Source organism: Anomalospiza imberbis, chromosome 1 (assembly GCF_031753505.1).
Source record: "Anomalospiza imberbis isolate Cuckoo-Finch-1a 21T00152 chromosome 1, ASM3175350v1, whole genome shotgun sequence".
NCBI lineage: Eukaryota > Metazoa > Chordata > Aves > Passeriformes > Viduidae > Anomalospiza > Anomalospiza imberbis.
Window position 1 is genome coordinate 118,349,150 of NC_089681.1, and position 144,179 is coordinate 118,493,328.

At 38.1% G+C, this 144,179-nt stretch overlaps 1 protein-coding gene and 1 long non-coding RNA gene across 3 annotated transcripts; one reads left to right on the forward strand and one right to left on the reverse strand.

The window, feature by feature from the left end:
- Positions 1 to 7,585: 7,585 nt before the first annotated feature.
- LOC137482865 (uncharacterized) lies at positions 7,586 to 8,348 on the reverse strand. Its single transcript, XR_011004257.1, has 2 exons — positions 8,263 to 8,348; positions 7,586 to 7,740 (listed from the first exon to the last, which is right to left on the reverse strand). It is a non-coding gene; the product is annotated as an uncharacterized lncRNA (long non-coding RNA).
- A 6,907-nt stretch (positions 8,349 to 15,255) lies between these two features.
- On the forward strand, positions 15,256 to 101,402 carry HIBADH (3-hydroxyisobutyrate dehydrogenase). 2 transcript variants are annotated; one of them, XR_011004837.1, is made up of 9 exons: positions 15,256 to 15,410; positions 23,227 to 23,387; positions 27,710 to 27,819; positions 30,238 to 30,359; positions 84,911 to 85,044; positions 85,595 to 85,671; positions 92,517 to 92,673; positions 93,458 to 93,635; positions 100,426 to 100,601. XR_011004837.1 is itself a non-coding variant. In XM_068208108.1 (8 exons), the coding sequence occupies exons 1-8, from the start codon at positions 15,347 to 15,349 to the stop codon at positions 100,582 to 100,584; spliced, it is 984 nt and encodes a 327-aa protein (XP_068064209.1). In that variant the 5' UTR covers positions 15,256 to 15,346; the 3' UTR covers positions 100,585 to 101,402. The 2 variants fall into 2 exon arrangements, 1 of the variants encoding a protein (XP_068064209.1); XM_068208108.1 differs by lacking the exon at positions 93,458 to 93,635 and having other exon boundaries at positions 100,426 to 101,402.
- Positions 101,403 to 144,179: the final 42,777 nt, after the last annotated feature.

Consider the following 144,179-nt stretch of genomic DNA (forward strand, 5'->3'; position numbering starts at 1 on the left):
AAACGCTTACACAGGCTTCTGCCTGGATACCTTGGCGGATCTTCATGCAGGGGCGTTACATCAAACACAACACCGACTCGGAGAACCAGGGAAGCACAGAATTCCAACCTCATTCTTTTAGGTTGGAAAAGACCTTTGAGCTCATTGCGCCCAACCTTTGACCAATTACCACTTTGTCAACTGGACCATGGCGCTGAAAGCTACGTCGTTTCTTGAACACCTCTAGGGGATGTGACTCCACCACCTTAATCACTTCAGTTGCCACAAGTTTATACATGATTAATACCTTTTACCACATCTGATAGTTTTAAAACAATCTGGATTTAAATGGTTTGGACGTTAAGGCTTTTCTGACTATGCTCGCAACTATTTCACAGGCTCCTCTCAATTTTCATCCAAAAGCAGCTCACAGAGCACTGACCAGAGTCACGGTGTTGACCAGTGCACCTAGTGTTGGTTGCCACTACAAACTGTCTTCAAGGTCATCTTAAATTCTTTGCTGCTACCATTTCTTATGTGTTTTTATGTATATTTTAAATAAACAGGTTATGTGGAGAGACATAGTGTTATTATAAATAATATGATTAATCATTAGAATTACTGAGTTAGGTTTCTGACTGGTTCACCTGTTTTTTCATGGTCAATCATAACAGAAATGAAACTAAGCTGGAGCATAGAAAGTGTCTTTAAGTAATTATGGTTATTCATTGTACTTGCATTTTTGTTTCTGAAAACAGTCTTGTGTCTTAAGGTGTGTCACAGATTACTAAATTATCTTTTGATTTGTAGCCACAATGAATAATCTCTTGTATCATGGACACAATGATATAAGCAATACATTTCCTGCATACTACTACCTGATCATTTTAGAAGACACAAGAAGTGTATGTAGTGCAATCTGCCCTGTAAGACCAGATGAACTTTTGTAATGGAAAATGAAACCAGTATCTTGTTCAGCAATAAATATTTGTAATGAGGTAGGAAGAGCTATTCCTTCTTATCTCAGCCCTCCATTTCTTCTCTCTGCTGCTCTTTGCTCTGTATGATGTGATAAAGGGCTGTCTAAGAGTCACAAGACACTGTTCTCATGTGGGCTGGAACTTAGGAAGAACTCGGGGTTTACAGTCACAAGCTGGGGAATATCAGCATTGGTGAGACGAAGTAGTTTTGCTTTCTTTTAAAGCCATTATAATGCAGATTTATGGGACTATGATGGGAAATTTGAAATAAAGTTTTTCTTTTGCAGCTAACAAAATTTTTACATGTGAATGCCTGGAAAAACAAACAAACAACCCACTTCTGCTCCCTAATTTTTAAAAAAATACTTCTCAGTTCTGAGTTTTTTAAGAAACTTGAGATATTTCCATGCTCACTTAATAAATGTTCATTCAGTCAATAAAGGCAGTTATGGTTTACTCATAATTCAGAATTCAGTTATTATTTCTATTGCTTACTGCATATGGAAGAGGTAAAAAAAAACTACTGAAATGCTGGCATTTACACGAACAGTGTAAATATAACAATAGGACAAATAAATCAAGAATTATCTTGTCTTTTCTTGTACTTTTCTCCACAATTTTCAGGAGAATGTATTTTTCAACTAATAAACTTGCTATCTTAACCACATAATGGTGGTTATATATATAATATAAAACTATTTCTGACTAAAATAAATGTGTGGTTTAATGTGTTCCCATGTATGCTTTTGCATGCTAGATTTAGATGCCAATCCTATCCTTGTAGAATTTGTACATATTTTAAGGAAAATGCTGCAGAGCCTTTTCTAATTTTTTATTACCATGTCAAGAAATTAAATACTTGACCAAAATGGACAAGTGGTGCACAGTGATCCCAGAATCAATAATAAATGTCCTTGTACAAAGATCTGAATCAAGAAAAATGTGACTGGAACCAGTGATGCTTGCACTTGGCTGAGAATTAATGATTGAGTGCCTTGATAAGTCTGATTTGCTGGACAGATACTATGTCATGAAATTCATCCATGCAATATAAATCTTTCAGGAAACTTGCTCTTGAGCGGAAAGAAAACAAGAAAAAAAAACCCAAACAAAACTAGAAAACCCTTCCAACACTACTTTTCTATCCTTGCTTGCATTATCTGCAAAATATTTAAAACCAAAAAAATGTTTGATATCAGCATTTCTAACAAAACCTTGCTCTTCTGAGATTCTCTTAACACTAACACACTAATTAGAAAAGCTTATTACAGGTATGGTGACAATAATCCCATCTCCTTCTGCCTTGATTTTCAGCTTTCCAACTCCTGATTTCAGTAACAGGAAACTGGTTTTGTTCAAGCCACAAATGGTTTGTTTACCACAAATGGTACAGTTTTCATGTGCACCAGGATGTACTTTAAACACATAATATCATTTTTTGGCCAGTATTTATGCATATTTAAAAGAAAAAGAAATTAGGAATGTCAAGTATTTTTTAATGATACTATATATATATATATATATATATATATTTATATTTGTAATCAAAACCATATTTGTTGGAAGGGATGTCCAGAGCAGCTCAAAGGAGCATGTTGCTCAGGGCCATGCCCAGTCACATTTCAAATATCTCCATGGATGGAGACATTCCACTGTCATCTAATGAACCTCTTTCAATGATTGAAAACACTAATTGTAAAAATGTTTCTTTGTATCAATTTCCCGTGTTCCAGTTTTGTCTCTTGTCTTGTTCTTTCACTGTGCACCTCTGAAGAGAATTCTGTTCCATCTTTTCTACACCCTCTGCTTAGCTGGTTGTAGATAGCAATAGGCCCTGAGGCCATCTCTTCTACAGGCTGAAAAAAATCCCTGCTCTCTCTCTTTTTGTATCTGTATGCACAATCTCCAAGGAATATATGTCAAATACATTTGGGATGCAAAAATTGCCCTGCTTTGTAATTATACTGAAACTTTACCAGGATGAGACTAGTCCCTCCTCAGGCATGAGCTGAATGAAGAATAAAAGCTGTAATAATGAGGAATAAAAACATGCAGTTAACCAGAATTGCCAAAGGAAACAGGGAGCAGTTACAGACTCCCAGGGAACAGAGTTTGGGGTGTTTGCAAAACATTGTTTTTATAACTACACTATCTTTTTCAACCTGTGAGCTCCAGTATTTTAGAGCCTTGAAATTAAAAATGGATCCCTGTCACATCTGTTTAACCTTGGATAGATGTGAACTTTTACTCAATCCAGAGCCTAACATTTTTTTCTTTCATATGTTTACTTTCTGTATTACTGTAGTCTGAACCAAACCCGCGATGAGTTTTTGAACCATCCCTGAATTCCTCCCCTCTGAGGCCCATCTTCGTTTTGCGTGAGTGACAGAAAATTATATATTTCTAGATTTTATTACCAGAGACAGGTACTTGATGTTATAGATATTCAGTCTATTGGCATGACATGATGATATTGATGAAGTGTGGTAAGGAAATGCTTCAGTTCTAATGATTTGATTTAATTTTGGTTTGACTCCTATTTCAACACTTCCAAGTTTTAAAAGTGTGGGCTATGTGAGATGTAAAATATATATACTGATGTCACTAATCGGAAGCTCTTTCTGGTCATGCTGTAAAGCACACTTAATCAACTTCTTTAAGATCATGTTACAGAAAGCTATTAACTATACTCTTAAAACAGTTAAATAGTTATAAATAATGTTTCATGTTATGCCTGACAACACTGAATTGTCCAGCATTTAAGGGAACATAATAACAGGGCATACAGTCTTGGCCTTCCAGTACGATGGTGTGGCTAAACTTTGGAACATATTAGAAATCCCATACTATTGCTAACATTTCCTATTAAGGAGAAAGTTTCTTTCTGTGTATTTTGGATTTCTTTTCCAACACTTAATTGCAGCTGATGAAGAAAAGCTATTCAAAAGCTGCCAGGATTTTTAAATCTGTAGAGTGAGATTGATGAAATTTGTGGTTTTTCCCAAAAGAGTATAGGTGAGAGCAGACATGTAAATTTTGTATGTGTGTGCATGTATGTGTGTGACAGAGGAGAGAGCAGGAGCTTACTTCTAAGGTGTGAGACTTGGCAGCACTGCTCTGTACAATGGGCACAAGAAACCGCACGTCTGTAAATGACTGCATTTGAATTGCTGTTACTTCACTGTTGGGTTACTTTATTGTTAAAGTGAAAAGGAATGTTTTTAATAAATGCAAATAATGAATTAAATGCTTGCACATACTGAGGCTTTACCCTCTGGTGTGTAATTAATATATGTGCACTGGAGACCCAGGTCTGGGGGAGTGTTTCATTTCTTATTTATGATGTTTGCAAGGGTTTTTTCCCTGCAGCATACTTCTTACTGGCATACACAGCACGGCATGTAAATGACCACTGAGTAGGTGTCACTGAAATCTTAGCAGATATGGAACAGGTAAATACCTTTGTTTGGTATGCTTTAGTCGATTTACTGTTTCTCTCAGCCTTTTATCTTTTTCTATCTGAAAGTAATAGGAAGCTCCCAAATGACCAACATTTTGTTTTCAGCAGCAAGAAAACTGCATGTGGCAGGAAACAAACAAGCAGTGAGATTTAAAAGTTCTTGTACCTCAGAGCACAGCACTTAAACTGAGGGACTGAAAGTAGAAAGGCACTTTCCACAGCAGTCTCCAGCATGCTTCTTATATCCCCTTCTGTGTTCCCCTCCAGCACTGGCTGCCACCACCGACAGAGCACAGAGTGACTCTATACTGTATCTGCATGAAGCTTGGCAGCTTTCCTATTTTCTCATAATGGTTTATGGTTTTCTGAAAGGATCTAAAGATGTCTGTGTCCTCACACTAACGCTGTCTCTACCTTCTCTAGCCTGGCCCAGGCAGTTGTGTCTCCACCATTATACTGGTTTTTCTTGCTCCTTGGTTCCCTGAGCAGCTGTGCTCGAACTGCGGGGCTTGGTGCAGCTTCACAGCTCCCTGTTGAGACTGGTACCACCTGAGTGATGCAGGAATTCTTTTTCAGCCTTGACTTGGCACTAAGGAAAAGGGCTATTGGGTCATGCACTGCACTTGCGAGAGGCTGAGCCTGGCCTGGGTCTCAACACAGAGATCGACTCATGCTGCTTTCCCCACAGCCCCTCATTTAGCTTGGAGATGGGTCTAAAGCTCTTGTGTAGCTATTTGTACAGAAAACTTCTCTATCAACAGATCCTGAGTCTCACCTGTTCCTACTGCTTGAGTTCTGAAACTCTTACAAATTCTTAAATTCTATGAAAAAAATAATGACCATACTGCTACATACATTACATACAAATCAATTTCTAAGAAACACAGTGCTAAAATGAAAATTTGTCTTTAATTCACCCCCCACAATGATTTATTATTCTATAGTGTTTATTAATATTGTACAGAGAAGAATATGTTGGATTTGCTATGCAAATTGACATACAGAAAATAACATCACCTTTCTGGTGTTATTTGATCAGCACCATTCAGAAATGCAAATATATTCTAATCACACAACTTTCATACCTTTTCTTATTTCACGAATAAATTTCCTTGTATAAGGAATATTTTTTAAAGTCATAAAACTATAGAGCTTACATTTCTAGAATTTTCTACAAAAAGAAACACTTTTATTCAATGGCTCTCCCTTTTTCTAATAAATATTTTACATTATATTGTAGCCAAGCTAGCATACTTTGTTGTCCAAAATGTGGTTGCATGTTGTTGTGCCTTGGAACTGGAAACTTTCAATCAAAATAAAATTTACATTATTAATATGGGTAACAATTCTTTTGAAACCACACTACGGTTACAGCCATGACATATGGCTTTAGTTCACTACATGGCAAAAGATCTGTTGGGCCTGTAATAAGTGTTTTGTACACAAACACCATGGTAAAAATCTGTTTTTACAGTGTTTATTTCCATTATCTTTGCTAGGATATGTCAGTGGGCAACATTTGGTCTACATATCTCCATATTTTGAATATACCATGTCTGTGCTGAAGGAGACTTTTTAATGCCTTATGAAGCTGACTGCTTAGATGCTACCACTGAGGCCTGACTGAACTTGTCAACAGTATCTGTTACTTATACAGCCTGGAAGTAATGCAGCTTTTCCATAAATTGGGTGACAGATGTATGAGTCTGAAAAACACTAAGTTATCTTTCCAGATTTGAGACCTTCACCCATCATAATCCACACATTGATATCTTTATTTTAGCATTCCCGGAATCCAGGCATTTTTCTGCCTGATAGAAGAGATGCCAAAAGCAAATTCATTCTGTAGTTCTCTCTCTCCTTCCCAGACCTTTGTTGACTTGTGTTCTCCATTCTGCTGCAATTAGTCAACTGCCAAGGGAGAATTCATTGAATATTCTTCCTAGTTGTTTTCTAAATTAAAAAACAGCTAATCTTAGTTTTTGTCACATTAATCACAGGTCTGCTGGGACCAAATCAACTCGTTTATCAGTGGGAGGTTGCACAGGCTTTCAAATGGGATGGATTTTCTCCCGCAAAAGAGAAAAAGAATCTTACAAACTGCACCCATTGCATGTCTAACATCACCCTGATTTTCCATTTACATATTGCTTTTTGGTCACTTCACACTCAGTATTTCACTTAGAAATCATTTATATCACAACTGTACTCAGCCTTCAGTATTATTAGGTAGCATGGAATATATTCAGTGATGGTATGAAAGTTATTTCCAATAGGGCTTATGAAGAACAGCTGAGCAACTACGACCTCCTGACCTCAAAGTGTTTGTTTACTGGGAACTATACTCCAGTTCTCTACATTTAATCTGTCTTGGACCAAGCTGACATTCCCCTACTAGATTTATTGTATCTCTAGAGACTATTACAAACACAACATTGTCACTGTTTATCTAACAGGATGATAATAAGATTATATTAGTCTAGTGATAATGGTACATTTATTTTCATTTTTTAATAGTAACAAATTGAAGTTTGATTTCATGTTTAGTGAAGTTAACATGTTACTAGGGGAAAAAACATTCAAAAAGTACTTTTCTTTCAAACAAATCAGTAATGGAAAATATTTATTATTCCATCTTATTTGTAAATCAAAGCTTTGGTTTGTGTACATGAGTAGGCAGGCTATGTCAATTTTACAGAAATTATAATAATGAGAAAATCTGACTAAGAAAACTGGGTTTCCTATATTAACAACTCTGGATTTTGGAAGATTGTTATTATGTTTTTTCTTGTGCATCTCTTCATAGAATTTATCACCTATCAAAAGGCAGGCACAACAGACCAAATTTGCATTTCAATTATACTTCATTATAATCAAGGTGAACAGAGTAAATTCATTTCTTATTAGTGCTGGTAGCTCTAAAGACAACAAAAATCACATTATTTTAAAAATTCAGTAGGGAAGTGCATTAATATATAACAGAAATGTAAACCAAAATTAATAATAAACAAACTGTTCCATATATATGCATTTTCTGTGGTGAAATTATTGGGCTAGACTTAAAACAAAGGTGTGATATGTATTTAAAAATCTTAAATGTTACATAGAGTGAATTGATTTTAAATTTTCAGTAGGGTTGAAGTGTAGAAAAAAAGCTGGGTTTTGGATGTTGATTTATGTTACTTTAGTAACAGTGTCACTTTATCAAAAGTTAATTAATTGGTCTCTTGATCTGCAGTGGGTTATGCTCTAGGTACAACTTCTAGCAAGCCAGTGGTGTGGAATGCACCTTGCTCCTTCAGGGACCTTATGTTGTTTCCTCTAAAATCAGGAACAAACTCTTAAGAATAGAGTTGATAGGAGCAGGATTACCTCCCACTGGCTGAAGTCAAGACTTTTCTCAGGAGCATGCCATATAAAGACAGTCTTTCTCAAGCAATGTGGTTTCCTAAACTTTGGTGTAGGAAAACCCAAGGACTTGAGTTAGTGCCAGGTTTCCTCTTTCTATATCATAAGGAGGCTAGTACAGGATTTCATCAGACTAATGTGAGGTTGATGCTTTTAACCTGTTTTATATGCATGTATCTTTTCTTGGAAAAAAATTACCTAATCCTTACTCAGACTCCTTAGGTTTGTGATCAATGTGCCATGTAGCTTTTCCATGTTGCTTTTCCCAGTTGCCCTACTGTGTTCACTTTCTTTTGCTACATCAGTACCCAATAACTGGAAGAGCATTGACTGTTTTCTGCAATTCTCACAAGGATCAGTATGTTCTATATTTAGTGCATTGCAGGTAGAATTAAAAATAAAATCACCATGACTGATACCAAATATTTATCATACGTAGCAATACTTCTTTTGGATTTTGTTTCCTTCTTCAGCTGCTTTTACAGAACCTGCTCATCTAAATCTGAACCAAAGTCATCATCTTCTTTGCATTTCGGTCATGTAAAATAAGCTTGTGAAAGAAGCTTGTAAAAGAAGGTATTTATTAAACACTGCTAGATTCTAAATTCATCAGAAATGCTAAACATATCTTTCAGTTGAAACACGAAATCAATCTGAAATTGCTATGGGATGCTCTACTGGTAACTTACACATTAATTTTTTGGTGTGAGTTCTCCAGTTCTTCTGTCAGTTTCTTGTGTCTATTCATGGTATGACATATATGCAGTCACCCACGTAAAACATCCTACTTATTTGTAAAAGACAGTAGTGGTTGAAATTGCTCATAATCAGAACTGCAACACATTCCATTTAGCAATATGTTTAGGAAGACTAGTTCTTTGAGTGAAATCTTTTCAGGGACTTTGGAAAATCCACACTATGTTTCATGAAATTCAGCTAGATAAAGTATCTCTATTACATCCTCCTTGTGTGAGAATTTGAACATGACAATTTAATTCTTCTAGGAAATAGATACTTGAATCTTTTCAGCCAGCTCTCCAGAAAATTCAGTCAGCACAGTCTAGCCTAAACATCCTAATGGGATTTATCAGAGCTAAAAAGAGGACAAAAACTCTTGTGCTTAATTGACCTTCATGTCAATTAGTGCAAATAAGTATCTATTGCTACCCTGTGGTAGCCTGCCCATTCTAACATCCATCTGATGTCCCAGTGAAATGCAGCTGCTTTCCAAACTACAGTACAAATGTTTCTGACCAAAACAGACAGTACATCTTCATATCAAAACAAAGTTTCTATGTTCCCCCAGGGCACTGCATTCCCACAGAAGCCTGGAATTTGTGTCCCCTTAGGTATACGCAACATTCCAAACTCCGCACATATTTAGCTCAAGGTTGATTACAAAAATGCATACTACTGCAGGGTATATATGATTCAGCAAGAAATAAAGTAGGTCCAGTTACACAAGAGCTTTTTTCCTGTAGGCAAAAATAACCACTTGCGTTGCTGCTTATGCATTCCAGTTCGTTATCTAGCAAAATGTGCACAGCTAAGAAATGAATGCTGCCCTGAGAATCTCAACACAAATATTTACAAATGTGAAGAATGTTATATTATGTTGGACCCAAGGTCCCTCTAGCCTAGTAGTCTGTCTCCAGAAATGACCAGTCAGAAAGGAAATACTTCGGGATATTTCTCCAGAATGCTTTCCCAGCTCCAACTATTTGCAGCTCAGGCCTTCCTGAGCAGCAACACTGTGCTTTGATTGCATTTTCAAATATTATAACAGCTCTCTGATGCAGACAAATAAATGCAATAAATACAAGATGAAAAGTTAGAAGGAGGAATGGAACACTGTAGGTTTGGCTACCAAGTCATTTTGATTCAAGTTTCAAATGTACTGTTGCATTCACTATAGTTTCTTTTGGCTATACTAAATAGTGTTAACACTGAATTTAAATATCACTCTGCAATGAGGGTCCCATTTTACAAGCATCCTATGATTGTAACTCTTGCTAAGTTCAGTGGAAATTTAGTTATCAGCCCAGAGTGCAAAACTTAATGACCTGAAAAGGATATCTCCCAAAAATAATGGAAAAAAAAAAAAAGCCAAACCAAACCAAACCCCCCAAAAGAACCCACGACAAAACAAAAACAAAACAAAACCAAAATCCAAACAAACAAAAAACCCCACCCCAAACCTCTGAGCAAGTGTGATTATTTCATGCCAATGAAGTTAAAGTCAGGGGCAGGCTCTAAAGTGAATCTAGATACCCTTTGCATATTTTGGCACAGTGTATATATTTCCCTTTGCTTTCAGTGGTTCCTTATTATTATACCTTATTATTAAGTGAAAAAAGAATCTTAAATGTAAGAAAATGAAAACTGACAAAGAATACTATAAATATTCTGTGTTCTTAGGGTTGTGGGTTTTTTAATTCTTTGTTTTGCCCTTTTATATTGAGACTTTAAAAGAAAAATAAGACGGCTTTATTTTCAACACTAAGAATGAAAGGAGTAGCCTTCTTTACATTTTTTCTGTTTGTTTACATGTTTGATTAAATTTCTTGACATGTCCTGTAACTTAGTGGGCACCATCTACCAACACTTAGAAAACTACCTACTTATTAATGTAGAATAGCAGCTGCTTTCTGTATTACAAATGCTCTGACATGTTTTAATATCCATGTTCCAATACCACAAATCATGATGTACACGTAAGGTATACACATAATTCCTACCAGGTAAGAAAATGAATCTCAGTCACTTAAACACAAAGATCTAAATTTACTATGTCACAAAGCATTTTTTGGGTACTATGTAAGTAAATATACACATTTTTGATGGTCTAAAACTGGGAACTTCATTAGCCTTCCCATGAGTAATAATTTGGTTTTACATTACCAACATCCAGTAGTTTAGGAGCTGATTTAAGCCTGGCCCATTCAGTCCATCCAGAGTGAGGACTGAGTGTGGCACTGCAAGCATTTGTTGAGCAGACAGTAAAACACATGACTGAAAGGCTGTAGGTTAACAACACTTCTATCTGCATGCCTGAGAGGGCCATAAACTGTAATGCAAGGGTAGGAATAAACAGTGAGGGTTTTTTTTTAAATCCTTCTCATTTCACAGGTCCAGTATAGGAAGCTGTCAAAAGCCTGACCTGACTGGATTGAGTGGGACGATCTCCAGGTATACCTACATTTGAGTAGCAAGAATGACTTATAGGGGTTTGGCAGCTAAAAAATCAGTTCTTAATATCTATACTGTTTTTCTAAAGCACCATAAAATCTGCCAATGAAAATAGACATATACCAGTTACACATTTACTATTTGTCTTTGTCATATACAATTTTTGTCCTGTTCTTTTTTATGTGTTGCACAAACCAAACTCTACCTGTGCTAAAGCAACAAGTAGGCTAGGAAGTTTTCCTTCAGAAAATAGTTCCAACCATAATCAGTATGATATTTTGAGATCCCATTTCATGCCTCAGCCATAAGGTTGGCATTACTGCTTTTAAGATACAATACACCACTGACAAAACAAAACTTTAAAGCCAATTAAACATTGCCAATCTCTCTACCACTGGCAAAGCCACACTTGTTCAGAGTTCGTCTTCGTGGCATGTTTGCAGTGTAATCACTGATTTCTGGAAACTTTTCTGGCAGTTAAAAATATCCAGTGAATTAATTTTTGTAGGCAATTTTATACTTGACTCATGTTACTTGAAAACATTTTAGTTTGAAAAGTAGAAGTTGTATGCACTCAAATGAGGTATTTATCTCCATTTTTAACACAAGGGAAAAATAACAATATGTAGAACCAAGCTATACAAATAACAGCATTTTAACTCATTAATTTCAGAAGTCATCACATACAAATTTTTATGAAACCCACTACTAGGTATGAGTTAGGAGACCATGCTGTTTTGTTTGAAAAATAACCAGTATTTATGTCCTGGGTTTTAATGTAAGTAAAACTTTCATGGTTATTTGCTTAAACCAATTAAGTTTTTAAGTTAACAAAGCTTTTTTTCTTCATTTTGTGTGGGAAAAATGTAATTAGGTAGGCAAAGAAATAAACACAAAACCCAAAATTAACTAGCAAGACTTAGTGAGGTAAACTTCTACATAGGCAAAGTTACTTTTAACAGAAGGAATTTACTGTACTATACGCCTACTAAAAGTTCAAGCACCTCCAGAGGGCATTTTGGAGAAAATAAAACCCACTAAAACTCTTTTTAATTTTCTCCCTACTGAAAATGCTCTGCAGTATGGTAGCCCTGCACCATCTAGTCCTGCAAGTGCTTCCTTCTCATTCTGGCTACCTTAGTGGTACTGAACTACTAATATCAGTTCTATCAGCGTTCATAATGTAAGCAGAGATTCCATTTAATCTAATCACAAGGAATTTTATCTGTCTGCAAAGGTAAATTCCATACAAAAGCAATGTAAAAGCTATAGTATTATAGTGGTCGTGTCTGTAACAAGGCTTTATACACAAGTGTGTTGGCAAAGTAATACAAGGCTAAGTCTACTACATTTTTATGAATAGGACTATCCTTTTTCCACTTTCTCCTACTATTTTTTGGGAGTAATTATAGTGTATTTTTATTATCTTGGCACTAAGTTTATTCTCCTCATTTACCTTTGAAACAAAGAATGCATTATTTATAGCTACATGAACAAAACCATCTTAGACATGAGAAAGGTAGAGAAAGATGCAACTACAGGGGTAAAGCTGCATCTTGTAATGAGAGTAAAAAATCAGAATTCATGGACCACAATGGGTACAGCATTAGACTCTTTGCACATTCCTCTACATTTAACTCCTCTCCCTCCCACCCCCTCCCCCAAAAAAACCCCAAAACTGAAATTAATTTTCTAACTCAGTTCAGACTTGATAGGAGTCTAGACCAAATTGGTAAAGGGGCAGTAACTCTGAAAATGTAAGGTGGTGAAGAAGCAGGCTGGAATGCAAAAAACCCCCATGTTTTCTAAGTACTGTGTGATTACATGTAAAAATCAGGTTTCGAAGACTTCCAAAGACCTTATTTGGACCATACCTCAGCACAAGTTTCTGCCAGCATAGTTGATCAATGAGGAGTCACACCTCTTCTCATCACAAAAAAAAAAAAAAATCGAGTACAAGATGATAGTTAACCTCTTCCCCACTGAGGAGTAGGGCAGTTCAGTAGCTTTATTCACTTGGCAGCCTTCAAATGGCCCAGTGAAAGAGATGAGTGAGCTTACAAAAATATTGGTGTAATTGAGTCTGTGGAGCTTCCAATGTTTTGCAAAGTGTTGTCAAGTGGAAGAGTTTTTGTGTTTGTGTCTCTTTCCATTGCTTTAAGACAGAGATTTTTCTTTTTTTCTCACATCATATTCTGTCTCAGTGTTCAGCTGAGAGGCAATGAGAGAAAGAAGCAACTGGGTGAAGGTATGAGATCAGTCTGCTGAGTGGTAGCACTCTCACATGTCACAGTAAAGCTACTATATGACCACAGCCACCTTCACTGCCCACAGAATTCCTCTATGTTGAGCTAGGTTGATTTAACTATAGTTAACTGTATTGCTTTTTACAGGTAAATATAAATATATATATATATGTGTATATTAGGATAGCAGAGCTGAGCTCTCCTAATATTTAGCCTATTCTTTCTGTGCTAATGTATAATTGAGTGAAGACATGCTGTGGTGAGACCCGAGATCTGTGCCTCATGACTACACTCCCAGAAGTCTGTAAATGATTCTACATAACAGCTACAAACAAAGCTCTGACCTAACAAGAGTGACCTAATGACTGACAGAGTACCCAGCATCCTGACACAAGCAAGGCAAGTTTTTCTGGTAGGAAAAGTAACAATTTTGTTCCAAAGAGATGAACGTGGCAGTTGCAGGGCTGGAGCTGAAGCTTTGCTCTGAGAAGGCAGCACTCGCCTGCCTCCAGCCTGCCCTCCCTCAGAGCGTGTTGTGCTTTCTCACACGCCCGCCTGAAGCTCTCCCAGAGTGGCCAGCGGGGTCTCCAGATGCTGGGCTGCGAGTGAGCAGCCCAGCTCTTGCAAACTTTATTGATGTTGATAGACTCGCTGTTAGGCCTTTGGGAGGTGCGCTCTGGGCACAATTGTACTTGGGTTTGCGTGCCACAATTTTGGTAGTGGGTGGGCACTACAGGGCTGGCTTCTGTGAATAGATGCCCCTACAGCCCATGGTGACCCTGGTGGGACAAGCTGTCCCCCTGCAGCCCATGGTGGTCCACAGTGGATCAGAGATCCACCTGCAGCTCATGGAGAACCCCACGCTGGAGCGAGAGGATGTGCCCAGAGAAGTCTGTGACCCCATGGAAATCTGTGCTGGAGTGGGTTTGCTGTCAGGATCTGTGACCCCACAGGGAGACCCACACCGGAACAGTCTGTTCCAGAGGGACTGCACCTCAAGGATGGGATCCTACACCGGAGCACTTTGTGAAGATCTGCAGCCCAGGAGAAGGACTCGTACTGGAGATGACCGGGGAGGAATGTCTTCCATGGGAGGAACCCCACGCTGTAGCAAGGGAAGAATGCGAGTTCTCCCCTGGAGGAGGCAGAAGCGGCAGAGACAACGTGGGTTGAAGTGATTGAACACTCTTACCCAAACCACTGTGTCGCTGAGGGAGGAGGAGGTAGAAAAATTGGAAGTGAAGTTGGGCCCAGGAATAAGGAAGGGGTGGGGACGAAGTGTTTTAAGACTTAGTTTTTATTTCTCATTATCCTACTTTATTGTCATTGATAACAAATTAAGTTCCCAAGTTGAGCCTGTTTTGCCCAAGACAGTAACTGGTGAGTGCACCCTCCTCATCCTTATCTCGACCCAGGAGCCTCTCGTTGTATTTTCTCCCCACTGTCCAGCTGAGGAGGGGCAGGGATTGAGCGGCTTTGGGGGGCGCTTGGCGCCCAGCCGGGTAAAGCCCACACAACGACGAAGTCATAGAATCACAGAATGGTTGGGTTGGAAGGGGACCTTGAAGATCATCTAATTCCAACCTTCAATAAGCGCCAACTCTTATTTGCCACCTGACTCGACAAAACAGTGCAAGGCGGCTTTTCCCGTCGCCCCGAGGTTGCCGTCTCGCAACACAAGCTGCCTCCGCCAAAACGCCGGCGCTCCGTCCCTCTCTCGCTTCAGCCAAGCCTCCTCCCCCGGCAGCAAAGCAGGAAGACGAAGCGGCAGCGGGCAGGCACAGGCAAGAAGAGCTGGAAAGGAGCGCCTTCCCGGGAGCCGCGGGCAGCGGGATACAATGTCCCACCGCCCCAATGAGGTGCTCCAGCGCCGGCCCGGCCCCCGCCCCGCCCCGCGCTCCGGCCCCATCCGTCACGGGGCGGTGGGCGGGGCCAGCCGCCCGCAGGGCGGACGCTGCGCACTCCCATTGGCTGTGCCCGGCCGAGCGCCGTCCGTGGTTGGCTGCGGCGGCTGCCGCTCGCGGCGCGCGGGCGGTGGCGGCGGGCGGCGGCGGGCCGGAGGTCACTCGGCACGGGGGCGCAGCATGGCCGCAGCGGTGGTGCGCAGGGGACCTGCGGGCTGGTGGCGCTGGCACCGGCGGGTGATGGGTAAGGACCTACCCCTTCCCTCGGCTCCAGTGGCCCCGCTCTGCCGGCCGGGCGGGGAAAGGCCGGGCCTCTCCCGGGGCGCGCAGCTGCCGCGCTGCCCTTGGCGGCCGCGGGCCCTCCGAGCCCGGTGCAGCTCCGGAGCCGCCTCCCTGTGCGGCATCTCCAGTGGCGGACCCCCCGGGCGGTCACGGCTGGCGCGGCGCGCCACCGCTACCGCTGCCGCCTTATTCGGGGCTCCACCGGAGCTTGAGAGCGGCTTGCCTTAATAAATGTTTTCACTCATTTGCTTAAAATAGCGTGCCTGGAAATCATCAGAGCCCACAAAAGCCTCCCGTGGCAGCAGTGACATGTCTGCGGTACCTGTTACCTAGGTTTCGGCTGTTCAGGTCTCTCGGTCACCGCATCCGATTATTTTCTTTAAACCAAAGGTAGATCCAGCAGCACTTCCTCCAGTGTCGGCTCTGCAAGCACTGGTGCTCACCTGTGGTTGGTTCATGGGCAGTGGAAGGAGCGAGCACTGCAGATGTCCTGTTGGTACAAGCAAAGGAAGAATGTATTTGTAGAACTGGACCTAGACATTTTCCCTTTCCAGAGTCCTGAGAAATCACACAGCTGTTCCTAAGTAATTTAATTGCTGAAGTAAATTATTAAAAATAAACCTTCAGTAGTCTTTTCAGTGTCGTTTTGATTGCAATCTGTTTGTCACATATGTCACTCTGTGGTTAGGCTCCCAACACATAGGTGAAGGTTTTTATCTAGCAAAGTAGAAGAAATAGATTCTTTTAAATGGTATATGGTTCTAAAATCTTGACACTTAAGGAAGTGTTTCGGGAATTACTAAGTTACTTTTAAGTAGGTAACTTTAAAAACTTTATAACCCCCCCCCCCGTCAAACCACGCTTAAACAAAAAATGTTTGACAATTTTGACGTTATCTTGCAGTGCTGTTTTTGCTCCACTGTCTCTTTTCCACTAATGTTTTTTTTTTTTTTTTTGTAGTTGTGCTTTTGATGTTGTGATAAGTAACAGCTCAGGTGCAGCAGGCATGTTGGTCTCATGCTAGTAAAGTTAAATACAGGGGACCTCTTTATGTGTTTAGTACCTTTTGTGATACCACAATTGAAAGCAATAGCTTTCAAGGATTTTTGAACTTTCTGTGCATGGTAACTGTCAGGTATTTCTGTCAGCTTTGAAATCCACTGTCATGGTCAATTTCCAAATGACCATGTTTGATCTAGGGCAGATGGTGGGGATCTTGTTTCTTGGTGGTGAGCATAGGTATGAAAAGCAAACCAACACTGGTCCTTAAAGTTGAAAAATATAGTTAGCCTTTATCTGAAGATTTAAGCAAGAAACTCTAACTAAGCCTAAGGAGAAATTGTGACTCTCCCAAGAAACTTCCATGGAAGAGAATTTCACCCACAGCATTTAAGCTCTGGCTTAGTCAGTAGTGACTGTGCTGAAAGTATTCTTGACTGAGAAATGTTTATGGGATGAAGGTCTAAGCATTAAGCCTTCTTAACTGCTAAGCTCTATTGCTTAGTTATATCTCGCGACTTCCCCATCTCTAATGCACCTACTAAGTTTGCCATTCTTTTCTTTAGTCAGACAGTTGGATTTTGAGTACTGATTTCATCATCTGTCCTGAGTGAAATGCCATCCTGGTGAAGGAATTCTGCCAGCTCTGAGAGCTGTCCAACACCACAGCTTGGTTAGCAAGCTGGCTGTCTTCCTTCTCTTACTGAATGCTCCTTGGTTACTCAGTCAGTTGCTCTTTGCAGCTGGTGCAGATCATGATGGTGTGTTTTTTCTGTATGTTTATACTAGAGATTGTTAAATTGTCTAGGAGAAAAATAAAGAGCAGAGGGCAGATTTTGGAGGAGCATTTTGGATGTGTGTGTTTATGTATTAGTCAGCTGGACAGAGACTAGGTAGTCTTGTGTTCTGCAGCTGGCAGGCACTGACAAAGGTGCTTCATAGAGAGGGTTTATATGATCTTACTTAAAAATATATTTTTGATGGATATGGAGAAAACCCTCCTGGGGACTGCTGGGGGGAGTGAAGAGGAGGTTAATGAATTATGGTGGCTGAGAAAAGAAGATTTTCTAGTGAATGGAGATTCATCAGCTGAGGGAGCTGTCCATCAAAGAAGCCAATACCATGCTAGAGAACAAAAATGTCCTTACAAGTAGTTTTGTTGGAGTTTAAGGGACCCATTCACTTAATAGTTAAATAGTACTTTTCCTGGCTTAACAGTACTTTTGCTGATGCAGCAGCTCTGCTTGAATTGTTGAATGACTCTATGCTCTGGTGCAGAGATTAAGCAAGGATTATGACAGAAGACCTGCTGCTCAGAAGTCCAGCACATTACTTAGTTAAGGGATCAAGTGTACACTTGATATTCTTTTTAGATGAAAAGTACTTATTATATGGTTTTCTCTGTAATGTATTAGCAAACATTTAATGAGGTATAGATACAGATAAGAAAAATTATGTATAAGAAGACTTGGAGTGTTACAAGATAGCCTCTCTGGGTTTGATCAGTAGACCATACAGAGGCAAGAAAAAGCAAGTGAGATGTTTTCAATGTAAAGCAGGCCAAATTTTAAGTATTGTAATCTTCTTAAATTATTTTGGCAGAGTGCACTTCTCCAAATCATTGCATAACCTTTAAAAGTCAGTGACCATGTAGCAATTTAAATTCCACTGGCAAAACTTCTAGGAACAGAAGGATTCTACCTATGTACAGTTGGCCTCTCTAACTTCTATATTTCTTCATCTGGTTCCCTCCCAGGATCTAGTTTCAATAGGGGTTTAATAAATTGCATACAGAAGTCCACAAAACATAGAAGCTCATGCTGATCCTTTCTTTCAAAGTAGGAAGGAGAAAAGAGATGATGTCTTCTGTTGTGCTTGTACCAGAACTTCAGATGCTAAATCAGTAGGAAAATCTTTCATTTAGTGGCTCATATTGAATTGTCATCGTGTTTCCTTCTCTTTGTCAAGTGACTTCATGTGTATTTTCTCATAAAGCCCCAAGCAAAACTAGCAACTTCAGTAGCTGAGCTTACTCTGAGCATCTTCCCATGATCCTGTTAAATCTCACATATTGGAAAAGAGGATCCAGAGAGATCAAGATCATTAATATTCACTGATCCAGAGAGATCAAGATACTAATATGAACTGCAACCATTCTGATTAGGAAGCTCTTACAGGATGGGGCTGTGTGGACTCTCAGCCTTGTGCCATTTGGTGAATATGGTTCAAAATAAATTTTATAAAGCCAATAATTAAGCAGTACAGTGGAAATTGTATTTTGGGAGTTACTTGTTTCTCAGTCCTGTTCTTGGCCAGTTAGACTCAAAGTACAAGCACATTGGATTTTTTCCAGGTCTGCTGTCTGTGGTTCTACCCAGCTATTAGTCCCTTTTTGTTTGATTACAAAGAGATGTCCTCAGTTCTGCATATTATAGTGTTTGTGCAGTCAAGTATATGCAGTGAAATCAGGGCAGCACTGGAGCTGGAATTCAGTATAGCTGGAGCTGGTTTTGCTCACAATTAGCTTGATATACAGATTAATCTGTATTGCTGGTTTTGTTCACAGGGAAGGAGAATTAGTTGCACATGGTATCAGTGATTATTTTAAAAGTAGATTCTCTTGCTCCTCTTCTGATGTTCTGCCCTCTCTTAGAAGTTAAGTATGGACTAGGCATTTTTCCAGCTATGTGATTGCAGCAGGTTACTGTTGATTTTATGGCCAAAGTAAAATGGGTTCAATACCACAGGGACAGTTTCAGCAAATGCTTATACAATTGATGGGATTAGTTAGCATACGTGATGTGGGTTTGCAGAATATCAGTCCTTAGATGTTTGAATTACACAGTTATTTCAAAACTGAGTTTGTGCTACATATCAGATGCTAAAAAGTGCCAACATATGCAAGCTGGACATCACATTCTGTGAAATCACCTGTGGAGGTTCATCTAATGGGAAAACATGAATGTTCTTGTCTTTTAAAACATCCTTTTTTTGGCAAATCCCCACTGTCTTAAGTAATCATTTAAAACATGCCATGCATCTAAATATAGTTGGTTCAAATTTAATGTGAAATCATCTCTATTAGATCTGGGAACTAATTTAATAAGTCTTCTAAACCAGTTTTCCTCTGTTTGAGTACTTGGAGATCTGAAGGTTTTTCAAAACTGTTAATCAAATTATTTAATTTTGAAGCATCTTATATAATACTTGACTGTGAAAAGTTAAACCAAAATGAAAGTCACAAACTGACTCAGGATTTGAACTACTTCTCTAACAGTCCCAATTCCCATTGATTTGAATATGTTTTAGCACATAACAGAAAGTGGTCTCTGATTCATGGACTGAGACCAAAAAAGTCAACAGGGACAGACAAGAGGAGAAATAATAGAATACAATGGCACAAAGAATAGAAATAATAGAATACAATGGCACAAAACAAGTCAGCAACTTGACAGCTTGACTTAAGTTGGTCAGCAAGTTGTCTTGTATCACAGCCTAACTTTTGCCATGCCTTTTTGGGGATACTGAAAAATGACAATTTTTAAGGAAGGCCTTATAGTAGAAGAATCTGTTCATTTCATGGATATTTACATTGTGAAGAGCTGCCTTAGAGGCACAATGTAAGTGCATGTTGGCAAGAGGCACATCACTGCAGTCTAATTACCAGCTGAAGTGTTAATATTAAGAAGTGGTGACAGTCATGAGAAGTCAACAGAGCAAAGCAGTCTTATGTAACATTGTAGAGAAAAAGCAGGCAGGTTGCAGAGAAGGAGTGAAAGTAGCACGGGCAAAATGTCCTTCTCAATTCCCAGCTTGAAGATCAAGGTAAAATTATGTCTGTTGAGGCAGGTGACCAGGCTCTGAAGCAGCTGAGATCTCAGATGTGATGGATGAATCAGTGAGATTTAAGCAGATCATGGATGGGTTTTTTAGGCCTGTCATGTGAGTGACAGGCATCACTGCTGATGTCAGCACTGATAGCAGAAAAAGGTATCAAGAAAGTTTTCTGAAGATGTTCAGTTTGAGGTGATAGTTAGATGTCCATGAGATAGTGTGAGAAAAGATCAGGATGAAAGTGAGGAGTCTACAAGAATAAGCCTAGGTATGGCAGTCAGAATTATTCTTCTGATTGAGGTTGCTTGGAATTCACAGAAACAAAGAAAACGGAGGTTTGGGAGCAAGGCTTGCAAAAGCCTTAAATCTTTAAAGATAGCTTAGGTTGCTCATGGTGTTCTAAGGTTGCTAGAAGGATGGAGGTTCCACAGCTTCTCTGCATTGTCTGTTACAGTGCAGAACCTTTTTTCCACATCAGAGATGCTTTTCTTATTTCCAGCCAGAATTTTCCTTCCTGCACCTTTTGGCCATTGCCCCATATCCCATTGGAGTGCCCAACTGTGAAGTTCAGCTTCATTTGCTCTGTAACTCTTCTTTCCTCCCACTCCATAGGTAGTAGAAGACCACAACCTTTGCTTATCCCAAGCTCAGTAAAGACAGTTCTCTTAGCCTCTGCTCATAGGCCATGTTCTGCTTCTTGGTCATATTTACTACTTGATGTTTGCTGGGCTGTCTGCAGTTTGATCACCTCTCTTGTGTATTTTCTGTATAGAAGAATGACTGGGTTTTTTGACCTCCTGCATCTACTCTTGCTGATGCAGTGCAGAATGTCATTAACCTTTTGCTGCAAGGATGCACTACTGACTCATGCTCAACTTCCAGTTGATGGGAATCCACAGGTTCTGTAGAGCTGCCAGCTGTCTAGCCAGTCAGCAGCCTGTAATGACATCCCCTGCCCCAAGTACAGGACATAAATTTGTCTTTGTTGAACTGCTTGAGGCCTATTTCTCCAGTCCTTTTGAATAGTAGCCTTGCCTTGCCATTTTTCAGACAGTCCCCCCAGTTTGATGTCACACATGATGTTTCTGAGGGTGCTTATCTTTAATCATCAGTCTTTGGTGAAACTTTTAAACAGCTTCAGTATTCACCTGTGAGGAACATCATGTGTAACTAGACTGTTGCTAGTCTTTGAACTAGTGATCACTGTTATTTGAGCCCAACACTCCAGACAGTATTTCTTCCTTCAGGCAGTTTTGCAGTTCCATCCAGTCCATACTTTCCTCATTTGGCTACTGGGATATGAGAGGAGGCTGTTCTGAAAGCTTTACTGAAGTCAAGGTAAATAAGATCTACTGGTATTAAGGGCTAGAGAAAGAAAGATGCTTAAAACCAGGGCTTGAAGCTCCTCAGGAAGTGGAAAGCTTTGGGCTAACTAAAGGAGCAATTTTAGATTAGTGCAAATGAGGGACTGGGGAAGACTGACTCATAGAAACAATGAGAAGACTTTAAGATGATCGTTATGGCTGATGAGGCTGGTTTAGGGTCCTTGTTCATTTGTTCCCTGGTTTTAACATGTAGCACTTCTTAAAAAAACAATGGGCTCTTTTCCTGACTTATCTCAGTTTTCACTAAGCATTTTCCCAGCACAGATTTATTTTAAATTGTGCTGCTTCTCTAGCTATGTAATTGCTGCAGGCATCTGTGGAAACAGTCTCAGACCAAAATTCTCTCAACAAACCTGATTTATTAAACGTGGCACTTCCAAAACAGTGCTGCAGATGAAAGAGCATGACCACTGCTGGCTAAGAAGGAGCTTAAAGTCAGAAAGACTTTAAAATGATTAATCAAGTGTTATTGGCCTAGAGAGGATTCTTTGCTAAGCATTGAGACCTCTTAGAGTCTCGATCCAGCTTAGGCACATTTTCTGTATGTGCACTTTAGAGCTACAGTATTTCTGTAGTTAGTTAGCTTTGTTTCTGTCTGCTCAGTTGACACATACTTTAGTGTTTATTCTGCATAACTTTTTCCTTTGTCATAAAGGAGAAAGTATTTTATGTAATTGGCAAAGAAATCTAGTCACTGTCAAATTGTGTTGCCTTTGGATTTGGAGTGTTTAGAGTGATGAGATAGTGACTGCAGTAGATGAATGCCTGCAATGCTTCTCCTATCCAGAATTTGATGTTCACTAACTTCTGGGAAAAGGTAACTGACTGGAACTGTAGTGTTTTCCACAGATTGTAGGTTAGGCTTTATAGTTCTGTCTTGGTAGTATGGTAAATAGAATACAGAAGTTATTCCTGTAAAGACTTCATCTTTTTTTAATACTATGTTTCATTCTAATTTTCAGTATTTAAATTGTGGTTGCATGGCTTAAAGGATTTGTCATGATTTACTATGGAGATTTTCACCTTTAGGTTAGTGGCTTCTATCTGATTGCAGGATCAGAAGAATCTGTAAAGAGCTGCATGAAGTAAAGTGGCAGCCTCTGTCTGTTTCTAGAGAACACTTGCTTCATCCCATGGCTGCAAACAAAGTTGCAAATAAAGAGTCTGTAAAAGATATATAAAATTGGACTTTGCGTGTCCAATTTGTAATTTAGACACATAATAAAACATAGACAATCCTGCATATTTTAAGTCTGCATTTGAGCTCTTCTCGGATCTTAGCTTTAAGTACTGTATTTTTTTTTAAACACCCACATTTTCCTAATTACAATAATTTTCTTTGATATGTAAAAAAAATCATTGTGGGATGGTATTTGTGGCTCAATGTGTGCTATAATTTAAAGTTTAAATTATGTAAAATAGGATTCACATTTGCACTGTTTTTAAGAATAAAGCTGTTAAAATAATTGAAAACAGATTACATGGTAGCTTTTAATATGTCATTGTACATTAGTCTAGTCTAAAATACAAATATATTGATGTTTATTGTTTTGGAATCAGTGTGTTCTAGGACTATGGCTTCCAAAACCCCAGTTGGATTCATTGGGCTGGGTAACATGGGAAATCCAATGGCAAAAAACCTGGTAAAACATGGATATCCAGTTATTGTGTATGATGTCTTCCCAGAAGCTTGCAAAGAATTTCAAGACTTGAGTGCTCAGGTATAGTAACAAACATCCTTATTTCAGCAATAATTGTGTGTGTTGAATGGTTCCTGAATGCAATGCAACTCAATAATCTGGGTTTTTTTCTTGGTTAAGATCACAATCAGAACTAAAACAGCACAATGAATACAATCTGAATCTGTGAGATTTCAGTTAGAGAAAATGTATGATTCTATGCCAGGTTATTTTCCTGCTGTTAGCCAGAATTGCTATGCTGTCAGACTTCTCTAGCTGTCTTTTTTCCCCCCACTTTTTATGAGAGTAGGTTGATGGCCTGTTCTATCACCTCCTGCTTTCTCCTGCTTCCTTCTCCCCCAGGTCTAGATAGCCAGTGGGCTGCTTTTCATCTGGTTCCTGCTTTGACCTTTTCAGGTTAAATGACCCTAGTTAAAAATTCCTGCTGGCATAGCTGTAAGGGTTATAGGGACATATGAGCTTTCCTGCTGCTTCAAGGTGTAGTCCTCAGGGGCAGGGGAAAAACCTAATTATTTAAGTGCTTATTCTCTGTGAGGTGAGGAAGGATATGCTGAGAGAAGAGGAAGGAATGAAAAGGAAAAAGGATGGAAGGAAATTGATTATATTAGGGAGCTTTACCTTCCTGCAATATACCCTGCAAAATCTTGGCCCTCTTCCAGCCAGTCCTATTACTTTTCTTAATCTCTTAATACCCTCAGAACCCATTCTCTCAGGTGGTTGTGTCATTTCTATGTGTCTGTAACACATTGGAATGGTTTTGACATACTTCAAAGCTGTTACAATTTAGACAGTTGTGGGCAGATGGATACCTGCTTAAAACACAGAAAAAAGGAGTGCAGTGCAAAAATAAACCTGTCATGTGACAACACAGAGGATAGAAGGGAATTTTGCAGCAGTGGCAAGGAAATTGTAGGTAGGTCTAGATAGTGAAACTGTGTGCCTTGAAAGTCTTAATTGTTGAAGCTAATTGCAGCTGTTTTAAATAATGAGACATCCAGATTCCTGAAAGATAAAATGATACCACACATCTGTTAGTAATTAATTGCAGCCCCCCTTGAATAATTACAGAATCTTGGCCTTAGGTGGGAAAGTAAGCTTTTCACCTCTTTTCCTAGCTTCTGTTCCTATTTTGTTAAAGCAGCCAAGACCCCAAGGCATGAACCAAACCTGTCTTGAGTAAGACTGGGCAAATGGAAGAGGCTGTTTTGAACTGTTGGTTCTATTTTTAATTCGTGTTCTGCAGTGGGATCTCTTTCCTGTGGCTGCCCATACTGATAGCTTTTTGCCTTTGTAATAGAATCCTTGGCATTCACTGCAAGACCTAACATGTGATAATAAAGGTGAACTGTAATGCCTTTAAAAATAAAGTCCAAGGAATGTTTTAAGATCATAAATCACTGAGAGAATACATGGGTAGGCTTAAATACAAATAAAACACACTTAAAGAAAATATGTGAACATAACTTTCTCTTCTTGATCTATAGGTGTAAATCCTACTCCAGTACTTTTTTCAGGAGTTGAAAACTTGTGGGTCCATGGGGCCTTGTAGAAACTGCTGTAGAAGGAACATTGGGCTCTAAGGGCTGCTTTCTCTTTGGTCTAGCTGTAAGGGTAAAACCATCAGGAGTGTTACAGGGGTGAAATGACCCCAAGAGACGGTAAACCTAGTCAAATGTCCATTGTTTAAGGCCAGTGCTGCTACCAAGGTGTATGGCAGATGTGGGATGCTTGACCATAAGTCTGCACAATCTGCAACTCCACTTTCTTTAGCCACTGAAGTAAACAACTGGGACATGGTAGATGTTAGAAAGTGGCCACCCTCCTGCTAAAGGTGAATAGTAAGAGGAAAACTGGCTGAGCACGAGCATATGAAACTGCTTGAGGTGAAATATGGAGAAAGTAGGAAGGCTCACACAGTGGAGTAACTGTGTGTCATACTTCAGTTTACAGGTCTTTGTTTCGAAATTGTATCACAGATTTAGAACATTGAGAATGTTACTGGAGTTGCCTGATGCATAAAGCATCATAAAAATAGAGCTTTCTTTAGTGTACAGTAAGAATGGCATTTCAGGCAAACAATAATTAATTGACCTTCTGTAAATATAAGTAAAACAAAATTAGGAAGCAATTTGGAACAAATACAAGCAGATGCACATATTGAAGGGCAGTACCAACAACTAGCAGTGAGCAGAAAAGTCTCTCCTATCCAGCTGCATACTGCAAAAGTTTGCTTGAACCAAACAAGTATCAGAACATGTACAGGCCTTGGTGGGCTGCTACTCTGAGCTAGAATAGTCTATGTTGTTAATAAACAATTAGTATTTGGTCTGTTTTTTGAAGTTATGCACATATTCCTAATGATTTCAAATGCTTAATGTTTTATAGAAGCTTCCAAATCATTCAGCTTTGTTTCTGAGACAGAAAGTCCCAAATAAAATAAAGGTTTTATATGCTGCTTATTGAACCAGGGAGGTAGATTTTTTCAGGCAGTATTATTCATATTTGTTAACAGTACCAAAAGGCCAAGAGTGTCTATTCTCAATTTTAATTCCCACTTTGTTTTGCTACTTACTTCAAGGTAGCAGGAGGTTTTTCCTTTGTATGGTTGTAGAAGTACTGTCCCAGTCTGTGTACATTTTTCATCTAATTTTCTTCATGTAAAAGCCATCTTAGTATTTTGAAATACATGGAAGGAATAAATTAATTTCTGTTTAGATAACTGCTGTATTATGTCTTCTTTGTACTTGTTTTGCTTAAGAATTTTTTAAAATTGTAACCAAAACTCAGCTATCTTCTACCTATGTAGCCAAGTAGAAAATTGAGGCTGATGTTGTATTTCAGTTGTGTGCCCAATATAGTATGTTTTTCAGCTTCTGGTTGAAAGATGAGAATGGGCCACTGAGTCTTCAGCTGATACCCTCCAAACATCTAAGAATACTGGAGATCATAGTTTCAAATAAGATATACATAGATTCAGGTTCCAATTTCACACTTCCTCTCTCCATCTCTAATAATATACATTGAGACTGAACCAAACCAGAGATACTCAGAACTAAAGACAAAGGTGCCATACTTCTTTTTAAAGAGATAGGTTCTCTTGTCTCCAGGGAGGCAAGTCATAAAACCAGCTAATCAGATATAGAAGGTTTGCTGTTTATAATTGCCTCGTTTATTCCTGCTAACCTTTGTTCTTTAAACTAGAGCATGTTTCCTTTTGTAACTGTGTGGTATGCCAGATGTTTTTTGTGGTATTAACTTTTTCTTTCAAAACAAAATCTGCATGTTTCTCAGTCCCATCCATGCCATTTTTTCATGTTTTTTCCCCAAGAGCCTTGTTCAGTGACTATATACAGTCTTCCCTTGTTTTGTTCAGAAGTCAAATAAAAATCAAGAAGTTTCTTGTGCTGTATCCCAGAAGTCCTTCAAGGTTAAGTTCCTTCAGCATTAATTACAAATGAATGAAATTAGATTTGATTCTTGTGGGCTAAAGATAGAAGAATAAGCTGTATGTTTGTTGCTATTTTCCCTGGGCTATGAATGTGCTAACAATGCAATTTTAAAGAAATTAATTAATTCAGACCAGTACTAGACAGAAATCTTACTGGTAAATGCCTTCCAAGTGAAACTCACAACAAAGCTGTCAATATTTCATTTGTTGTGTATGTATCTTAAATACTATACTGCCTGCCTCTGAAAGTGACTTCAGAACGGTAATATACCTTTCAAGTTAGGTGTGATTATTTAACAACTAATACCTAATAATATATTTTGAAAATTGTTCAAATCTTTTTCATGAAGGATGCTTGAGCTGATAATTTCCCATTTTAAAAATGCCAATTGTAATATTTTGAGAAACATCAGTTAGTTTGTCTGATTTCTTTTAAGGTGAGGCTCAGAGGTGAATCGAGTAATTTTTTTCCTTTTTCCTCAGTCTTCATCTCTTTTAATGCCGTATATAAGACAAGGAAAAAAGTGAGATATTTGTAATCCTTTCATATTGTCCCTCCTTAGAAACATTGTAGAGCAATATTTTCTATAGATGCAGGATTTGTAGTAAATTGAAGATTTATGAATGGGTTGATGGGATGAAAACATATTCCCTTTAGCAGATGTTGTGGAGGAACTTCCAAGATAGGAGATCCTTTTCATTTTTAAAATTTTTCTGTTACTGGATCCAAAAAACCGATATTTTCATCAGGAGAGCAGTTTTTCTTGTGTTTTAATTTTTTACCTAGCTCAGTTGTGACCAGTGAATACTAAAACCAAACTCATCAAATATGTCTGACATCTCTTTTTCAGGAAGTGTGTAAGCTTATATTGTTTGGGTTTTTCTTCTTTAAAAGGTAACAGAATCCCCAGCAGATGTAGCAGAAAGAGCAGACAGAATTATTACCATGCTGCCTTCTAGTCCCCATGCAAAAGAAGTTTACACAGGAGCAAATGGAATTCTAAAGTAAGACTTTTTTGTAGTTTGGAGAATTTCCACTCATACTCAAGGTTTGTCTGATGATTGCTGTTGTTGTAACTCTTCCTGTGCCTTCAGGGAACTTAATTCAATGTTCTCTGTTCTGTCACTATTGATATTTCTAATTATATGAGTTCTCTCATACAGTGCTGCTTTTGAATGGCTTTTGGCTAAGGTCTTTATTTTATTTTCAGTAGAATAATAATTTTTGTGCATTTCAGGCAACTTAACTATTATCTGCCTTTTCAGTTGCATGGTTCTTTTGCCACAATGTAATGTACTACACTCAAGTACAACTAGACTATTAGCTGGCAATAATTATTTGCTAAATTACTATTTTCTTTAACTTGAAATCCTATAAATAAAGTGTTCTGAAGAGACACCATTGTGTCTTATGTTGTTAAAGTGTATTAACATAGAATAGCTGACAAGACTTCCTTGATTTCTACTCTTATTATCAGTTCATTGCAAAAAAAAAAAAAACCTTAAAATTCTGTTTAAGGTGAAACAGTGTTTTTTAACTTTTGTGGAGGGATATCCACTGAGCCTTAAATCCATAGTCTGCAGAATTCTAATGCTCAGAGTTTTTGAACTTGGCAAATCAAAAAATAAATATAATTTAAAAGTCTGTTCTGGCTACCTGTGCACTGCTTCTGGCTGGCTTAGGCTACTGGATACCTCTGAGGATCATGTAGGTCCTTACAGCTATCCAGGTTAATAAGGTAAAGGAAAAAAACATACAGAAGACAAAAGTATAGTAGATTATTAAAAAATGATGATGTCTTTTTAGGTATTAATTTTACAATATTAAGATGCAGTGATAAGGAAATGGAAGTAGAAGAGAGGGATTTCTGTTGTTCTTACTATATAAGAATAATAGTTGATTCTTTCCCTTATTGTCTGTAGTTTAATTCCTCATAAGGTAGGAGTGAGGCGATCTAAGATCTGTAGCTTAGACTCTTCAGGGAAGATGGGTAAGTGGATCAGCCCCACAAAGCTCAGGAAATAGCTGTGGGAGAACCGTACCCATGATGGCAGTGGTTTGAAGAACGATTGGCAGTACATACTCATACAGTACAGCCAGTTAATCTCTTGAATACATAGATATGGAAAATCCAGCAGGAAACAGAGGATGTGAAAAGCAGTCCTATGCTCCTGCAGTTTCTCAGCCTTTGTCTTAAGAGAAGAAAGTGTAATTCGACAGTAGTGAGTAATTGTGGCTCTGAGTGACCTGGTTTGATTTTCATAATTTTCTGAAGCTTTTAAAGCTTTACAGAAGAAAACATCAATAACGTGAAGTGTTTAAAGGTTGAGTTAGTCATCCCCCTGTCTTACCAAGGAGCCTGTGCCACTGTGACTTCTTCTGAACATAAGGGGAGATGATGTAGTACCTTATTTGCTGCACTGGTTTTTGTTTGCATGTGTTCAAACTAACTACAGCAGCACAAGGGATGAGTTTTGTGTATGTGGCACTGTTTGAGTCTGGAGTTCCAGTAGGGTAACAATGTATGTATACACTGAGAGACTATTTCCAGCAATCTGGGTAATTCAATTAAGTGAAATCCACGTTACTGCCAACAGCATGCAAGGTGCAGTGGATCTCTTTATCTGTCATAAGTAGATTTAAATGGGACACGTTTTTATGACTGAAAAATTCTGGTGTTCAATTTCATGGTGATTGCTGGTCGGCTGGACTTGAAATCATGGTGCAGTTCAATGGAAAGAGGGATAAAAATCAACTTTTTTGTTGTGGAGAGCATTTAAAAAGTTCAAATTTTTTAAATTTCAAAAATTTTATCATCTTTTTTAATCAAATAATGAGCTTTCTGTGATCTACAGTTTGAAATACAGATCTGCCTAAATGTACTGGCTATCAGTGGGAAAACATTTTTCTCCATGCTTCACTTCAAATCTTCAGTGGGCTTTTGTGGTTTTACTTATGATCTTTCTGTAGAACAAATTGTACAATGATTAAAAGAATGCAATCAGACCATTCTAATAAGAATTTAAGATACTGCATATATAAAAAGAACATTTTATGATTATATATTAAACTTTAGGCTGTATCAACAGTAGCTTAGAATGCATCTTAGGTGATCTGTATATTATATACTGCTCAACTTGTGTAATGGAAGATTTTCCTAGTGCAACCTTTTTGATTAATTTTTTTAATAGTGTTTAAAAAGAACATCCTTTTTTGTGTTCAGCTTTTATTGGGCTTTGAGTGGTTCAAAACTGCAGTATAAATACTGAGCAGATCTTGCTCAAGAAGGTTTAAAACTCCATGTTTACTATTGTACCAAAAAATGTCTGCACATTTGTCATGCTGATGGAAGCCTGCAAATACCTTCTGAAAATAATGATGATGATGATGATGATAATAATAATAATAAATCTTTATTTTAGGAAAGTGAAGAAAGGCTCATTGCTAATAGATTCCAGCACTATAGATCCAACAGTTTCAAAAGAATTAGCCAAAGCTGCTGAAAAAACAGGAGCGGTTTTCATGGACGCCCCAGTTTCTGGAGGTAAGTCTTCATTAGCAGTTTACCTCATACTGGACAAGTTGTCTCTTTGTTTGCAGTTTCAGTCATCAATTTGTACCCTTGTTGCTCTAAGTTGCTTTTGTCTGCTATATGTACAGTATTCTGTTTTGTTGTTGTTTAATTGCATTACAGATATGTATAACAAAACTATTTTTAGGATTTAAGAGTATGCTTTTGTGCTACACTTGGAGAAATAGTTTTCTTGGGATGTGATACAGTGGTCCTTTTATTTTAACTTCTTTCATAAAGTTGCATTTTTATGCAGTAATTCACATTTCTTTACCCTCCATCTGTTTCTTCCTGTTCGGGAAAACTGGTTGTCATTAAGCATTTCTGTTGCTTTTTTATTAATTAAAAAGAAGATAATGATGTGAGGAATGTAAGATGTCTTTATCAAAAGAAAACAGATTTGTCTGGTTTTATAACAACTGAAGAATATGGGTGATAATTGTTTATTCTTAAATGTTGCTAACTATTGATCTCTGAGTATTTAGTCTCTTGTAAGAAATAATATAGAACAGGGAAGACTTCTCAATTTGTGGACAGAGGAAAGCAGAAACATAAAATTAATTTTTTGAAAACAAAACCATAACTGGTCCTTTCTATTGTTGAATTCTTCTCCTAAACACCTGGAATTAGAAGGTGAGGAAACCTCATTTTATGTGGAAAAATCTTAAGGTTTTTACATTCCAGTCTAAAAACTAATGTAGCTGGAATTTTGAGAATTCTTTATTTTTCTGATGAATGTCAGTGATGAGCAAAAACTAACAATCTGTTTAATTTTCAACTGGGAACTAAGGCAGGATTTGACTACATACTAGAAGCCAAAATTTTCATCCAAATTCTATTGGCAAGTAGGCAGATGCAGGTAGGTGATATTGAAGAATATAAAGGAGAAGACGATTCTTGCTTCCCAGTCAAAATGTTAGTTCTGTTTTATAAAGCTAGATAGCTAATCAGCCTCGGAAGAAAAACCACAGAAAAATTTTATTGTGGGCAGACTATGTATCTCTCTGAGCCTTCTTATTAAAGACAGCATGGCTTTCTGCTTATCATTTGGGCAATTCTGACCTACTTCTATGTTGTTTTCTTCCAATCCCTTTCTGCCAAGTATGTTGTTTTCCCAAAGGAATTATTTACCTTTTAGAAATATCTGTAATTTATTTTTATCTGTAAGTTTTTGGTGTAAGGCTGACTATAACTACCAAGAAGAAAAGGAAAAGTTTGATTCTGAAAGAACTTTAGCTGTTTAGGGGGTTTTGTTCCTTGAGAAAATGGTAAGGGCAAGACAGAGTTAATATGATAACATACAGTTGACTAGTATGAATACAGATGGCTTTTTTGGTGTTAGTGGCTTATCTGAATGGTGACTAGTGTCAGTTACAGATTGAGGGATATCCTGTATAAGGGGGAAAGAATAGACTTAACTTTCTAGTCCTTAATATATTTGTGAAGCCCTAGGAGTGCTCTGTACAAATTATATTTAAAATGGGCTCTTGCTAGAAATGTGGAGAAGGCTGTTGGAAAAAAACCTTTAATGTATGCTTTGTTATTTCCATCTTTCAGTACCTAACACATCAAGTCTTTGGGGTATTTTTATATGTCTTGACTGCATTGTTGGCCTTCAGACAAAACACTAAATGGAGAAGCATGCTCGGCTCTCTAGAAATTGGCAGGCACTATGCTGTTGCTGTGCAATGCAATAGAGTTGGCAGGAGTTTCAAGGAGAGTGTTTTTGGGACATAGGGAGGAGGAAGAGAAAGCAGCATGCCTGACCTAACCTCTTTAGAGCTGTCTGTTTACTAGCTGTTATTGGCAGACAGCTCCACTTGTGTTTTTAGGTATTTGGGTGTTGCCTGATGTTAACATTCATCTGCACTGTGAACAAATTCACAAATTCAAATAATATTTTGAAAACTGATTAGTCTGTAAGCCCTAGGGAGAGAGAGCAGTGATTTTAATCCTGTTCTGACATTGCAAATGAAGAATCTTTGGGCATAGCATTAGGGCCAGATTTTAGTGGCTTATTTGCAGTCTTGCCCCCAAAAGACTCTTTCTCTTGGTCTTTTTCAGATGGACCGGCATGCCAGCTTAGTGCTGTCTTCTTCATATGATTGGCCTACAGCATTTATTTGCAGCTTACAGTCAGGACCCATTAAGTAGAAGTTGATGAACCAAGTCACTAGAGTATTATTTTGTATTAAGTGACTTCAGAAAATACTTCTCATCCCCATAGCTGCATGCAGATTAGGCTGCTAATGCTGTCTAGAGATAGCAATCGCTTTAGCCTGGGATTAGGATCTCTTGCAGGTCCACATGAGAAAGTTGTGTCATGGTTCCCAGTGCTGCCCTGGTTTGTGATCTCTTTGGGAGCATGGGACAAATGGGGAAACATCTTCAAAATCCATGTTTGTTTGTTTTAATCCAGACAGGAATATTATCTCTTTGCAAAGATTGGGTTCTTCATCTTTGTATGTATAAAAGTATTTTAAAGCACACATTATCACAGAAACATATTTAAAATTGACGTCTGTTGGCACAAGATTCTACTGGCTAAGTACAGGATCTAAATTTAGCCTTTAAGAATTGTGTCAAATTTGTCCTCCCACTGATTTCAGTAGAAGTATGATACAGATTCTCACCTCATAATCCAGAGATAACTTCACTGATTCTGCTGTAATAATTCTCTCTCTTTAACTCAGTATACAAGATATTCATTTCCTAAAGTACATTGGCTGATTTTTTAAATATTATTTCTAATGTAATTCTTTATATGTTATAACCATTGTTAGTGTTGAGATACAACCTTTTCAACTTCTTTCCCCTTCCACTGAATATTGAAATTATATCTGCTCTGTATCTGCTCAAAAGACGTTGTAGTGCATTCTACTGGAACTTCACAAAAAGATGTGACAACTTGATTTGTTTTCTGGTTTTGGAGGTATGAAAAAAAGTTTTCAACTCTTTTTTATGTCTAGTTCTTTAAACTCTGATAATGAAACTTTAGATCTTCCTCCCCACTGTATCCTTTAGACAAGAGAGTAGTCAGTTAAAAAGTGAGACTGCTAATTGTTAATTACAGCTGTCATATAGAGAACTGTAGTCATGCTAAAATGGTAATAAAGAGTAGAATAAAAGATTTTTTTTTTTTAGAAACTGTGCGTTGGAGGTGGCTAGAAGAGGTTGTATTTTCTATTCCAGCTGTCATTTCGAACTGTTTCATCTTACAGTACTGCTTCCATAAACTTCAGCTAATCATAAAGTGATGGAAACAGTAGTAGTAGTAACACTGACAAGTTAAGACTTCAGGTCACTGATAACATAAAGTATAACCTGAGTCCTTGAAGGGTGCATTGCAGACTTATTCCCTGCATGGCCATCTCTCTACTTAATATGGAGCAAAGGAAAAAAAAATATTAGAAACACTCGAAGACATTCTGCAGATATTTTATTTTATTTATTTTATTTCAAAGAGCGATAGATTTCAGGATACCAGCTTTTTTTTTTTTTTTTTTTTTCTTAGAAAGGGCACTTTCCTAAAATAGGAGAAGGGAGTTATGTGTTTCTTTTACTTGAACATTGAAGGCACTCAGTGCTGTGCCTTTTCCAAGCAGAGGAGTTAAAACTTTATGCACACCAATATTTGCAAAGATTATTTGAAAGACTCTTTCAGACTAGACTAAATAATAGGAAACAGGAATGAGTAGTTCAAACATTGCATCTCTTAGCTTGTAAATTCTGTTGTAATAAAGATGCATAATCAATATCTTTGCCAGAATTAAACTGATTTAATAGACCTGTCTTTGTTGGAGAGCCTTTGTAGAGCTGCTTGAATTGGCTTCATTAAGTTGTGTCTGCTTTGTTTCTTTAGCTTTGTCTACTTTTTGAGAAGTGCAATCTTATGAGGAAGAGTTGGGTTAATTCAATGACTCTAATTTGAGACATCATGTATTTTTTTTAATAAACACAAAGAATAAAATAAGAAATGTCCTGAATTCAGTGGTATAGAGGTTTGGTGTGATTTTGGCTTTCTGGTCTGGTAATGCAGTGATTGGATCTGTTAGGATCCTTGAAACACTATAAAGGTAGAGCAGGTACATGAATTTAGAACTAGTGTTTCTACCTATCCCCCTCGATAGCAGGTGTTCTTCTTGGCAACGAAAAACATCTGAAGGCATAGTAATATTTGCTCCATTATCATTTCTGGATTTATGTTTTTTATGCTTTATCTTTAAAGCCTAAATGTGGGTGCTCAGAATGGCCACAGTGTTCTCTGTGTTCCTGGTACTGAGCATAACACTTTTACCTCACTTGCTTTGCCCTTCCTCAGTCATTATATGCCTTGTGTAATTTTTTTCTTTCCTGACATCTTAATTTCTCTGTTTACATCTTTTGCTGAATGCATTTGATCATATTAATTTTTTGCAAAGTCTGTGACTTAGGGATGGTAGTAGAAATTAAAATGTGCAACTTTAGTACTAAAGGTAGTCTGAAAATATTACTGAGTTATTCTGAAATTTAGATGAGAAAAAAGAAAGTAACTGATGACAAAAAAGGGAAGAATTGGCTGAACTGATTTAAGGAAGCTGAAATGAGGATGAAGAAGTATTTTGAAATCTGAGATGCTTAAAAAGCTTCTGATTTCTAATAACTAATGGTTTAAGTTGTATAACAATCCTTTTCTGTCAAAATAAAGCTAGTTTAATATATTTCTTTTGTTGTAGAGAAGAAAGAACTGAAGATCTTGAAGATCTTACACATTGGTAAAATGTATATTTTGACACTGGGAGGGGAGGAAGTATAAACCTTGTGCAAATATCACTGTGTTGGCAGCAGCTCCTGGTGCACAAGATTTAGGTAGTATATTTACTTCTGTGCTGACTTTGCGAGGCTGTTTTTCTTCTGTAAGTCTGTTATGCCTTTTGCATTCTCTATAAAATAAAATAAAAGGAAACAGAAGGTAAGGAGAAATAAACAGATATGTTGAGAGTCTCATCTAAAAACATTCACTGGGGCGGAGACAACTATCCTACAATGACTAAAAGGGTGGAATAAATTATATTATTAAAGCATATTGTATATTTTGGCAATAAAATTGTGTGTAGTCTGGCCAAATAGTGACCAATGTGCAGACAAACATATCTGTCTCCATTTATTCGAAGGTGTAAAGATGAGTTATTCAAGCTGGCTCAATGGGACATAACCAGGAATAATAGGCTGGAAATCATTAAGGAAAGAAAAATGCATGCCGTGTCTACCAGAAAAAATGTCCTAATGACATTCTTCATACACTGTGGAATAATTTCCAAAGGAGATGGTTGAAGCCAAATATCTCAACATGCTTTAAACTGTACTGGGCAAAGTCCTAGGAATTATTCTGTAGGGAAAAATCTACGACTGGCAGGAGGATGGCTACATGATCTAATCGGTCTTTTCCATTTCTAATGTCTACAATCCTGTTGTGTTCTCACACATAGTGTTCAAAAACAGTTAAAGGAAAACTGTCCAGATGGAAGTTAGAAATCCCTGTGGCACTCTTTGAAAAAGAGTAAGGGATAACTGCAGAGTCAGAGCCAACATTCCTTCGCTCAGTAAAAATGGTTCTAATATTCACGGCTGCATGTGAGCTGTTACCACATTCCTAATAACTGCTCTGTTTGTTTGTGGTTATTTAATGCTAGTATCTGCCTCTTCCTGTCAAATGTTCTGAGATACCCAGAGTAAGAAAGATCTATAAATGCCAGTCTGACATGAGTCCTAGGGAATAAAAGTTAATTTAATATAATTTTTTAATTTTTGATTGCTTCTCCTAGGGAATGTTTAAAGTTAAGGGGTTGCAGGTGGTGTTTGGGAATGTTTCTGGAATGAAGTGTTGACTTTGAAGCTTTATACAAAGTTTGTTTTGGTTTTAAACATTCATGGGCTTCTTTTTCTCTCTTTTTACTCTTTCAATGGAGTGCCTTGTTCAAATTGTGTATTTTTCACGTAGTCAAAAAAACTAGTGTGATTCCTTTGCTTTTGGGACAGTGGGGATGATGTGCACCAGACCTTAATAATCCCCTGAATCCATATGAGTCCCGATTCTGCTCTGTGCTAAATGTGGATGGTGCACATGCCAGTAGTGAGCCCAGCCCCAGGCTCACCAGAGCAGGAAGTCCGAACTGGAAGGCACTGCACAGAGTGGACCCGGAGTGCCCTGTGCCTGCACAGTGCCCATCACCATGGGGACAGCCCCACCAGCTACAAGCATTGGAGGTGCCACTGGAGAAAATGCAGTTTTCTCTGAATCTTAATAAAGAGCAGTGGTACTTGTAATTCAGTGTTGCCTTAAACAGATTTTTTTCAGTTTGTGTGTGGAATTCTTGGTTTTTGAAAAAAAAAAAATAAAAGTCTGCAGAAACCTGACTAAGTGGTTTCAAGTGGGATAGAGTTAATTTTGTTCCTAGTAGCTGGTGCAGTGCCAGATTTTTTTGTTTTAGAATGAGAATAGACTTGATAGCACATTGATGTTTAGTTGTTGCTAAGTAGTGCTTACTTCAAGTCAAGGACTTTCAGTTTGCCATGCTCTGTCAATAAGGAGGTGCACACCAAGCCAGGAAGGAGCATTGCCAGGACAGCTGACCTGAACTGGCTAGAGGATATATTCCATTGCATAGAACATCATGCTCAGTATATAAACTGGGGGAATTGCCTGGGAGGGGCTGATTGCTGCTCAGGAATGGGCTCAACATTAGTCAGTGGAGCAACTGTATTGTGCATCACTTGTTCTTGGGTTTTATTTCACTCTTTTTGTTGCCTCTCTTTCCATCACCATTTAAAAAAATATTATTGATATTATTATTTATATTATTGTTATAATTATTATATTTTATTTAATTTATTAAACTATTCTTATGTCAATGCATGGATTTTACCTTTTTTTATGTTTCACCTCTCCATCCCACTGGGAAAGGGTGAGGGTGAATGAACGAGTGGTTGCATGGTAATTCTTTGCCAGCTGGGGTAAATCACAACACTTATTTAAATGGACTGGGCCACTGAAGACGTGGCACAACATAGAATTACATGGTTTTTTTGTCTCTGATTCATCAAGGGAGATCTGCAGATCTTACACTAGACATGTGGAAAGAAACATTAACATCCTAAGTGTCTGAACCGTAGGACACGTCTTAGGTCTTAGGACACATTTGTGCAAACTTCTCTGTGTTGAAGAACACTCCTTTGAAGGCCCTTTAAACACTTAAGCTAAAGGAGCAAAAAAGAAAAGAAACAAACCCAACATGGACTAAATTTTGCAGGCAGGGACAGCTAACCTTGTCTTGCAGTGCAGGCCTTTGAAAGTAAATCACTTGTTGATCCCCATAATAGCTGAATTCAAGATGAGTAGGAATGAAAGCTGGTATTCTATTGACCCCCATCTGGATGATGCTTATATTCTGGGTTCTTTGTGTTTCATTTTTAAAGTCATAATGATGAGTTGGCCAAGTCTTGGGTTTATTCATGACAATATTATCCTGTTATCTGGAGCCATTCTAAGTCACTGGATCATTGCAGAATGTTGCCTTGTAGTGGAGGACATTTTTATGTTTTGAAAAGAGTATTAAGTTGTGTGAATAAAAAGGGGGAGAATGTTCTAGCAGAAGAAATCCCTCTGCACTTCAAACAAATACCTGAAAATTATTCCATAGCGTTTGGTGTAGTACTGCCCATTATGAGACAATTCAGTAGCTTCAGCTTTTGTCCTTAGCTGAACAGCTTCTCCTTAATCCACAGGGAGCACATAGAAACACCAAGATTCCTAATTCTTCTTCCTTCAACAACATTTTTAAAAACCATGATTTGTATCATGAAATAAAACAGGGAAAGAGTATTGCCTTTTACCATTAATAAGCATTTAGATCCAGCTGTCAGCATATGAACTATTCAGATGTCCACCTTTTGGTTTGTCCAACAGTATTTAGTCCTGTTGGCTCACCACTTCAGTCTACTGAAAAGTGGAGGACAGAGGAGAGTCTTGCAGTTCCAGAGCCGAAGAAACAGTTTTTAACTACAGTTCTCTTCATGCCCAGCACAACATAGGACCTGAAGTGGGAAAAAAATATTTACTGCACTTTATTTTTAACCCTTAAAATTTGGTTCTTATTTTATTTTCTGGGAAAAAATCCCATTATGTGGGATTTCCTAAACTTTATACAGCTTTAACTGGTATCTCTTTGTAAGAGAAAATTAAGAGACGGCTTGTTGTGGAAGAATGTTAAATTTTTTGTGGTAAAATGGGGGTTACAATGTGAAACAACGTGGAAGACTTTAAACTCTTTACATATTTTAAATCCACGTAATTTGATAGTTTCCTGCTGTGTTGTTTGTCCACTGGTGAACTAAAAGGGTTAGGGTTTTTTTTTTTTTAATGTGAAACTTAGCAAGTTGACAGGAATACTAATCTGACATGTAATTATTATCCATTTGCTTTATTTAATGAGTTGCTGCAAACTGTGTAAGATCCTAGTTACTCAGTAACCATATAGTTTAACCATACACAGTCAGAAATGTGCATTTTGGCTGTCATTCTGTTTTCAATCTGTGCTTCCATTGCTTTCTGGGAATGTATGGTGGGAATGTGTGGGTTGTGGCTCTTACTGTGTTTGCCACAGGGAGTAGAGGGACAGTCACATGGACTTTTAGCTTTGGCTGAGGAGCATACTACTTGTGTTTCATTTGTGTTAGATTTCTTGGGTTTGCTTAAAATTGTGGATTTCATTATGAAACTAACATGGAGGTAATCTATACACAGTTAATTGTTCCAACCTGGTTGATTTCTGAGGTCCAACATTTTTCTGATCAAACTACTTCCAGAATTGCTACAATTGCTAGTCATCTGAAAGCAGTATTTGGTAGCAGCTAGATGCTTTTTGTCTTGAATAAGGCATTTTATGTCACATCTGCAGGAAGAACAGCAATTTCCTTCCTCTTTTAAAAGCTGAAGGACCGCTGGAGAAAGGAACCTTCAGTAGGTTATCAGCATGTGAAACGCTGTTGTGGTAGAGCCCTATATAGTTAGAGTAAACTAGGAGTGTGTCTGACTTTCCTCTTTCTGCAGATGCTCATCTTAGGATTTATATTAGTGGGGAGTTAGGGGTGAGGCTGGGGCAGTGGTAGGGTTGTGTAGCGGAAGCACTAAATGAGAAACTGATGTGAATTTGGCAAGCAGGGAAGTTCCTGAGGTAGATCATCCTCTTAACGGTCTCAGCCTGAATCTTGGTTGCCTCAGAGGGCTCCCACCCTGTCCAAGATGGAAGTTCCTGCAGAGAGCCCGAATAGCACCCCTCCCTGCCTCAACAAATCGTGTTAAGGCATGGGACTTAACTGCTGTGAAACAATGCAAAAAATTCCTCCCAGGACCAAAATGAACATACTTGATCACCTAAATGCATCATTCCAGTTGCAGAGCAAGCTGGACTACAGGAAAGCATTTGTTAGTAGTGTGACAACTGGCACAGCTATTAAAGAAGAAGGTTACTGTTAATCTGTTACTGTTTGGTCACTGGCACTTTTTTCCCACTGTATTAACATGCTTAGCAATTCTTAACACTAAATGTGACCATGTGCACTTATTTAGTATGTTGTTTTCTTTAGTAGACAATTACACCAATCTTGAATGGAGCATTTTTTTGGTTACTGGGGTAAAGGAATCTTAGGAGATTGAAACAGTAGGCAGCAAAGCTTGTTAAGGAGGTTTTTATTTTACAAGCCCTCAAGAATTCAGAATATGGCTTGCTTACTACTTTTAAAAGTCCAAATGTCCTTATAGACTTCATTTGAGAGCCAGCATCAAATCTATGCTATACTTGTCTAAAAATCCAAACATGCACTCTTGGCTGTTACTGTTTACTGAATCAGAACCCTACTGTTTCTACTTGCACTGTATCTAATTTATCGTAAGTGACCGCAAAAACTAGAATTATTTATATCTTGGCACCTAACAGCTCCACTATAGTTAAGGGTCTGTTGGCATTTCCATTATAAACCTTCCTTTGAGAGGTTTATAACTTGGCGGTTTTACTTTTGCTTCAGGCTCAAATGTGCCATTTTCATCCAAGCACAAATTCTTCTACAGAATTTCATTTAAATCAGTTTGGCCATTATTTATTTTAGAGTGTGTATGTTGGGGAGTGGAAGGGAACACACTATTTAATTTTGGTTTCAGAAGCTTTTTGGTCAGACTATATAATGAAAGAAAAAGGGTGTTTTTTATTTTAATTTGTAGGGACTTAAACCTTCCTTGGATGTGCTGGAGTTACTAAGCCCATGTTTTTTCAGGTTTCTGCCAGTGCTCACATGCAACGCATCCACTCCCACTCGTCCACCCACCCATCTCGCCTGCCCCTGCCCAATGACATGCTTTGAGGAAGCATCCCCAGGCTTCTGGCAGAGAAAGCTTTTTTGGGGAAGTGGATGAAGTAACATACAATGGGTGTCCTGTTGAGAGGCCTTAGGCCAACCAGTCCAACCGAGGAAGCAGATGGAGCTTAATTGGAAAAAGATGGACTGAGTGCAGTTGTCAGTCAAATGTAACCCTATGTGGTTAAGAGTGGCATTTCCTATGGCTCTGCCATTTCTTGTGGGATCTGTGTAAATTACTACTTGGGTGCAGTAATTCTCAGAGTCTAAAAGTGGTGTAAGTTCCTGTTTTCCCTTGCTCCTGAATGCTGAACCACAGAGGATTTCAACACTTTTTTTTAGACAGAAATTCTTGCCATAGTACTCTATTATTATGCTAATTAAATTCTTGCCACACGAATAATAGGTATCTATAATGTTTCACTACTGATCATAGTAATGAAGTACCACTGTTCTTTTGCACAGTGACTTAAGAGTACAAAGAAGGGAAATGGTGTACAGAGAGGTAGAAGCTTTTATTAGACCAAATAATACAGCTGAAAATAGAAAACAAGTTTCTGAGTCAGTTCTTTCACCACATTACACAAGAAGCAGTAAAGTACAATAGTGTTTGTTGGGTTTTTTTTTCCTTTGCTATTGAATTACAAGAAAAAGCTAGTCAATGGAAAACAAAGTAGGGAGAGAATATGTGGTTTGGCAGCTTCTTCTCTGCTTATACTTTTGGGATCTTTTTATTCCAGGTAATTCATGTAGATTACTGATTGGACAAACAAGTAATGACAATTCACTTTGTTGTATTTTGTCTTCTGTTTTATTAGCAAAAGGTAAAATTGAAGCATGAGTATAATTATGGCAGCAGATACAAATAGCTTTTTGCACCATAAAATATTAGATCCCACTGAAGTATTTGAAAGTCTTCTTCATCTTGCTTTCCTCTGTCTAATTCTAGAGGTTAATGAATTCATAGGTCAGGCATTCCAAATCTTAAATATTTTAGGGACAACTAATTTTAAATTTTATTGGGTTTTTTTAGTTTGTTGGTATTAACATTTAAAAGCACGTAAGACTTAAAGTTTAGTATTTATTAAAACACGCAATTTTCAGCTTTGGAACCTGGAAACAGAAGCTTAAATAAACAGCAAATGTCACAAGGCATGTGATTAGTTGATCACTATCAAAACATATTTTAATTACATTTTCTCTGGCATCCCTTTATTGCTAAGGATCAAGAACTATAAGCTATATATGCAGTCAAGGCAAAGAAAATCATTAGAAATACCTTAATAGAACACATCTATAAAGCTCCAATTCAGCACATAACACTTAGACATCTGCTTAAGTCTGTCCAATTGAATGGGAATTTAGTGCAAGTTGAAGAGGTGTGTCCTTGGTGTCTGTTCAGTGTCTGTGGTGTAATCTTTCTGTCTTACACTACCGAGCTGTTGTCTTTCAAACTCTAAGGTTGTGAAGCACTGTGTAGAACTGACATCCTGGGCATGACTTAACTGGACTTTTCATGCAACTATAAGCTAATTCTTTAATTTATTTAGCAATATGTCTCATCCCCAACTAAACATACAGGATTTTTTTTATTTGGTGTCACCTAAGTTCAAGGTTTTATTGTTTGCTACTTCCAGCAGCTAACCTTGTTGATATATTATTTAAACCCTGTTGAAATACAACTTAGTACAATGACTTATACTCCTGTCTTGGAAATGGGATCATACTGAGTTAAAATATTTTATGGTTATTTTCAAAGCACATCTGCAAACATGACCTTGAAACAGAACTAGATATTTGCGCTTTGCAAGTTGTTGCATTTCATTACTGCTCTGTTTCTCTATCTTCAGCTGATAGCTGATTCACTTTGAATTGTGTCCCTGGCTTCCTAACCTTCTAATTGAAGCAGAAATAATGTCCATTTTTCTTCTCCCTTCAGCAGTAGGAATACTGCTGTTTCTCATGAGGCCACAGCTGGGAGTGAGCATTCTTGAATCTCTATCACTTTATTGTCTATCAGCATCCACACTGGTGATGAAATTAGACGCATTTTCTAAATTCAAGGTGTTGCTCTGGATTTCCAATGACAAAATAAGTTAATTCTCCTTTCATACCAAAATACATTATTTTGGTGGGAAAGGAGAATTGGAGAAGGTTTATTACCTAAAAGGTACTTTTCTGTAAGTACATGGCGTGGATGGCAGTTTCAAAGGAGTGTTTCTTTTATTGATGAATGGCTTTAGCAAAGAGTTTTAACTTGTTGCTAATGCTGATGTAGGTTATTGAAACCACTGAAATTTTGCAACTTTGTCAAGAGTTAACTGGAACATGCCTCTGTACTGACAGCTCTTTCTAAGAGGTTAACTACCTACGTTTGGTCACCTCTGTCTGTTGCTTCAATTGGATCTGAACTTCCAAAGCTGATGTGGTTTTGGAGGTATTTCTGAATACCTTAGAACTGTGGAGCTAATTTGTGCAGACCATCATTACGTTGCCTCCCCAGTCAGATACTTCTTAGGGAAGCCAAGAAATTTAAGCGTTGCGATGAATATGTACTCCTGTGATGGTAGAACTCCATAGGTTTTATGGATTTAAGTAAACTGCATGGAAATTAAACTTTGGGAGGGAGAAAATAAGGTGTAAAAGTCACAGTTCAGCCATGAAGGCCCTATTTGTAAATGTCGCATGTGGGCTTTCACATTTTTCTTTTCCTTAAAAACAGACAAAAGTAAACAAACTAAAAAATGGCCAGAAAGCTGTAAACATGTGCCCAAAAAAAAAGCTTCTGTTGTTCTTTTTTGTGTTCTAACTTTCATATATTTGTGAAAACCTCTGGAATTTTCCCCAGTATTTAGAAATTGTTAATATTGGCTCATAACTTACCTTTATTGTGCATGTGCACTATACAAGATTTTCAAAGTGTACAAGTGTTTCACTTTCAAAAGTGTTCTTGTAAGTAAGCTCAGTGGGAGATTATTTCAAAAATAAAACCTGTAGCTTAAATCTGAAGTTACAGAAAAGACATACAATAAATCTGGTGTATTTAACTGATGATAATTAAAATGCTGTCAACAAATTTAAATAACTGCTGCTCCTTCCTCCTTATATTGACTCCATGTATGACTCAGTTAGCAGCAATTTCTTAGTCTGAGCTTCTTAATGAGCAGAAATGTTTCAAAATTAGTTTTGTGGACTTTTTTCTTGCTTTCCCTAGTACTGTATTATGTTTCAGATCTCTTTTTCACATAGAAATGTGAATAAGGATCTAATTACAGTTCTTTGCTTAATACTAAGCCCAATACTTGGCATAAGGTTTGTCATAAAGTTTTCTTTTCTCTGCTTTGCCATGACCTTAACTTGACCTAAAATGACTATTTCTGTAGGGATTGCAATGGCTTAGGCTCAGAAGGGTCCTTGTCTGTCAGTTGGTGGCTGCTTGATGTGTATTTTGCATGACATCACAGTGTCTGTACTATCAGTTCCTAACAAAAACAGAACTAGTTCCACATGTTTTAATGGACTTTGCACTAATCTGCTTCCATATACTCAGTGGAGTAACAGAGGCATCTAAGACATGGTGTTCCTCTTTTTAAATAATATATGCTGAAAATACAGTAGATTTAAGATATCTCTGTCTGTTTCATTAGAAATCCATGTAAAATTCTAATCATAATTCGTGTTCCCTCATTCTTTCCACATTTAGGGGTGTTACCTGGGTTTGGAATAGCCAGCTGTCTCAAACACTATCCGCATTTTTAAAGGAATGAGAAGTCTTGGCAGACACTGGAACAATTAATTGGCTTTTTCAGCCAAGTCAGGTTAGGAAAGTATTTTGTGGGGAGGGGGCCGGGTGGGAGGGGAATACAACATCCTGGTTTCAAGTTTGACTTCTATTAACTCTTTAGGAATGGTAGTCAGATGTCTTGCTAAGCACAGTACTCTCAATTTCTGACAAATGTGGAATTTATTTAAGGGAAAAGTTTCTAATATACAGGACAAATATGCTTTATTAAAAGGAGTTGCCTGGCACAAGGTGGAAAGTGCTAAATCTAAATCATGATGGATTTAAAAATCTCTGAGGTGAAATAAGCATTAGAGTATGTATTAAAGAAGTCTAACCTCCTCCAGTATATATGTTCAGAAAAGAATGAGGAAGCTGGCATCTGAGGCACAGGATGATGATACCTTCCTGTTGAGTTAGAATAAAATATTTCTATGCGAGACTTGCTCACCACATTCAACATTTTGACTTATCCATGCATAGTTGGTTAATATTTAATTTCTAGCTCCATAGCTTTGTTTATTTTCCTTTCAAAAAACAGAACAAGTACTAAACATCAAATTTTAATTACCTGTATGGCCTTGCATTCCTGAAATGTTGTGTTTGAAATATTGGAACTGTCACACAGTCTGCTTTTTCACAATTCTGTGTATGTTCTGGTGCCAGTGGATCAATTTATAGCAATGAATTTTCAACGCAGTTGCTTTTAACAGTTGGCTGCCTTTGTTCTGAAGACCATTTGTTTGTTTGTTTCAATTGTCCTTTATGGAGTAAACTACTAGTAGTTTAGGCTGGAAACTGTAAAGTTAAACTTTTTGGAATCGTTACTGCCCCAAGTGGGAATATAAACCATATTGAACAAAATTTATTTAGCCTATTAAAAAGTCAGCCTAAAACTACATTTAATTAGTTTACACTATTACATCACTTCTAGTGGGGAGTAGAACTTAGGCAGAGTAAAAGGAGCTCTATCAGGTGAGCTGACTGTGGCCCATATGGGGCTTTAAGATAATGATGAGTTTAAATTTCCTCTTAGAGCTAAGTGAGAATAAAACTGGAGGCAATAAATACTCTTGGCCAAAGCCATTAAATGAAAAAGCTGGGAATTCTCCAGCTCTTGACTTAAATTGTTTGTTTATCAGCTGGCGCCTAGTCTGGAGTCAAGAGCTGGAGATTTCTATCTGTGACAGAACTTTGAAACTCTTGCAGGACACTTTCATTTTAACTTAAGGTAACTTGAGTTTATAGCTTTGGCTTTAAAGATTACTAATGATTTACTCATTTCCTTACCATTTAACCAGAGAGGACTTTTTCCCAGGAAGGGATCTGTGTTTATTTAGGGCCTTTGTCTGCGGAGGGATTAAAAGGCAGCCCACCAGCATTGTGAACTTGATGGTAATAAAAGGTCACCAACACACACCATAAAAACGTTCTTACTATGGAATTAATTATACAGTGTAATTTTACAAAGCATTTCAGTAACCCTTCTTTTAGACTTCTGCTGTATTTGATTTTTCCTCAAGTAGGGAAAACTTCAATTTTAGGCATTTATTGTGTGAATTAGACCCCGTGTGTATGTGTGCAACCCTTTATGGTGTAATATACTCATCAGCAAGTTCAACTCACAACTGAAATAAATTGTAAATTTCCAGTTGAAGTTGGATCTCGACATGCGAACTTTAAAACTTAAAGTACTGTGCACTGGGAGCAACAGAATTAAAAAAAGACTTGTTAGCCAAGAAATGCAAATTATTAACTTATACATTGTTGCTATGTTTGGCATTTTTATAGAATATTGCATATTTTCAAAGCTGTTAAGCACTGTTCAAAGCATCCTAGTATTTTTTCGAAGCCACCAGGTGGCATTGCAGCCCAGCCTGCTCAAAATAGACAATTTATAATTTATAAAGATTAGTATGGAAGGCATTTCCTCCCTTCATCCCATTAATATGCCATAACTATTAGGGCTTAATTTAGAATATCTTATAATGATGTTTAATATTCCTAAAAGCCAGAATGATTTATTTCTATAATTTTTTTTAACAGTAAAAGTATTAAAGATGTCAGGGTATCAACAAAGCATGTTTTGCTTTGGTAACATGATAGCCATTGAATTATGTTCCTATTTAATGAATTATCTTAAGTTTATCCACAGTGAAGGTCATAATTTCTGAAAAGCTGTGGAATGGACAGACATAGAAGAATACATAGAATAATCCATGTAGTTATCTGTATCCAGTGCAAAGATATCTTGTATTCTAGATAGAGATAAAAAAGTACAGTTATGAAGTTGGGGTTTTTTTCTCTTTTGCCTTGAAAAGATATCCTTCCTCCATTTCCCATTATCAATTTTGAATTACCCATTTAATCATGCCCTCCATTCTCTTATAAATGGACAAAAGAAAGCACATACCCATGAAAAATAACTTGAAATTCATATTTCACCAATTAAATTGAATAGCTATTAACGTGTATCATGTATCCTGTTTGACAAATTTAATACAACAACATTGTCCATAATAAATCTCTAATTTGATTAAGGAGGATTTTTCCCCCAGTTTTCTATTTTTTGGATATATACTTTTATGCTTTCTCCTGAAAGGTATGAATGTAAAGTGCTAATGCAGTAATTTATCCACAGTTTTACTAAGTGCCAGTCCTCTTGAGCTGGTGCCCTTTTTCTTAGGCCATTAAATAGGCATAACCTGACCTCCCACCTTGTCGAAATCTGGACATACACATTTTGCTGTAGTCTGAGTATCTGAGACGCATCATAACTGTGATTCTAAAAATTCAGATACTAAGGGAATAAGCAAAACCCCATGTGGTAATTTAGGTAATGCTTTCAGTAAATCATACTTTAACTCTGATTTCTTCACTAAGAAATGTAGTAGAAAAGGTAATTGAGGCTTTTGACCCTGGATATTAAACTTTTAAACTTGATACAACAGTCTGCCTCTAAGCTTTGTTGTATACTGATATTGCTACTTACTTAACATCAAAAAGCTGTGGTAGTTTGCCTTTATAGATTGCGCCTGTGTTCTGGAATTGCCTCCTGCTGTCCTTGAACTGTTTCTTAGTTTAACGTGTTAGATTTTCCCATCAAAGTCTTTAAGCATGATGTTTAGTTAACACTTGTTCTATCAAATCTGATACAGTACACTGGTTTGGAATAAAACTGTTATTTTCATTAACAAACACGATAGCTTGACAGGCCCCTTTGCCAGCACGTCATGGGTTTTTCTGTAATGATGTGCACATGCAGATTTTACATTGCATGTAATCTTTGTATTTGCCCAGTTCGCAGTCATTGCTCTAGGACTAGAGTAAATGACTAGTTTTTGCCAAGATTCCTGAAGTAAACTGGCCTCATTAAAAATAATGGTTGCTGAGGAAAGAATCTCTAAGTTGAAGCAGTTTGCTTTTAGACCTGTTTAACCATAACAGAGCTTTGATTCCCTGTCTGTGGTTCAGTTCAGTGTGACACCACTTCTGCTGAGAGCTGCTATAGGATTCACAGCACAGAAATTAAAAACAAGAATGTCTGGACAAAGGAAAAAACATGTAGAATAATTAGTATCCATTTAAGATTAGATGCATCTCTTGAGGTAGCTAGATAAAAATTGGGGAATGGGGGAAGAAAGGATAAGAACACAGTAATAAAATGTCTTTTAGTGTCTTCAGAAAACAGACATTACCTTAGACTTTTCATTTGACCTGAGTAATGTGTGTATGTGTATACCTAGTCTGTCAAAACATGGCACTTCTGTGTATTGCTTTACCTGTTTTTAAAACAGTTTGAGAAACTTATTTTTCAAAGTAGCAAATTCAATACAAGTATATAATGGGACAGTTCAATTACTATAATCACTTACAGCTACCATCATTTTAGAGTGTCTAGATTTTATAGTATTTGTGTTCTTACTGCTTTATACTTTATAAGAGTTATTTCCTACATAGACTCTCTATTTTTTTCATCCCTCTGTGAACAGCTTTAGCTTCAGACAGTAAAAATAGAAATGCTTAATTATGTAGCACATGGTTTTTAGAAAATCTGAAAAATATTTGGCTTCTTTATTGTCAAAAATTTGGGGTTTTTAAGGTATATCTACATGTGTAGAAAGGATGTGCATATGTTCCTAGTAATATTTTGTTTTAACATGAAGTTTCAAAAGGTACAGAAAGTCCTTTTCATTAGGAGAAAAAATGTTTGTGTGTTCCAAAAAAGTCTCAGATTTGTAGCAGATGTATTGGATGTACTACTAAAATAAAAACAAATCCAATTTTATTTCATTGAAAAAAACCACTAGTTAGTGGCAAAATAAAGATACCACACTAACAATAAACACAGGAAGCTTCTGGTTTATACTCCAGCTTATACCTGCTTGCAAGTAAATACAGAGGAAGAAATTTAAGCTGCTTCTTTAGAAAACATCCTCAAGCTTTAAAGTATACGCCTTGGAGTACTATATTTAGCATTTTCTGGAATTAGAGAATTACCATTTCAAAACTTAGGTGTAAATGAAATAAGGAGATTACGAGGTGTAATGAAGCAGGACTGAGAACAGGTAAGAGCAGTGTGGGAAGAACAAGAAGTGTGGGAACTTCTCAAAGGTCAGTCCTGTTACTCATTTCAGAAGTCTTTGTCCTGTTGTTATACCTGTACCTTTGCTCAGGGCTGTGCCTGACCAGATGAAGTGTGACAAGATTGCAGAACTTCTCCCTGCCTGGACACTGAGAAACTAATAAGAAAAGCTCTTCTGTGGGGAAGTGGGGTGTAGGCTGAAGCGTTCGTGAAACAAGTGGCTGCAATGTTGAACAGCGAGGGAAGCACTGCTATTGGAGAATTCAAGAGCAACAGAAATATAAAATCCTTATTCTTTCATGGTCTTCTTGTGGCCCACCTCAGTGGACAAGAAGGAAAAAGGGAAGGCATCAGACACTTTATGTGTGTGTTTTGTTGTCTGTTTCAGATTATTACTCTATTAAAAAAACTGAAAAAACCCCAACTTGTTAGAGCAACAGGTGAGGGATTTCCTCTAATGGAGGAATAATACATATCCTGGAAGAGCATGCATTTCTGTTCTCTGCTGGTTTGTGAACAATGTGGCTGATACAAATGCTTTGGGTATTTTTTTATGTTTGTTTTCTTAAAAATAAAGTACCTGTTAAATAAGGTGACAGCCAGTAAGTTGAAAACATTCAGTCTTGAATTTTTAAATACATCATTGCTTGTTCCTACTTTGACTTTTTTAATTACTTCAAAAATAACGTGTAAAGCAAGTAATAGTGTACATAAACTGTTTAAAGTTCTTGCCTATGGACTATATACTTTTCAGGGGCTAGTAGATAGGACATGCTAAATAGCATGTGTGTGCACATTTATATCTGTGTTCTTTTCTCTTATCTTACAGTGCTCTACCATATATGTCAGAAATGGCCCAATAAAATGAACAACAAAATGTGTAAAATTTCCTTACAACAACAAGAACCTAAAATAACTATTTTATAATGCCATTGAGGTAGCTGACTGTGTGTGTTATTGGGTAATAAGGTATTCTCTCATGTGTTTACTGCATTCAGCCTTCAACACAAATATGTATTGAAGCTATAAAATGACAATAATTGTAGTAGTATACACCTTAACGTTCCTACTGAATTATTTCTATTCATTAATAATTCTAGTGAAATAATTATTGTTGCCACTATAAAAATTTTATAAAAAGGAGAATTAATATATTTTCAGTTTGTCAGTAACAATTTCGGGATCTCAAATTTTGTATCTGTGTAAAATAATTTCATGGTTAAAAGTTGAAGCACTACAAGGTCTCAAAGGCTGAGGCAACTTTGAAATTATTTATATATTAATAATGCTTATAATTATAATGTATAGTATTATAAGAAACTTAGATTAAGAGGATAGGACAGTGGAAAAAATACTTGTCACCATTTTTTTGCAAAAATGGCATTCTTTGTCAGTTACACAATGTGTGTTGAATGAGGGTGATTTAAATATAGTGTAAGCACTTAATGTTTTTTAGTAGTGTCAGGTTTTACAATATTTTAGATAAGAATTAATTTCTTTTTAGCTTAAAAATATATTTTTATCTGTATTGCTAGACTGTAGACAAAAGGAAACTTGTTGTTTTGATGGTTTTGAAGAAAACTTAGCCAGCATTTGCATCTCACACATTAGATGAAATCACACTGCCACAGAATTAGGTTTTATTATTTAACACTTAACAATTTTCCTTATGTTTTTCTAGGCTGTCTCACCTCACTGTTGAATGTGTCTGTGTTTGTCTATTAACTTTATTTTTCTTTTGAGTGACACACATGTGTCCTCTGTTATGAAAATAACCTGTATCCTTTGAAGACCAATAGAGTAAGAGTAATCTACAGGAGGAGTACCAAGGAGTAGGAGTAACCAGTACTTTCTATTAGTTGCTATCTTCTAGTTCCTTCCCATCCACACCTTGGATAGAGCTGTAAATACTGAATGACATTGAGCTATTGAGCTACTGAACAGTATGGTTTTCTTCTGACAGCTCAATTTGAATGTCTGGGGCCATGGATGTGTATGGTGAAAAAAAAAAAAAAGAGGATGGAAATGTATGTGCTTCCCAGTAAAACTGAATAGGCAAGTAAGGTGTTGGAGATTGTTTTGGAAGAAGAAAATTCTCTGAAGGCAGGAAGTCAAAAAGCAGGGAGTAATAGGACTGTCCTAGAAAGCTTAGCTTAGCCTAAAACTTTCTCATCAAATGTCTTGAGGAGCAAGCAGTACTCAACTTTTATGGGGGAAATTTTTTCAAGAAGTGAGAGCAGTGTGCTGAAGATGCCACTTTGCATCCCATGGTTTTCTTCATGTAGTCCTGAAGTGTGCAGCTCTTCTAGAGAGGTGTGTTCTGAAGAATATCTAAAATACTGTAGGAAATACTGTAATGAGTATTGGGGGAAGAGTGTGACACTGCTGGGCTGTGGACTGCCAAAAAGACCGAAATTCTGAAGTGTCTTCATATAGGTAAGGTGATCTAGGGTTACCAACTGGAGCCAGGAAGGCAGTCACAGGGGAGAGAGAGAACTCTATGCATATGGGTGCTGGCTTGGAGAGCTCTCTGCTGATGAACTCCGAGTGCCAAGGGTTCGTGTCTCTCACCAAATGAAGAATGGGAAGTTTTTGCATCTTGTTTTTCTGGGAGGAGTTTGTTTGAATGAGATATTATCCTATAAAGGAATAGCTTTGTTAATGTTAAACTTGCTTTGGCTAATAGAAAAACTACAGACCTGTTGAATAAGAATATGATCACCCCAGGGCTTAACCATGAGCACAAACAACCTGAGAAAACATTGCAGAAAACTAGAAAATCTAGAAAGCACTCTTCATGAGCACATCCAAGACTGCTTCTTGTGTGCCAAGGCTGTTCTGAAATCTGGTCTGTTCAAGGGGGATGTTTCTGTCACTCCTTGGGAAGGAAATACCAGCATACTGTCCTGATGTCTCGTTTTCTGAGAATCCCTGGCATATAGGGATGTCTGGAGGTCCTCTAGTTGAGCCTCCCCCTTGCAGAAAGACTGTTGGCAAGATTGGATGATTTAGGCTGTGGTTTTCTTATGCCACATCTTGAAAATCTTCAAGGATGGAGATTCTACCACCTGTCTGGTTAACCAGCTTCAGTAACAAACTCTGTTCTCAGAGAAGAGGTTTTGTAGCCAACATGCAGAGGTCAGATACAGATGCCAGAGTTATATATCAGAATTGATAGGGAAGAGAAGAATGAAAACTGTGTAGATACACTTTTTTAGTCAGTCTTGATATTTTTGAGGTGTGACAGATATGAAAATTTTGTGTCTTGTTTCACAAACACAATACTCTAGATATATTGTTGGAATTTTAAATATAACAGTTCTGAGAGTCTCAGAATTAGTCTTAAAATATGAGGAACATTGCAAGTGATCCAAAGATATATGTAGCTACACCAATGATTCTCATTTTCTAAATAGTTTTGAAAATAGACTTTCCTTGTCAAGTTGTGTTTGGGATCCCGAATTTGGACAAATTGATATCTGATGCTGTATTTTCTTTGATCATCTGCTTCTCACTGTGTGGATTCAGCCACAAATATAGTGGCTTATCTATTTGGCTAGATAGTGCCAAAGCCAGAGAAAAATAAATAGGCAAAAGAATTCTTTTTCTGGCTCTGGCAGCCTACAGCAAACTTTTGACGTATTTAGTCAATCACCTCCTCATCTTTCTCTTAAAGTGGAAAAATTATATGATCAGAATGTCCATAGCAAACCCATGACAAAGCATTTGTTATGTGGATCTTTCATGGCCTGACCATATGTAACCTTTTTCTTAGAGATGGGTATTTCATCACAAGATAAAACGCTTCAATTCTTCTTCGATCAGTTTTTTTTTTTTGTGTGCTAGCATTAATAAGTCCTGGGAAATCCTTAGTAGTGGAAGCCTAGTAATTATCTCTTTGCTGTCAAAGAGCTAGTCTAGTTGATGCTTGGTTTTTGCAATGTCTAATGTCAAGGTTCCATACCAGTAATTAGTACCAACACTTCCCACATTCTGAATTTATGGCACTGTGACCACATTTTTACATATGTTGAGGGATACTTTAGTAACCCTCTTAACATGAAGATATTAAGAAATATACTCTGTTGTATCTCCCTAGAAATTTAGTTTGCTGCATTTTTGTTTTTTGCTCTCTGGCAGCAAGTGTAATTACATCAAATTGCGTTATTCTGCAGTGGTTTTCATTATAAATGATTTTTAAAAGAACTGTGCTTGACATCCTGCCAATGTCATTTGGAAATGCAAAATCACATCTGTTGAAGATGCTTTTTAGTGTTAGAAGGTACTAAGTGGGCAGATAAAATGAAATCATTGGCCTGGAGGTCTGCTGGAATGCAAGTTATTGAGCATTTAACCTTAAGGTATTCTAGGAATGGATGAACAAATAATTTTTTTCATGAAGTGGCACATGATTAATCAATGAAAGCTGGATAAAAATACTAATTTAGAAAAATGCTATGTGTGAGCACTTCTAGTAGGGTCCCAGAAATAAGTTTCTGGTAATTTCTGACTGAACTAGAGCAAGACAATTTTAAGAACCTGTTTTGAAAAGTGCGCAGCAGGAACACTGTCTGCAGCACATGTGGATGTGTTATCATTCCATTCAGTACCAATATATTTTGCTACAGGTCAAATAGTCAAGCCCTTTTCTGACTATAAGCAATACATGAGGCATAAGAGCTGTAAATCCTTAGGCCTAAACTATAAATTTCATTTATAAAATTCTTCTATATGTAACTGAGTTTTTTCGACTTTGCTTTTAAAGCAAGCAGCAAGTACAATAAATGTCTTTATTTGAACTTTACTGAGTTTATAAGGGGTTATTTTTATTTGTATGTGAGTAAAACCACACAAACTATTGTAGCTTGGAATGCATTGTAGTTGGGTGACTTCCTATTATTTTCTTTTTTTTTTTTCACCAGAATCAAATCCAGTAACTGCCCTACAGTTTCAATAATTTGCATATGTATATCTACTTTTGTTCAATGGTAGATGATATTTGTTAGAGACTGTATTTATCAGTGTAAGAGAATGTCTCTTGGATAGCTAAATCCTCAACTAAGAATATCTTCAGAAAAAAATTGTAAAGATGGTGAAATCACCTTAGGTCAAGAGGCATTAATTTGAAGTGCATTTGGGTGTTTATTGGAGTTTCTGCATGGTGCTGTGTGGTGGGGATTTTTTTTTTTCTGTGGCTCTGATGGACCTTCTTTGCCACCACCTGTGCTCTGTGACATGGGAATGCTGGCCTGATTTGTGTCTGCAGTGTGTTACTACAGTGTATCCAAAACCCAGCAAACTGGCAAACTTCTCACACACTGGGCATATATGTTCTACTTCCAGAAATTTGGAAGAATATGGTAGCTCTGACTGTGTACTTTACTTGTGTCCTCCTTGGCACTCATGCCATGGAATGCAAGTTCTCCAGATAAATACTTGTTGCTAGTGGCATTTATTTTCAGTCAGCTGCATTTTATTTGAGTCCTGGTTCTGGTTTACCTCCTTTTAACTTTGAGAAAGGTGAGTGATTGTCAAGAATAAATATGAAGAAAATGTGGTTCTGAGCTTCCCCTTGCATATTTCTGATGCTTCAGCCTGTACTATTTCATTGGCTTTCCTACAGATCGGAAATACTGTTCAAGTGAGAGTTTTAAAGAGTGATATTTAACATCTCATTTAAATGATTAGTGCTGCATTCTTCACTAAAAACACCTAAGAGTATCCAGAGGTAAGGATTAAACTCATGGATCTTCTCCAACTCCAGAGCTAAAGTACAGATAATAGAGATGATTTTTTGTACCTTGTGATGAAAAGAATTGATGTCTGTCTGGCTTGATGACATCAATATGCTTTGTTCTCATGGGAAATAATCTCAGCAGATCTGCAGGAAGGAACCTCTATGCCTCTTCAGGTTAATAAAAATGCTACGCAAGATACGGAGATTACTGTTGGAGTTGACAATGAAGAAAACTTTGCTTTAAGGGTTTGAAAATGTTACTGGAGAAGTACTGCTTGGGTAAATGTTGTTACTCACCAGGGTGATGACTCGTAAGGAATATTTCATTCCATCTGACATAGCCTCCAGTGCCTGAGGTTTACCGGTATTTCCAGAACACCTAGAGCTCAAGCATCCTTCTGTACATAACTCATACAGTTTAATTGTAAGATCTAAGGTGAATTTACGAAAATTCATCTATTCCCTTCTCTGGTGGCTGGAGAGATGTTTATGGAACATAAACATCTGAGGGTTCCATTTTTTGGCAGTGTCTCTACCTTATCACCAAGAGCAGAACTATCAACTTTCAGTCTTTAAAAATGAGTGTAATGGATTCCATATGAGGCAGATTTGGAATGTTGCTCTCAAAAATGAAAGGAAATAATTAATAAAATTTTCATTTCCAGTTCCAGCTCTGTCCTTGATAGGACAGAGTGTCCTTGATAGGAGAGTGTTTATTCTAATGATTATTGTCCTCTTGTACTTGCTGCAGTTGCTAGGTATTCAGTGCAGCTTTGGGGGGCTGGCCAGAGCAGCTGTTATGCTGAATAGATCCCTCAGCTAATACAGCTAGAGCAGAGGTTTGATCAAGATAAACAAGATGACAGAGTGATAGAACAAAAGGGCTGCTCTAGTGAAAGGGGCCATATCAGACCAGCTTTATGATGGGCCTGTTGCAGTAGGGGCTTGGGGAGCATTGCAGCAGCATGGCACATGGTTCATTGTGTGGTACTATCCCAAGTCTGTGACCCACTGGGTGTTCAGCAGAATGTTTTAAGGGAGTGCATTAGGCAGCAAGAAATTCAATACAGGGCTTCCTGCTTTGAAGCCTGCTGTAGGATTTCCTTTTGCTTGGAAGCTGATGCAGCAGGCTGTACTGCACTAGCAGAGTGGAAGCAGCAAGGGAGGAAAACCGCTTGTAACGCGTGGCAAAGCAAATTGAAAAGAAGCCAGAAGGAAGGGGCCAGAAGGAAGCATTCTTTATCTAGAATGACTGAAAATTATTATTAAAATGTTCCTGTCTCTCATTCCATAAGACTAAGTTCTCTGATCCACCACCCTTTTTACTTTTTTCCTTTCTGTGTTATCTTATCTGTGGTACTGCTGTCACTTTGATGGTTTAATTGTACATGTCTTTTGACCTCTTTAATTATAGCCTTCTGTTGGGCCACTCTTCCTTGCCTTGACCAGGTGGCCAAATGGCATCATCTTACCTTCTTCAACTGAAATGTTTCAAGAGAAACATTTTTCTCATGCAGGAAACACTTCCTATTGTATAAATCTCTCTCCTTGGTCTCCATGGATCTTGAATTTGTGGCTTGGGTCTCCTGGGTCTCATGTAACTGCATTTTACTCCTCTCAATCTCCTATTTGCAAGTTTGCTTCCAGCCATCTCTCCCGTTTACCATCATCTTTTGTTCCTCAGAATGCAGATTTTTTTTCCCCGTATTTGTCTCCTTACTCATCAGCTTTGTGACTCATAACCGCTTTTCTACAGTTCATCGAAAGTCATTAGCAGATGCTGGGTTCAATGAAGAAACTAAGTTTTCTCTGCTATAGAGAAGATAGGACTTGTCAGGACTGAGAAGTGTACTGATAGTGACTTCACCTGTATTTTCCTATTTTAAATGGTTGAAATACAGATCTTAGATAATGGCTTGTTTGGCCAAAGCAATCTTGTAAAGGAAAGTGTGACTTTCAGTTTTTGCTCAAACAAAAATAAATGTTAAATCCAAATTTCTTAGGTTTAGTTAGCATAATTATTTTTTTATGTGAAACCTCAGGGACTATGTTTGCAGGAATTTTTGTTTCAGAGAATATGATTGAAATTGAAAAGGTATGTTTGTTATCAGCCTCACAACTGGGTGACTTATCATTTGTAATATTTCATGAAGTGAATAATCATACCTGTGGCTCCCAATAATGCTTCCATGTGCATGTATGTCTGTGCTTCTGTCTTGATCAGATAACAATTTTCTCAAGATAATTATCATAAGAAAACTAAATGCATTTTTGGTTAATTGTATTTTCAGTTGTGTCTGAAGTTGCACTTACACATCAGAGTATGTTGTGCTTCATAAACAAATGAGTTAGCTGTAAAAAGGAGCAGGAACTTTATGTTACTCTGGTTGTACAATTAGAGTTTGTGAGTTAATTTCTTTTGCAGTTGGCTTGTTTGTCTGACACAAAGTGCAGATAGTGTTGTAGACATGCTCACAGCAGAAATCAGTGACACTGGCATGAGGTTAAGAACTGGAAAATAATTCAGTATGATTATGAAGTTTTTATTACCCAGTCTTGATAATATGTAAGTGTAAAATCAAAGGGCAGAGCCGAAAGCAAGGAAAAATATGTGTACTTTTATGTTTCTTGCCTAGACATCCTTTTACAAAGTAATAAAGCAGAGGTAATAGGGCACTATTGCTGTGTCAAATTTATACAAATCAAAGTTTGGCACAAAAATAAGTCAAGTTCGGAATTTTACCAGGCAGATCTGCATCAGTAGAGAGTGCATTTTTATTACATATTCATCATTGTACTAAAGTCTGTATCCTCACTTGCAGAAACACACCTGTGGTAAATGTTCTTGTACATTTTAGCCTTTTTAAGTTGGTGAAATGGAAGATAAATGTGAATACCAAATTCTGTGGAGAAAAATGTGGGGAAAAGATCTTATCACCTAATGATAAAGGATGGAGCTACTTTTGGTTCTTTTGCATATTAGAGATTTGTCTGTCTTTTGGAGGGAGTCCTTGTAAAATTTGGTTTTGTTTTCTTAATTGCACTATCCAAATAATTTTCGTCCATTGCCAACAGTACATTTTACAGGTACTTCTATTAGGTCATATCCTTGCCTATGTCTGCAATTATTTTTTTGCTTTCTGAAGCCTCAAGTCTACTTTTGGCAAATTCTGTGAGAGTTTGGGAAGTGCTTATTTTTTATTCTTTTGCTTGGGTCACACGTGATAAAGGTTTGTGGATTAACTACATTTGCTTGTGGGTTTTAGTGTGACTTGGATGGAAGCTCGCTGTATGGAAATAACGGCTCCCATCTGTTTTGGAATAAATTGCTTGTCATAGTGTCTTTACAAGGTGAACACTTGTCACAGACATCCTTCTGTTTCTGCCTTGATTATATTTCTGACTTGACCACTTCAGTTTTCAGAGAATTTGAAAGTTGCTGAAGAATGACCTTACAGTCTCCATTATTAAACTCACATGCATAAATAAATGGTTTCCACAGAAAACATTCAGCACTCTGCTCATAATGTGCTGAGGCAAGGAAAGTGTATGTTCCTTCTTTCTTATCTTCTTCTTTTGGCTGTGTTTTGATAGAAATGGATACAATTTTATAGAAGTAGGTAAGCTACATCTTTACACCAAATTAAATACTGAACTAATTGCATTTAGGTCTACACATATATGCTCTTCTTCTGGGCCCATTTGTTCTCTGCTCTTTTTATTTGTGTATACATTTGGTCTAGTCTTAATTCCTTCATAAGAACAGTCTTTGATAAGAATTATGGTGGTTGCTGGGAATGTGGGTGGGATACAGCAGATACCAAACTGCTGATGTTTAAAAGCATCTCAACCCCATGCAAAAGCCAACTTCAGTGCAAAGGATCTCTTCTCTCTCAACAATATTCCAGTGAGCCCAGAAAAACCCTGGCTTGCATCAGAAAGTGACCTGATGAATGAATTATTACAAAAAGGAGAGGACCAAATGTTTTCTGGCAACTTTGCTAGACATAAAGGTTGCTCTTTTTAACCCTTTAAAATTTCCCTTTAATCAGTGGCAGTGGCCCTAAGTGAACCATTTCTGATCTAATGAGTGATTTACTTCTCTTAATCTCTCTGAGATCTGCTTCTGCTTTCAGAACAGGAAAACTACAGCTATCTTATTCTTCCTTTCGGTTTTGCACCTTTCACTACCTTCTGCTTGAATCTAGAAATATAATGGGTGAGCTCCTTCCCATGCCAACAATTTCATCTCCCCATTGGGAACACATTATCTGGGACAAAAAAAAAAAAAAGTTTGTCTTTTCCTGGTTCTTAATAATTATTTGGTCACTTGAGAGCAGAAAATACTATAATACATTGGCTTTTTTTGGGATATTATGGCAAAAGCGCATTCAATTTATAATTGTAAGGCAACAAATCAAGATGCATGATTAAACAATGTGGAGTCCAATACAGTTCAGTGTTGATAAATATAAAGTGATACTCACTAAGGAAAAAACACTTGATTAATTCCTCATTGCTGCCTGATTTTGAATTAGCTAAATGCACTTCAGACATTTCCTTTTTTTTCCACCCACTCCCTGTATATCTTTGTATGCTAATTAGTGAGAGCTTCTATTTGATATGGATCAACTTACAAAATAAATAAATGTTAAAGTTTATGAGAAGCAGCTCTGAAAAAATAATACTAAATTGTAAATCCACTATATAAAGAAGTGATTTGGCACACAGATTTATGGTTAACGTATTCTGGTTTTACTGCTTTCACAAGGATGCAGCTAAAATGGGAAGACTTTCAGACTGTTGAAATGGAATTTGAAAAACAGTAAAAGGATGAGAATAATAAAAGTTTCCTTTTAAAAATTAATCTCTCAAACTAGGTAATAGTGGAAAATACACTGGCTTAATGTTTGGCTTTTCTCAATGTATGATGGTAAAGGGACATTAAACCAAATTCTAAGATAACAAGCTAAAAACTAATACCCAGGTTTTTTCTATTGTAGTAGAGTATTAATCTGTTAAATAAATACACTGATTTATCATTTAACTCAGAAGCTTTTTAGGATTGAGTTAAGTCAGTATATACATGTACCAAGAACACCCACAGCTTCATTGGACACAATTAAATAAAAAATGAGGAGGCATGTGCATTTTCATACATCACTGCATCAGGCACCTAGGAAATGACAGAGGTTAAGAAGAAATAATTTCATGTTATTCTCGTGTAGTATTTCAGCATTTCAGGTTGAAAAAGAGAACTGCTTGACTCTTCTTAACTCTGGAACTTTTGAACATATGTGTGTGTAAGTGAGACTAGGTTGGACAATCAGTTTTAATGAGAACCTTGTCAGCTTTAAAGGTGATACAGAACATCAGTGCAGAATCCGGTATAACACAGGGATAAAACTTTCTGTGAGAATTGCATGAACAGACTTTCCAATTTGTTTGGCATTTTTGAAAGGAAACCACATTGCTTTTATAGCTTGGTGTACAAATGTCTGTGCATGCACCTCATCTTACTTCTGGAAGGGATCAAGATACTTTGATAAAAGAATCAACTAAAGAAACTATTTCTCCAATGTCTACTTGTATTAATTTTCTTGGTGGGAAGTAACTATGTTCCGTTTTTGTAGCAAGAAAGAGAACTATTAGGAGCTTGGCTGGCAATTCTGCATTTAAGCAATACAGAAAGTGAAATGACTGGTTGATGTGGTTAGGGTGGATCAGTACTGGATAATACCAAGTGGTGAAATCCTATAATCTTGAAAGTATATCTCAAGTGACCATGTTAGCTAACATCTGGTTGTCTCAATTTTATTGAAATACCTGTCTTTAGATTGTCTGTTCATGTCTTTTTTTGCCAATGGAACGTGGGACAGTATTGCTTCTTTAACTTCCATTTATATAGTTGTATCTTGGTTTGTAATAAATAAATAAATGTTAATGTCACATAAATAGAGAAGAGCAGTTTGAGTCTGTTCTTGTTGAGTCTGACAACAACAATTGCATTATTGCTTGAGACAGTTTCTAGCAAACTTGATGTGTTTTGTCAAATACTAATAGTTTGAGGGTGGTGTCATCAGAACTGTCCATATTATTTTGTTTGGAAAGTGTAGCTCAGGATTAGTTCAAGGAAACAGAACTTTCCAAGAGTGCTAATTTAGCCTTGAATAGGGATACTGTGTTTTTTGTAGATAGGAATTAGAATGAAACTCATTTGAGATTTGGTATTCTCTCAAATATAAAGCTTTCTGTTTTTCAGAAAATCCTTTTTTACACCACCTTCTTAAGAAGGAGAGGTTCAGAGAGAAATGTGAGTTCCATGCACGTCCTCAGTTGATTTTCACAAGAATATCTCTGGCTTCATTAGGAGTCAGACTCTTAAAGCTCCTTCAGAATCCATGCTTCTAAATCAAAACCAGATGTGCCAATAGTGTGCATTTTCAGTGTAGTTTTCTCTTGCTCTTTTTCCAACCTACCCCTGCCCAACTCAACAAAAAAAAATTCTTTGGAAGGGTTATTTTTCTGACTTCTTTGAGGTTATTGACACCATTTGTTAGGAACCTTCAGTAAGGCTGTTAAGTTTTTGCTTAAGTTACCTTGCTTAATTGGATTTGTGTACCTTTATAAAAATTGAAAAACAAACATGAGACTGTTTTAAAATTACTTCTTCTGTAACATTTTTTTATGGATTTCAATATCCATTTTCTAATGCACTTGCATGTAGCTTATTTTCTTTATCACATGCTCTGTTTTACATCAACATCTTTCCATCTCCCTCCCGCCAATTCACAATCTTGCAACAGTTTTGCTGTTGCACAGTTTAGTCAACCTTTCCCCATCATGGTTAATTTTCCCTTTCATCTTCCAGTCCTACTATCATATTTGACTTTTGTTCCTCTTTTCTAAGAAATTAGGTCTGTTCTAAATACTACAGATGTTTCACTTAGATTTGTTTGAGAATCTTCCCATATTATTGGCATGATCATGGTCCATGACCCAGTTATCGCAGGCTTTGGCAAATTGCATATTTTAATTTCTCCTAGGCATCTCATTATCTTTATCTCTCTGCTATTTTCTTTCACCTAAGTCTTCATTTCTTGCAGTCTGCTGTAAATGTATTCCTGGAATCCTTTTCCTGGTTTCTGATCTCAGTCTGCATCGCCTCTCTGCCTCTTCCAGAATTTAGCACAACAATGCCTCTCTCTCGAATATATCTCTTCTCATCTCTCTCACTCATGCCAAGTATTCTGCCAGCACAGTGTGCTGTGCCATTTTTCCACTTTATCCCAAAGTTTGACTCACACCTTCCTTCACGAAAGCTTAGATTCCTGGACATTCATCAAGTCATTGTCTTACGACTGCATTTTAGTATTTTTCCCCACAACCTTCCAACACTGATATTTTATAAATTTGTTTAGCGGTCATTTTGGAAGAGAAAACCTTTTCGGGTAAATGATAAGTTTTTGAAGTAAATCTCCCCCCACTCCATCTCTCTTTTCCAAAACTCACTGTTAAAAGAGGTTGAAAAGATGAATCAACACTTAGAAAGGCAATTTTATTCCTATGAGGGGAAAGAAATAGGTTAGTAAGATGTGGCTTGATATGTTTTCATCTGACCTAAGACCTGAATTGGTTATAAAACACACTAAATATTGATCTAGCTGGGGGACTGTGCTATAGCTTTGTACTCACTGTAGTTGCATTCTTTGGTTTAGAAAACCTGTCCAGTATTCTTCTTCACTAAAAGTATTTCAGTTTGAGAAAATAAAAATACATTGTCTTAAATGCTAGATAGAATACTTATATCAGTTTGTTCTAGCTAACAGTGTTTTATCTGCTAATGTTTCTTATGTCAGCTTTTAAATAACTTTTCAGAATGAGGGCATGCAATTTCACAATGATATTTTGAGCAGAAAGTTTTATTTATATGCTGAACAGATCAACAATATGATACTTAACTCTTTGTTTCTAAATCTTCACCAAACTTTCCTAGTTTACATTTTTGTGTTTACATGATGACTTCTCTAAGTAAAATCTTTCATATCTCTGCATCAGGGGAAACTACCAATAGCTCAGAATTACATCTGAATTAAATTCAGTAAATAAATATGTAAGAGAAGCAGGTAGTTATTGCTGCAGCAGGCCTGCTAGGTGAACAAATCTAAACACCGGCACGCTAGTTAAAATGAGAAATCTTGCTTTTCGTTACCTGTACTCCTGTGTTAAAGCAAATACCTCAATTGCAATTCACTGCTTTCTTGAATATTCTGTGTCATGTTTATTTGTTTGCATTTTAGAATACCAGTTAGATGATCTAGCATTCTATCAAAGTTTTATAATTCCCACTTCTAGTGGTAAATTATGTAGGTAGTGTGGCTTTAACTCATGTTTGATTAGATGCTGTATGTTTTTAAATTAATTTCTCTCTAAGCTTTTTGCAAGGAATAGTAGCCCACTGCAGAGAGGTTACAGTACTATGGACTCTGTCTGTTCTGCCTTAATGATACAAGGGAATAGTTGAGCAAGAATAAATGAGGTACTTTTGGTGGGTAGAAATGTGAGCTGACTGTCAGTGTGAGATTGGTTCTAGGAGCAGTTAGCCAGCAGTAATAGGGCACACTTGAGTAATTGAATTTGCATAACAAGGCTTGCTGAAGAGATCTGACAGGCCCAGAGATTTGTCTGGCTGGAGATCTCCAGATGGACGTGACCACACAGCAGCTGGGTGGCACGTTTCTCAGCATGGTCAGCAACACCCAGACTGTCAGCTGGCCTCTGCAATTGCAAAGCCCTGGCAGGCCAGCTGGTGGCTTCTGACAGGCAGTGGCCCCGTTAGAGAATCTTTTCATTCTGCCTGTCAGGATACAGGACCTGCAGGGACCAGTGGTAAGATGTAACAAGTCACCAGTGAGAGTTGTTAAGATGCTTCAGAAACCTGCTTCTGTTAAATAGCTGCTGCTTTACCGCTGAGAGTGAACCTTCTGAAAGCTTTTTCCATCCTTTAACAAGGACAGGACTAACCTGTTCTCCAGCATTTTGTTTGGAAATCTATTACTTGGTGTTAGTTTCTACATGTTTAGTTTCAATACCAATATTTCTGCATCTAACCAAGCATACCCAATAAGTAACAGAAATACATTTTTTGCGCTTATTACTTTCGCAAGTGAAAATACTAAAGCTTTTGTTCCTGTGTCCCTTCCAAGGATACTGATATTACTGTATTCTAGATTTAGCAGTTCAGTTAAACAGAGCAGTTTATGGAAATACACTGTAAAGGAAGACATTAAAAACAATTGAAGCAACAACTGTTTTAATTGGTTAGTGTGCATAAATATTCTATGTGGGTAGGAAAATAATATCTATAATACTAGAAATCTTGTCCTTTGTCAGCCTGCAAGAAGTGATGCAAAAAATTAGATTTATTGCTGCCTTAGTTCAAGTTGCTTGGTCCTAACATCCCTGAGCCCCAGCCACTAAGCATTAAGCTGTTGGATTTAAATTCTGTATGCCCTTGCAAACTTGGGAAAGTTCCTGTTCACCAGGAGTTTAGAATTCAGGTTGTTTCACTCCCAAGACAGTAAAAAAACCACTAATGAGAGTTACATATTCTCATCCACTTATTTTTCTGTCCTCCATGATGTTGCTTTGCCCTGTTTACAAGGTGACTAAACAAGTAGATACCTGCCGTCTAACATACAGGCTACTGATTTGAACATTCCTTTTTTTTAATATATGCAGGACCCCACCAAACTGAAGGAACTAAAAGTAGGGGATTTTTATTGGATATGGTACCTCTAGACATTGTAATTTCAAAAGGATCTTACTGTTTCACCAAGTCTATTAATTTTGGGAAGGCTGGAGGAGAGACGTGTTTAGTACTGTTCTTCAAGTGTCAGTTTCTGGGTTGTTCTGTGTTGGTTGATGCCTTATATTTTAGCTTTCATATTTTTAGATTCTGTGCTGCCTAGATATGTAGCTCTGAGCTTCATATTAAGTGTTAGTAAGCTCTCTTCACAGAGGAGGTGGACAAGACAATCCTTTTCCAGCTTGAGACCACGGACAACCGTTACAAGTTTCAGGCCCAAAAAGCATAAACATCGGTGGACTAAAGAGAGAAAACAAGCAGGATGGGACTTCATAATCTGAAGCTGTAATTGGACAATTAACCCCAATATGGAGATGGACCAAAAACTTACAAAAGTGTGAAACCTTGTGACTGGTCATCCGTTTTGTGACCATTTTGGATCCGTCTTGGGTGTAGCCCTGGCCAGGCTCTTGTACTGCTCAAGGCTGCTTTAAGGCCTTTCAATAAATACCCACTTTATTCTCTTAGCTCTGTCTAGTCTCTGTTCCAGATTCAGCCTCTCTAGTCATCACAGTCATCCACAGACTTCTGTCCAGTCACAGAATCATAGAATGGTTTAGACTGGACGGACCTTAAAGATCATCTAGTTACAACTAGTCCATTTGTGAGTCAGTAGCCCTAACTTTTATGTTTTTTTCTGAAAAAATCGATGTCAAAACTGAACATTAGACCCATCCTTCTAACTGTGCTTTCTTTCTTCCTGACAAGTAGCATTCAGCATTTGTAAACTCAACCATTCCATTACAGAATAATTATAGAATTACAGAATGGCCAAGCTGGAAGGGACCTTTAAGATCACCTAGTTCCAACAGCTTGGCACAGGCAGAGAGACCTTTCATTAGACCAGGTTGCTCAAGGTGCTGTCCAACATGGCCTTAAACATTTCCAGGTATGGGGAGTCCACCCTTTACCCTGAAACGGGAGCACCTTCCCAGAGTAAGCTGTGCCACTGCCTCACCACCCTCACTGTAAACAGTATCTTCTAATATCCAATCGAAACCTGTTCCTGTTTAAATTCTGCTACCAGATTTCTGTCTTCCTCACTCTATTAGTCCTGTCACTTATCACCCTTATCACAAACTTTATCTAGTTCTTACTTTTGACTTCTGAAAGCTTGGGTGCCTTTACCACTCTGAAGTCATGGCAACCTGGCTGTAGTCTCTTAACCTCCCCACTTCATAATTTGAAGGTTCTCCTAACCCTGGAAGACTCATCTAATACAATGGTTCATGTCTCTGCAGGGGGGCTGGGATTTTCTGCCTGGACTTCTGCACTCTGGCTTTAGTCAGGCTGAAGTCTTCTTTTGATGAAGGGGGATGTTGTACCCAACTCACTTCAGATTAGTTGGTAGCAGAAGGGACTTCCTTGTGCACAGAGGACTCTCTTGGTGAGTGCAGTGTGAAATAGCCTCACAAGACATCCCATTCATCCAGTCTGTGAGTCTACACTAGCACACTGTTTAACACTGGATCCATTTCTCTGTAAACAGACTCGTATTCCCACCTGAACTACTGCAACCTGGTTTTAACAGGCTGGTGCCCCTATGGCACTGTCTGGAATCATCTGTATAGTGTCCTATTGTAATATATCTGTTTTATCCATCTTGTTCTGCTACAGGATGCATAAGTTCCCTTTTGTCTCAAGGAGAGTTAGACGAGACTGTTAAGAACAGTCTCTTTGAGACTGTTAAGAACAGTCTCAAACAGTTGACAGTTTGGAGGGACAAGTATGTTCAGTTTTTTAATCAAGAGCATTTTGATACCACCTCAGGCACTGTCCAGAAAGGGTTCCTTTTTGAAATGAACTCTGTATGAATGGAAAGTGAATAAGAGAAATTGTCAAAATAAAGATCACTTCGACTGTTTATAGACTTTCGACATTTTTACTTGTATTTTTTCATGTTGACTGTAAAAAATACTTAGCATGCAGTATTTTGCAGAAAGTTCTACTTTGAAAGAAGTGGAATAATGCCATTAAACCTTTAAATTAATTTTTATATCAGTTCATCAAAGAAGGCTGAAATAACAGGTTATAAATTTTGTTGAGTCCTGTGATGCTGCAACATAAACCTCACAAGATTTGGCTTGTATAATGGGAACCTCAAAGCATTTCTGTTCAAACAGCAGGGATGAATGAGAAAATCATTGGTTTGTATCCATCCGATTTTTAAAAAAAGGCATGTAGAGAACATACTCAACAAAACTGTCTTCCCTTGCCACCCTGAGTTTTTGTTCCATGGTCTGTTTTTGGGCATTGTACTTGAAGTCTGATGTGTATATAATCCCTGTAAGTCCATAATATAAATAAGCAGAAACCTTTTGAATGCACTTTTATCTGATGCCAAAAATGTCCTTTTTAGGACATAAACTCGTGATTTAATGTTTTTTTTTTTCATGAATTTAAAGATCATATTACTGAGAAGTACCATTAATAGACCATTCTCTCCTGACAAAATAGTGCAAATCTCTAATCAAAACACTGAACAGCTACCTCAAGAACAGAGATTTGGCAATCTTTGGAGATGCTTACATGATCATTTTACTAGCTAACCCTTGACACAAGATGGAAACTAGCCTTTTTAAGAGTAAATTATGTATCTTTGTTTTCTGTAGATGATTCGGATCCCCTTCCTTTCCTTTTTTTTTTTTTTTTAATGTGTGTGTAGTTTACACAAAGAAAACAAGCCGTTGTACTAGATACACGTATGTAGGGACTACCCAGAGACAAGGAGTGTAGTCTGAAAAACTGTACTCTTCACACAGCAAAATGAATTATTGCAATGCCAAAGTGCACCTTATACGTTTAGCCAAAAGTGATTAAGGAGCTGGTATTTCAGATGTTGTAGCAGGTATGATTACCTTCCCTGATAAGAGCATAATGTTAGGCTGTGTTTAGCAGATCTGATTACTGTTGGTGTGTAATCTGGGCCAATTTTAGTGATCTCTGATGTAGAGGCTTTACTTTTATGCCAGTTGCTCAGTAGCTGGTTCAGAAGTTTAATTTCTTAGGTAATTATGAATATTAAATTCTAATTTGGAGCAGTTATTTATCTGAAATTACATAGAGTTAAATAAACAGCTATCTTCTCCCTTCATTCTTTTTCCTGCTCTCCAGGAAAAGGGAGATGCAGGTGTCATCAAAGCTGCTTTTTTGAGGTTTCTGAGTACAGAAAGTACAGATTGCCTTCCTGTTGATAGTCTGAATATGTAGCTAGAGAAATTTATACCAGTACTTACCTGATAATTTTTCTCTATTTTCCTTACTGAAGTTCTCCCAGAACTGTAGTATGTTGATGAATAATGGACACAGAAGGAGCCAGAGACATACTTTGGGCACATGATCCTCCCATTAATCTAAGAGAAAAGGCGAAATACAAAAATTAGGAGAACTTTGGTGTTGGAGAGTGTTCAATAGAATTAAGTCTGTATTCTGAAATAAATTCTTATAGTTCATTTATCCTTCCCAGTTTTCCTGTCATTCTTTATGACTAAAAGCCCAAATCACTGCCTGAGTTACATTTGGGAACAAAGAAAAAGAATGCTTCCTAATTACCTATTTTAAGACCAGAGTTAGCACAGAAAGATTGCAGAATAATCTCTTAAAAACCTTATTTTCTATGTTTATGTCAAGGAAGTGCTCTTCCGTCTTCATCTACATTTCTGTGTACTTAAAAAGTTAATTTGAAACTGTAATGTTATCTCCCTGTGAAGGTACATTTATTTTTTTCTTTTCATTTAAGAGCTTTTAAAAGCATACTTTTAAAAATTATTCTAGCCACTGTTTTATCTTTTGCTAACATTTCAGAATGATCTTGGGCATTTTATAGATAGCTATAAACCCAGTAGAAAGCAAGCCAAATTACTTTTTTTTATTCCATGTCTTTGCTTCCTCATTATTTTTTTGTGTGTGAGGAGGAAAATCCAGTCTGAATCTATTGAACCAATTATTTGCATGCCAAAATATTCTAGAGAATACTTGAAAATGGGAGGGTTTGGAGTATTCTCTGTCTTCTTTCTTCAGTATTAACCATAATTGCCTCTCTTCAGAGCATATGACTCAATGCATTTCTAATGCAATCTGATTTTTCTAAATCAAAATAATTCAAAATTTTTTAAAAATGAAAATATTAAATCAGTGTGATTCAAGATGAGAAAATTGTTTGCCCTTAAGGGTGCCTGCTTCTGTCCTTCCATTATATGAATGATGTAGCTTCTCTACTTCATTTTTGGTTATTCCTTTTGACAATATTCCCAGACAGGATGCAGTTTCTGTCCTTCATCCTTGTCACTCCACCCTGTAAACCCTAGTTATATCTTTCCTTGATTACTACACCTCCACTCTAGAGTTGATATCTGCAATTTTACTGAATTTACAATGGTTGAATTGCAAGTAAAAGCTTTCTATTTTATTTTGGTTTTGTTCTCTTATATGCTCCTTCTGATGAGGAAGAGTGAAAGCCAAACTAACATAGCAGGTAAATACAGTGGACTGAACTACACAGTTTGGAAAGTTGTATTTATTTGTTGGTCATCTACCTGCCTTTAGGCAAGAGTGGCAGGTCCCTTTTTTCTCCAAGTTCATCAGTGAACTTTATGTTGCCACTGTTATAGGATGCCACCACCACCTTCAAAATACTTGTGAGATGGTTTGGCAATCTGTCTGTCCACCATGGGAATTCAGGGTAAACTGTTATTTAATACGGGTTGTGTATTTGATACCATGTTTGGTGCAGAACCACCAACTTGATGTGACTTGTAGCACCTACTTAGCACAGTCAGGACTGTGGAGGGTTGTCACCTTAGTCTGAAGGGACTGCTCAGTTTCTGGGCTTTGGTTGTGTCAAGGAGCTGTTTAGAAAGGAGAAGGACAAGTTCCCAATCCCTTGTTCCTCTTCTTCTGCAGAAGGTAAAAGGGATGAAATGGGGTTTGTTCAAGCAGAACAAAAATGTGTATGGCAGAGTCTCTAAGAGGGCTCATGGAGTGAGTGTACAGTGAGGAATCACAGAGGCAAAGCAGCTCTGTATAGCAGGAGAGGGGCTGCATGGCTTTGTGAGAGCAGAAGATGCAATCTAGCTGCAAGACTCCTAGGTGAGCTAATCTGCAGTGGACCAAGACAGCACCAAGATTGTGAAGGTGATCATTAGTTGCAGGTAACAGAAAATATTTTTGACATCCAAGCAGGTTTACAGTGCTTGATGGAGATCTAAATAAGAGACCCTCTGTGTTAACTCTTCTTATTACTGTGTCTGGAGTTGCTAAGAGTGAGCACTATGGCTATGCTACTGTATGGCAAACCCCTCTTTGCCTCGATGTTTGGAGGAGGGGTGCAGAGAAGGTTTTAATGGCTATCAGATGTTACCCCTTCGGGCACATTGCAGCCAGCAGTATTTGCAGCTACACAGGACAGCCTTTGCAAAACAGGCCAACACTTACTAGTCAACTGGCACACAAGAACTGTTTGGTTTCTGAATGGAAAAGCAAAGCTTAAACATGTGTCTGTGCTGGCAGCGTGAATTACTTTCCTGCTTTAGTGTCCAGAATTCCTTTATTCCTTCTTTACATTTCCAGCAGAGCTCTCAACTGGGAATTCAAACATCAGGGCTTGGTCCAAGTTTTAGTCAAGTCAGTTTGACATGTTCCTCTTTCCTTGGCTGCTAGTGGTTATAAGTCAATACTTGGAGTGTTCATTTTTGTCCCACCCACGGTCATTCCATTCATATGTGGGCAGTTTTGGGGATTTCACTCAGTTTTCTTCCAGTCCCTTGTCCTGAAAATCCCTTAGCCCTTTCAGTACCAGGTGACAACAATAAAAAATGAGGGGTGAAACCATTGTGGATTTCATTTTAAAAGTAACTGTACTATGTTTTAACAATAAATCATAGTAGTTACGGTGCTTGTGTCAGTTAATATAACTTGACAGATAAATGCCATGTAGTCCTTCCAGCTTCAGTCTGGGTTATTTATATACTGTTATGTAGAGAATCCTGAAAAGCTGTCTGAAAAGTTTTGCATCTTTTAATAAGGCTCCTAGCCAAGTTAAATTTAAAAGACATATGGAGAATATATAGCAAGGTTGTACTAACCTCCTTGTGACTGGTAAAACCTGTCTTTTTTCTTGTTTTCCTGGTTTATTCTATAAATATAACAGAAAAAAATTATAAATAATTGTGTTGAGTAAGGCTCTATCATGGCAATGAATTACAAAAGAAAAAGTCTGCTATAAACGTAAAAAATGGGGAGATTGCCCTTATATTCATGAATGTTACTGGCACAAGTTTCTAATTTTCTTGAAGTGTATTCATTTTACAAAGCTAAGGTAGCTTTCTTCTGTGACCTGCACAACATCACTCATACAAGCTGTTTCCTATTTATAAATCAGTATTTTTATTGCCTCAGTGGCCTTAGGAAAGAAAGAACAATTTCTGATAATTTCCTGATATTAATTGACAGTTGCAAGTCCTACAATAGCATATGCTAATTTTTTTTCTTATTTGTATCAACACGGGGTTTGTATTTGGACAGCCATTTTGAAATGTTTCACTGTATATCAAAATAATAAGTCCTAATGGATTGCTTCCTGCTTGACTAGGCAAAAGTATTTATTTCCTCTTTTTTTTTTAATGTATGCCCAAGCAAGTTTAAAAGAAAGAGTAGAGCAAAATAAAGTAGATTTGCTGTTAATGGCCTTGCTTGGTAAGGTATTTATATTCAGTGTATGGTTTTATTATATATTAAATTCTGACAATAAGGTAGCTTTTCCTCTCTGAGGTCAGTAGTGTTCAGATTAATCAGGTTGACATTTCATGCCGGTGGGTCATGAACTGTTGATAATAGCATTAAATGGTGATTCACTTGCTGCAGGGAGCACAGCTCATTATCCAGTCACTATATTAAATCATCGCCACAAACAGCTAGAGTCCTGTGTGTGTGCCTGCACACATCTGCACACACACACGGAAATCAGGGTGGAGATCTCTGTCCTGTAGCTATCCATTTCTCTGTTTATAGCAATTGTTAAAGCTGTTTCCAGCATACAAGAATGATGGACATCTCCCCATCTGGGAGACTGTTTATGTATGAAACAGGACTGTGCCATTTATTTTCTAGCTTCTGTCCAAAAATGGGGGATAATTTTTTAGCAAGTTCTGTGTAAGACAAAAGTGAAGGAAAATACATTTGCATCATTTCTACAGTGTTAGTGTTGGAAGAAAAGGAAGATGGAAAATTAAAACAATGGAAATTCAAATTGCTTGTATTCATAGAGTTTGAATTTTTATTCAATACTGTGTTTCAGGAGCTTCTATTAGTTTCAGATGTGCTACTTCCTGTTAGAAACATTCATACTTAAAAAAAATTAGATACTGTTCTAGTTCAAGAAAAAGTGTATCTATCATAATGGAAAATTAAAATAGAACACTGTCTAAATAGTCTAACAGTGGATTAACTAAGTTGAATTAGGGAAAATTCCACCCTAATGCTTAAAATATTTTGCACGTAAATGCAAATATTACTTAATTTTAAGCTGCATATTTCTTAAATTAAATTTGAATAAAGAATATTGCAAGGCATGTGTCCAGCAAATAATAAGAAATGTTGAGGTTTTTTTCTTCTACCTGGAACAGAGAACTGTGGAGTTTTCTTTCTCTCTGTCCTCTGCCTCCTCCAAATGAGCCAGTGTAATTTGTTTTAGTGCAAAACTGACTGTTGTTCAAAGGCAATGCTTAGAGGCATTTCACCTTAAGGTATAGGCAGGCTGGCCTAAAGTGTGAGCTTCTCACGGTCTTCATAATTGACACTAGAAAAGTGTTTTATTTTCATATATGATATATTTTTAGTAGAAGACTGTGTTTAATCAGTATATAAATATTAATTACCATGAGAATCATGCTACCCTCAGTATTAACTCTAAAACGGAGAAGTTGTGGAGTTTTCATATAGAAGTACATTTTTATACATTTATTTAAATGGTTACAGAGCGGGAAACCATTTTGTGAAGAAATTAGCACGCTATATATTTTAAGGGTAGTTTAAAAAACGTATCTTCAAGGCAAGCATTTAAGTTCCTCCAACTGCCTTCTTTTTTTTTTTTCTTCTTTTCTTTTTCTTTTTTTTTCCTTTTTTTTTCTTTTTTTTTCTTTTTTTTTTTTTTTAAGGTTAAATAGCTGCTAAAACTGCCAAGAGAACCGGGATAACATGAAAAAGCTGTAGGCCGCTAGAGGTCACTATTTGGTAATCAACTTCTAATGAACCAGAACTGTCGAGAAGGCCAATAAATTACACTGTGGATTTTTCTAATTATGAATTCCTATTTAATCATTCAATGACAAGTTAACTGTGGCAGCGGTTCTATGTACTTTGCATACACAGTTATGTTAATGTACTATTATATTTCTTAGGATGGAGGTCCTCCATCATTAGAGCAGTTCATTACCAAAGAGTCTCTTATCTAATCATAATTACTGATTATGAGAAATAATTAACTTTGTTACCCTCTTGATTCTGTTCGTTGGCAAAATGCAATCTTTCTCTTTTCTTGGTTTTTAAATGGAGGGCCAGTCCAAGTACTGACTTTCAATACCTTTACATTACAAAAAAAGGTTAAATTGGTTTTGTGCAAAATTGCCTAAGTTGCAGCATTGGAATACTTACAGGAAGTACAGAAAAAAAAAAGTTGCCATTCAGCACAGTTAAATATGAAAATGTGTTTTGTTTCGTGAAAGTACAGCATTTGGAGCATGTAAACATTTGTAAATTTAAGCCATATGATTGCATATTGGCTCATCCTGAAACAATAAATGTAATAATAAAAATAGTATCTATTCTTTAAAATATTTCCATATTAAACTTAGAATTAGTTCACACATAAAGAAATATGACTTTTAATTCAATTAAAAGGATTTGAACCCATTGTATAAGTGGCATCAAATACATTTGAGAACACTGAAAAGTACATTGCATTTTACGCTGGAGGGCAATGCTAAATCTAGTTCTCTGAAAGAGATGTGCTATCTGTTTTGCAAGAGAGATAATAATAGAATTATGTGTAGAGGATCCCTGAACAGGCAATAGAACTGGAAAAGGCCTTGAAACAAGAGGATTCTTTAAATAGAATCTTTCCAATTTAGGCTGTTTTTCTAGCAGTTGTCGTAATCTTGTGTTATTATACTGCTTTGCCTTTCAGTGCCTTAAAGCTTTGAGAATTAACTTTGACGATGCTGAAATTAGGCAGCAGAAAGTGATTTGTTACTTTGTAGGTAATAGTTAGGCATGCTTTAAAATAAGCATATATTTTAATGGAGAAGCTGAAAGATAAGACTGTGTGGGCTGTTGACTGTATCCAGAGGCAAGATTCAATGCCAAAGTGCTTAAAGAAAACATAGACATATCTGAAGCAATGCACTCTGATGACAGTTCAGATTGTCAGAAAAATTCTTGGTCATATACCACCATTGACACATGAAGGGACAGAGTTCAAAAGTTCATTCAAAAATGTTCAATGCAAGCTTCACTCCTATTATTTATGCATTTCTTTTCAGTTTCATTTGGTAAACCTCTGTCAGTTGTCCTCTCATAGACTGCACCCAAAACAGGCAAAATTAAAACTTTCAGCTGAGCAACCCTCGAGGAGAAAATTCTGGAGACCAATTTATTTTAAAATTACCTGTCTGACACTTCTTTCTGGCTATACATTTCTATTTTATATTTAAATTTTGTTAGATTCCTGCTATTAAATACTAGGTACTTTTTAAATGTTGTGAATGTAAATATGCCCCTATTGATTGGGATTGGTATATGGCGTTGCTACATCTTCAGCTTTTTTAAGATAAAACAGAAATGCTTAAGAAAATATACGCTATGTTATCCACCCCATTTAAATGCTTTTTGTTTCATTTTTGTGTGTTTATTGTCATGAATTTCTTATATGACATGAAAGGACTAATGAATACATCAATAGAAATTTTCCTGCTTCTACAGCTGGCTTTTTAAAAAGCAGACCTTTTATTAATATCACCTGAACCCATACCTGTTGAATAATGCAGTTTAAATGCATATTTCAGTGTGACTATATTTTTCTTTTTTTAGTGATGTGATTAATGTCTTCACTATTCAGAAAAAAATGCCATGTTTTGTTGGGTTTAGGGGCCTATAGGAAGGTAATATGATAAAATCATAAAGTACTGAAGTGTTTCAAGTATTTCATGTTAGTAAAAGAGGATTGATATCTTGTTAGAGTTGTACTAATACTGGAGAAACAGGCAATAATACTAAATATCCCTAGTTTATTTTTTCTTGAAGGTTCTTGTTTTGATGTTATAATGGAGGGGTTTCTTCAGCTTTTTTATCTGTTCCACAGAACTATGTAAACATAGTTGCATTTTGCTGTGGAGTTAAGGTAGAGTGTGCACGTATTTTGTACTTTCCAGAGACATTCAAGTCGAAGTAGCAAAATCTGCAAACCTGGTGACGTACAGCTGACTGCTCCTTGTGATTTGAAGAGCTCAACAAGACTGACCACACAGCTGGTTTTGTTGGTCATGCAATTGCATGTATGTTGTTCAGTCAAAATGGATGAGATTAAAAGCTGTGATGGCAAGGTGAATTCCTGGATCTGTTTGTGGCTTTTGCTTGTTCCATGCAAACATTAAGCTTCTGGAGGCTTGATGTTCATTTTGGTATTGTCTGTGAACTTGAGTTAGAACAACTAACTAAGAATATAAGCATCGCTTTTCTGGGATTTTGACTTCTTTTTTTCAAAGAGAACATAATAAATGTCTATTCCTTTGAGTTTTTCTTCTATAGTCACACAACAGTCTGTTTTTTGTTTGATGATCTTCTGCATAGAGTAGAAGCTTTTCAAGAAGGCAAGATTATGATGATACTGGAAATGCAGCTCTTCCCTCTTTCTAACACCCAACAAAAATTATTCTTGATTTTGCAGTGTGTGATTGGGATAAAGTTTTATTTCTAGGACTTGAAGCCTCATCGGTCAAGATAATGTCTATTGAATTTTAGTTGTGTGGAGGGTTAACAGTGGCCCACATAGTGGAGAAACTGCATGCATGTTCATGTTTAATTTTTGGACTTCTCCTAAAAGACCAGAATTTCAAGCAGTAGTGCTGGGAGAGATTTGTTTTCTTTGAAGAAGGACCATTTTCTTTGTTTCTTTTGTATTCAATATTTCACATGTATTTGATGCTGTGCTTGCTCAGAACCCAGCAACAGTTAATCAGACAGCTCAGTGTAAGGTGCTTTACATTTGGACTGTCTGAAAACTGCTTTGAAATTTTGGGATCTTGTATGTGTGGAATGTATTGCTTCTGTCCATCCCTGGCTGTACAGCCTTCTTGCTGATGTTCAGATAAAAAATTAAATACTTGTTTTGAACTGTGCTGAGCTCTGTGCATGTAGCTTTACTGTCCACAACTGTAGGTACATGCAGCTGTTGTTAAGTTTTCATATTTCTGTACAGGTCTGGAGATGAGATTTAGACCATATATCTAAATATTAGTGATGTATAAAGGAGTAGCTAAATCTGGTACTCCAGCAACACCAAAAGGATGTTTCTGTTGTCTATGATTTTGTGGTGGAGCATGGGTCAAAGGTGAAGAATGGGAAAGAAGACTGTCATGAACTGCTGTTTCTTAATGTTTTTAATACAATATTTTGGGTGAAAAAAAGCAGATAAGTTGATCAATCATACTGTATTTCCTTTCTTATTGCACTGCTGTTAACCTTTTTACTTGCTAAATTTTCAGGTGCTTTGATATTTCTCTTTGACATTACAATGACTAGAACTAAATGTAGTGCTTTTTAAAAAATGCTGCAGACAGAACAATTTTATCAGGCCTTTCAGCTTGTATTTCTGTTGAAAAAGTTGAAGTATCTTATGTGTGCATTTGTCTTTTGCAACTTATTTTCTTTGGCTGATTCCTTGGAGGCATCAGTTGCTATTTAATGCGATCTCGTAAAATTTTCCTCGTGCATCCCCCTCATATTAAACTGCCTCAACAACAGCTTCTTGTTTTTGCATGATTTATTGAAAGGGCATATTCTTTTCTGTGTTTTGGCGTCATTCTATAATACATCTAAAACAAATTGAAGATCTTTATTCCACCATCATGGCCAAGTTCAAGTACAAATCCCTTTACAAATCTACTCAGGCCTTCTTTTGAAAACATAAAGCTTCTCGTGATCATTTTGCCTATTTTGTTTAATCAGTTGTTTATTCTTCCTCCTCCACTACTTTCTACCTTCCATTTCTGATTATGTTTACATAATTTTTTCTGTTTCCAAAAGGGATATCCTCTTGTACTGTAACAGATGTATGTACATATTGTTTATATCCATGTATCCTTATGATTCATGTAAATCCCTAAATATGTTTTCCTTGAGGCCTCCAAGGATCCTTGCATATACAACAGCATTTCTCAGATTGGCATGTAGGACTGGTAAGTCTGGAACTGGCTTTGTCTTTGGACAGCACCTAGCAAAATTGGGACACAACTGTGACAGCAAGTGAAACACTGAAGAAGTGCTCTTAGAGCAGTCTCTGCCTGCATTTTCTATCTTCATGTTATTCTGAGAGGCAAAATCTGTTTAATTACGCCCTCTCATGCTGGGCTGCCCAGAACAGGTAGCATATTGCTCACCTCTCTTGCATCCTTCTTTCAGTGTCTACTACTGCTAGGAAAATAGCTGCATGGAGCATTAATGCTGATGCACACAGTCTGATCCACTCGTCTTCGTTCTTGCCAGTGCTTGTGGGAGAGGGGGTGGAGGAGGAAGAGGGAATTATTATTCTGCTGCTGACATAGGGAGAATGAGAGTGGCTTGATGCAACAGAAGATTATGTTCCCTAAGGATAAACAAACAGAAGGAGATAAATTAGGAGAGAGGATAATCCTGTTAATATGTGCATTCCTTAATTCTGATCCAGTTTTTCAAAACGTATGATTTCACAGAGGTTAGAAATTTAATTAATACCTGTAAACCATCTCTTCAAGTTTACCTTTCAGATTGTGGAGTAGTGTTTTGAGTTGGCATTTGAGATGCACAAATTTGATTATAAACAGGAATTGTAAGTAGTAATATGAATATTATGTGAGGGAAAAATAATAATGTGCACATCACCATCCCTTCTTTAATTTAAAAAGAAAACAACTTTGGTTCTCTGGACTTTTTCACAATACTGTTTGTTAGGAAGTCAGGGCAGCTTATTCCTTGCAATCTTCTTGTTGCTTTTTCAGCAGAAGCTGGGCCATTGTGATATTTATCTGAATTCAAACAAGGCTAATTAAAAGAGCTGCTGACAGTTGTTGTGATCTGACTTTGACTGGAGCTTGATGGTCATTATGGGTAAATAATGAACTAGGTCTGCAAATGTAGCAGCTGCCAACTTGGGATAGAAGAGCAGCTATTGCGTCCAATTTAAGGATCTATCGACCGCTTCCCTTTTCCCTGCAGATCTTCTTCCTAGCAGAAAACTAATGTTTTATACTGCTTTGTTTTGTGGTTTCAGCTATTTCTAATATAGTCTATAATTTCCTCTTAAATATTTAACCTAGTCCATTATTAGCTTTCAGAGTTAACAACTTTTCCATTGGGCTTTTTGCATTTTTATTTTGTTTTGTTTTGTTGGTGGGTTTTTTTCAGTTTGTTTTTATGTAGAATGTAACTGCATAAATAATGATGATCATGTGTATTTAATTTGCCTGTTGCTGCAGAATAAAAATCCATTCGGTTTTTTTCTCTGTACAGCCATAATCTCACAAATTGTATAATTCGATTATGCCATAAGAGAGATGTTTCTACTTCTTTAAGCGTGCTTTTGTCTGGATTAATATTTGAGTCCTTGTTGTATAAATCTCGAAATCACTGACCTGAACCTCCATTTCCATTTTTGCTCAGAAATCACTAGCTTATGAGGTTTGGTGATTCAAAGCTCTATTTGTCAGAAGAGAGAAACAGCAATGACTTCCATTAAGGGGCAGTTCCAAGTATGTTGTCGCTTCATCATGAGCTTTGCCTTGTCCCGTTAGCAAGTAGGAATGGTATCTTAAAGGGAAAATGGCAAATTTTAACAATAGATTAAATCAACTTTCTTCTAGAATCCCTGGCATTATAAATGCAGTACAAACCACAGAATTTTATATACAGAAGAACTTGCATCTACTCAGCATTTACTCAGCTGCAAATAGAAAAGGCAGCGTGCATTATGTAAAATGTACAGAGGCACTTGTGCATTAGTGCATAATGCAGCAGAACTAGGGATCTTGCTGGGAAGAAATGATCCCAAGCGTGCCCCTAAAAGACAAGTCTTGCTTTGAGATATAATGATGAAAAATTGCCCATTTATTTGTGTCTTTGTGTTTCAGCAAAAACGAAACTTGGACTCGTTGACTGTCGTGCTGCCGCAGGGGTTTTGTGCATGTTTGTGTGCGTCCACGGGCACGGGCGTTTCTGTGCCTGCTTGGAAAGGCCAGCGATACGTTAACAAGGGGTTATGTTATGCTGGTTTATGTTAAACCAGATCACCCTCTAACATGTGCAGAGCCATTCATCTGTGTCACCAAAACCCAAGAGAACATCTGACATGGACTTCGAAACAGAAACAGTGATCACTTACAAATCAAACATGGCACGCTCTAAACCGATTGTGCACGGCAATCTTTTCGAGAAAGGACAACTAATTGAACATGATAAAGTGTAAAGTTAATTAACACCCTTAAATTTGTTGATTACTTTCACGGGATTATATTGTTCGTTGAGGAGCAGCTTTCTGTCCCAGCTGTCGCCTTTTTAGTGAATGTCGCTGGTAAACAATAGAGACACCATAACAAGTCGTAAATGGTCCCTGTGACAGCAGCCCCTTGTGAGGCTGCATCTGTAGAAAATGATTAGAACAATTGCATTTTAAAGACGGCTCACATTGCTGCCCGGTCCCATCGGTCCTCTTCTTTATCTCTGCTGATGGCAGACTGGTTACAACATTTAAGTTCTTTTGAGCAAATTAAGTGATTTACTGTGTTTTAGTTATAAGGCAGCAGAATAGCTTCATAGGTCTAGCTTTGATGCTGATTTTTGTAATAGGGAGAAACACAAGCCCTTGGAGTGGCACTGTGCTGTGGGGTTTTTTTTCTGAGTCTGTTCCATTTACTTGTTTCCTGGAAATAGATTGATGATGGCAGACATTGTCTAATAAGCAAGTAGAAAACATTGATACCCTACTTATATTTTATAAAATAACAAGTCTCTTCATGGTTATTTTAAATTTATAGTATGGTTTAAAATATTCTTTTATTTCCACTAGGGATTTATAGCTGATTTTGCCTTTACATGCCTTTTAATTGGTTTTAGATTTATATATGTAGCAAAACAATAGTAACCTTTTCAGTTAATCTTTCCTTGTGTATCTTGGTTTAACTTTTCGTGAGTAGCAAAGACAAAGTATTTTGTGTGAGCTGGCAGGTACTTAAAAAAATCTGCTTAGTCCTTAAAAATAAATACACACTCACACAACGTACACAGATGGAGGTTCTCAAGCTCAGCCTATGTGAAAGAGAGCAAATATGACAAGAACCTGCTTGTTCGAGCAGCTACAGTCACTTAAACTACATTTTTTTTAAAAAATCAGAATAAAAGACCAGTGTTCCCTTGCACTTCCCAAAGTGGAACAGGCAAGGCTTCAACTCCTGTGCTTGAAGGTGCAACATTGTAAAACAAGATAGAGGATTAAAACTCTGGCAATGTTCTTCTTGTTTGTTTTTTATTTTAAATCTAGTTTAGATCACAAAATTAGTTGTTAAAATTGCAGCTAAATGTTGAGTAGAAAAATAACAAAATAGATTATTTTTTGCTGAAGCTTCTTGATATTACAGCCTTCATCTCTTACTTGTCCTTCAGAGACTCTGAAACAGCTCAATTTGTATCATTTCGGTCTCAACTTTGTCAGCAATGAATTTTTTTGTCTGCAGATGCAGCGCAACAGTGGTTTAAATATGTTGGCACAGGGATATGCTTGGGTGCATTGTCTTTCCAGCAGTGTTGCTGTTTTCAGTATTGCCACGATGATGGTGCTGTAATGCATGCCTTACAGTATCACTTCTTTTTAACTCATCTGCCCTCTGTTCTTACAGAAATGTAATAAAGTTGAAACCAAAAGCAGATGCTTTCATATAACACCTTTACATTAACATCTCTTTTCTCGCAAATTGTGTTCTTAATAATAAGCAAACTGATAGAAACTAAGCGGTTTTAATGATGTCGCTATAGAGCTAAGACCTTTCTGGGCTTTTTTTTGGAACTGGAAACATCAGTGGCAAATTTCAAGGTTTTTTGTAGCAACATGAAATACTGTTTAAATAAGCACAGGAAAGTGAATACAGAAGGGCAACGTGTCTGTCAAACAAGGCTGCTTGGCCTGGATGCTAAAACTTGAGGTCATCTTCAGACTGTTCCAGGGTAGCTGCAACCAGTTCCTGTTGACATGTAAGGGCTCCTAAGTCTCCATTCCTATTTTTGTCTAAAATGTTGAACTTAAGAACTGCTTTGTAGCAAGTTCAATGAGCAATCCATTGGCAATCAAATGAGAAGCACCTGGATTGAACTAGCCCCACAAGTAGCACAGCCAGATGTGACAGGATGCTTTGAAGTGCAGTTCTTTATGTACCTCTTTTGATAAAAAACTTATTGCAGATCTTCATCCAAAACCTGCTAATATGCAAGTGGGAAACCCATCTCCAAGTGGGTATGCCATATACTGCAGTGCTACTCTGTAACTTCTCACCATATTTTTTTCCCAGAGCCATTTTCTTGCATATCCCCTCAGCTAGCTAGATCTCTTATGTTTTTCTGCAATCCTATTCCTGTCAGTTTATATCTCTGGGGCAAACTCTGATGCTGTTGGAACCAACAGAATTGGAGTTGATCTGCTCTGTGGGATCTGCTGGTATGATGACCTTGCAGGAGTCTGCACATAGGTGTGGGTTATCATCCTAGAGAAACCAAGTATAAGACTGCGGCCATGGGCTCCAGCACTCTTACTTTGCAGCAGAGAAGGAACTCTTAACACATGCTAATCATAGATACAATTTCTCTGAAAACTATTCCCCAAGGATGTGAAGAGACTTTTTGTATTTTAGAAAGAACAGATAGATTTTAAACGACTTTTGACCCTCGCAGCAGTGGTACATAAAGCATTATCTTAGGTGGCAAGACTTCATATGAAAAATAATAGTTAGCATATTTAAATTGCATTAGCTGCTCTGCATCTCTATTGCTCTGTTTAGTGTTAAAAACTGATAATACTTAACTGGCTTGTGTTGATATGGAAGCTGAGATTGTGAAAGAAGGCTGTGCATTCTTGTATAATGATTTTTTTAATTTCTATTTTTAGCTGAAGTTACAGTTCTTGTACTCCTAGACTCCATGCCAATTTTTTTTAATTTCCAGCCTTAAAATTTTGCTGTGCTGCTCGTTTGATTCTGATAAAATAGCAGATAGTTGACAAGGACTCTAGGTGATAAAATCTATCATGAAGTAAATAGGTTTTTGTTTTTAAAACAAGAGTTTTCCAAGCCTTCTGCATTATAAAACAAATTGGTCTCTTTTTTTCTACTTAACTAATTTATTTTTGCTTCTTGAAATGTGTTTGAACAAGTGAGAGAGTGCAGCTGTCAGAAGATTAACCAGCTGAAAACTATTGTCAGCATTAATTTTGCTCTAATAAATGAATCTCTGAAGCTATTTAGCAGTCTGTAATCTAGATACAAAGCTATTGACCTATGATGGATAGTACTGGATTTTGTTTGTAAGCTTTGACTTAAATTGTCTACTTAATTTGCTGCAGGTCAGATCACAGGATTAGTGGTAAAGGCCATTATGTGGTTTGAATAAAAATAGCTAGAGGAATGGAATGAAAATCATTGTGTTTATTAATGTAGCAATCTTTGCGGTCATGTACATAGTGAACTGGTAGCCAAAAAGACAACAATGACCTGTTTATGCTAGCTAGTTTGGGCTTTGCTCTTTGCCCAGTTCCTGTGAGTTGCCTGGAGAGGAGTTGTTCAAGTGAGATCAAGGATTGGCTGAAAATCTGGGCAGGAAGATCTTCACCGCTGTATATATTTCAGAACCTCAGCAGTGTTCTGTATACAGACCAATTGTTTTGTTAAAGCTGTGGGTCTGAATTCTTCTGGATGCTCTATTTCTGAACTTAATAGCACAAGAACGACACAGATTTACTGGAGTGAGTCCAGCTAAGGGCCATGAAGATGGCAAAGGGTCTGGAGCATCTTCCATATGAAAAGAGACTGAGAGAGCTGAGACTGTTTAGCGTGAAGGGAAGGCGCAGGGGGATCTTATCAATGTGTATAAAGACCTGATGGGAGAGAATTAAGTAAGGGAGCTACACTCTGCTCAGTAGTGCCCAGTGACAGGACAGGAGACACAAATCAAAACTCAAGAAATTCCATGTCAAGCACCAGAAAACACTTTTTTTACAGAGAGGGTAGGCAAAGAGTGGAAGAAGTTACCTAGAGAGGCTGTGGAGTCTCCATCCTTGGAGACACTTGAAGGCTGACTGGACACAGTCCTGGGCAACATGCCTCAGGCTGGCCCTCCTTGAGCTGGGGTGTTGAATGATTTAGAGAGGCCACTTCCAACCCCCAAAATCCTGTGATTCTAGGTTCTAATATAGGCTGAGCAGGTCATCACTGGGAGCATCTTTACTGTTGCCTAGTTTTGCATAACTGGTGGATATTTACTATTTTTGAGACTTTGATCTGTCAAATTTGTCTGAAATTCTTCAGTGACTTAAAAAGATAGTAGATGTTGAAAGGCAGGATGGGAAAAATAAACAATTGTGAGATACAGAAAGAGGCATTTGTAGACATAGCCTCACAGAGGAGATGCACACAGTGAGAGCATCAATTGAAATTTTTAATGAAAAGGAAAAAAAAAATTTCAACAAATTCTTCATTGTGAAAAGCTGCAGTGTAACTATTCTTGATGTTGTAAACAAAGTCCAAAACTGACCACTTCCTTATCTGTGGTACAGCACTTCGGAGCACTTACCTAATTGAGCATGTTTAATTTGAAAGTCAGTTGTTATCTGCAGCTGTACACCCCAACCAGCCAATGTTTGATGCATAGTACAGAAAATTTATTGTGCCTATGCTTCTTGCCAGAGTGAAAATTAGTAAGGAAGCTGATCTGTTCATCAGTTTAGGCCGAATTTTCCTAGCAGTTATACCCATTAAATACTGGGGATGAGGAAGTTAGGAATGTTAGAGTAATTCATATTAGAATTAGGCTTCTTTTAAGGAATAGAATCTTTCATGGAGTGGAAGTAATAAATATCACATGAAAAATTTGCCGGTGTTGTGCTTAGGAACTGTATATTCAAAGAACTATGGTGTGTGTTTACTGAACTGTGCTAAAGACAGGACAGACTGCAGGAATAAAACTGGGAATAGTGTGTTTGTGTATGAATAATTTTTACGTTGTCTTTACATAATAATTGCATCATTGTAGATACATTATGTGTGGGAACTCAATTTAAGCTTCTCAGATTAAGGAGAATTTTGCTTCAGATTAAGAACATCATATGCAGAAATTCAGAAGACTTGATTTTATATGCTTGTGTCTTTTAGCTGTTCAATCATGTGAAAATCAGGAAGCATTGATAAAAATTAGCCTAGATTTGGAAAGGCTGATAAAAGCAGAGTTGTCTTTGAGCAGTTTGTTAATGGTTGTATGTGAAGAGTAGTTTGACAAAAGAGAAATTTTATTTAGTAATTTAATTAGTGAATTTTGTGGAGTGCAAAGTTGCAGGAAAAGTTGATTGTTTCTTTGTATAAACTATAAAAAGTTTTATGCAAGTTATGCACTATAAAAAGTTTTATGCCAGTTTTATGCAAGTCTTATGACTTTTCTGCTAGTGTGCCTGGAAGATAAGGTGGTTTTATCTCCATCAGGTATTTGAGAATTTAGATTGCTGGTCTTTGAGTACTGGCAATATAGGGTTACTTTTACATAGAATTTGAGAGATTCATCGTAAGTGAAGTATTAATTTTGCATCATCAGACCCTTACTGGTAAGAGAAACTGCCTAAGTTTTGAGGCTTTTTAATAGTGTTATTAAATCCAATGTTATCTTGATTCAGGTGTTGGAGCTGCTCGAGCTGGAAACCTTACTTTCATGGTTGGTGGAGTGGAACAAGAATTTAATGCTGCCAAAGAGTTGCTGACATGCATGGGTTCTAATGTGATTTACTGTGGAGAGGTTGGAACCGGACAGGTAATGCTTTCTGAAGGGCTAATAGCTATCTCAGTCTTTCCTTTTTCTGGCTTTTTATTTACTGATGCCTACTCTTTTACTCAAGAACTAAAGGCTTGAGTATCTTCAAGCATTCAATATCTTCATACTTGTTTGTTTGTCTCTAACCTTGTGTTTGTAAATAACATCATGGCACTTTTGTCCAGTATGTTGTGTAACTTAGTATAAAAATCTGACTGGTATTTCTCCACACTGGCTTGTTGAGATTATACTTCTTAGGGGAGAGACATTTTGATTTTGTTTCATCTGAATTTAGATTTACTGGATGTTCTGAAGAACAAAGAGCCCCTACATGTGTGCTAGCTGAGCAGTACTAAGAAAAAAGGTATTTTTTAATCTGTGAAGGAGCCATAGAGCAATTTCCATTAACTTTGTGCTATCACAGATCTGTGTTTACTCTAGAAGAAAGCTGCCAGAACATATTTGGTCATATTGTCCTGGGCCCAGTGGATTCCTGTATGTTAGTTCTATGAAAATGCATAAACTAATTGATGGTTTCACCTGTTTTCAGGCTGCAAAGATCTGCAACAACATGCTCTTGGCCATCAGTATGATTGGAACTGCTGAGGCTATGAATCTTGGAATCAGGTTGGTTTGATTTTTTTGGTGGATTGAACACCATAAAAACATTTTTCCATGTTTACAGTTTTTATATATTATGGTTGACTTTTGCTGAGATGATGATTAAAGGAAATAGGTAAACTTTTTGCCAGAAGTTGTCTTACAAAGCCATGAACAGGCTAAAGGGATTATTTAACTAAAGGAGGTATTTTCAGCATGGGAAAATTCTCTTGTATTGGCTTCATAAGTTGTTACATTCTACAGCTGAAGTTGTTTATTTGTTCTGCTGTAGTGCAGCCTACAATAATGTTTGTCTTTCATTATAAACATCCAGAGCTAATATAGAGGTAAGTTTTTGTTTGTATTCTAAGGTAATGTACAGTCTATTCAGAATGTTATGCTCCCATATGGCTCTCATTGGCTTTGTTTAATTCTTAAAATGTTCCAAGATCTATTGTAAAGTGAAACTTCTACTACATTGTGTATATCAAATTAAGATGAAAGCATAAAACAGAACATCTACCTTTCTTTGACTTTATGAGAGCACTTTGTCCTAATTGCCAAAACTCCTAGTTTGTCAAAAAACTGCAGTACTCTCCATTACACTCTTGCCAGTGTTGGCTACCATTTCTTTTCTAGCATGTGCTACATCTAACTTTAAAGTGATGCCATATTTGAGAAAAATTATTTTTATTTTCCAATTGTGATGTATTTGTTTTGCTGTGGTCTTTGTCGTTTTGTTTCCCAATTGAGTGCATGAAAGTACCAGTTCAGTATCGAGGTATTTGAACTTCCAATAAATTCTTGTAGCCAGATCAAAATAATTTGCAAATTTATCGATAGAGAAGTCCTGTGTTTGAAGAGATTATCTTGCAATTGTGTGTCTTTTAGGGGCTTTTCATTAATTATTTATCTGCACAGTTGCATCCTTAAAATTTGCCTGCTAAAACTACAGATACTGTAGGTGCTTATCAACTGGGCTCAACTGAACTGTGTTCATATGGATTTGATACACTATAAAAACAGCAAGAGGGCATCAAATGCTTAAATAAATAAAAAAGAACACCTACATATGCGCACATACACAAGACAATGTAATGGATTCACATTTCCTCTTAATTACCATATCAAGATGCAGTTGTTTTATTGAATTGCCCTTGTCTCAGATGTTAGACTGTCTTGACCTATTAAGTTGTCATGTTGTAATTGAGATAAAAGAGGAATTTGCTTTGCATCAGTGCTAATTGGTTTATCAATATCCTGTACCATTTACATTTTAAAATTGAGAGTCTGTAATATACTGAAGCATGTCTGCATCAAGCCATAATAAAACCAGTAGCATTGTTTGCAACTTTTGTAATCCAGTGTTATCCAGAAAGCTTATAAAGGGTTCTGCTTTAGGTCATGATTCACGTAATAAGGCATATGCAACTCATTTTTTGTTATGGTTTTATCTACATTTGTAGGAAAAACTAAAATAAAATCAAGAGGTTTGGAAGAGGGTTATTCTGGGGCGTGTAAGCCCTGTGAAGAGCAAGTTGATGTCTGCAGTCACTGTAGCTTGAAAGTGTTTCAAATTTTTTCCTTTTCCAGTTTACATTTTGTGTGAATCTGTATTCATCATTTGTGAACAAAAATCCAATCTGAAGGTAGCAATATATAGACCTCCCTACCCTACAATTAAGGTTATCAAGAGGGAACTGTATTTATTGTAGAAGAAACCTGCTGATTTTAAATCCAAGTATAGAAATAGCAGAATCTCATTTAGTCAAAAACTGCATAAAGTTAAAGACAGAGGTGGTTATTTAAAGCCTTATGAAGTAATTTAGAATCCTTGCATTGATTTTAATTTAGTGTGATTTAGATCTTGAGAAGAAGACTTTTGCTTATAAGCAGAATAAGAGCTTTGCACTTGGAATGTGTAAAAATTTCTAATGTAGAAGTTTACAGTTGTCATTCTAATTATTAGTAGTTTTGCTATATTAATAATTTTAGGGAGTTTTTTTCTACTCTAAAGCTCAAAGGATAGTGTGGCTGCCTGCTCTGAAGGGAGTAGGAAACTGAATTTGATTTATCCGATTGATGTTTATCTGGTGAAGAAAGTCGGACTTTGACTTAATAATGGTCAAGGATACTGAAAATCGAAAAATTTAGAATAGGAATTGTGGAACTTAGATGTGTTCTTCACTTTCATATAGAATATAAAATGTCTTTATGTCACACATTGTGTATATTTGCTGCATTATTTAAATTGAGTTCTAGGGACTTTGAATAATTAATTATTCAAAATACTGAATAATAATTGTCAGAATTAGATGTAGCTACAAGATCATATTCCAACGGCTTCAATAAACCAATATATACTCTAAACTTAAGTCTTCAAAGCAGTGTGATATTAGTTCTATTAATAAGCCACTTCTTCTCTAATGTTTTCATAAACCATGCAGTCTAAATTTTAAATTTCTGAAGTAGAGTGACTGTTTTAGTAATTTCATATTATTAAATTACTGCTTTATTGATTTTATATTTGAAATTATAGAATTTTTCCAAACTTCAACATAAGTAGCAAATAGAATATGGTGAGGAGGAAAGAAAACTGACATTAATGAACAAAAATTCCACAATAAACTCCCAGAAAAATAGGCCATATTGCTATGTAATTTTACATTTATATTTCACTTGCTTTACTCAAACATCATCTTTATTTACTTATGAAGATGTCCATTTTCTTTGGAAGTTATTTGGATCATACTGCATAAATACTTTTTAAAAATATTCCCATTCGTAGTTCTGACCAATGAAATGCATGTCATGTTTAGCTTTTCCATTACTTTCCTGATGATTTATGAATATTACTAGTAGAAGTTAAAAGGTGTGGCAGACATTGCGGAAATTAATTCACTTTGTCATTTATATTTTCTTTTCTTTCTAGCTTGTTAGTGCAACTTGTCAGTAGAAAAATCTTCAGTACATTTTGCTGCACAGTATTACTAGTGTGCATATTGCAAAATACTGACTTACTGTGTCTAACTGACACACAGAGTACCTGTAAACTGCACAAATAAGAAGTACAAACATGAAATTATACTGTCCACAGTCAGAAAATATTTTTCTTTTTCATTTTGCTGATCATCTCGGTGCCAGTAACTTTGTTGTACTGAGCCCTGATCTCCAGTGAAACAATTTCTATTACTAGCAAAATAAAACTCAAAAATGAAATATTGCTGATACCTGGTTTGTGTTTAGCTCAGATGGAAGTTGCCACCTGACAGACAGTTTGCAGTCCCATCAGAAACTGCCTGCAAAGAGCTGCAAAATCAATTTGTACTTCCAAAACCAGAGAAAATCATCTCTATGAGGAGGGACTGCAGTGCCACTCAAATTTATACCAAAATCTGCAAATACTAATTGTTACTTCCTAAGCAATTTTATTGCATGGATTTGTGCCCAGTTGTTTTTTTAGATAAATAAAGTGAAAAGACAGTAAAAGAATTTTTCATCTCATGCTGAGTTTAAATGTAGTCTCCGTCACTAGATCTGGTTTCTGTGAGCACCCCTAGGCTATGGATGTAAGACATGAGCAGAAATGAGTGTTGACAGAGTAGAGAGGAGCATATGCAACAGGCTGAGGAATAATTAGCCCTGGACACATCCCCACTGCAAAGTTTAGAAAGAGTACCTTGAAAGAAAACTCAAAGGTGTAGTTCTGCTGTCTTTGGCATGGAACTATAGCTAAGACTCATGAAGGTTAGTAATGATGCTGGAGAGCACTTACGTTGTTTAAAACACCAATGGCAAAGTAATTTTTAACTGTGGTAGACGAGTTGTAAGGCTCTGCTTGAATATTTGCACCTTTATACAGTGTTTTCCCAAAGCACCTTGAGATGGGAAACTCTCAAGAGTTCAGCTGCTTCAGTTATTATACCTTAAAATGAGACCAGGATGTATCTTTCTTGTGGGACACTATTTCAATTTCTGTATCTGTTCCAGATGGAGCTTTTGGGGGAGTGTATGAAAAAATCAGGCTGAGACTTTATTAGAGCTCAGCAAAACTTGAGTTTTGAGCTGTGGCATGAAGGGATTCTATTTTGATCTTTTTTTTTTTTTTTTTTTTGGTATGTGCATCTATTGCTTAGTTTCTGCTGTTCACTTCATTAGGAATGTTATTGAAGAAGCATTGATTTGAGGGAGCAATTGTTTTTGCTGTATTATAAGTACAGTTAATACATGAGTTTCTTTTCTGCTTATAAGGGAGAAGAACATTTTGGTAATTGTAAATTCACACACACATGCACAGGCTCTTGCCATGTCCAATGGCAAGTTGTTATGGGGACTGGCAGACTGTCATCATTTTGATAGCTTGAGCAGTATATCTCCTGAACAGCAATGGAGCTCTTATGCAGAGAGTATCGTATGTTCCCAGCCAATTTACAGGGAAACAGCAATAACATTTTATCATGGTTGAGAGCCCAGTAGCTGCTTCCTATTAAACTTGCCCTTTCAGATACCTGTCTTGGATTAATTTGTTGATTTCAAATGGAAACTCAGTCTTCTCCACTGAAGCATGACTTTCTAGGATAGACTCTTGCTGAATGACAATTACTGTATATTCTGGCTGGTTTCAGACTATTACAAGCTTTGGGCACAGTGGAAGACAGAGGACTTCTTCAGTAACTGATTTTAATATATGTCTAATTTTAACTGTCAGTTATATATGCACCAGTGGATGAATCTTCAGAAAGATGAAATGCAAAGCACTTCTAACTTGCTCTTATTAATGATACACTTGCTGCAAAGGAGAAAAAAAATAGGTTCAGGTCTCCTGAAGAGAAGCTGCATGGTGTTTAAGAGCTATGAATTATGAAGAAGCAGGGATACAAACTGACACTGACACACTTTTTCTTTTCCCAGAGAAAAAATATGTCAGATCTAGTGCAAGACAGTATTTTACATACCTGTATAATACATGCATATCTTTTAAAGTATACTTTCACAGAGAGGTAGTAAAAATACTGTAAAAAGAGCATTCTTTGGGAGGGATATATGTATTTTGAAATAATAAGCTCTCTGTCTTGCAGTATACCCACAGCTGTAATTGCAGGCCTCTCCATACCATTGGATATGGCACAAGCAGGCACTACATTGGTAAAAATACTGATCTGGATGTAACAATGATAGGGAAACAGAAAAGTCAAGAGATTTGTTTGAGGGGGAAAAAAGCAGCCTCTGTGTATTTGAAAGCTCAGACTTTGAATGCTCTCGGTATGGGTTTTTTTCATTATAACAATTAAAGCCATTATTTGGAGTGGCTCTTGATGAAGACTTATGGTGAGGACTTTGATGCACTATGCACAATAAAAATACAATTCAAATACTGTGAAAACATACTGGTGCTGGAAAATACAGTTTGTATTTTTAAATAAATTATCATTATAAGCATTCGGTTGAATCAGAGACTTGGGGAAAAAATGGGGAGGAGCATAAAGCTTGATCCCATTTAGGCCAGCGGAGAACAGCAGTACTGCTAGAAAGAGCTATCTGAAATACAAAAAATGATCCTGCTTTGCATTAGTAAGGCAGACTTGCAGGACACAGTGCTACTATAGGAGTAGGAGCCATGCTGTAGGGTTGACTATCTTAAATGTAGTTTTTCAAATCCAGAATGCCTACTGGAATAGATAGACATGCATTTTAGCAATTGTTCCGCTGGTAATGAGCTTTTCTCATCTACAAATTAAAACTTTGAGTGCTACAGTGCTTGGAAGCCCTGTTAGGCTACGGGGATCTGCAAAAGCCTGTGATGTGAGAACTAACATAAAAAATGTTGAAATCTATTTAAATAAACTTTGTAGAAGGTTGTGATATATCTCTTTTAAAATGTCCTTTTCTCATCTTGAATTGTTACTGGAGATAGTTCCCTTGCTTCCTTTTTCGTCCTGTGTATAGCTGAACATTTGTACAGTGCCGGATAAACTGCTGCTGCTTGTCCTTGGTATGAATGCAATTGATGTAAAATTACACTTGCAACTTATTATCAGCATAAATGTGAATTCATAAGAGGGTTAATTTTGTATAATATTGAAGAATTTTCAGGGTCTGCACTGAGCAGCAGTTTATGCCATCATCTCCATGGTAGAACAAATGACGTTTCTACTTGGACAAGCTTTGTTTTATTGGGATCAGTAACCTTATCAGCAGCTGACCCAGAACTATAATATATGTTTGCGAATAGATAACATATGTCACAGTGAAATGCAGACTTGCCTCATAAGCAGGAGCATATAATGAAGATTTAATAATAGCAAAGACAAGGATGCACAGATGTATATGATGGTAAAGTTTTTTTGAGAAGTGCAGCATTTTTATTCACGTTATTAGAGCAGAATCAGTTGTGTTATCTTATTTACCTCAGAAATACACTAGTGTTCACATATAAACGCATCGCACAACCATTTTCATGTTGACACACTTGCTTGTCAATTTTTTGCTTCCTTCAGAGAATATTTTGATAGAAAGAACAAGTATGTGACCTCGTAGGTAGCAGAACAGAAAGGTATGCCTTTTAGTAATTGAAATACAAGGTAACTGTTGTTCTCAGAGGACCTTTAATTTGCTTGCACTTTCAAAATTGCTAGGTGAAGAGGATTTGCTTACTGCAAAAGGAAAAAAGCTTTGAAAACCTACTACTTAATGGTGGATTGATGCTCTTTAATTTAAGATACAGCATCCCTGCCCCCAATATCAATACCCTGTCATCTTTCATGACTTATAATAAAGGGAAAGGAATGATGGTAGAGTCCTAAGATATAAAACAAGTCACCCATGTCTTGTGCATTTTGACATCAACACTTCTCTTCTTTGACCTTTGACAGATTAGGCCTTGACCCAAAGCTGCTGGCCAAAATCCTAAATATGAGCTCAGGTCGCTGTTGGTCAAGCGATACGTACAACCCTGTTCCTGGAGTGATGGAAGGAGTACCCTCAGCTAACAATTATCAAGGTGGCTTTGGAGCAACACTCATGGCTAAGGTACATAACACTTGCATGTCAAGTATGTGCAATTGCTTCTCTCTGGGCTTCTAGCAAACGGTCTTCTAAGTGAAAATTTGTGATTACAGGATAATATATAGGCATGAATAGAGGGGACCTGAGCTCTTCCTTTAGCTCTGAATTAATGAGTTGTTTACAGGGCTTTTCCTTAATCTCCAGCTTCTTTCTAGCCAATGTTACTGCTGAGCCACTCAGTGAGATTGTATGCATGATCTTTTTTGAGTTCTGCCTTAATAAAGGAGTCCCAATGGACTTGTGGATATAGTGAGCATTCAGCAAGCCTCTTGCATGATTGCTCTAAAATTTAGGAGCCTAAGTTCAAGAGAGAATTCAGGGAAATCCAGGTGACTTAATTAGGTGCTGATAGTGGCATAAGCATCCCAGATTTTGGGCCCATTCTCTTCCATATACCTTTGGTAGGTATATGTGCTACTGGACATGCTCTCTAGCAAGCCCTTCCTTGCAGAGCCAATTGCTTGTATGCATGTCCTTCTGACTAAGGCCATCTGGAATGCTGAAAGCAACCTACACCACCTCAGGCTGATCTCCTGCAGTTTCTACACCATTCTGTGAGCTCTCCTGAATTGTCTTAGCTGGTGGCAGAAGAAGGGCTTCTCATGTGTAATTACATAGTAATCCACATTGCTTGTCCACAAAGTAGGAGATCTGGGGTTTAGGTCCTTCTCAGCAGTAGGAAGTTGAAAACCTTCTGTTATCCCATCCCAGGAGAATGCACTTATTGCTACACTCTTGACTTTTCCAGGAAAAGCGCTGTTCTGAGTCACTCTGTGGTCAGGAAAACAAAGCTTTTAGAGGCTAAAGGAAAGTAGGCAAGGAGGTCAGAGCTCTGCATCTCACTGATAGGACACATAGTAGGAGGAAGGAGATACAGAACTCTGACTCTTGAACTACTTCTGCACTGAGCACAATGATTGCCGAAGGTAAATTATAAAATCAACTCTGGAAGAGATGTTTCATCTAAGTGCATGAAATAATTTCACACTGAATATCCATTTCATGGAGATACTGTCCTGAGGGAGGCATTTGAGTTCATACAGGATAGGTTTTATGTATACCAGTTTATTGAGTGCTCCCAACTGGTTAGGCATTCTGTCCATTTTCAGCTCTTCCATGTAAGTGGAAATGTAGCACTTAAAACTAAAACAGCATTCTTAAAGCTGGTGAACTCAGATATTACCATGCAAATCTCCAAAGTGCTGGAGCTCCTATATATAATACCTGCTTATTGATACTGTTCATGTCATTTTGCAGTTGATTTAGGACAATTGGTGCATTTGCACGCTCAGTGAAATTAGCCAACTTCTCCTCAGAGCAGGTCCACAGTGTTTTGCGTGTGGTAGCACCAAAAAACTTTACTAATGCTGCATGGCTCAAAACCCCTCAATGACTGCTACATTTTATGTTATGGTCATGTTTTCCAATGACCAGGAGCTTTCATTTCTTTGAGGAATGTATTAAAATATTGAGAAGTAGTAGTTTTTACATTGCATTCATGTCATTGAACATTGGGGACAATAAATTGTTGTTTAAATTACAGATTTATAAAAAGCATTAGGTTATTGCTTAGAGTTTGCTAGGCAATCAAACCTGATCTTGGCCCTGCCTCAAAGCTTGTTGCCATGTTGTGTGTTGTTTTCAGAATCTGTTCTTCCTGTTGTGCCATGTTTCACACTGCAATCAGTCTTGTCCAGAACAGCCTCATAGTATAAATGTGATAGGAGCGCACATTTTCTTCCTTCCTTTTTAAGTTTCTTTCTAAAGGGTTAGTTTTTTTCCTTTGGTCTTCATCTCCCCTGGAAGATGCCCTGAAGGATCTTTCTTCAATTGAAGGAATAGCAGCCTGATTTGTGCCTGTTAAACTGCCAACCTTTGATTATAAAGCATCAATGATAACCAAGAGAGAGTTCCTCAGAGAGATTTATAATTGCTGTTCACCTCTTCTGACTTGCCTATCCTGACAGTCCTGAAGCCTTCTTTAGGCTAGAATCCTCAGTAAGAAGGAAAGATATTAAATTCCTCTCATGCCTCTTGAACTACGCTCTGTTTTTCTATATAGATGGAAGATTTCTTGAATAAGTAGCCAAGACAGCTGATCATGTTCAGGCTATTCTTTGGTGCAGTGATGACCCCTTCTAAGTCACTACCTTTTAGTTTGTGGAAAGACTTTTGCTACTATCCATTTCATGCTGATGTATGACATACTATGCAGTTTGTGAATTGTTTGAAGTGGGGGCTTTTTTTAAGGGAAATGCAGAGCACGATTTTGCCACTTAAGAAATAAAAAAGAATGTATTCAAAGGAGAAAGAGGTAGGTAAAACCCTGAGGCTGAGGAGAAAATATTCCACAGTGAAAATATCTAGCAGTGCCTCAGTAACAGTCACTAAACACAGTTACTAAACTTCAAGCTCCTGCTCACATATCAGAGATGGTGGAAGTCAAAGGCTTTCTTAAAAATATTTTGTCATCAAAATCTCTCAAACAAAGCCAGACGATCTTTATTTTAAGTGTTTGCGTCAGAAAAGTTTGCCAGACGCTTCTGAGAAGCTCTTTGGTCTTGAAATTTGATACTGAAACATGCAATTTAGTCAACTTGCTGTGAAACCTGCTCTAAAGATTTTGCGTTTAACTAGTTTAGTTTACCACGCCATGTTTGTGTCCAAGGCACTGGCAGACCAGAAGTTCCATCTTTCACTGACAGCACAGTTGCTAATTAAATGTCAAATTTGGATCCTGAGAAGAGCTAGATTTATATCATACTCCTCTTGAATCATGTCAAGACAGCCTTTGAGCTTTATGCCAAATGGCAGTTTCATTTACATCAACTGCAAAATAAATGTAAGGAACCAGGTAATTCTGAAGTGGAAGCAAATTGTGAAAGAGAATCTGTTTCCCTACTCTAAGCTGAGGAAAAGTGTTAGAATATTTAGTGCACTGAGACATCTGGAAGATGTTGTCAGTTCCAAAGAGTACGAGAGAAGCCATAAACTCTGCTTTCATTTTTACTTTTCCAAATAAGTCAGCAAAGGGAAATTTCTTTCCGAGATGTTTTGTACTATTTCACTTGAGGAATCTCCAACCTCAAGTGAAAAGGTGCAAAATACTTCACAATCCGAAGCTAAAGATAAGCTTTACTTACGTTTTCTTGCAGTTTTTTCCTTCAAAGCTCTAATTTATAGAATGGAGTTTTAAAAAAGCAAAACAACCTTCCTGCACTTCAGTCAGGAGTCCTTGTCCATTTGATAGCTGAAATGTTATTGAATGTTTCAACCATCTTGGAGCCATATTTTCTGTACTGAAGTGGACAGAGCTACTTTACTGCCTTGGTTTAGGAATGCTATTCCCCTATTTAGTACTCCCACAAAAAAACCCTGTGAGATGCTCCCTTCCCCCTCCAGTCAGAGACACAAGAGGTGGCTTGAGATAAGAACAATTTATGGGAAGCAGCCATGATATAAGAACACAAACAATAACAGCAACATTCTAATAACAAAAGAGAGGATTATTTAAATGCAAAATGCTCACCAAGCCCAGGACAATGAAAAGCAATGGTGGACAGACCCACCCACCACACTTTTCCTCAACCAGAAAGGTGCATCCTTTCTTCCCAGAAGCCAGAGAAAGTTCCTTTCCCCACCCCAGCAATGACATAGGATGATACTAAATAAACTGAGGTCTTGGCCATGCCCACATGGTGCAAGGCTCCAAACCCTCACAGTTACTGCAAAAAATTAACCTTGTCCCTTGCCAAAACCAGGACATTTATGAAATTGTATTTGTGCTAACAGTCCATTCAAAATTTTCAGGAATTGTTTCTGTGAATGTCCCTTCAGAGAGAAATAGATCACAGTCACTACTACCAATACCAAGTATTTTGACTAGTTTGGAATTAGATGACTTTGCCATTCTAATATTCCATTACATGAGTCAAGCTTTCTTGAATAAAATTAATAATATGGGTACAGATTTCACACAGAGAGCTTATATGTGTCATGAAATATCATACTGTATGCAGGCTAAAGTAAGTGTTCCTAGATTTGTCAGCTCATTGGTCTTTCAACAGAGAAGAAGTTATCTGCCTTGATGTAGATGAAAACTCTTTTGGATTCTGTGACATCTGATATGTATGTTTTTCCCATTTTCCTAGAGCTAGAAGTCATTCGAGGGTAATAGGAAAAGTAACTATAATTCTGATTTGTATCAGAATGACCTTTATAGAGCCGATTTACAGATCGAAGTGACATTTAGAGAGTAGAGTAAGATCTTGAATTTCCTTGTGCTAATTCAAATCCAGACACACAGAAAGTAAAGACCTGTCTTGTAAGTCATCCCTGAGAAGTCAAAGGTGCTCTCAGCAGTACTACAGTCTTTCACTTCTTCTGTATCAAGGATAGGAACCATCTGTCAGAGTAGGAGAAGAGTGTCTTTGCTTACAGGCTTGCAGAGCTGTGGTGAAGAAAGCTTTTAAGCTAAAGTTATTTGGGAAGGGGGAACCTGCAGTCATCCCACTCCTACCAGTTTGATGCCACTGACAGCAATAGCTGTCCAGAGCCTGGAGGTGGGTTGCAGGTCCAGCAGGAGAGCACCTGAAGAGCAGCACAAAAGAATTACAGCCATTCCAGCCAATAAGTTGGCTTCATCAGGGCCCAGTTTAAATGACCCTATGCAAATGCTGTGTGTGCATGCCTGCAGGGCTTTGATCTTACTGGCATCACAAAGACATGGTGGCTTCTCTGACTGGGGTGTTGAAGCGGAAGGATTCAGGCTCTATGTCAGTAACCAAGTGGAGTGCATGGAGCTTCACCTGGGAATGGAGGAGGAGCTGACTGAGAGTTTATGGGTCAGGATTAACGAGAGAGTAGAGACAGGTGACATTATAGTGGGGACCTTCTACAGCTTATCTGACCTGAAGCCTAAGTAGATGAGACAAATATAGACAAACAGGATCTATCTCACATCCACAAGCCTTGGTCCTCATGGGGGACTTCAACCACACTGATATCTGCTGGAGGGACAGCACAGCAAAGCATAAGCAATCCAGGAAGTTCTTGGAATATGTTGGTAAGAACCTCCTTCTCCAAAGATAGAGGAGCCAACAAGGAGAGATTGTTATGTTGGACCTCGTTCACATCAGCAAGGAGGGTCTGGTGGGGAATGCAAATCTCAGGAGCAGCCTTGGCTGCAGTGATCATGAAGCGGTGTAGTTTGAGGTCCTTAGGGCAGCAAGGAGGATGCACAACTAGCTCACTTTCCTGGACTTCAGGAGAGCCAGCTTTGGCCTCTGCAAGAATCTGCTTCATACAGTACCATGATAAGGCCCTGTAGGGAAGAGGGGCACAAGAGAGCAGGTTAATATTCAAGGATCACCTCCTCCAGGCTGAGGAGCGATGCATCCCAACAAGGAGGAGTCAGGCAAAACTATCAGGAGGCCTGTGCCTATGAACAAGGAGTTCCTGGACAAATTTAGTCACAAAAAGGAAGCCTACAGAGGTTGGAAGCAAGGACAGCTAGGTTGGGAAGAATACAGACAAATTTTCCAAGTAGACAGGAATCAGGTTAGGAAAGCTGAAGCCCTGATAAAATTAAACCTGACCAGCTACTTCAAGGGCAACAAGAAAAGCTTCTATAGATACAGGACTTTATATAGGGTTAGGACTTGGTTGCCTAGGATTTGGAGAAGGCTGAGATACTCAAAAACTTCGACAAGTGTGAGACGTGGACCCTTGCAAATCTCATTTATTTCAATAAGGCCAAGTGCAAGGTGCTGCACTTGGGTTGAAGCAATCCCAAGCACAAATACAGGCTGGGCAAAGAATGGATTGAGAGCAGCCCTGAGGAGAAAGACTTGGAGGGTATGGGTGGACCAGAAGCTCAGTGTGACCTGGCAATGTGTGCTAGTAGCCCAGAAATCCAGTCACATCCTGGGATGCATCAAAAGCACTGTGACCATCAGGTCGAGGAAGGTCATTCTCCCCCTCTGTTCTGCTCTAGTGAGACCCCACATGGAGTGCTGTGTCCTGCTCTAGGGATCCCAGCATAAGAAGGCCATGGACCTGCTGGAGTGAGTGCAGAGGAGAGTGGTGAAGATTGTCAGAGGGCTGGGTCATCTCTGCTATGAAGAAAGGCTGAGAGAGTTGAGGTTGCTCATCCTGGAGAAGAGAAGGCTCTGGGAAGACCTTATAGCACCTTCCAAGACTTATAGGAAGCCTACAAGAGACATGGAATGTGACTTTTGGAAATGTAGCAAGAGGATAAGGGCTAATCACTTCAAACTGAAAAAGAGTAGATTCAGATTAGATATTAGGGAGAAATTCTTCACTATGAGGGTGGTGAGGCACTGGCACAGGTTGCCTAGAGAAGTTGTGGATGCCGCATCCCTGGAAGTGTTCAAGGCCAAGTTGGATGGAGCTTCGAGCAGCTTGGTCAAGTGGAAGATGTCCCTTCCCAAGGTCGGGGACTTGGAATTAGATTATCTTTAAGGTCCCTTCCAACCCAAACAACTGAAAAACAGGAAAAAATGAACCACACAGCAGATTCTATAAACCACCATAGTTCTGAGTGAATAGGAAATCTAGGCATTTCCTAGTAACACTTGAGAGGTTCTTCTGCAACTTTCTTGGAATATAGACCCCAAACATTGATTTCATTAACAAGACCATAAAGGCAACCTTCAGTGCATGCATTACTTTCCAACTTAGTCAAGAGATCTTTTTATATATATCCAGGCCTTTGTTGGTGCTTCCTTCTTTGGGTTGTTTTATGTCTAATTCAGCTTAGAGTTCAAGACAGCCTAGCTGGCAGCTGACTATTTCTGGCTAACTATGGTTAGTCGTAGTACCTGGTACTCACCTTTGGGTTCTGCCATATTGATTTCAGATTATAACTGTAGTTGACCAAGGAGGACACATTTCAAATTTGTCCTCTTTGAACCTTCCCTCCCTTCTGTTGACCCAAATACTGTATTTAAAAACACAGTGGAACTATTCCTATGTGCCTCTATTAAATAAAGTCATTAAAGTCATTCAAGAAGAATTTTGAGTTGTAGCAGACCCAGGACTGCCCCATAAGCAATTCTCTAATATATCCTTCCAATTAGGCAGCAAACTAGTTATATTCACTAAGTGTCCTATGAGTCTTATTTTGCTATTAACTATTCAAATTATAGTAAATGTATGTATATTTGCTAAGGAGCTTCCATTTTCTTGTTCTTGAAATTTCTTCTGCCTGATTTTTTAACCTGTTTATAGTAATAAAAATTCCTCTTGCCAAAAGAACTAAATTATACTCTTAGAATCCATGTGAAATGCTTCATTGAATAGCCAAGGAGATTTTCTTACTAGAGATCACATACTCAATGGGGAAAAAGAGTCTGAGTCTTGCTACCAGGTTACATAGTGATCTAGAATCTTAAAATTCTTCCTGTTCTTAAGGTGGTGCCTGCCTGGCAAAGTTTGAGATTTTTCTGTTGAATAACATTGAATTACTGTTTAAAAAATAAAATCTACACAAAACCTGCTTCTTCCAGGTCTGAAAATTTAAGGCTGAAGTATTGTACTTGTTGGCAGTAGAGTTCTTGTTACAGTGAAAGCCAAATAACCTATGATATGTATATGGCTGTTTATGTCCTTGTTGTTTCTCCCCTGACTTTTTCTCTTTTTCTTTCCTTTCATTCTTCCTCTCTGCCCTCTTTCTCCCTCTTCCTGCCCCCACAGGATCTTGGCTTGGCCCAGATTTCTGCCACCAACACGAAGACACCAGTTCCTTTGGGCTCCCAGGCACATCAGATCTACAGGATGATGTGTGCCAAAGGCTATGCCCTGAAAGACTTCTCAGCTGTGTTCCAGTTTTTACGTGAGGAGGAAAGCTTGTGAGCTGTCCTTTGGAAATGGACGCAATAACAAATCACTTTTTTTTATCCTTATAGCTCATTTGGGAAGTTTGTGGATTCAGTCAAGCATCCTGCTTCCATACCGATTAATCATCTTTGGCTGTCCAGATCACAACAAACTGCAGAGTTTCTTTATAATTCTTGAAAAGGCAAGCTGCAGGGAAGGGATTGTTTGGCAATTAGCCAAAGCAAGTCCTTTTTTTTTTTTAAGAACCATCAAAGTTTTTTTCACTAGATGCAATAAATATTTTTTTTTGTGGAACACTTATCTGTTCATATAGAAAATAACTTGCATTATGGCTACAGATTTAGTTGAATCATGAATAATAAGAGAATGTTTTATTGCAATTTTATCAAATATAGTGATCTATTAAAATTTAAAATTAATACCTTATGGAAAAAGGGAATATATGTTCAATGAGGAAACACATCTTGAGATGAATTTTTTTTGGTTTTGGAGCTAGTAGCTTTGAGTTGATCAGAAGTTAATTTTTCCTGGGATTCAGGTTGCAGATTAAGTTTACAGGTATGTGTTCTAAGTGGAAAGCTGTTGCACCATGTTTACCTGATAGACTTAGGTCAAATAATATAGAATGTGTGTCTCTCTTGTAAAGCTCCGTTATTGTATTTTGCTAACCCAATTTTATATTTTCTTGTATTCTGTCACACATTTTCAGAACTCAAGATCACACTTACCAGAAGTTCTAACAAAGTGTACATTTGTTTTAGGTAATTACTAAAGTATTTTAAATCGTAACAAATCCCATTATTTTGAAAAGAAATAAAATCTATACTGGTAAAGACTTGTTGCATGATTATTTGCTTTTTGTTTAGGTTGAGTCTTGTACGTGCAATATTAACCAAAACCTATCCTAAGTGGTCTTATTTTCTAATTTGCTGGGTTTTCTACAGATTATCAGATCATCTTGCAAACCCAAGCCTTTCAAAAGCTCTTGTTGTGAAATGCAGACAAATATATAATATATGCAAATATATTTGCATACATATTACCCTAACCATTCACATCCCATTGTCTTGCCAAAGTATAGGTACATATTTGGCTTTATAAATACTCATGCTGATTGTACTAGAACTACTCATATTCAAACTCTATGCTTAATGATCAGTTATGCATCTACGTTCCTGTTTTGGTTGTGTGATGGATCCTTTTATAGATGCACATTAGGTTATCAGAATTGTGTGCTTCAATTAGCTCAATTCTGCCAATAATCAGACAACTCGGACACTCTATTCCAACAAATTAGTAACATCGTACATAAGTTATTAAAGAGTAGTAGTTGATCTCTTCTGCTTTCAGCTTTCTTTAAAAACTTTTTGACATTCCAGGTGATTCAGGGATTTGGGATTCATTATTATTATATATGAGCATAGGACTACTGAGAGCAATTGTACTTTTGAAAAATTGTTTGTCTCTGTTTTATTAACAGTATTGTTTCTACAGGATTGCATTCATTCAGAAATTAGACACAAAACCACCTGTGGCACAAACAGCCACTCAGGTGCAACATGGCACCATAGTTGCAGATGTGTGGTCTGACCTTTGCTAACAAGATCACATACTACATTTATTTCCTACAGGACTCCTGCCTCACATAATGCAAAGGGTAGATCTAGTCGTGTTATGAATTTGGGGTCAAGTAGTGAAGGCTGGTTTTGACAGTGGGATCCTTTTTCATTTGGACATTTTATAATGGATGAGGTAAGGTATTGTAGGTGTGCAGTTTTATCCTCTGTATTTGACTTGGAGATGTGTCTGGCATCGCAGCACTTACGAGAGATTCTTCCTTCTGGTGTCCACCCCAGACTGTGGCAGCATTTGCTATGAAGGTGTTTGCTGGTAACCCTGGGTTTACCTATAGGCCTGGGCTTGCTGGAAGCATAATAATTTCTTTTCTGAAGACATTACATGCACATATAATTGTTGGGAGTCATGACAGAAGAGAATATGCTCAGTGAGAGAGTTTTTGAAATTTTTAGCCTCCGAAATCATAAAGCTTCTATTAAATATGTAGAACCCTCATGGTTATTTTTATGTTCCTCTCTAAGGCTTGTAGTTTAGGCTTCCTAGTGTTCTTTTCTCCTCCCTCACAATCTCTCATCAAATTTTTAATTCTCACTCCAAAGCACAGGGTGCTCAAGTTGGAGGAAATACTACCAGAATGCCATTTCGGCAAACCAAGAAAGTGTTCCATGATCTCCTTCTTGGAGGAGGATTGTGAAATTAAAAAAAGGAGGAGGAGGATTGGAAATTTAAAAAAAAAAAAAAAAGAAAGAAAGAAAAAAAAGCCAAAGCCCCAGCTTCAGGGCAGACAGCCAGCACATAAAGTTTTAGAACAAGCAGTTAGTTTGGCAAAGTCAGAAACAACTTTTTAAATAAATGTTATTATAGAAAGTGCCTTGAAAACTTCAATGACATCCAATACCTGAAACCAGTAATATAATTTATATTAGAACAATTTTTTTTTTTTTTGGTACTAATTCTTCAGGAGAATATTGTATGACTGTATATATGTAGTGATGATACTACATGCTACCTGTGGCTACTATACATGTGTATATGTTTGTAATGTATCTTCTGCTTGAGGTATACTTCTGCTCTGTGGAAATTAGGCAAATACTAAAACGATTGTCACTGTCAGAGACAGGTTTTGAAAACTATAATTTGTTGAGTTGAACAGAAAGATGGTAAAATTGGTTGAATTTCTACACTAATTACCATCCAGTACATGCACACAAATTGGGTACAGCAAATTAATGGCATATTTTGTAAATATCTTAAAGGGAAACTTGAGCTGACTTCTTTTTAAATTAGTTGGAATCTCAAACTAGCCCTCCCATCACGCTTTCTTTGGAAACTCACCTATATCAAATGCATTTACTGACTAGTAAGAAAACATTGACAACCAATAGAAGTAGTGATGTTTTTTTTTAGAAAGTCCTCAGCAGCCTTCTCTCATTTATGATTCAGTATAACCCATCTTAGACAACTATTTTTGGTGATTGTTAAACAGAGGAGGCCTTCTGTTAAAACTTCTGAGTACTACATTGCTTTAACCTCATTTATGGCTCTTACAAGCCACAGGAGGAGGTGTTCTGACCAAGTAAAAGTATTATATGTGATGGTCTGGCTCTGCTTTAATCAATGGGAATTTGGCCATTAAGTTCTATACTGTCAACATTTCACAGTGTCTGGTGAATGCCCATGTGATTCCACTGCAGATGTGGCCAAGATGCATATGTGGAGCAGCTCAAGCACATCTCTCTTGCTGGGATTGTTCCACATTACTGACATTAGGATTATGAGAGGTTGGGGTGATGGCTATGAGAGGAACGATCCAGCACAAGCCACTGAAGTTTGTATTGCCAGTCTCCATCCAAGCCTTGTCCCACACTGGATGAGAGAGATACTGAGGAGTGCAAAATAGCTGCTGTCCCTGCCTGCATGAGCACAGAGCTACCTGTCTTTTCCTAGCTGTTTACATCTTAGAGCTCTGCCCCAAGGAGATTTTATCAAATGGCTACAGAACTGAAAGACTGGGGCCACCCCTGAAGCAGGCAGAGAAAGGCTGCCATCATAAAGGGTTACTGTATTTATGCAGTAGATGTCTTTCTTCTAGTCTGCCAGCTTGATTTGTAAGATCAGATCTATGCAGGCACAAGTCTGAGGGTACTAATTTGATCAGCAGTGATACCTGTTGCTTTTTATTTGTTTTTACATCATCATAATCTTCTCCTTCATATAAAGAGTGTTGAAACTCAGCTTTCCTTAAGACAAGTTGCGAATATTGTCTGTCTTTATAAGACTGGCTAGTAACCTGTGGAAACTTTGAAGCAGGTTGGAAACTTCTATTGTGTTTCTTTGGTGCAGCGACGTAAGGTGGAGTTAGAGTATTCTGCGCTAGTTTAGGTTTAGTAAAATCATTTTAACATTTGGGGGAGTTGCAGATGTCATTGACTTCAATATCAAGTTCTTAGAACTCTTACTGCAAGCCTTGAAAAAGTGAAAAATTACACTCCAGGAGTGGAAGAGCTTTAGTTCAGCATCTACAAGTTAGAATAAATGGTGATTTTGAAAAGCTCAAGCTTTCAGTAGCAAGAATATCTTTTCATTCTGTGCAACACCACAATGGATGTGTGGTCTTTAAAGGCTGCTGGTATTTTTAAGATCTGTTGCTTTCTATATATGCTTTTTCACAACCTGTCCAGCCTGCTGGCATAGTTACGCATTAATTTTTTTCCAATAAGAATAATAGCAATGGTTACAAAGTTTTCTTGGGTGGACAGAAAATTAATATTTTTATGGCTGGTATGTTCAATAGATGTATGACATGGAACTAGGCATCCATATGGCAGTGATTTTTTTTGGCTTTGGCATTCATCATGGATTGTGAGCACTTGGGGTAAATTGGAACAGGTGGATAAACCTTTTTAAAGTACTAAATGTCTCGTAACAACTACTGTATAATTAAAAGCCGTCTGGCTCTTTCTGCATTTACACCTAGCTCTTCCTTTCAACCTTGACCCTAAGATGAGGTCTGGATTTTCATCTGAAGTAAGAAATAACTCAGTCTGTTTCTTCATCTAGTTTTACTGAGCCTCCATTAGTGATGACAGAATTTGGTTTGTTAGAGTAAATGCTGTATATGGAGATAATGAATGTGCTAACATATGTTTTATGAAGTTCATTGATTTCAAAAAGACTTGTAACATTGGCCAAAACTGACTGAAATCTAACTCATAAAAAGATGTTTGCCTGTACCTAAAATGCAGCTACTATGGAAAGAAATGCAAATGTTGTTAGAATACATTTCAGTCTTTACAGCACTTTTATAAAATAAATTAGTGGTATTTTTGTCTTGTTGAAATTTAAAGGAGAAACCAGACAAGTACAACAAAATTTGTAGGCTTTAAATGTGGCCAGGTGTAAGCTTTATTTGACCAGAATCAAGTGTTGCTGCTGCCTGTCTCCAGTTTGAGAGCATGACAAAAAAATATGCAGGCAACTTACAGCACCAACAGCAGTAGGGAAGTGCCTTAAAGAATACTTCTTAAATTCTGAGCTGCTTGCTTTGCTTTGAGTCTCCTTCCAACTGATTTAACAGCATTAACTGGGTTGTAACCACTAAATGCAGGCATACCTGAGCCAGCTGTAAGGTAGCTGCTTTGTATATCTGCAGCTCCCTAATCCCAGAAGCTTTCCTGGGTAAATACTGGGCCAGCAGTGCTGTTTCCACTACCTAAACTGCCTAGTTTGTGGCTAACAACAGTGGGCCATTTTTGCTTTTCAGTCATGTTAGTTTCATGAAAGCCTGGAAGCTTTAATTGACCAATATTTAGCAGGTTTATGCATGGGGTGTTGTAGCTGTTGCCTGTTTTACAGCATCCTTCTGGCAGTCTGTGCCCTGTTACTCATTCCTCTGCTTGTGTGATGCCTAGAGGTCCCCTTGGTGTTGTGTAATTGTGTCAGACAGCAGTCAGACTGCTGTCCACAAAAAAGTCATCAGTCACACTCCGGTGACTGAAACTGAAGCTTCAGCACTGGGATTTAAGATGTGCTAGGGTTCCTCTCCATTTCTACTTTCAAGGTTTTCATACGAGCTCTACTTTATTTGAACCTGTACATTGCAAGGTACTAAGAGCCCACAGTATGTCACTTGGTTGGATTTTTTTCCTGTATTTGACTGTGTTAAAGCTACATTTCCTATTCATGCTCAAGAAAAACCAATTTGTGATCCTTGTCAGGAGAGAGGGAGGAAAACACCACTAAGCAAACGGAGATTGGTAGGTCACAGGACCTGATGCCAACACGTTACTCTCACTGGAAAGCCATTGGATCCTGTCCGCATCTCCTATTGCTATGACTTTTTTCCTCTGCTTGTCCATGAGTAGGTAACTGTGTTCATTTATGTGGATGTGGATGCAAGCAGAGTCTGTGTTTTATAAAACAGAAGTAAGCAGCATCTTGTGCTGTGTGACCCACTGGTTCTGTCAGAGGAAGGTGGTTCCTTGTAAAACAGATAAGGGGACCGCAATCTGCTCCCTCCGGCACCATGATAAAGATGGAGACAGGGAGTCTGCAGACATCTGTAGATACTACCACTAAAGTCACAGCCCGCAGAATGCAGTTCCTGTCCCGCATCACACCACCCAGCTCTGCTCTCTGAGCAATAAACATCACACCAGCCTCTCCAAACTCTCCCTGGGGCCACTTTTGGCTCTAGTTTTGGCAGCTTTATCTGCCTTGGCCCTGGCTGCCTGGAATCTACTTCTGCACTTCTTCCCAAAAATTCTTTTTCCAGTTCTGTGCCTGATCTGACTGTAGGCCTTCAGAATGCATACAAATAAGATGCTAGGTCTTAACTTGCACTCCATGTGCTCTCAATAGTGCTAGAAAGCACATAATGAATGTGTCTCCCTTGTTTTTACCAGACTTAATAAGTAAATGAAGCCATAAACAGTAAGCCAAAAGGATGGCAGTGGCAGGGATTTATGGGGTAGTAGGAGTTTGTTCATTGAACTGATCGTTGTTCTACTTTGTGACTGTGGTATCTCAGCTTTTTTCTGAGAGCAGGAGCAATGTTGGTTTCGTTTCAGATGAAGCAGAGCCAAAACTGGGCTCTGTCCACTGACCTGTGGCTGTCACTTTGAAACAGACTCATTGTTTATGTTTACAGTAAAAATGAAAAAGCCTTTTTTTTTTTTTTGCGGGGGGGGGGGTTATTAAAATATAGCTGGTTTGCTTTGTAGGTTTTTTTTTTCTTTAATCAGTTTCCTGCAAATGGATGCTCTAATCTGTTTGCTAGTATTTTACTTCCTTCTCCATCTGTGTAACAGCCTGTATATTATAGGCTACATATAGCATCTAAAATCACATTCAGGGATCTGTGAGAAACTCAAGTCTTAAGGTAACCCTGCCATGGTGCTGTTAATAACACATTGCAAACAAGAAAGTAGTAAGTGGAAATAATGCACTCATTTAGAAGTAATAAATCCTTTGATCTTTCTTTGAAGCAAGGGTATATGCTTAAACTACCAATTCAGGGACAACCAGATGCCCATAAAGAATGGTTCTTTGCTTTGATAGAAAATCGCTGAGGCCTGCCCAGCAGCTCTGGTCTGTAAACAGATTAGTTAAGTGCTCATCAGCTCCGATTTGCATAGGACAGTCTTTGCACACAAACCCTACTTCCAGCCTTAATAAGCTATTTACTTGCAGGAAGGCTACTGGTTTCCTTTTAGTTAGAAATCTCAGTAGAAAATTGCTTTGTGAGAAGGGGCAGGATCCTGATTTGGAAATAGCACTGTTCCTCTGCATGGATATTAATAGGCAAGTGGTGACTGGCAGTTTGGTGTGCTTGCTGAACCTCTTTAGTGAACAGCTGTGGGAATTAGAAAAATACCTTGTAGTTGAAAATTTGGAGAACAGTTACTTCTCTCTCTGATTTGTGGCTTTCAGCCGTGGCTGGATAAAGAGCATACATGGGAGAGGATTGGGAAGTAGACATTTGTCTCTGGGAGAAGGACCCCAGAGCTAAAGTGTTCACTCCAGAGGATTTTGCTAGGCTGTAAAATTCTCATCACCTTTGAATAAAAATAAATGCCTCGTGGATGCTTGTTGGTCTGTGTGCAGAGATTGTGTGCAGCCTGCAGATTTGCCACTCGCATTTTTCCCTGTTTAAACTTCATTTGATTCCCACAATTACTTTTGTCTGATACAAAGGGAGGTCAGTCTTAGCCACAAATGCAGCAGATGGTGAGATTCACCCTAGAGTATAGAAAAGCTGCAAGTAACTTCAGAGCCTTTTGCATTTTAACGTGTTACTTCCCAATTGATTTCAGCCTGGCTAGCAGTTTGCTTTTCTTTGAATCAAGAAAGAAGTGAGACTGCAACTTTTTTCTGATGGGGAGACAAATACATCAAAAGTGGGAAGAAAAATGCACAGTATTCCTGAAACCAACTGTAAGCAGTTTTGGTGCAAACCTGCTGCAGCTGGAAAGGTCTTAAAAATTATAGACTAGATTCTTTATTAATGATCTCACAAACTTTGGGGTGACAGGTCTACAAATAAGGACATAATGTAGGTGTGTGTGTTTTAAAACAGAATACTGGCATTAGACACAGGAAAGTAAATTGTGTGGTTCTGCCTTGCCCTAGTAACAATGAAAAGTGTTATGGATCTGTTTTTTCACTGATTACATTATTTCTGCTTTATGTCCCCTTTTGCTTGGAAAGTAAACTTAGGGTAGTGCCTTTGTGCCCAAAAACACAGGGTGAAGGGCTGGACTGAGGAAACAATTTTCACAAGGTAAACTATTTTCACAAGCTAAATATAGTTACAAATTCTTCCCTGTAGTTTGGTTTTCATCATTTATTTCATCAGCCAGATGCTAGTTTTTCATGTAGAATATGATAAGAACATTACCCAATGACTTCCTCAAAAAATAAAATCCAAATTATTACAGGGCACTCTGCATTGGTCCATCAACCCTCTGCCTTTGAAGGCTTGTGTTCAGCCCCTCTGTTTTATAGTGCCAAGATTCAAATATGGGATTGCTAGAGGAAATTAATTACTAGTAAATTTAGAACAAAGGAGAGAACCTGCAACTTCACAGCATGTAAAACACCTTTTGGAATTCTTTGCTCTTCTCTTGGAAACCAGTGTGCCAAATTCTTGGAATTATTTTAAAGGTAAAATAGTTAGCTATCCAAAGGCATAGTAAAACCTTATGTTTAAGGATATAAATAGCTGTCAGAAATTTATTTTGTCTCTAGCCACTTTAGACCATGTCTATTCAATATGCATTGCAAATCACTGCAGGCCTTGCTTTTCTGATGTCTTGAGTGCTGAGTATGGCTACGGGCAAACAGTGGAACCTGAAGGGACAAAGTTGCGAGACATCCTCACCCCAGAGATCTACAGCTACTGCCACCTTCCCTTCAATCCCTGTCAGCCATCTGTGTCCAAGCAGGGGCAGCAATGGGCTCAGGGACCCACAGGGCTTCACACATCGGGTGTCCCACAAATCCAACAGTACCTGTGTTTTTCTGAACTTCCTGAAACTGTCACCTGTCTTCAGGCACTTCTTAGATGCCTCAATCTGCCCATACTGCTTCATGTCTTCTCTGAGGCAGACAAAGAAATGCCTGCAGTTTTAGTGTGTATAAACCCGACCTTTCTGTTCATGCTCTTCCTGCTGGTTCTCCATTTTCCCTCTCTGACAATCCTCTTTAATTGTTGCCTCCAGATCACAGTCTGTAAAATGTGTCGCTCACCTTCCTCCTCCCATAGCCACTCTGTCATGTGGTCTTCTCCTCATTTAGTCCATTGCATCTGAACTTGCATTTCTTTGTCCCAAAACACCGTCCACAAGGATCCATCATTCTCATCCCTACAGGCAGCATATGAATCCACCTTAGCTAGTTTTCCTATTTCTGTGTTAAGCAGTGTGGCTTGTCTCCCGTGGCTCTCATGCTCCATTTGAACTGCACCTTATTTCTCTTGTAGCTTTGCAACCCTTAATGCTCACAGAGGTGTTATGCAGGCTGTACAGTCAGTCTGAAGAGTGATTCCCAAATCACTCTTCAAGTCATTAAGGAGGTTGGATTTTATGTCACCACATTCACTCTTGTTTTCACATCTTGTATCTTACTCCTGCTCCCTCAATTGGCTTTTCGACTAAATTAGCATCAAGTGTCCTCTCACCTCTCCTTCAAAAGCAGCTGCATCAATACCAGTCTCTAAGGCTGTGTCTAAAGCAGTGATGTAGTCCAGAGCAGGAACCTGCTTTACAGCATATTTTCTGACCATACCCATTTCCCATCCTTGTATACACATTGCAGAGGGATCCCAGAGTACATGAGTGGGTTTTCTTTCAAATGAGCAAAAGAGCAGGATGGTGCTCCAGGTCTGTCTCAGGCACTTTGATTGCTCATAGGCCTTCTGAGTACCAGACCAGACTGCAGCTGGTCTGGGGAAAAGTTCCAGATGTAGAACACTCACAGTGTAAACATTGGCTCCTCAAAAATAACTGTGCAGTTTTCCAGACTTTCTCCTACTGTTGGGGTAGGTGCTGCTGGGGTAGGCAGATCCTGTACATCCTTTCAGCAGATGTGATTTTTCACTGATGCTGTAAAGCTCAGTTTATTATTTTAACATTTGAGAAGTATCTGTGCCTCACCAGATCAATGTAAGATTGCAAGCCTGAGTCTTTTAGCAGTGTGGAGCTGATCCTTTTTTACTGACATTGATTTTATATCCAAGCACATTTATGGGCTTCTACAGGGATTCCCTTTATGTCATCTAAAGTGAGATCCACGTGGAAATGTACCTTCTGTTTGGTGAAATGTCATGTCTGTGACCATATTCTGCATTTTTTAAATGCTTAGTCTGGGAAGCATTCTGATACTGGCCTCAGCAATTGTTTTTCTGGGTGGTAACACTCAGCTTTGTATTCTTATGGAGCTAGCAAGGTTATAATTGTGGAAACAAGATATACTAACTTGATTTTAAAACTGTTCTCTGTGGGGGATTGTTTTTATGACTCTGGATTTTAAAAGTTTTCAAAATACATTTGCATTCATGAAAAATGTATTTTAAACATAAAGGCTGACAATCCTGCTAGCTGTAAGGAATTCCTTTGATCATGAGCTACAAAGTCCTTGGTAGCCCTGGTAGTAACACAGGGTTTCCAACACATTATTCTCCACCTTATTTCATTTATTTATTTTATTTGAAAGCTTTTCTTTGCAGAAGCCACAAAGGAAGAATAGGAAACAGTCATCAGTGTGGAGGTGACTTTTCCATTTCCTTCTCTTTCATGAAGTTGTTAACAGTAATTTACAGTTGCTCAATTACATTAAGATGGCTGGAATATTTCTACATAAAATAGTAAAAATCAGTTTGTAGGCCTTATTAATTTTCTGCATATCATCAAGCCTAACAAATTGTACTGTACTAAAAGACTATTGCAAAAGTATTTACTAAAAATATATGATATTGAAAGTAATTCTGCTTCTTTTGGACTTCCTTACCTCTGTGGGGAAAACTATGAAACATTACACATGTTCATCACTGTAACAGATATTTTTGATGCATGCACACATTTTTATTTCCTCCTTGAGCTGTGCTACGTGGGTGTGATTTTACCTTAAGCAAGTAAAAAACTCTTGGGTGCTTCTGAAGTCAATGGAAATTTTACTATTTCATTTCATTTTACCAAGTCATTTCAGTGACTTTTTCTCCCATATTAATTTTTGGGGGACACAAATTTAAGTGTGGCTCTTCAAGTTTAAAAAAGTGTCAGGTGCTTTATAAAGATCAAATTGTATAATTTAATCAAATAATTTTGCAGGAAATGGTGTATATGAGGAGTGAAGCTGACTCCTGACTTATATTAGTATATGACAGGTTCTCTCAAAATGGGGAAAATTTTCTGGACTTGAAAGTTAATATCAACAAATTTGTTGATGAAAGGTAGCCAAATATTAGATATCTGGAAGTGGGGGGGCGGTCAGAATTAGAAACGTGGGCTATTTAACATTTTCATAGGTCAAGTGGTAAACAAGGTCTACCCAGTGTTGAAAGTTGCAGCCACTGCTATGCTCAATAACTGTCTGTCATCCCTGTGGCTTCAGGTGTGTGAAGAATCACAGAATCCCGCATGGCTGAGGTTGAATGGGACCTCTATAGGTTATCTGGTCCAAACCCCCTTCTCAGCTAGAGCCATCTACAACAAGTTGTGCAGGACCATGTCAGATGGCTTTTGAATATCTGCATGGATAGAGACTCCACCTCCTGGGAAACCTGTGCCAGTTATCAGTAAAAATGTTTCCTGATTTCAAACAGAGCCTCCTGTATTACGGTTCATGCCCTTGCCTCCGGTCCTGTCACTGGGCACCACTGAAAAAAGCCAAGAAGCTCCATCCTCTTTGCACCCTCACTTCAGGTAGGTGTATACATTTATAAGATCCTCACTTAGCCCCACTCCAGGCTGAACCAGCTTGCTCAGCCTTTCCTCACAGAAGTGATGTTCCAATCTCTTCATCGTCTTCCTGGCTCTTTGTTGGATTATTTTCAGAATGTTTTTTGTCATGTACAAAGCTACACATTAGCAGAATTCCCAAGAGTAGGGCTTCTCTTGGGAGAAAGAGGGACCAAGCTCTGGTTCTCTGCGCATCCTCTACCAAGGTGTTTCCTGCAGGCATCCGAGCACGCTGGTCTGCGATGAGGTGGCTTCATGCTCCTCTAGGCCATGATGAAGTTAGAAACCTGTGGCTTCACTGTAGCATTCTATCCATAAAGGGACCATTTCACAACTGTACAGATCTCCAGGGCCTCAATGAAAGAGTAAACTATCCTGTCTAAAATAAAACTAACTTGTTCTATTCATGCTATAATAACCAAAACCAGCAAAAAACGGCATCTAGGTGAAAGAACTGCACTGGTTCCCAGCCCAGCTGTGTAAAAGGAGACAGAGGTCTAAGGCAGAATTTTTTCCTACTGTGCAGTGGCTTTAACTGTGAAGTAAATGCTTATTACTGAGGGCAAGTCTTTTGCCTGATACTCTACTGGGTGCTGTAATCTCATCTTTTCCTTTTGTTGGCTCTATGACTTGTGAAAGTCTTAATCAGGGTGAAAGGCAAACTTTGCCAGGCCATCCTGAATATAGTGGTGATATGTTATCTGAAAATGTTCTGCTAATGACAGAAGAATGTACTTAGAATTTAACTGTCAATAATTTCATTTTCTGTAATTTGATGAAGTAAGATGATTTTGCATGTGGCAGCCTAAATCTTCCATTGGTCTAGGCTGAAATAAATTGAGATAACAAATAGCAAACTGATCATAAACAAATTACAAACACAAGGAAAATTTGAATTGACTGGATAGCTATTTACTGTGAAATATTCACTCAGCTCTATAAATAACGTTTTGTTTCTCTCCAGAGGAAAAATTACTTACTTCACCAAACAGGTAAAATAGAAAAAATAACAAGACCCTAATACACTGAATCGAATGAGAAAATAAAAACTGTGATAGATGTGACCTTTGGAGAAGTGTTCAATTTTGTTTGTCATTGCTTGGAAATAATGCTACGAACCTTACAGGAGGTAAGAGCCAGGCAGCAGAAATGTCACTGTTTTCTTTTATAATCTTAATGTGGAATACAAGTTTTTGGATAGATCTAATATACTTTAATAGATTGCTTGTTTTCTTTCATTCATAGGAGGGTTTTATGTGGGATCACAAATGGGTTTATTCCTCCACCCCCTACTTGATAGCTCATCACTGTCACACGTGACATCAGAATTGCTGTAATGTGTGAATGTATCTACAGTTTTTTCCACAGGATTCCTGGGCCTTTAGTGTGCTGATGAGCTGCTTTTATACTTTGTTTCTTCTGATTTAGATCAAAAGAACTTGCACATGGCCAAGCCCCTTGCAATAGACTTGATCTACTTCCAAAACAGTGCCAGGTGACAAATTGCATTTTTATTCCACAGTTAGTTTGCATGTTCAATGTGTGGGCATTTTCCAAACACTATTCCCCCAAAAAATTATGTCTCTATTCTCATAAAGACCCTCCTCAAAGAGCCCCTGGCCACCTTATGTTCCCTCTTCAGTTACCATCTACCTTTAAGGAGGGAGCATGCTGTGTATTGACATGCAAAAGCAAGCTCCAAAGAAGTGACCTGCTGTGTTTGATAATTTCTCTACCAAGTAGCTTTTAAATTAGAGTTAACCTGAGATTTTGGAGAGTCTGCTCATTTGCACATCAAAATCCTAGTGCTCCTCCTTAGCACTGGTGATGTCCCAGTGTTACTTTTAGGATAAGGTGGCTAGCTTTGATATCTAGAGATATGCACACGTGAGAAAGTTGGATGTGATCCTGGATAAAGTTTCAGGAGTGTTTTGGCCAAATGCATAAAGGCATGTGTTAGTGATACAGTAGGAACAACAACCTGGAAAATACTCATCACATGAATGCACTATGATAGGCAAAGATGTGCTTTGAGCAGCTGCAGACAGATTACACCAGCAGATGTGTAATTTTACTGCTGGAACATCACCTATTCCGGAGCTTCTGCCAGTGCTGCTACATTGGCCAAGGGCACCTCACCCCTGACCCTGCATAGAGAAACCATGCCAGTGGCATCCTGCTGCACAAACATGGTCTTGGTGTTTGGAAAAGGTCCTGAAGAGCAGTGCTGAGGAAGTGTGAGTCTGCTGGCTTTCAAAAGATGAGGTAAAGAACAGACCTGTTATAACACGTTTAAGACTGGCAGTCTTGTAGTGGCACAGAGATCAACCTCCAGTTCCCCTCCAGCTTTTGACATTGAAGCCTGAAAAATTCAAGTGAGGGAGATAAAATCGCTGTTTGCTGAGAGCGACAGTAATTTATCATCAAACAGCTCACAAGAAAAAGTGACAAATTCATCCTTAAGAATGCTGGCTCAGTCACCCAGCCACTGGGTTTCACAGTCAGGATCACTGCAGGCTGCATGACAGCACCTTAGGATCTTCGTCTTCTTTGCATTCAGTATTAAACAGAGGCTCTGGCCTTGTTAAGATGCAGTAATTACTGTTCGATACATTTGTCCTTTAGGATTTGGGGTGGCTTTTTCAGCTTTTGTACTAATGATTTGTGGTACTAACACCCAGTGATAGCTAAACGTGCGATACAAGTACATTTCTGATGAATTTTGGCACTTATTGCTATGTCATAGCAATAGAAATTATTTCTGGGTCTATCTTCTTAATGATATCAAGAACTGAAGTTCTTAGTGACATTAATTATGTTCTCAGCTGTGTCTCCAGTTCTTCCTCCCTCCCTAGTCAGATGCAGGAATGCTTATAGAATTGCTTGGAGAAGAAATCCATAAATGTTTGAAGCTTGCACCTTGTGGAAATAAATGCTGTGATTTATTTCCTATGTTAATGTCTGCTCATATAATTGAAGCGAAACAATTACTATGAAGTAGTTCTCTTTGAAGAGTGTAAGAACTGAAAAGTACCAGGTCGGGTGCACCAGGTAGATGTGCCTCCTGTCATACACAGGAATAAGTGGTGGATGTGGACAGAAGCATATGACAAGAAAAGCAAGCCAGGAAATTACTCCAGTCTCTTCTTCTACTCTCTCACTGTTTTATACACATTTTTCCAGTTTCCTGATGGTCTGATCCAGTGAGTGGAGGACGCTCGGCACCTCTCACAACATGCTTTGCCTGGCTTCATGATAGATGTATTAATATAGTCCAGTCCCTGGCATTTGACCTGAAAATTGAAGAGGAAGGTGAGCCTCACAGGCAGCACTGGGTTAAGATGGACTTCTCCTGGGGTCAAAAGCCCAAAGTGCTCATGTAAGTTGTGGAGGAGTGTAACCTGAGTATGACTTTCAGTGTTTGCTATCAGGGAAACTGCTTGTTCTTAATTCCACTTGTGTTACATGTACAGCAATAATGTTTTCAGACTCTGGAAATGTTACATTTCCTTTGAAAAACCCAGGGGTGTAACTCAGGCGCACAATCAATGCTTGTACTCCACTGGTCTCGATTTCCAGAGTGTTTCCAACATTTAAAAGGCTGCTTCATTCATTTTTCTCCTATACCTGCTAAGCAAGGAGTAGCCAACATCTGAGTGGAGAAAATGTTAACAAATTCCACTCATGGCCCTCTTTTGTCAGTTCTAGAATTGTGATTGCTGGATAACATTAAAGTAAATTAACCCTTTAAAGATGGACAAACAAAAAATCCCAAGGAAAAAACCCAAAGGTTCTGAAGTTCAAATAATATACAGCTATTGCCAAAGCATTGTGGAATTGTAATGAGTACTGTTGTTGCCTGTAAAAAGCCTTGTGCTCAGTCAGGAACCGTTCCGAACAGCCCAACAGACATCCTTTGAGTGTGGAAATGTGTGTTATTTTCTTTTCCTATTCAATTGCTCCGATTTTATTTAGAGAAGAGGTATTAGGGAACACCTTCAAAGCAAGTAGAAAAGATTAGGTGTGGGATAGGTAGAAGGCTGTTCTCGCACTGGGATCTTCAAAAAGCAAAGATTTGTAAAGCTTTCAAGATGACTGGGGACAGGATTGACTTCTTGTTAAATCAGATAGGGACCTAATTAGAGATTTATGAAAGCAACAAAGCGCCCTGCAGCAGACAGTTTCCCTGCTGGGAGAAAACTCACTGAAACATGAGGGTAAGGCTAATAGCAGCTACTAAGAGGGGAGAAAAATAAAAATCCCAACTCCCTTTTAACTGTTTTAAACCCTCAAGCAATTGGGCTTTGCGTGTCAGGGTTGAGAGGAGAGAACCTACCTTGTCTGATATGAAGACAAGCGACTCAAATCTGTTGCCAAGGGCCGCAGGGAAGGGTTGAAAAAAGACTATGGTGGTCAGCAGATGAGCTGATATCTCCTCTCCAAATAGAGGGATGAATTAGCCTTACAGTTGCTAAACTCAGGATAACAAGTCTAAAAGCCTAAAAAAAAGCCTAAAGCTTTGCTTCCTCATTGGGAAAATAACCTTTGAATGGATCTCTGGAGCAAGAGAAAGAGATCAAGGAAAATGTGTCAATTTGGGATAATAAAGGAAGCAGAAGGGCCATAAACAGAGCAGATATGCATCCCTAGGCAGCATCCACCTTTTTTTCTTTCAGCAATTGACAGTGGCCCTCAAGGTGTTGTTACACATGATGGGTTGTCAGACTTGATACTGCAATTTCTTCTTATTGCCATTGCATAATATATGACCCTTTGCTTTTTTGTATATGAAACAATCTTGTGATAGAAATGTCAACACATGGGGGAAAATTATCCACATTCCATCTGTTTTGGTCCATTCATTTTTTCTGAATGCATTTTTGCAAATGAAATACAAAGACTGACCCAAAATTTTGATTTTGTGTTTCCTTTTTCTGTTGCAACCAATAGAGGCTGAAGTCTGAAAACTGAGAAAGCTTCAGAGCAGCAACATGAATAACTTCACTTACAGAAACATTCTGTCATAGAAAAAGGCATTCATAGCTCAGAAACAACATTTCTGTGTTCAGCCCGAATTAGGCAGTCTGACCAGGGTGGGCCTTCTTTTGCATGTTCCGAGTGAAAAAAAAAATGCTTGTCTCTGCATGGGTAAAATTATGATTATTTTAATACATTGCAGTGCCAGAAATGCATTGCAGTGCCTAGGGGTTTTAAATGAGAAATAGTAAACAATGAAAATTAATGAAAAGTCTTTTACCTCTCCTCATGATAAGCTCACTTATTTAGCACTGAAGAGGTGACAAAGGTCATGCCTGTATATGATACCATTCTAGATGAAAATAAAACTTCCAGTATTTTCCCTAATAAATGTTGAATGTTTTAGTAACGCTTGCATACTTAAGTAATATATGCAGGCTCTGCTAGTGTAATTTTCATAAACTTGATTGATTCAAATGTTGATTTTACTACCACAGCTTTTATATCCCTGTCTAATCAAACTACATGTTTATTATTTCAATTTTACATATTTTAGTAATTGGGTTGTGTACCTTAATAGTACAGTAAGGTTTTGCATAGTTTACTAAGGAAAAAGCTGACTTGATACTCTTTCTCCTGTTTTAGTGCTGTATTTTTAATTTTTCTCAATCAAGCTAAGCTCTTAAGAAATTACTTTGCAGAAGAAGTGTATGACAAGTTGAAGGGAATTAAATGAGACTCAATTGACTCAATTCATTAGCTCTTGCATTCCAGCATTACTGCTGCTTATCACTCAGGATTCCTGCTCTGCAGCTGCCTTAGCCTGATACAGTATTCATGGCTTTCCAGATTCATGCAAGTGGACCCAAATCCTGTATTGTTTTTATGGCCTTCTACTTGGAAAAGGAAAATAGCTGAGTCTCAAACTTTAAACAAATACTTGGTTTTGTCTGCAGCTTTTCCACAAATCCACAAAAATAATTCATTCTTTATTTCCAGGAATTTCACTTTTCAAACTAAATAACAGTTCAAATAACTGTTGCAATGTGAAGTGCCAAATTCAAGACTTCCTGTGAAAACTAGAGGTGTATCTAGTTGGACATATAAAAATGAAGGTTCCCAACTTGATAGTTAGCCTTGCTAAAGCCTCCAGCTTTAGCAGTTGCAACTCTTGTCCTTTGAAACATATTTTGGTTGTGTTTCCTGGTCTCATCATCTACCCGCATAAAAATGTTTTTTCACTTTCTGCTCCTACATTATTTGACTTGCATACATATATGCCATGCAAATATTTCAAGGAATGCTTTTCATCTCTGCATATTTTTAAAAGATTGGTAACTGAAAAAGTTAAGGTCCTAAGTCTGAGTTTTAGCACAGTGCAAAAAGGTTTTTTAGATAACTTGTTATAAAAATATTCAAGTCGATTCAGGAATTTATTTTTGCTGATGCACTCCATTAAAATACTGCCTCTGTGAATTGCCAATGTTATTGAATGAGCCTAGGTACTTCTGGGGAGAGGGATAACTCAGGTATCATTTGAAAAGTATGTTTGTTCATGTTTTATATTACCAGAGGGGCTGTTACGCTTATTTTTAAAATAGATTATGTGATCAATACATGAATTAATGTAATTTATTGATTCAGCTTTATGTGTTAATAGCTTGACTCCTATGCCTCAGTGGTATTATGTTTTAAGCAAGTTCCTTTATGTATGTTTTATAAGCAGGATGATGACTTAAAGTCAAAGTGACAGGTGGATTGTATGCAAGAAGAAAGTGTAGATTGGTGGCAAGTATCTTTTCCCTGATATTCTTCTCCCCTTTATCACCCTTTTGTACACCTTCCAGCACAGGCATATTGCATCTCATGGGTTGGAGTGGATTTGTGGTTGACAAGGGCTTGAGTAGAAAGGCTCTGAGGAATGTGTTGGTGCTGCTGAGAGAGGCAGCTGTGATTTAGTGGATGGCAGTCTCTCTGTGGAGTTAGAATTGAACTGCCAGCTCAGTCTGGAGTTTAGGACACTGGTGGAGCTGCTGGGTTTTGGGTGAAACTTAAAACCAAGATTTTGTTTGGTTGGTTGGTTGTTTGTTGTCATTAAAGACTTCTGGTGAACATCCTTTATTAAGCTGTTGTATGGTAGTGCCTTAAGACTTGTTTTCCAGAATTGGATTAAGAGATCCTTCTGTGTGGTTTCCTAAACACTTAAGAATTTGGGGGATAAAAAAATACCATATAAATGTAAGTTACCATAATAATAATAAAATCAAAACACTCTCTTCTTAACTTTACAATCAGGAGCACATCAACAATAAAAGGAAAGAAAAGGTAGCTCAAGGCTTCTTTAAGACAAATTCAGAAGCTGTTGACCAGATGTGGGTCAAGATCATCTTTAAGTCAAGCTTTGGGCTTCAAGTTAAAGGCTGATTCTTGTGTAAGATTCAGATTCTGGCTTAGTGGCAATGAAATGCCATAAAAATTTCCAGTGAGATTTCATCTCAACACTGAAAATTTCATGAAATCACCCATTTTCCTGAGGTTCTCATATTTTTTTCTTCATTTTGAAATAGGTTTCTTCTCCCCAACTTGTCAAAGACAAGGGAGCGGAGGGATTTTATTTCAATTTTCCAATATGATTTAGTGCTAAGCCCTGGACAGCAGGGATTCATGCCTGGTAGTCTCTCTGGGGCTTGGTTTTAATGCCAGACATAGAAATAGGTTTGGAAGGAGAGAGAGAGGACACTTATATACAATACCATGTAGCTTTACTGATCCTGTATTTAGCATAACTCTGCAAGTCTTCACTGGTCATTTTTAAGACTCACTTGGAAAGCAAAACTGTGTAGGTACTTATGCAGCACTTAGACTTAGACCTAAACTATCCATGCATCATTTACAATTGCTCACAGCACTTTAAGAATGCAGGGAAACACATGCCTTTAACCCATCACTTTCTAGCTCTGGGATAATCCATTTTGCTGAGTACTTTACTTATCTTTGCACAGGTCAGCACTTTTCTGTCACACACGCTGGTGGTACTTGTCTGGGCAATATAGCAGTTGATCAATACTCTCTGTAATCATGGCATGAACCACTCTGCATACCTCAAATCTTGTCTTTGCCTCATCTCTTCCATTTACTATAGGATCTGTCTGGGGACAGAATGGAAGTACTTTCTAGATGGCAACTGTAAAAGGGGCTCTGGCCAGGTGGCCATGTCAAAGGAAATTCGCCTCCCGAGATTAAAGTGGTAGAATGCTGCTGTGCTCTCGCCTGCCCGGCAGAGGCACGGTCAGCAGTGAGGACACTCCCCTGTGTCTCATGGCAGATTCGGGGAGCGGCTAAGACAGAGCACTTCGCTGTCTGCCTTGTATGGAGGAGAGGCGGTGTCCAAGAAGGTAATGAGGGAGTTGACTCAAGGCCGGGAAAAAAGTCTCAGGTTTATTGTAAGCTCCGAGGAGCTCTGAGTTCCATGTCCCTGCAGCCCAAAGTGAGTCACATGGCTTTCATAATCACCTTAAGTACCGGGGCGGAGACAAGGGGGAAGGATGCTCACTGCCCAATGGGGGAGTTCGGGGGAGGGGAAGGCAGGAGGACAGACAGAAACACAAATCAGTGGGGAAAGGTTAAGGGAGGGACCCGTGGCCTTTGTCCACTCACTTGATGCCCAAGGTGGAAAAATTTGGGAGGGTGGGATTAGGAGCTGCGTGATGGACAAGGCACCAGGGAGGGGTGGCATTGGAGGAGGGGCGGGAAAGCTCAAGGTGGAACCATTGGGGGAAAATGGGGGGTGAAGGGGCAAACCATTACAGAACTGCTACAAAGATATAAAAACACAATACAACAGTACAAAGAGCTAATCTAGGGATAACTCAGACAGCTGTATCACAGTTTGTGATACATAGATTTGTGGTAAGCACCTGCTAGCAGAAATACTTGACTATTTGAAAACACTGTTGACTAGTAATCATGAGCTACGGGGATTCACTCAGGAAGAATTGCTGTCCAACAAAATGATGTGGCATAACATCGGAAATCTTGCACAAATAAAAGATGACGGGGCCATCAGTTTTACTCACTTACATAGAAGGGTGAGTGTCTGAGAAACAAGAATTCTGGTATGGAAAAAAAGTTCCAGTGTTTGTAATTTGCTTTTGTCTTGCAATGCAATGAGGCCTCAAGTTTAACCAGTTTTAACAGAAGGAAAAAATTCCAGCTCAGAAGACCCAGCATTTTAACAGCTGAGACAAACCCAAAAAATGTGGTTGTTTGGGAGTTTCATCCTGTGTGTTCACAACTTATCCTATTCCCTCTGACCAGACAGTCCATTCTGGATCCCTCAAACCTTTGTAAAATTTATGGAAATTACATCTTCTCATAAAACGTTCCAATGGATGGATCTGCATTTTTCCATTACAAGTTGTTTAAAACATTGTTTACCCAATCTAACTTTCATTTTAATGAGTAGGTGAGGAGATGCAAAGGAATTAAACTGTTTGAACAGTAGGACAATATTCTGTAGGAAAAGCTGTCAGACCCAAAATTATATAGCTCATTAAATATGCAACCTAATCTGTGTCTGCCTGCAGCCAAAATCATGAACTCAATGAAGGCAGTAAAAAAAACTTCCTCAAAGATGCATTCAAGCTCTTGGTAGAGTCCTAAAAAACTTCAATTTCTGTTAAAGCTACAACTTTCAACATTGCCTCCTGTATATAATGAGCGTAAATGTGGAATATTTGCATGACTTTTTCTCTGTCTCTGGAGACAAGTAAAGTATTTGAGCTGAGAAAAATCACAAGACTGCAAGTACATCAAAATATATGCATACACTTTAAGTTGTTCCAGCAAAGGAAACTCACTTTCATTGAAGTACTGTAAGTTGATCTAAGTGAGTTTTCTGATGTAATGAACTTTATCGCTTTGATCCCCATGAAGAATCCATCTGAGTCAGAGGCAGAAAAACATGTAAATCTGACGCTACAATAGGAACGTTTGTTTAAAATGAGTAACACATCTTGATAGGGTTTTTTTGAGAGCTGAAACAAACTTTATGCAATACAGTTTTGAAAGCTTGTTGAAAAATGAATGGATAAAACATGTTTCAGCTCAAGAGTCAGCTATACAGTCAGATTGCTTCTTTCATTTTGATTCAGCATAATAAACAGCTAAATCCTCTGAAGAGTCATTGTACCAAAATGACTAGATCTGTTATGGTGGAGCACATATTACTGTAATGAACCAGTTTCACACAGATAATTGTCATGGCAATGGGAACCAAAGCAGAGACACAGATGAGCATTGTGTTCTGCTGGTCCTGCCAATGGTTATTTGAAAGTCTGAAATCCAACCGAGAGATGAGCGTGTGTGCCTTAGGTTGAGGCACAGGGTTTTCTGGTTTCCTACCAGGGTTTATGCAAACAATTAAAAACATAAATTATCAAAGCTCATGCTGCTTCTTTCCATCTAGACTTTCTATGAATATACAAAAAAGAAAGCCCTGGAAACTGCAGATTTTGGTAGTAAAATCTGATAGCCAGGAATATGTTTAGCACGTTTCTTTCAGATTATTTAAATGTCCATCAGCTTACCAGAGTCCTTTACAAAAATACAAAATTTAAAGCTTAATACTCTCATAATGGTCATCAGAACTCTCAAGGAGAGACATCTGCAGGCAGTGCCCCTGCAGACTGTCAGCTGATATATTATGAATTAGCCAGCAGACTGGCCAAACACATCTGTGCTATGTTTTGCCTGAAGATTGCTGAATCACATTGCCTGGTACTCTAAAACAGTAATGACTAAGTGTATTAGAAAGGTCAAGATGATGACCAAGCAAATATAGAGAAAAATCTGCTCCCTGTTGTGGAAAAGACCTGTCTTCAAACCCTTGTGTACACAGTTGTGTTTATAACCTTTTCTGTATGACTCACATTGAACTTCCCATGCAGTGAGTACAAGTAGCTCCCGAGCACCACCAAATTGCTGCAGTACCACTTCTTACATGGGAGCTATTTAGAGAAACCTAATTTGTAAATACATTTTAGAAGATAAAGAATCAAGATACTGTGGTTTCTGGAATAATCTGTGTTAATAATTTCTGAAACAACTCAATGAACTGAGTTAGCTCCATAGCTCACTTTTATTAAAAGTATGAGACTTGAATGAAAATGATTGGAAGGAAAATGTAAAAACATAAACTAGAAACACCCATTTTTACAAGATGTTGTGAGAGAAATGTCAGCAACAAAATTCTGAGTGATTTTTTTGGCTCAATGGTATATCAACCTCACTACATGCCACAATTTATGATTTTTTTTGGGGACTGTAACACTGGCATAGCAAGAAACATCAGCTGAGGTGAGTGGCTGGCTGACAAACCAATATGAGATGATGATAAACACAGCAATGATGAGAGGATGTGCAGGGGTGAGATTTCCCCACATCTTAACTCCAGAAACACCGATTAATGAATTCAGTGTAAGCCTCTTGCTTTTGGATGAAATAAAATATGAGCAGATGAGTAACAGAAGAGGGCAGTGAGGGAAGACAGTGAAGAAACTAATCTTTCCCAGCTGAGATGGGAAGGCTTTGTGGTAGGGCTAATTTCAGGCCAAAAATATTATGAATAATAGAGATTATTTCTGTAAAGAGAACATTGGTTTTAAGTCCACAGGGAGGATTTCTAATAATAACACAGAAAGAAATCTAACAGAAAGCATCCTGATTTTTTTTTTCATCCATAAGATCAAAACCATCTATGAGTATGGGCAAGAAGCTGATGAAATGTTATCTTCCATAATAGGAATTTACTTCTTGATCCAAAGTGAAGACAAAACTCTGAAAAAATATGTTTTACTGTTTCCCCTTTCTCTTATGTATGGAATATAATCTGCTAGCTGTGGTCCTGTCCCTTTGGTATTTGAGGAATTCAAATTTTTCAAGTCCTTGATCTGCACTGTAACCACTGGGCCTTCTACAGAAGGGAGCATGTGAGGAAACATGGGAAGTCCCCCCACAGTGTGACTGTGCGAACATCACTTGGCACTGGTTTTTGCAGAACCTGTTTGCTGCAGATGTTGCTGAGATATTTTACCTGGCACTGCCTCTTGGAGTGTGCATGCAAATGCGTATGCCTCGTGTGTGTGTGTGTGTGTGCGCGCACATGTATGCACATACACTCATTTGCAAATGTAATCAATGGATCAAATCAATGGCTCAAATGTAATCAAATGGATCCTGCCTTCTCCTTACATTACTTTTTTGACCTGACTGACAGTGGTGCCCTCCATGATATTGTTGAAGGCTTTCAGAGCAGAAAGGCGAACATCTTGGATTGCCACAACCAAAGTGACCGGGAGCATTCCCAGATGCAGAATGTTACCTACCTGGTTCAGCTTGCTGCTGGAAGTTGAAATGCCAATAGGTTTCAAGGATCATATTCACGGGCTTGAATGCTGGTGTTCTGCCAAGTCCCTTTAGGGGCTGTTAAAAGATGCACAGCTCCTTTTGTTGTGCCTACCCTGCAGGCAAAGCAGGGCAGCAGCAAAAGGCCGGCAGTTGTCCAGGCTCTATAATTCCTGCACGCTTGCTGATTGCCCTTCTTCCAAACAACATGCAGACACGCTTCAGGGAAGAGCATGTGCCAGGGTCCATTCCTATCAGGCAATTTCAACTCAAACACCCAGAGTCTGGGGGGTGGGGAAGGGAAAGAAGAGACCCTGGTATGTAGAGCTGAGCCGTGCTGTGCTGTCTGGCCTCAGGGCCAGAGCATGGTCCCTGGTTATTTTACTCACTAGACATCTCCTGTGTGTCTCAATTCTCTGTCTATTCAAGAGCAAGAGAAGAACTTTCCCCCTCTACAAAAAAATAAGTGCCTTTTTAATGTGCTACAGGAATAGGTGCTATTTTAAGTATTCACCAGAGATGAAGCCAATATTTTTTCAGTCTGCTGGGAGAGAGGATCCATGGTAAGAAATCTTTGTCTTGCAATACAGATTCTGTCTGAGTTTCAATCTGCAGAGATCTTCAAGTATGCAGCTGTTTGAGTTTGCTGTTCAAGTCTGGCCCACTCTTGGTAGCATTTGTGCAAAGCTGAAGCTTGAAATTGAACTGGACTGGAAGGCGAGACGGGTCCAACTTCATTGCTCTGCCTGTTGGGTTGCTTCCTCTCTGGGCAATGTAAAAAAAAACTCAACTGTATTATTTTTCCTTTTCCATGGCCAGGGCCAAAGAATGCAGGAAAATTCGCCAAGAATAGAAAAAAAAAAAGAGTTCTGCTATAGCTTCAGGGGTCCAGGATACTTGCCTTTCTCATCAGAGAGAGAGCAACCAGACTGATATACTATTTTCCATCAATCAAGTCAGCAAAACCAGGCAGAGCACTTCCTTTGACATCAATGCAGTGGTGACAGTTGTAGAGTTAATGCATTCCTGCTTAATGGAATACCATAAATCTAGGTTCAGTGCTGCCAAAATAATGGCTGCAGTTCTCACTCGTGAAGTCAGCTCTCTCCCTGCGTTCCCATGGGCCTAAAACACTTTGGATACAGAACTAATAGTATTATTTACTGGTATTAATAAGAATTTCTAAGGCAATTTACAAAGATGGTTTACCTGTTCAAAGTGATCCTATTGCCTCTCGGTTGAGCACGCATCTGCCTTTTAATAATGGCATCATATTTCACAGCTTCAGAAGACTTATATTTCTTGTTTGAAACCACAGAACAAAATCAGGAAGTAACAATTTATGTTTTTTTCCAGGAAGATGTTTGGATTGTGTCAGAGACTCCCTAAAGTAATCGCAGGCTCCTCAGGTTTAGTGTCTTATTTCTAAGGAAATATGTAAGACAGAATTCCAATGTGACAGTAGGGTACAGTGCTGATACAGGAGGGAAAAGCTCATTGATTAATTCGCTAGCTGTATTATATTTGAGCACCGATGAGGGAAAACCCCCAGGTATACCTGCTCAGGAAATAATCAGATCAGAGTTAGAGATACATAGGAGGTTCAAATGAAAGTCAGAAGACCTCTTTGCAGTCTCAGGGAACAGCTTTGCAGTGGGGCATGTAAGGAAGTGGCCTGCAGAAGGAGGAACAATGGATGCACGGTCTGCATCACAGGGAAAAGCCCTGACACCACAGGCAGCAGAGCTGCTACTGAGCACTTCCCTCACAGTATCTTGATCCTCTTTCTCCTCTCCCACAAGAATTTACTCAGCCCCCAAGGGGATGTTATTTGGGATTGTATAACTTGCTGGAGTTAAACAGCTTTATAGCACTATTCAGGCACAAGGCTTTACCTCTCACTTACAAGTTTATTTCACTCTGCAGGGATCATAAAGCAACTTTCAAATTACCAGCCAGTGCTGCTGGGGCACAGAAGAAACCATTGTGGTACAAAGTCCACATGAGCATAGGATGTAAGTGTAGCAATGCTTTTAAGCCCTCTCTGCATGGGAATCTGGTGGTAAATGGTAAATGCCCAAAGGATAGGTGGTGCTGAGGGGGAGGGAAGGAGGTGGACCATGAGCATTTTGGTTCAGGTAATCTGTATCTTGGTTCAGTGCACTTCCAAAGAGCAAGCATGTGACCAGGGCTTCCCCAGGGCCCACCTCCCCCAACCCCAGTGAGAGCAACAACATCCCCACCTTCCTACCCTCTGGAGGGGACCTCACCAACATACAGGTGGTGACAAGACCAATGCCCTAATGCTGTCCACCCTCTAAAGGAAATGAAAATTATTAGCCATATTTAACAGCAGTCTATTAACTTTGGTGTTTGACTTAAGCATCCACAAGAAATCATACAAAATCTCAGCTCCGGTTGTTCTTGCAGACCTAGACACTCACTCACAAAGCAAATGTGCAGGATGCAAATAAAACATAAGCAGAAGGTAGCCTAGGGGGTCTAAGCCCTGAAGGCATATAACGCATTGATTCAATTTTTGGAAGGGATTTCTTGTTTATTAAACCAACCACTTGAAATTAATTGGAAAGTAAAGTCTTGATTTTGGCACATTTAAATAATAAATATTCAAGTTTCATTTAGCTCCTAAATAAAGCCAACAGTGAAGGTCAGACTTGGAGAGGGATAACAGGACTTGCATGCTCTCAGCTGGGTGGAAGATGTTGGTGCTAGCTCAGCTCACAGGACAGGAGTGCAGGAGTGACGCTGACTCCAGCTGCAGACACTTTGGTCCGGGTATGGGGAGGTTGGCCTTTGGTCCAGACCTATGAAGACATAACAGCAAAGAAGCAATGCACATGAAGTTGCTCATGGTATTGTGCTGATGTGTTTGACTTCTGGGCCAGACAGGCTTGCATCTGTCCAGCTCAGTGCATGGACTCATGTAGACAGGCATGCACTAAAATCTGATCCCAGTGCCATTCCCTGACAGAACCACAAAATAAACACATGCGCATTCACTGCTTTTTGAGAGTACACCGGATGTTAATGAGCAGAATAATTTGTAGTGGCTTGACTACTGCCTTTTTTTTTTAGCTTATAGTTAGTGTATGAAGCCATTTCTGATCATAACCATGCCAATAACCTATTGTCACATCAGCTATTGCTAACTGCATTTACTCAAACAAAATATTGATGGAGTTCTTTTTTATTGCACGGGAAAAAACCAAGTGGGCATGCTTTCAAGAATCACAGTCAGAGTACAGTATGTCTGCATTTAATTATAGGGTTGGAGCAATTAACACTTGGGCTCTGCTTTGTTCTGTATTCCATGGCTGGTTGTTGAGAAAATACAATTCTCAAAAGCTTGCCATTTATAATGTATTTAGCCTATTTTTAGTTAGCATGAAGGGGTTTACCTACAATTGCTTAGAGCTGTGAAGGCTGGGCTAAGACTCAGGAGACCCTGATTCAATCCAAAGTGTTCTTTGTGACAGTGGAAAAGTCTTAATTTGTGCTGATATCTCACTGGCCTGATGGAAAATTATTCCTTGCTGTAAGGTAGGGATTCCATTAGCTGTAAAGTGCTTGAAATCTGGGCTACTTAAAAAGCATCAGTGTTTTCTCAGGTTTTATTATTAATGTATGTCACTAATAACAATTTACATTGGACTTATTCACTGATAACTAGAGACCCTTAAACCAAAACATTACACAGTGTGCAATGTATGTAGCTTTGCCCCTCTTTCATGAATTCTCTTAAACATCTAGGTTTAACACCTAATTCAAAATTATATATCTCAAGTATGTATCTTAGATTAAAACATATGTTTCAGATCCACTGAAAAAGTTATGATACTAAAGACCTCCTTTTTATTATTTCCCTCACAACTTCACCTTGCAACACTTTCTTAATTGCAAAACAATTTTGGCTTGAACTTCTGTGTCTCAGTCTGCTGTACTGCGACCTAAAGAACAGTACATACACATGCAGAAATTAACTGGTCCCTTAGGAGTACTCTTGTGCTGGAGAGTGAAGGAGGAGAAGGCAGATTTGCAAATAGCTATATTTTCTTTCACCAACTTAATTGCTTCTGTTTGGAACTTTTAAAATCTCACCTTACCATGCAGTCATTTTCAAAGTGAGCACAGCATGACTGACCCCAAAAAAATCTGTTTGCTTTTTTATTATAATTTTGGTTGTGATATTTTATTAGTGGAGGCTGCAACACCTCAGAGGAGTAACAGTTGGCTGGTTGTGGGACTTCAGGCATTTCCTAGATTATACTCTGATTAACTCTGCTATATTAATAAAGACCTTTTAATATGCTTTTTTGAGAGTAATTTCCTAGGGATTTCAGGAAAGCATATGGAAAAACAAACTGCATCTTATGGCATCACACTGACATTTCTCTGAGTCATCAGAGTTGGACCTTTGGATCTCTAGTATGTGAATTAATCAACTAATCAATAATAACAATAAGCCATCATCATTCTTGGAGATTAGTACTAGAAATATTTACCAGTTTTCGTAGTTGTTTGCTGACAGAGGAACAGTGAAACTCAGGGTGGGAGTTTTCAGTCATCATTTATGGCTCTGAAAGTATCTTCCTGTTCTCAAGTGCAAGCCTTTGCTAGACCATTGGAAATTAATGCCTTTTGTGGAAAATTGTCCATTTTAACAGCCCTCTACTATTATTTTTCTTTCTATAATCCTTGATATTTCAGTTCAAAATAAAGGTTAAATTATTATAATGGTGGTACAAAACAGGTTTGTACAGTCAAAATGGACTCTTTTTTTGCAGCCATGCTCACAGCATATCTTATCCAGCAGAGCGCATAAACTGCACACAGATTCCCACATGCACACAACCTTTTGCACAGTCCTTTGATCTTTGACAGGAATCTTCAGACACCCTTTGGAATGGGAGACACTCCTGTAGTCTGTTACAGTTGTGGGTATATTTCTGGTTTGGAGTAAATGATCTAGTCAGAGGATGTTTTCTTATTCTTAAAATTACATGAAGTCCTCAGAAGGAGATGAAAGTACATCATTGTAGCTTTGTACTTGTGGGAATATTAGCCATTTATAATTGTCTGGAATAAAATAGAAATGAAAATACTGAGAACATGATGCATAGCAGACAATCACAGACCTGTAAGACATGTATTACTCATGAACACAGGATCAAACAGCTGCTTTTCCTGCCTTTTACTATGTGTTCCTGACATAAAATTAACTGTATTATTGCACTAGTATCACACTTGATGTCGATTCCCCACCTCTGTCTGTAGTTTCTTTGGTTGAAATTCAAGGACTGATCAGGGCATTTGTCCTATAACATCTTGCCATTCTTTTATAATCTCTGGGGGTCTAACTCTCCAGCAATTCCTACTCTTGTCCATGCCTATCTTCCAGCTGATAATGTGGTTTTTGTCTAGCTTTCTAAAACAGACTTTTACTCCCTGCACAGCAGGCGTGACACCCTGCTTAAGTTAAGGATTGCAGCATCAGGATCCAGAGTTTTCAAAATTTCACCTGATTCTTTTCCTCGGCTCTCCAGAGCTCTCTCCATGCACTAGAGCTGACCACGGCTGACTCCTCTTGGACTCAAAAGGGACAGAGCTAAAGGCAGCACAGAAACAAACCTCTGTTTCCTTCTCTGATTACAGCTGCAGAATGATTTTGAGAAATTGCTTTTGAGAAATACATCAACAAATTGTTGATGCCTTTGGCTTAGTGAGTGACGATCTAATTTCTGTTCAATTGACCAGTAGCCAGTTCATGTTTGGATCAAAGTTTGAAACATAGCTTGTTTCTTGTTGGGGTGAGCTGGTCTTTATAAACGTGAATCACATCAACCCTTAGTTAGGGATTAATCCTGCAAGATGATGGGCACTCTGTGAAGGAGGGCAGGTCTCAGTGTACCACCTACCTTGTTCTTCACGTTACCATTTCTCTTAATCTGATCTGCCAGATTATTCATGAAGCCCTACCCTGTAAATACAGGCATTCATACAGATAAATACATTGTACTGTTCACTGAGGGAGATAAAATTAATTATACTCAATGATCGTCATTCACGCCTGCATTATGGAAGACTTAGGTCAATCTAAACCCATTGCTAACTCAAAATTGTGGGAAAGGGTCTTTCAATGATTTGTCTGTTTTGCTCTGATTTCTGTCACAGATCACCAGAATAAACCAAATGCCTTGGCCAGTCACAAATAGATCTATCCTGCTTTTTTCTAAGAATAAAAAGCTGCTTTAACTTAATCAACAGTAGAAGTTGCATGACACAAATGAGAAGATTACTGGAATTAGTTAAGATAATAAAAATACTCTGTGTCCCTCGTTAAATATCTTAACAAGAGTAACTAAAATGGAAAGGAACAGTTGAAAGATCAGGGTCAACGTCTGTTTAATTTTTAGCTATTTTAATTCTAGTTCATGATTATTTTAGAAGCTGTCCTAAAGAGTCAAAGGAGAAAGAGCAATGGAAGGAAGACACAGTTCTTCAGGGGACAATTTATCAGTTGATTCAACATATGGTGTATGAGAAAAAAAGCAAATAGAGCAGAGTTGTCTTAGTCATAGGCTAATAATAAAGCCTCTAGTCACTGTCCAGGGTAGGGTCAGGCCTTCAGCATTTTGAATTTCTGTCTGGTGACATGATGCAAGAAATCCAGAGCCCATAAAGAACAGGTTGCTGTCTCTGGTAGAAGTGGCACTGACAGGAGCCTCTCACAGTATCCTAAAAGTTCCCATTTTGTCATTCAGTGTCCCCACATTCACAGCACCCTAGTTCATCATGTAGCTAAGGTACTTCCATGACAAAGAAGAGCTGATGAAGCCCCTGTGCAATCAACAGAGGCATAGATGAGGAACCTTTCAGAGGATCAGTTATTTTTCTTGCAGACTAAGAACAGCTTGCTTTCTTTGCCCCATAACCAGTCCAAGGTCATTTGACTTACATCAGTGCACAGTAAAAAAAGCATTAAGAGACATCAAATTACCTCTTCCTTATGGCCAGAACAAAAAGAAGAAATTAAACTCTTCTGCCTTCTCCTTAGTTTAGATGTTGCCTGGGGCATGAGATCTCTGAATTCAAAGATGAAAAATGGACCATACTTAAAAGGATGAGTTCCTTCTCTTCTTTCTCTCTGAGGACTCCTCAGGCTTTTCTTCACTACATAAAGTAGATCAATCCAGCTACCCTTTTTGCATTACAAACTTTGCTAATAAAAACTAAAATCAGACAATAAAAGCACACTTTCTCCTGATGCTCTGTTTTCTCATTCTTTCCCTCTCCCTGGCCCCACCTGTGCTAACACAGTCACACTTTCAGTAGCCCTTACTGGCAGCAATGCAAGCTTTCAGATTTTATTAAGAAGGCTAAATCAGGAGTTTATAATAGTCCTTTTATACTTTTAATGTTGCCCATTTTACTGCTGCTTTAACATTCACTGCCCAGACCTGGCTTGTATTCTGTGTTCCCAGATCTGAACAACAGAACACCCCTATTAATTTAACCATGTCTTTTCTATTCCTACATTTCTTAAGTAGTACAGCTGTGATTTTGTCTTAATTTCCCTAAGGTCCTTAAACATCTTTCACATCCATACCTGCAGTCACTGCCAAGGTAGAAAGTCAAAGGGGAGTCTGCAGTTCCCTGTGCCTTTGAGAAATCTGCAGTTATACATTAGCTTTGCATTGTCAGTTGGGAAAACATGTCCTGCAGAAAAGGGGAATAGCTATTGGGCGCAATTAATGCTTTGACAAGCCCAAAACAAGGCTCACCCAATTATACTGGTGCTTGAAGGAGGGCCATGGCTTTTCATACTTAACTCTCACCAAAGAACAGGCCTTGACTGTTTTCCTTCCCTATTTTGATATCTGATTTCAAACTGCAGGCCATGCAAGGACCAGCCTTCTTTCATGCACCCATCTCTCAGGTTTGGATACAATTCAGCAGCCTGGTGAAGATGTCAGAGACAAGGAGATGGGGATGAAGAACAACAGAAAATCTTGTTCATGTCAGCTGTGCTTTACTGATGGTCTCTAAGATTCTTCTTTATGCAGTCAATTATGGGGCCAGATTTCAAAAAATATTTAAGGTCTCGAAAACCAGAAGTGGCTGGGATATTTTCCAGAGCTAGCTCGTTGCTGAACTGTAACCAGTAGTACACCTAGTGGATATACTGACACCCAGACTTCAACTCAAACAGGAATTCAGGCCAAAAGTGAACAGACACTGTTCCCAAAAATGCCTAAACTTGCACTGGAGCTGCCACGGCTCTTTCTTGAATTTAACTCTAGCTGTCTACCTGTGTTTGCTGATATCCACAACCTCAGATAACTTGCCTGTCTGGACTAAAATGCCTGAAACAAATATTGATTGAGTTTGGGATGCATGCCACTTCTTAGGCACCCTGTTGCTTAAGATGGGTCAAAGATTCATCATGCTCTTTGTAAAGTTAGAAACCTCAGAGAGAAAGACATTTGCACAGCCCTGCTCCTAAATGGAGATCATTCTTGCTCTGGGGTTATGCACCAACATACCTCTTCACCTTCAACACACTAATGAAAAAAAAATAGTGCATTACAGTGTGACCTCCCTGCAAGCAAAACCAAGCACCATCATGACCATAATGACAATACATTGAGAACATTATCATATTTAATATAGTCAAACTTATCATGAATCAGTAAGACCAGCAGCAGCATTATGTTCTTCCTTAAGTGGCAGATTTGTCAATAGAATAAAAAAGGCTTTCTATTCAGACATGGTGACATAAATACAGGCACCTTAATGGAATATCAAAAATAACAACAATCAGAAAGGAGATCTCTTTTACCAATAAAGAAGAAAAAAACTCAGGTATTGACTAATTTGCAGTAAATCTGTCTTTTGCTTTCTTATCAATCGTTAGCAATCAAAGGCCACCTGGCTTAATTGAGGCTGATTTTCAGGAACCTAATCTGGCATTCCTTGAGCACTGCTTTGTTGATGTGAGTGCTGGAACAGAAAAACCATAGCACTAGTAGAGGAATGAAGAAAACCTTCAATAAAGTATTTTTTAAACATCCATAAAACCTTTTTTTTTCCAGTGGCAAATGCAAAATATGACTGTTGGTGATCATTCAACAAACTAGCAAGAAAATTATGTTTTTCTTCTCCTAACAACTTTTAAAGAGTGCATGGACATATGCAAAATCACAGCTGTATTTATTTTTTAAAGCTGAATGGCATCAGGCTAGAGAAGTCAATGGTTTTCTACAACTACCATCATAAAGATATCTTCTGGCATGTGGGTCGTTGAAAGATTTTAGAAGATTCCAGCCTAATAGGGTAAACTAATATCCTAGACAAACACACTTCCACACTTCCTCTTTGGTATTTGGAAATGTTTTAGTGGACAGCTAATTAGAGCCTTGGCAACTCTCTTCTCTGCAGGAAGATCTCCTCCTCTTTGAACTCTTTATGTGTCTCCGTCTTCCTTGCAGAAGCAGACGAGAAGCTCCAACACTTACTTCTGATAGGACATGACACCATTTACAAGGGTTGAAGGTTTTGGGGGCCTGGTCTTGAGGTCATATCAATGGTCTGACTGCACTCTGATGATGGATCAAGCCTATGTTTTACATTCTGCCTGAGTAATTGTAATAAATATTGATAGGTGTGCTCTGTTACTAATTTATTTCAGGCAGAGCATGTCTCTGAAGCTGTGGAATGACCTTGACAGAGTAAGCAGTGCTTACCAGGCATAAGTATCTCTGCTGAGGGCATGGTAAAGGCCAGGGGATCCTGTCAACGCAGCTGAAAGATACTGCTACTCAAAAGGAGCTTCCTCAGTGGTACAGAAAGGTAAGATATTGCTTGAAGGCAGAAATTTTAAAGTATTCAGTATTTTTCAGGATATCTCTGAAACAAGGTTGTTGAAAGATGAAATAGTACTGGGGCATTGGAACTGCAAAATGAGGCATTTCATTCCTTTACAGGGAGAGGATGTGTCATCCCTAGCCTGGTCTTTTTTCTGAGGTTTGAGCCTTAGATCAGGGTTTACCACCAAGCTCTTTGGGGTCATGCCGGTGCAGTACTGTGCTCTGTGGTGTGCCACCGAGAGATCCTGTCTCTGTAGGCACTGTAGTGCCCTGGTTGGTGTCATCTTTTTATAAGATTGAGTCTTTAATCTCAATTTCAATTACCGCCATAAAATTGTATGCAAACATTTTCCTAGCTTACATATTATGAAGGGGATTGCCCTTTGGGTGATTGCCATTCAGCTTGGCTGCCTTTGCTATAGACTTTACTGGTTGGTATCAGAGTCATTTTTCTTGTACAGACCCATCTGCAGTTGTAGCAGCATTTTTTTCATCCAATTTTGCCAGGTATTTTTGTATTTCAGTGGTAGCAATCCATTTGTAGCACTTGCTTCATTGGATTCGTCGCTCATTTACTCATAGTATCACTGAGCTGAAACTCAGGGACATACTTCCTCCTCTGCTCCCTAGTGGAAACACTTTGAAAACAGTCTTTCAAGCCCCTAGTTGTTTCTCTGTTGATTAATATTTGACCATTAAATTAGCTCAGCTGATTTAGAACATGGTATTAATAACACCAAGGTCATGGGTTCACACAGGCTGGATCCCTGTATGGCCTGTTCAGTTAAGACCTGGACTTCATGATCTTTGTAGGTCCTTTCCAAGCTAAAATATTCTGTGATTTTGGATATAGGTGAGGGTTTTGGTTTTTCTGTTCTAGCTGACAAGATCAACCCCTCTGTCTTGAAGTATGGTACTCATAACTCATACACCGTATCCCCAAACTGTTAATTTATATAGCCAAAATGATCGTGCTTTACATTATGGTTCTATTTGTGAGCAACCGATAAAGGACTAATAAATTTTTAATAGACGTAATAATTTGTTAATTCAATATTACAGAGTACAACAGGCTAACTGGCTTCAAATAACCATAGCATAAAACTGTTTTTATTCTTTCTACTAATGTCCTTAGCAGGCATGTTTAATTTAAACCATAATACATGACCCTGCTGGCAGTGATATGTCTATCTATGTAGCTACACCGCTATGTGCTTTAAATATGGAATTTTGCAGCCCCAAATGTCTTAAAACAACAACATACACACATAAAAATCAAACACAAAAAATAAAAATGTTGTAGAGTTTCATGGAAACCTTCCTCCATATCACGTACGTCAGCTTCTTGATGGTAGTGAGACATTTTGAAAATGGACGACTTGTGGGTTCTCATACCAAATATAACAAGTGCATTTTCTACGTGTGTTAGAGTCTTTGCAACTCTTAAGTGTTTCTCTGAGGTACATGTCACTCTTTTAGTGACAAGCTTCTGAGTACTGCAGAAAATCATGTCAGCTGCACCCTCTTTATCTGTTAGACTTCTAAGTGTGCTTTTGGCTGATAAACATAAAAAATGAAATAGTAATCTTAACAAATATCTCATTCTTCTCCAACTTTTCCCACATATCAGCTTTACTATAGGAGTGAATGTTTGGAATTTCTGCACGACTGTCAAGGGAGACCAAGCTGGTAATGGGTCAGAACAACATGTTTCCTGAAAAGAACCTACACCAATGGACATCTGATTACACAAAAGTCTTGTATATTCCAGCCCCAATGCACTGTATAAGAGATCTAATCTGCTGCTCTGTATTTCCCATGTCTGGGTTTTTGTCATGAAGACCCATTTTACCGAATCAGTGCAAATGAGCCATAAAATATTGAAAAATCTTATCTGCACTTTTTCACCTTTGAGAAAGAGATGGGGATAAATTCTGATCCTCACAGCAAGTAGGAACTATCTCCACTTAAGCCAGCATTGTGTCACTACTTTCATGGGTGTAAGACTGGAATGATTTTGGCAGAGACAGAGCAGGGGATACCCAATTATGTGGTAACACCTCTGTTCTGGAAAATAATCCACTGCTGATAAACAATAACTGGCCTTCACTCACTATTGCAGATTTCCAGTAAGATTTATGCTGATCCTGCTATTGAAGTGGTTCATTAAAAGTGACAGTGATGCTGGGACACTGGGGCAATCATGGTCATTTTCTGCAAAAAAACCTCAGAGAGCACCTCGGCATGCCCACTCCAGCATGACCAGTGGAAGGTTTTTTCTATGATGAGAAAGGACAACTGCTGCATTTTCAGTTCATTCCAATAATGTGCTTCATTCTAATCAGAAGTTTATACTAAACAAATGCTCACCTTCTTCATTTCCCTTTTCACATCAGTCACTGTCAGCTTGATATAGAAAATATGGCTGTTAATAGCTTGCAGTGGAGCAAACATTTGCATAACTGTTACCTCAGAGCCCATAACTCCGAGCTAATTGGCTGATGGTGATTAAAATGATTAAGTGACTGTAATTTATATGATTAACCAATTAAGCCATTCTCCTGTGATTGGCCCAGGGTAGGGTCTGGGATGTGAGCTTGTTTCCCAGCATGCATGCCGGCAGTGCACGATATTAAATATTCTTTTAAATACTTGCTGTTGTTCCTGCCAATGGCACTCAAGGTGCTTTAAAGGTATTTTAATTACTCCATATCATTTGTGTAGCACAGAGAGTCATAAGTTGAAGCAACCCATGAATTATTAACAAAATAAATTTAGCACTGGCTAGGATAACACAGAATTACCGAAGGCAGTAAATAAGACAGTGAGTTTGATCATCCAGAACTGATGGATGACTGACTGGTGTAAATACAGGCAATATCACTGCCTTGAACAGAAGTTACGCTGATTTATCCCAGCATGACATCCAGATTTTGATCCTTGGAACTTGAAAGTTCACCAGCAGGTCTGAAAAAAAGGTAGACAAAATGAATTGCAAATCCTTCTAGGTAAAAGAAGCAACTGACTTGGTTAATTTGTAACCAATTCCATTAGGAGTGCATTTGCTAAGGGAGTGAATGTTTGAGTGAGCGCTGGTTCTTGGAAGAACAAGGCAGGTGGGCAGGAAGCAATAATTAAGCATATTCTCTGCTAATCTCCTGCTAGGTAAACTGAAGGGAAATCTTGCTGTGGTTTCATCCCCCTCTTTCCTTCCCCCTACCACCTTCTTGTGGGCTGCTCCGTTTCCAGTTTTTTCCCCTCTCACCTCCTACCAGCAGACAGTTTAATTCCATGCTTCCTGAGGCTAAACACATCACCTTCATTCACATTACTTTCAATTTCAGCTGCTGTGTGTCCTGAAACTTTAAATCAGTTTCCAGTTAGTATGGACTCTCAGTTCTGATTCTACAGCATAGTAGTCTTTTAAGAGATGAGAGCAATATGCTTTTCTTTTCAACTTATCTGTGATTTGCTTTGTGTTTTCTGATCTTTTTTTGACTGATAATTAAATGTCAACATAATATAGAGTACTAGTATTTTACTGTCCTGTGGGTTAACTATGTGCAGTTTTGTCCAAAACAGCAGCCTTGGCAAACAAGAATATTACACTTAACTGTAGGAAGCATCATCTTGTTGCTGACTGGGTATTCCCAGTGTTTCAGAGGATGGTGTCTTAGGGCATGGTATTGAATTCTTAGGGTAACCAAGGTTTACAAAGTCAATTGTTCCATGGAGGATAAAAAAATCTGAACAACCTCTTTTGGTCTAAGTGATTTGGTCAAAATGATTTCATGAGGAAGCCTGTAGCATGAGGATGACTGTTTCACAGTACCCTGCAAAAAAAGTAAATACATTGCCAATACTCCCACGATAAGCCTATAGTGCTCAGCCTATGGTCCAAAGCCAGAAATTAATCCTCTGGCTTTTTGTTTATGGCATTTTCCCCATATAACTCACAGAAAGTGAGTTCCAAGCAGTGCTTTGGGGGTGTCTGTGAAACAGCTCATGAAGCTTCAGTCCTGAAGTTTGTGAACATGTGTACCTATCTATCACATTACTGATATGCCAGAAACATTTTAGACTTAACAATGAGAAGAGCCGTGGAAACTTCAGCTCCTGGCAAAGTAAACAGCTAAGTAAACTCAACCAAAAATGAGAGCAGTAGTTAAAGCTGAGACTGGGGAACAAAAGACACTGTGTGTGACTTTGGCCCATCACCTCACCCCTCCCTGCATCCCTGTTCCCTGTTGTCAGAGCGAGGTATTGCTCTTTCATCACTCCTAGCAAAGCGTGAGGACAGGGCTATTAATATACATAATGCACTCACACAGTAACAAAATTACGTCCATGGAAGAGCTTATAAATAAACATAAATAAGGACCTGATGAGTAAAAGGCTGGGTCCTGCCCAGGCTTCAGTGAGACTTATAAAGGCCACACAGGAAATGCATCTTAAAATAGACTATTTGAAGGTCGTAGCCTCCTGCCCTTACCTGTCAAGACCTGAGCGGAAGCTTTGCCTGTGAAGTGATGGCACTGCTGATGACATCAGCACTCTCCGTGCAGGTTTTGGCAGGTGTTAGCCATTCGTTTCACCTTTGCTACTGTTCACCCAGGAATTTCTTTAGAGTCATGACTCGCCATGTGCTTTCATGGCAACTACCATTTAGTTGTACGAAAAAACACATTTCTGCTGAAGATCTGCTGCCATGATATCAGAACTTGAGAAAAGGCAGAGCCTCTAACTGATTCTTTTGACAGGTTATAAAATATTAAAAGAGGGTAAAGTTTTAAAACTCATTTTCACGTATCTCTCTACCGCCAAGTGCTGCTGGCCTAAGGGATCAATGAATGAAATATTACATAGAAATGCTGAATTCATGTTATCCTTGATAATCTATATTTCAAAAATGAGACTGAGCTCTTAAATGACCCACACATGGATTTGATCTGCTCCTCCCTTTTAACTTGCTCTTCAGTAGCCTGGCTTTTAAAAAATTAACTGTTTCAGTAATGTGGGAGTCCTTTCATTCCTACAGTCTTCTGATTAGTTCCAATAAAACTGAATAGTAATAAAGTTAAAATCCATTAGTGGCTACAAGACACACAACAGAACCTGTTCTGGTATTTAAAAAAATGTAAAGCCATTATAGCCTCCTGTGCAACTTTGAATTTAGCACAATAATTTTTCACTTTTTGCTTTCCTGCTTTTTTGTTGTTGTTCTTGTTGTTATTTCAAGCCTCAGCAACACAGGCGTAATTTCCTCATGTAATACTATAAAAACTATTCTGTCAGAGTACTGCAGTAGTGGCTCAACATGACTGAGAAAAAACATTAAAAAAGACCAAGCCACGTTAATGAGAATTACAAGGATTTGGAATATTTAAGATTTCACCAACATGTAAAGAGATACAAAAGAAGAGGATCTGTAGAGGGAAATTTTTTCTACTGAAGACCCAGTGTCCACGTTGTCTTTGTCAGGGCTGGGAGGCAACTTCAAGAGTTTTCAGACCAGCATAGGTAGGTTTCCCTGAGTTACTGGAACACTCTATGCTCTCCCAAAGAAGATCTTGCAGTTCAGTTTTACCCAAAATGGTCCAGATTTTCCTATGAGGCAACATCCCAGTGCAACTCCAACAGCCTGTGCAGGAGCTCAACCTTACATCTAATGCTGCAGAACAAAATGGTGTTAACACACCCTTTCAGCTCCTGGTTCCTCGTGGTACTTCCTAATCATCAAATCCCAAATCTCAGAAATGCAGTGCATCTCTGAGGGTTGTTTTGCCCCAATGTGATGTTCGCACCAACTCCACTCCCTAAGGCAGTTGAGCAATTCCAGAGCCCCGGCACTCAGCAGCAGGGTCAGATCCCCCAGAAAATGCTTTTTAAAAAAGGAACTATGTGGAGGAATCTCCCCTTTTCTGGGCTAGTCCCCAGGAAGGATGCCCAGCCCAAGGGGCGCAAAATCCGACTGTCCCTCGTTGCTGGGCAGCCAGGGAACATTTCCTTGGACTTTTAGCACCCCCAGCTAAGGAGGAAACTAGCCCTGGCTTTATCTTTCCCTGGTTAAATACCTTAACCACTAAACACCTACACAAAAGGACAGGCAACCCCAAAACCTCCATCAGCAGCTAGGTTTTAAAAGGGAAGACAGATTAACACAGGGAAAAACCTCCAACAAGTGCTTGGATCAGAGGGTTTCCTCACAGGAAAAACAGTAGACTTTCTCCTCCTGAGGAATAATTGGGGGCCTGGCAGGTGTGCCTGGTGCTTAAAATAAAATAAAAAATTCCATGACTGCACTTTTCAGTGAAGTCCTCTTTTCCTGGATGAAAATCAATTAACTCTTCACTGTGCCTTGAGGCTAACAGACAGGAAAGAGATTAACAACAGGAAAGGAGACTTCAGCTTTATTGTACAGCAGCATAGGGCTCCCCATGCTTGATCCACTCCATGAGTGCTCTAATCCAGGGTCCTGTCTCAGCTGTGAAAGTCCAAAGCATTTAAGCACATGCTTAACTTCAGGCATGGGAAGATTTTCAACAGCCTGGTGGAAGTCTGGCATTCGCCTCTGCTCCTCCCCCAGCTTTGGATGGGAGTTACACACCTAATTGTTTTCTACCCCTTTGAACATTTCCACTCAACATGCTTTCCTAGGGACTGAAGAACTGCTGAGCTGGGGCCTTCTGGAATAACTGCTCTGTTAGGGAAGCTGCTCGTTAGCCCTCTGTCGTCTAGTGGCTGGGTTTTGTCCTGGGGCATGGGGGTTTATTTGCAAGCTAGGAAAAAAGTCTTTTTTTCAATTCAATTTAGGATGATGCCAGCCATTCTAGCTGAACAGTCTTTCCTTTTTTAGTCAATTAAGTACCTGGCTAAAAAGGGTCTGTGTCACACTGGCTAGGCTCTGTTAAAAAAAAAATTAATAAAAAGTTTAGTTGCCCTTTAATTGTATTGACTGTCTTTCATTTTTCAATTAGGATACAGGGTAAACAAAAGTGCATGTTCTATCTTTACACTAGACTTGATGCTGTATCTTGTTATGAGCTGTTAAATTTGTCTTCTTAATGCAAATCCTCTCAAAATATGAAGCATTTACATACTCCTTATCATTCTTAGCCATTTTCAAGGTCTCCAATATATGTTATGTCATCTTTGAGCTAGAAAAACAAAAGAATTCTGGCAAGATTTATACCATGAAATTATAATAGTCCCTGGATTAGTCCCTGTCCTCTTCATTTTTTTTCCTTTTATTTTTGCTGTTTCAGATGGTGCTAACAAGTGATTACAGAACAGCTATAGTGAGATCAGAACCAGATACGATTAGATAGTTTTCACACACTCATTCATTTATAATTATGTTTTGAGACATAACAGACAGGTAATTTTTAACACTAAGATATTGTTCTTGTTGAACTGTGTGCATGAAATATCAGAGGTCTGCATCTGGGTGTAAAAAAAATACATTAGGACCGAAAATTTGTTATTTTAATTAGTACTTTCTAAAATTTGACAAACCTAGGAAAAAGTTATTTTTGTCATCAAATTTTTCTGCTGAAGAGTCTTTCACACTAAAATGGCATTCAACAGAACTGAAAACTTGCACTTCAAAACACAATTAAACAAGAACATTGCAAAGGTGCCTTCTGGGTTGAAATGCTTTCATTTTTCTTATTAACTTCCTAATCTGTCCACATATTTGACCTTACACCAGGATCTCCCTCTGAGGTATGATGGCACATTTTGAGACTCTTTGCCCTACTATATTACAGGCAAAACTGGTGAATCAACATTGAAAGGAAGGAATTCAGGTTATGAATAGCATGTCTGCATAGACACATTTGGGGTTTGAAAGGAAAGTTTACAGTTTTTCTGTGTTTCAATGTTTTGAAGTAAGGACTACTTTCCCTGTGGAAACTCCTTGAAGACTAAGTTTTTATAATATGCATCACTTTCCTATGTAGAAATACATTTCAATTTTGCCTATTTTTCAATAGTGCACTTAAGCACATTTACTTAAAATTGAGCCCCCAGTGAGTGCTGTTTTGCTTTGTGTGTCCCACAGATTTCTAGTCTTAAGCACTGAGTTGCTTTATATTAATTTGGATTTTTTCCCCACACATTACTCATACCAGCTCGAGTCTTTCAAGTTTTAGTTGATTCAATCGATTTTCTTTACTTTCAGCAAATAGACTTCTTATTCCTGCTTATATCAAGCTCTCTCTTTCCTCTGCATATTCTCTTCTCTCAGGGCACACCCACACCCACACTGTTGTCCTTCTTTTCTAGTGTCTCTCTGCTGCTCCACTCACAATTTAATTCTTTAGAAACTATTGCTGAGTGCATTTTTCTGTAAGTTTGTCAAATGGCCTAAATGGGGCAACCTTTTTTTTCAGTTTCTTGGTGGTATATGAAAACATAAAGCCACAGGCATTTTATTATGCTGAAAAATTGGGTCAAATGTACCTTCTGAAAAGGTCAGCCTCTATCAAAAATAGGATGCTTAGCCACACACATCTGTGTTAGTTGAACTATTTCTTCTTTCTTTAAGAAATATTAGACCTCAATCTCTATAATTGCATGTAACAACTGTAAGAGAGGATTCAGGTGGTTTCCCACTCTGCAACTGGCATTTTATGGGATGTTTAGCAGGCAAAACACCTCATTGAAAAGGCAAATATACCTTCTTGGTATGCAGAAGAAAATTCAAACCCTGATATCATCTTATGTGAAACCAGTTTTACAACCACCAGTACTGAGCTGATTGCATATCTCTTTTGTGGCTCCCTTCCTCTTAACAGAGATGGGATACAGGCTTAACTAATGAGAAAATATAATCTATTCAGACAAAATAATTTATTGGCATAAATCAAGAGAACATTGGTGGTACTGGAACAGTGGTGGCTAGAGCAACTGGAATGGTGAGGATGCATCTTCAGCTGTGCTGGAGGAATCTGCAGGTCTGTATGAGTAAAACAAGTGCCTAAGTTGTGCCCTTTCTGCTTCATCTGGACATCACCTGTCTCTTCATTTTCACTTGCAGGATGTGTAATTTATACAAGATACTGCTTAGCTTTACAGTATTTTCTCATTCAAGAGAAAGGTTATATTCAAAATAGTGGTGTGAGTACAAAGGGAAGTGCTCTGCGAATTAAAGTAAGTGGAAAGTAGCAGGGAAGGAAAACAAATGCTTGGCATGTTTCATAAGCTATGGACAGGCAAAGGGACAAGGTACAAACTTCCAGACAAAATAACATTAAACATCATCAATCTTTGACCTGGAAATAGGGAAGGACAAGAGATATAATAT

Excerpts from the sequence above, each read along its gene's own strand:
- HIBADH (XM_068208108.1), top strand. The coding sequence starts at position 15,347 with ATGGCCGCAGCGGTGGTGCGCAGGGGACCTGCGGGCTGGTGGCGCTGG. Across the intron at positions 15,411-23,226 it reads CTGGCACCGGCGGGTGATGG|TGTGTTCTAGGACTATGGCT; the intron begins GTAAGGACCTAC and ends TTTTGGAATCAG. Across the intron at positions 92,674-100,425 it reads GAGCAACACTCATGGCTAAG|GATCTTGGCTTGGCCCAGAT; the intron begins GTACATAACACT and ends CTGCCCCCACAG.